General features: G+C 42.2%; 1 protein-coding gene across 1 annotated transcript; it reads left to right on the forward strand.

Annotated features, from left to right (window-relative positions):
• Window positions 1-10,421: 10,421 nt before the first annotated feature.
• Window positions 10,422-105,554, forward strand: Syndig1 (synapse differentiation inducing 1). Its single transcript, XM_042666536.1, has 3 exons — window positions 10,422-10,919; window positions 47,464-47,601; window positions 105,396-105,554. The coding sequence occupies exons 1-3, from the start codon at window positions 10,440-10,442 to the stop codon at window positions 105,552-105,554; spliced, it is 777 nt and encodes a 258-aa protein (XP_042522470.1). The 5' UTR covers window positions 10,422-10,439.
• Window positions 105,555-144,179: the final 38,625 nt, after the last annotated feature.

A 144,179-nucleotide genomic window follows, 5' to 3' on the forward strand; every position in this document is an offset into this window, starting at 1 on the left:
TCACCTGAACTGCTGTGTTCATTAGGTACTTCTTTGTCATTTTATTTGTTTGTGTGTGTGTGTGTGTGTGTGTGTATGTGTGTGTGTGCCAGTGCCAGTACTGGAGCTTAGCATTTTTTGCTCAAGGCAAATGTTCTACAACTTGAGTCTCACCAACTCTGCTGCCTGGGCTGTCTTCAAACTGTGATCTCAGTCTCCTGAGTAGCTAGGATTATAGGCCTGAGCTACCAGCACCTGACAATACAGGTATTTTTTGATCAGTTGCCTTCAGATTCTAAATGGAGAACTCTTTAATGGGTAGCTTGCTGAAGGGCTTTTAGTTCACTTACATTAATGCCAATCTCTTTTCCCTCCTCAACTTTTCAAGATTGTATTGTTTTGTGGGGAAGGGATGTTGGTCATGGGACTTGAACTCTAGGCCTGGGCACTGTCCCTCAGATCTTCAGCTCAAGGCTAGTGCTCTACCACTAGCCACTTCCAGTTTTCTGGTGGCTTATTGGAGACAAGAATCTCACACACTCTCCTGCCTGGGCTGGCTTTGAACTGCAATCCTCAGATTTCAGCCTCCTGAGTAGCTAGGATTATAGGCATGAGCCCCTGTTTGAGTCCTTAGTTATTGTCCTATCTTCAAATGGACATAAACCCCCACCTCCTAAATCCCTGTTGTGGGGACCTGTGGTGAGCACACATCTTCTGTTCTCCTCTTCTTCCTATGTATCCTTGCTTTTCTTTAGAATGTGGCCAACAGGAATGAGATGCTAAAGTCAGACTTCCTGAGTGTGAAAATTAGCATGGAAGCGTACAAGTGGCAAACTTCTTAGTACCGAGGCCTCAGTTTCTAAACAAGATAATCATTGTAAAGATTTGGGCTTCTGGACTGGGAAGGTGGCTCAGTGGTAGAGTGCTTGCCTTGCATGCATGAGGCCCTGGGTTCGATTCCTCAGCACCACATAAGCAGAAAAAAAAGGCGGAAGTGGTGCTGTGGCTCAAGTGGTAGAGCACTAGCCTTGCGCTGAAGAGCTCAGGGACAGCACCCAGGCCCATAGTCCAGCCCCCACAACCGACCAAAAAAAAAAAAAAAAGATTTGGGCTTCCTGTAAATAAGGATGATGACGGTGGTAATAATGACCACAATGATGGACTAGTGAACTTTAAAATCTGGTTTTTCAGTTATGTTTAACCTCCATATAGTTTCCAAGCAATATTAAATGCTATGATTCTATAAACATTATCACTATGAAACCAAGAAGCCAAGTTGTGGTAATAAAATAATATTACCTATTACCCAGAATAATAACCTGTATTGGAAAAAGGAAAATATATTCTGTATTTTTTTTAATTCCCAAACTGCTCACAATAATGAGACATTTGTTTTCACTTGCATTTGACTTGTATCTGTGTGGAAAGGGGAAAAGGGAAGAGGGAGGAATTCTGGAGTTTCTTAATGACTTTTTCACATGGAGAAACAGCATTATTAGTATCTTCCAGCCTTGTCTATGCTCCATCATTCTGATTTACAAGGAAAGTCTTTTTGAACTTCACTGATGTTTATTATAAAGGGGAAGATAGCCACTGGATGGTCGCCATGTAGAGATTTCTTTCTATTCATATCTTGAGCATTTCCATCTCCCTCTTATCCCTAAAAACTCACATCCTTGGGTTTCACTGTCATTTTCTTTCCTGAAGTGAATCTGTAAGGGAATTACTTAGAGAGAGTGTGCGTGACCTAAATTTCTGATTTCTGATACTATGTATTGTTATTGTTTCACTTGTTTTTGTGGTTTTGCCCAGTTTTAGATGATTGCTCAGTTTGGTATATAATCCAAAAGGTTTTTCCCTGACCTTGAATGCATTGCCCACTGTCTTTGAAGCCCACATGGTGTTAAGTGTAAAGTATAATGCCAACATGGTTGCTTAGGTCCTATGACTTCCATCCTTCAAGCCGGAGTTCTAGGCAGCAGCTGCCACCCCCTTCCTTACCTCTAGCCGTTGCTTGAACTCATCATTGGTTCTCGTGGCACTTTAAAATCCTTATTTTGTTAAGGATTTCTTCCCATTTTAGCTTTTGTTAATATCTGTGCAAATCTTTCACTTATTTTATTCTTTAAAAGATATCTTTAAGTAGTTGTAAAAGAGATTTCAATTCAGCATATCAGCTTATGAGTACAATATATCTTCATCAGTGGCACCTCTTCCAGTTTTTTTCCCCCCTCCCTGTGGGGGGCTGGGGAGAATAATGTGTGCCAAATCCTCTACCTCATGACTTGTGGTTAGAAGCATGGAGCTCTATCTCATTTGCAAAGGGAAACTTTTGCTTTTGTTGATTCTCCATGCTCCCTCTTCAAATTCAATTGCTTTTGCCTTTTTAAAAAAATCACCTGTCATAGAGTCTTAATATGCTTTGTAAAAAATTTTTTAAGAAAATGGAGACTCAAAAAGCTAAAGGAAATTGTGCAAATTTTAAAGGCATTAATAGTCTGAATCTGCAAGTTTTCTTATTTCCAGAATCACATCATATCTGTTATACTTCTCTGAGCATTACTAAATAGGATTTAGAATTTCTATAAACTCTGTCCCAGTGGTGCTATGAAAAATCCGCACACTCCAACAGAATTTTGAATTGGCTTTGAGAGTAGGATGCAACAAACCACCAAAAGAGATACATACCATGATGCATTTTGCAATTGTAATGTGCCATCTAAATGCTAAATAATTATAACTAGTATGGTTTTGAATGCCTCATTTACCATCTCTTCCTCCAAACAGCAGGCTTTTCTATGTGTTTGTTCTAAAGGCAAATTGTAATTGTTTTAGTGACATGTGCACACAGCTTTTTTCTCTCACAACACTTGGGCCCTGCCAGGAAACACTATCATTGGCTTAGCAGGAGAGGAAACACTGCTATTTACACAAAAGGTTTCTTAACCCTGTTGGGGCTTAGGGAAGACTCAACACCTGGTGCTCTCCTAATGCTTTTCCTAATTGAGCTCTTATGAGTGGGAATTAGAAGTGTTGGAAGCAGGCCATGCCTGCCACATACCCCAAGCACCCTGGCTCAACTAATCTGCAGCTAGTTTAATTTTCTTCTTCAGTTGCGTGGATTGCTTTCTACCATTCACCTTCTACTTGAAGAAGCTGCTGCAGTGGTTGGTTTTTGAACTAAGTGTGACTACTGTGCCAAAACTATTTTGCATCTAAGATTCCTCTCAGCCAAGGAGCTGAACATTAGATACTACTTTGTAAGGTTCCTTCCATTCCACACCTAAAACAAATCATAAACCCAACAATGTAGACCTTTTAGTCTCTGTGGAGGGTGTGTAAAGCAGTGGGAGGGAGTTGGTGAGGAAGAGGTCGAGTGGGAAAGATAGCTGTTTTAAAATCTCGCATTATTGAGAGGCACAAAAGGAAAAGTAATTTAAGAGAGTTTGGATAATTCACACTTCCTTATTCATGCATTTGTTTGAAAACAACAATAACAACAACTATACTGCAGCCCTGATTCTCAACACTTTATTTCTAGTTATTTCCTCACAGTAAAAAAAATCTGTTAGACATTAGAGACAAGTTTGAGAAAATTACAACCTGTAGTCCATAGTCCTAATTCCAGCATGGATAGATCCATGTATAATGACAACATATTCACAGTACATATTTGCCCCTGGCAAAGGCTGGGATTCTCTACAAAGGGTGTACTTTACGTAGTTTACAAGGAAACACAGCAAAACACTGCTCAGATCTTGCATTTGGTGGTGAGGATGAAAACCAGGCTTCAGCATAGACTGCCTTATTGGAGAGCACTCAGCTATTCTTCTTGCTGACTTTCAGTTTGCATTTCAATCAACCACTGTTATATTTAGGGCTTTGTAGATTCTAAAAGTTGACATGGCTGCAGATCCAGGATGAATCCTACTGGTTTCTTGGGGTATTCTTTACTGCAGCAAATGCTGTGAGCTGGGTTTTCTCCCAGGCTTTAGAGGTCAGAAAAACAAACCATTTTCCAACACATCATGAGAGAATCCATCTTTTAGGGCAGGCTTAATTATCCCACTTCTGAGACTGCTCTGTAGAACCAGAATGCCAATTAATCAATTAGCAATGAGGGATTATTCCCCCCGGGAAGTGAGGACACAAACAACATGACCCCACACATTCTCACTCTGTAATCAAGCAGCTTATGAATTTGCAGGAAGAATTAGCTATCTTGCAGGCCTGTTCTGAATTTTCATTGTGAATTGTGTGCATCCATACCAACATGTTGTCCGTCTATCTTTTGGGCCAGGAGGATTTTCATCTCTGTAGGGGCTCCTGCTTGGACATATGAAAGCATATACATGTCCCCTTCTGCAGATCCCAACTATGAAAATAAGGTGATGCTATTCAGTAATGTTTGCAGAGCTATGAGTTGATGAACACACCAATTGATTTTTTTTGGTTCATATGGGTTATGGTTAACACTTTCCAGAACAGCCTGGTTGGCTCTTCAAGAAACTGCTATATTATTTCCTTTATTTGTTGCAAATCACACAATATCCTAGGCTTTGTAAGTTATAAAGAAAAACAGTTAATTTGCCTTATGATCTGTCACAAGATTGAGAGACCACATCTAGAAATAGAATTTTTTCTCTGGAAGAGTCCTACCATCATGATATAAGGGATTTATTAAATGGCAAGAGACTCTGTGTGTGTGTGTGTGTGTGTGTGTGTGTGTGTGTGTGTGTGTGTCTGTCTGTCTGTCTGTCTGTCTGTCTGTCTGTCTCTGTCTCTGTCTCTGTCTCTGTCTCTGTGTGTCTGTCTGTTTTGGAGTCTTCCTCTTGTCATAAAACTATTGTGACTCAATCGTGGAGGCTCTTCCCTAATGTCCCTATTAATGCTATTCACTCTTCTAGTCCTCACCTATAAACACAATAGTTCAATGAAATATTCCTCTTGGAATATTTGCATTATGGGGATTAAATTCAGCATGAATTTCAGAGGGGAAAAAGCAAAGGAACCTGAGACAAAGCTTTGAGAGAGACCCCAGGAAGCACCAACTGGCACAGTGAAGTGAAGAGATAGACTTGTCCAGTAAGCTGATCTCTAGGGAGCTGGGGAGCAGGCCTTCTGTATGTCTGTGAGAGAGTATGGGATGCTGGCCTTAGAGCTGTTCCCTCCCAGTGACAGAGATGCTAGGATATTTTTATCCATCAGCTCCTTGAGTGTCACTTGCAAAAGCTTAGCAGACAGCATAATGACATGGACAATGCCAAGATGATGCTATCAACCCCTGTTTAGTGGAGGCCCAAACCTGGAGTGTAGTACCCAGTGCTTACCTCACCCAATGTGGGTAAACTAATCTCCATGGCTCTAATTTCCTTAGTGCAAGGTTCTAAGCCAGAAGCAGGGTGCTTCATCCACCTGCTCTGTTTCACCCTCCCTCATTACATACTCAAGGGAAGTGCCTCAGCCTGGTATTCACCTCCCACAGGCCTTGCCAGCCTCCTGACCTTGTCAGGACAGGTACTAAGCCGAAATTCCATACCACCTGTCCTCTCTCCCCATCCTCTGAGTGTCCTGCTCTACTGACCTTTGTCATGTCTATTCCCTGCCTCAGAGCTCTAAGCATTTGGCCTGCTGTTTCTCAGCCTGGACTAATTCCCTTATTCTTGACCTAGTTAACTACACACCACCCTTCAGGGCTTTCCTCGCCACAGGAGCACTGCCCAACTAGGTTACTGCCCCTTATGTTTATTCCCTCCAGCCATGCTTCTCCTTGTTTACAAGCCCTCATCATACTTTGGTGCTGATTCATATAGTCTTCATGGCTGCAGGAAGTGTCCTGGCCAGTGGCTGTCTTGATGCCCACTCAGTGCTTGCCAGGTGGATGCGCGGAAGTGCCTGCCCTGTCCTTACTGTATGTTATGTGTTTGATATATCTCCGTTTCTTTCTTCACCTGGGTTTGAGAAAGGAATTCCAATTCTCCATTTTGAAACTTCTACAGGTAACTTACAATGAGAGTTGAGACCACCTTCTGTCCATCTGAAGGCTTTTATCTTCAATCCAGGCTTATTTTCACTTGCACAGAAAGATAATGGTTATGTGGAGGCTTTGGAAGAAAGCTTCCAACATCCAGACAAAAAAAAAATTAAGTGCATTTATTTTTAGATACTATTGCCCTGAAATAAAAATAGGGATGGAATGGTGCTATGATTTGGATATGATTTGTTCCCCAAAGGTTTTTTGTGCTAGAAGCTTGATTCCCCCAGTGTGCTGGTTTTGAGGTGGTAGAACTTTTCAAAGGTAGGACCTAGAAGAAGGTAATTAGGTCCTGGAGCTCTGATCTTATGATGGATTAATCTTGTGTCTTGAGGAGAGGTCAGGTCTCCTGTGACTGGACCAATTCTCAAAAGAGCCGGTCTCTTTTTCCAACTATGACCACCAATACCCAAGTGTTATTAAGACTGTCCTGTAATATGCTTCATTCAGATGCTGCCAGATGTAGAAAAGAGGCATTGGGAGCTCAGATGTTGGCACAGCAAGGAGCTATTGACTGTCTAGAAAAAGCTATTGAAGGATGCTGCCATGACAAAAATAAAAATTTCACCAAAGTCAGCTTTTCCATTTAGACCCAATTTATAGTACACAAAGCTGGAAAATTCACTTCAATAATAAAAATATCAATTATTTCAGGTGGTAAATTTTTTGATATACAAGTTGAGTATTCCTTATCTAAAATTCTTGGGCCAACCATGTTTCAGAGTTCATATTTATTTAGGTTTTGAAATATTTGGATATGTTTTATGAAATATCGTGGGGATATAAATCCAAGCCTAAACAAAAAAATTTGTTTATGTTTCATATACATCTTACATGATAATCAAGAGAGAATTCTATACCATATTTTCAATATTTTCATATTTTGCAGATCCATAGCGTGAGGTTGGATGTGGAATTTCCACTTGTATCAGGTTGGCACTCAAAACACTTCAGCTCTGGAAATACTTGGAACTTGGGGTTTTTTTCTCCAGATTAAAGATGCTCACACTATGGTTATTAGAATATATTTAGTGAGTAAAATCAATTAACTTGTTTAATACCAACACCTGCCTCTCAAGCTTTAATGTGCAGATTGAGCCAGGGATCATGTTAAAATGTAGATATGGACTCAAGCAATGCAGCTCCTATGCCAGAGAATTTTTTGTGTGTGTGTGCATGATGCTGGTGCTGATCGCAGGGACTCACATATGTGAGATATGAGCTCTTCTGCTGAGACATAACCCAGACCTTTGCATTTCTAACAAATTCCCAGAGAGTGCTGAGCCTGCTTGCCTTGGGGGAACTGGGAGCAGCATACTGTAGAGAACTTGGAAGTGACTTAGCCCAACCCACTTCAAGATGCCACTAGCTTGGATTCACCTGTGGTACACTGCAGAAGGATTATTTTCACCACACAACAGTGATTAGATGCAACATGTATTCATTCACTACCAAATGGAAGAAAGAGAAAAGAAATCACTGTTTCTTTGCTGTCAGGGAGCTTCTGATGCTGACCTCAATAGCTGCTGCATTGGCAGAGAAGGATGTAACAGTCATTGTAAGAAAACAAGAAGAGATGATAAGAGCATATTAGCAAATAGTGAATAGAAAAGCAACTTTGGCTTGGACGAGAGCATAGAACTAAATTGAGAAGGCAGAATTTGAACAAATGCAATTATATATCTTTTGCATGCTGTACACAACTGATTCTGGCAGAAGGCGCTTAAACATAGCCAGAGAAGCTAAGTCTTTGAAGTTACAGACTTGTTGCTATATCCAACAGATGAAAAATTATAAGAAAGGCCTAATTTAGAGAGCAAGCTAATGGCTTCTCTGTGGAAGGTGGAAGATTGGAGAAGTTGAGTGATTGGACTAGAAATTAGAAATATCCTAGTGTTTGCCCAAGCCCCGAGTTCAAGCCCGAGGACTGACAAAATAAAAGAAAGAAATATCCTACTGTTAAATATAGCAGTGTCTTGATCATATGATACTTAATGTGCCTCCAAAAATCTTTGTTCAAATATTCTGAGTTCTTAAACTATAAATATGCCTTTAAAGACAGACACTTTAAAGCAACTAGGCAGACAAGATTTTATACACACAGACACACAGATACAGACACACACACACACACACACACACACACACACACACACACACACACACATATCTTTCCCCCTGGTCTTGGAGTTTGAATTCAGGGCCTGGATACTGTGCCTGAGTTTCATTTACTCAAGGCTAGGGCTCTAACACTTGAGCCAAAGTGCCACTTGCGCTTTTTTTCTGAGTAGTTTATTGAAAATCAGAGTCTCACGGACTTTCCTGCCTACGCTGACTTTGAGCCTCAATCCTCAGATCTCAGCCTCTTGCCAATAGCTAGGATTACAGACGTGAGCCACCAGTGCCCAGCAAGATAATATATTTTGACCTCTCTTAAATTGCATACAGGATCATGTTGTTAATATCCAATATGTTTTAATGCATATGTTGAGCTACTCATCTGAATAAGTTCTCTCATATTTTTTTCTATTAGCAAAGGTATCCTCTCTCTTTTTTCTTTTGATAACTCTGCAATTTTAGAACACTGTAACAACAAATGAAATAATTATAACTGTGAAAATCCTTAAATGTTTTAGAAAGCTATATCACCAGAGGTGCCAGAGACTAAAATGTTTTTATATAAGTTATTGACTTGCAAGCAATAAAAAGTTGAGGACATATATTCTTTTCTTTCTTTTTTTTTTTTTAATTTAATTTTATTTTATTTGAGAACATACTGTACAGAGGAGTTACAATTACATGGGCAGGATAATGCATACATTTCTTACCAAGCATTGCAGCCTCCTCCTTTGTTTACCCTTCACCTCCCTTCCCAGCCTCCCCCCTCCCTCCCACCCAATCATACCCCCCCACCCCCCCCCCACCGACATTGTAAAGCTGGTTTTGACATGACATTTTGTACTTCTCATTGTTGCAACAGGTCCACCTGAATCCTTAAACGACTTGTTTGTCCCCATCTCCTCCACATGTTATACTGACATCAAATATAGTGAAAGCGGGGGTTACACTGTGGGGGAGGGACATACAAAGCAACAAAGAAATAATCTTATAAATGCGTTAGAAACACATGCATGAAAGAAACAAAAACATTAAAATACATATTTGAGTTTTCGTTTTCCTAACATCACATTATCTGACTTTTTCCGCTTGACTCATACCTATACTAGATATTGCAAATAAGGGAAACCATGGGACCTATGTTTCTTTGGGCCTGGCTTACTTCACTTAATATAATTTTTTCCAAGCCTTTCCATTTCCTAACAAATGGGGCAATGTCATTCTTTCTGATGGAGGCATAGAATTCATTGTGTATATATACCACATCTTCTTGATCCATTCATCTACTGAGGGGCATCTGGGTTGGTTCCATGTCTTAGCTATGGTAAATAATGCTGCAATATATTCTTTTCTTTCTTAAATCATAATCTCAGTGCCCTTCCTTCCCCTATTCTTTCCTCCTCTTCCTTTCCCTTCCTTTGGCTTTTCTTGCATTCCTTTTTTCCCTTTCCATCCCTCTTTTCCTCCCTTTGTTCCTCCCCCTTCCTTACTTCCTTTCTTCCTTCCTTCTTCCTTACTTTCTCTCTTTCTCTCTTTCCATTTGCAAGCCTAGATAGGAAAATTAGCTTAATGGAATTTGGAGGTCTTAATGGAATCACAGATACATAGATGTTTTCCTAAATCAGGTAAACCAAGGCAGGGAATCTTGAGATTCCTAGGTCATGCTAGAAGTCTATTAAGCATGTGGAAGTGCTGAGTACATTCGAATGGATATACTAGTGTGTACATGCAAGTGTCCCCAGTGTGGCACTTTTGTCCAAGTATGGCACTAACTGTGGAAATCTTGATGTTTATCTTCTGCATCTGTGTGGAGCTTTATCTTCAGCCCTTTATTCCTTGGCTATGAATGAATAGTTGTGTCAATCCCCAGTCGGTCTTATTTCCTGTGGATGTGGATGAGATTGAATTCACCCATGGGTTTCAGGATGGCTGCAGGCAGTCAGGGGTTTCTTTAAGACTGTCATGGTTCCAGTTCCCACCCTTTCCTTCATTTGAAAGCAAAGACTTTACAGAGAGGCAGGTAATCAATTTCTGGTTTCCTCTGGCTGGCTGCTCTGATAGAACCAATAAAAAATTCACAGGACAAATAGGTCTGCATATTTATCTGATTCTACGGCTACCATGCATGTCAGTAGGCCAGTACAGTCTGAACCATGATGGGTCTGGTGATACATTTTGAGTCTGATTTTCATCTCATCTCATCTCCGTTTCCTCTTCCTCCTCCTCCAGGGGAAATGGATCTGATGAAACAAGTGTGACCTGTGAGTCCAGCTGGCCAGCCTGACACCCTGTGGAGAGGGAGACTACCATGGATGGCATCATTGAACAGAAGAACGTGCTGGTGCATAGTAAGATCAGTGATGCTGGCAAGAGGAATGGCCTGATTAACACCAGAAACTTCATGGCTGAGAGCAGAGATGGCCTGGTGTCTGTTTACCCAGCACCCCAGTACCAGAGCCACCGAGTGATGGCCAGTGCGACACCGACCAGCCTGGATGCCGGCAGGAAGGAGCCTGTGCAGCAGCTGCTGGACCCCAACACCCTGCAGCAGTCGATGGAATCCCACTATCGTCCCAACATCATCCTCTATTCCGAGGGAGTGCTTCGCTCCTGGGGAGATGGTGTGGCTGCCGACTGCTGCGAGACCACCTTCATTGAGGACCGGTCACCGACCAAAGACAGCCTGGAATATCCTGATGGGAAGTTCATCGATCTTTCGGCAGATGACATTAAAATCCACACCCTGTCCTATGATGTGGAGGAGGAGGAGGAGTTACAGGAGTTGGAGGTCAGAAGATATGCTTGTTGGGGTCTTTTGGGAATGGGAAAGTGGGGTTTGAGGGAGACCTGGAGGGCCCAGCAAAAGTCAGGGAATAAAGGTAGCATAGAAAGATGCAGAGAAAGCAAAGTCTTTCTCAGTGTTCTTACACTCCTCAGTATGTATGAAGGCTGGAAGGGGTGGAGATGGACAAAGGGCCTGGAGGCTTTAGTTGTCATTTTGATACACAGGACCCAAGGTCATGGACATGGGGCAACAGTCACCAGTCACTACTTAGAAATTCTACTGTTGACTACTCCACAAGAGAAAGAGGATCCTGGCCAAAAAAAATAAATAAATAAACAAGATGGGGTGTGGGTACTGTTAGAATTTCCTAACCACCCCTTTTCTGAGAACTGAACTGCCTTGAAACACCACGCAAGACTTTTCACCAAGTAGAGAAGTGGTGTGGACGTGGATGTGAAGGCCAGCAATGGTATTGGTGAAAAGTTTCGTGTGGTGTCTCAAGGCAGTACCATTCTCAGAAAAGAGGTAGTTAGGAAATTCTAACAGGTGCATGTTCTTAGAACCCCAGGAGGCTGGAGGACATGTGTGAGGTCGGTTTTGGAAGTATTTGGGAAGTTCAATGTGGACTCCTTAATTGGGCATCTTCAACTTTCTACTAAGAGATTTTTAACATTGCTAAAAAACCTTCTGTGGCACAGAAATTGAAAAGGGAAGATGGATTGAATTATTAGACCATTTTCTTTTATGATGTTGGAAATGGAACCCAGGGCCTCAAGCATACTAGGCATAGTGGGCTATCAGCTCCAAGAAGAATCGTTTGTTTAGTCAAGATGAAGGCATTTGAATTTCATTTGCATTTGCATTCGCAGAAACGCATACACTGAGGAGAAGCATGGTGATTCAGGCCTGTAATCCCAGTGATTCAAAAGGCAGAAGCAGAAGGCTGGATAGAAGAGCAGCCTGGGCAAAAGCACAAGACCCTATCTTAGAAATAAGTATTGCAAAAAGTATGGCGGTATGGCTCCAGTGATAGAATATTTGCCTAGCAAGTGTGGAGCCTTGAGTTTGAACTCCAGACACAAACACACGTACACACGTATACACGTACACACACACACACACACACACACACACACACACGCTGAAAGAGAAAGAAATGTGCTCCTTGGAGATGGTATGATTAGGCACAGCAGTTGTGGGTGTTGGCAGGTAGGAGGATGAGACTGAGTACAAGGGTGTCAGCTGACAGGCTGTGGCCCAAGCTTGAGGATTCTCTTCATTGAGTGGCTTGGGTCCTGCTGAGATGTGAATGCAGGGCCAGGGAGCCAAGATCAGGGTCAGTTCAGTCAGAAGCAGACTACTTAAAGGGAAAGGGGCATTTCCCGTGATGGGGGCGAGGCGCGGGAGGGCAAGGACATTTTGGAGGTGGAAGGGAGATGTCCAGGGCTCAGGATGAGGAGGGTGTCAGGAGAGGTCAGTAGGCTGCATGTGTGAGAGAGTGAAAACTGTTGCAGTAGCTAAATGAAAGGAAAAGGAAACAGCAGATGTGGGCCCACTTTGGTCTAGACTCAGTGCAGCCTGGGAAGCTTTCTGGCCATGAATTGCTTAGAACCAGTTAAGAGCCATGACCTGGAGGAAGCGGACATTCTAGAAGAAACTTCCATGATGCAATAATGGGAGTCTGCGTGAAGATGTAGCCGAACCCAGGCTCCGAGGCTTCCCTCAGCAAGGTGTAGCCATCCTCAGCAGATCAGGCTTCAGGCATGGCTTGCTCTGGGCATCCTAGGTAGGAGGGGCAGGAAAAAGGAAGAGGGAGAGATTTCAAGAGAATCAGCCTCACCTACATGGAGTCCTGGACTGGGGAGAGGCCAGCAGAACATTGAGGCAGTATCAGGCCTCAGGGAGAACCACATGCACCCAGGAGGTGATGGCTTTAGCTACCTGGAAAGCCAGGTGTGAGAGCAACTCCTGGGAAGAGAACTCATGAGACTCAATGGACAGGCCACTCAGTGGTGACCCTGGCATGTCTGAGGAGCATGTAACACCATATAGTGACACAGGGAAGAAGAAGAAGGACAGGAAGTCAACCAGGGCCTTGAGAAGCCAGGAGGGTGCTTCAGCTTCTGCACAAAAGCCTACATCAAACGTTTGTCATTCTCCAAGGTCTAAGGATCTGGCTGAATGCTGCCTGGCCTGCATGTGTCTGTGAAGCAGACATCTGAACTTAACACAGGAGGCCTGATGAAGGGATAACCCATTGGCACTGCAGGCTTCTCAAGGGAGGGTGAGACTCAAAGTATCTGTAGGAGGAATGGGTGAAAGGCTGCAGGAGTGGCACCCCTGCTGTACATATGAGGAGGCTTGAGGGGGTGGTGGTGGGTGAGCACAGACATTGTAGCCCAGGAGGTTTGCAGGGAACCAAGACCTGTGGTTGTGGTAAGCATGGGAAAGACAAGCCCTTTAGGGAAGCAAGATCCTGCCACAGAGGACCCTAGCCATGTAGGGAAGATTGGATTCAAGAAGGCTACATGCTTGGATACCTATGGAACAGAAAGAAGAGGTTTCCAGCTCAGAACACCTCTCAGGGACCTTGGGATGGGAATTAGAGAGCCCGGATACCTGTAGAGCTATTTACTTATTAGACTGCCTAAATCACACTTCATGAGCTATGCTTTGATGGGTACCCTCGGGTAAGGTGAAGGTAACTGAAGGACTGAATGCTGCAAGGTTTAATCCACATGACAATGCAAAGCCTGCAGGATGCTGTGTGGAGGAACTGGGAACTGCAGGGGGCAAACCTTGACCTCTGACCTTGGAGAACAGTTGAGAGGGTTTCCAGCAAGAGGGCTGTGGTTGTGGTCAGGTCTGTGATTATGGAAGCTGTTCTGCCTGCAGCATGTGACAAGAATCTGGGAGAGATGGAGAGGGAGGGTGAGAAGAGGCTCACACTGGATGCAGAGAGCTTCTTGACATAAGCGACAGCATTAGAAGTGGAAAAGAAATACTTTGAAAATGAAATTTGTCGTTGATTGGAGAGAATTTTTTAGCTTTGATGTGATTTTTTATTTTTTTTAGAAAATCAGTTCTAAGGTACAATAGATCCCTGCAGTTTAAAGACTTGGAGTAGTGGCTGGATTGAAAATACAAAAGGTATTTCTACATGTCCTCATTACCGCGTTCTCACACGATGGATTTTATCTTGTCCTGGCCTCAGCGTGTCCATATTCTTCGCTGAATGACCTCATTGTGTCAGTGTCAATGAGACAGGAACAGGTGATCAGCATGTCATCTTAGGCTCAGTCAGCCTCCCTCTTATGGTTTCACAATGGACTATACTCAGAATTCTACTCCTCTTTCTTTAACGCTTCTATGGGCTTCTGATGAAGCCTGCAAATAAACCCAGCCAATATTTAAATGCAATTTGTTTTATTCATACTATGTCTGAATCCACATTTTTTTCATCAATGTATTTCGGGCTCCATTTTATTGCAACAATTTCTCATACAACCATCTCTGTAGAGTTTGGCAACTCTACAGAGGTCTGACACCTACCCCGAGGCAATCTCTCACATTAAAATTTAGGAGGTGGTGAAGGACACATACTTGTCTATGCCGACAGGTCCAAGGCTTTGACAAGTTGTGTAGGCATCTGGAGAAATAAGCTGTTCCACCCAATCCTGTCGCTCTGTTCCAGGAATGGTAGAGGTAGCTCCTATAAACAGGCCTTTTTAATAATATGGCAACAAGAATATTTAGGTATAACAGTGATGCTTTCTCTCTACTGTTACTAATATGTGTAGAATGACTTTTGCTGAATACTAAGGCTGAATATATTGGCATTTATACTTTGACCAGGAGAGTTACTTCCGTAGCATTGATGGGACAGCAAGTTATTTGATTGGACAGTTTCTTAAGCACCCAGACCAAGAAATGGCTTCCTGGCTGTGAGGGGAAAAGATCAAGACACATTGTGGCTGCTTTTGCTTTTCTCATGCTGATTACACACCAATGGTTTGAGAAGATCAGCCAGAGTAGTTAATTAGAAATTCTATGAAAATATTTTTTTTCTCAGAAACATTTTCATGATATAGATATGGTATTTGTTTTATTCCATTTTGTGTAAATTAAAACAACTAATAACATTAGGGGAAAAAAACATAATGATTGATGAGAAATGCAACTATAGGTACAGCAGCAACTGGTTTATGGTTTACTACTGCTGCCGTTCTATGCAATAATAAAGGGTATGTATCAGTTAGCAAAATTTGCTGCATAACAAATCATTTCCAAACTTAGTGACTTGAAACAACTATATTTAGTTCATGATTGCAAAGTCAGCAATTTAAGCTAAGGTCAGCTGATAGTTCTGCTTGTCTCCCCTGAGTTCACTCATTTGGCTGTGAGCTGCCAATTGGCTTGACAGCTGGACTTGAGAATGTTTGCTGGCTACAGTGACAGGAGCACATTTCTCTCATCATCCAGCAGTCTATTCCAGAAGCTTCATCACGTAGCAGCCATGGCAAGGAGCAGCAAGAGCAGCAAGAGAGGTTGAGTCCTAATGTCCAGGGCTACTACTTCAAGTTGGCCTGTGTCACATGGTCTTGTCTTGTTGGCCAAAGCAAGTCATAGCCAAATCCTTAGTCATTACCCAGGGTCCTAACACGGTTGTCCTTCTGTATCCACAGGGCCCCTTAGATACTTAAATCTGTAGATATTCAAATCGCATATTTAACATGGCACAGTAGGGGCAAATAACTATACACATCCTCTTGTATACTTTAAGTTCTATATAAATAATTTATAAAACTTAATATAAGCCAGGTGCTGGTGGCTCATGCCTATAATCTTAGCTACTCAGGAGGCTAAGATCTGAGGATTGTGGTTCAAAGCCAGGCCAGGGCAGTAAAGTTGGTGAGACTTTTACCTCCAATAAACTACTCAGAAAAAAAACAGAAGTGGTACTGTGACTCAAGTTGTAGAGTGCTATCCTTGAGCATAAAGAGGCTCAAGAATAGCACCCAGGCCCTGAGTTTAAGCCCCAACACCAGCAAAAACTAAACAAAGAAAGGCTTAATGTAAACCTGACACTGGTGGCTTACAGCTATAATCCTAGTTACTCATGAGGAAGAAATCTGAAGGATCACATTTTGAGGCTGGCCTGAGCAGAAAAGTATTTGAAACTTCATCTCCAAAATAGCCAGCAAAAATCAGGGCTGGAAGTATGGTTCAAGTGGTAAAGTGCCAAACAAGCATGAGACCCTGAGTTCAAACCCTACTGCTACTCATACATACATACACCTACAATCATAAAACCTAAATTCTATGCAAATAATTGTATTATGTAAATAGTAAGTAGTAAAATTATGTAACTAATATGTATTAAGGACAGTGAAATGTGTACACAGGCTTTGCACAAATGCATGTTTCTTCTAATATTTTCTTTTTTGGGGTGGGAGGTCCAGTCGTGGGACCTGGCTGGGCCTGGGCACTGTCCCTCAGCTCTTCAGCTCAAGGCTAGCGCTCTACCACTTGAGCCACAGCACCACTTCGGCTTTTTTCTTTTTGCTTATGTGGTGCTGAGGAATCAAACCCAGTGCCTCATGCATGCAAGGCAAGCACTCTACCACTGGGCCACCTTCCTAGCCCCTTTTCTAATATTTTCTATCCATGCTCCATTGAATGTGCAGGAAGCAATGCGCAGATACACATACTCAATGCAGAGAAAAGTGTTAACAAACATGATATCCATCCTGCAACCACAAGGAGAAAGTATAAGCAACTTGTCTTATTTTTGTAAAATCATCCAGCTGAATAGAGCAAACACAGTGATCGTTGGACTGTGATGGAAGCACCCACAAAATAAGCATTGATCTGGAGTGCTTTCTAGAAAACAGCTGTACTTTCAGTGGGGGGAAAATGTGATTTGTAAGGCCTGTGGGACCCCCTATCAAATTTCAACTGGACACCTTGACTGCAGAGTACAGTTTTCAATAAACCATTACCCTAGAGTCAGGTTCCTGTGACTGGAGCTCCAGAGTAATGGGTGGTCCAGCTCCCATCTACTCCCTTGTCATCTGGCCAGGAAGGGATCTCTCCTGGTCTTATATTCAGGACATGCCTGGATATAGAGTGTTTCACACTCCCAGTCACAATCTGCAGTAGCACATGGAGTTATCAGCTAGACTTTGTGATTATAGCAGTAACACAAATGGGTTCTGTGACAGGTATTAATAATGCTTACAGAAAATCTCTAGTGATTCATTGGGTATTTTTGTGACCTTACTTGCTTCCCTTGAGAAAGATGTGCTACCAGTGATCATGTAGAGCAAGTTGTGGTTTGCTATGAGATGGGAATACTGTGGAGGCCCAGAGGGTTTTTAAGAATGCCCATTGCACACAGGCTGACATCACAGGTCCTAGCCACTGGCATGTGTGATAATTGGCCCTGTTTTCCTACAGCTCAGGACCTTCTCTGTTATGTGACTGTCCACTGCCTCATCCAGTTCACATCTAAGAGCTAAAAACTATAGCCTAAAGGAACATCAGCAGCAGGAAACCACTATTCCTTTTCATAGAAATAAACTCAAACCAAGAGATTTCAGGGACAGATGATCAAGGAATTCTGCAAAGTATACAATAGTAGTTTAAGCCTATGGAAAGAAGTAGATGGAGCCCACAGCTGGAGAGGCTGCACAGCCCTCCTGTTGTCAGAGATGCTGACCAAATGTCAAAAGGCACATCATCACCACTTATTTGTGACAATATGCAACTGCTCATATCTTGGAGAACCTGCACCATTGTCATCTAAAAACTGTGTCCATACAGGCTGAACCTAAAGAAGGGAATCAGAAATATGTGATTATGCACTTTGTGCATGCTGCCAATTAATCCCCAGAATACTGAGGACAGGTAATACTGTCCTCAATGTAGCATCTAAATGAAAATAGATACTGAGGTCTTTGCAGTATCACACTGTTGGTTTTGCTGACTGCCTCTGGAGCTGAGATAGCCTTGCTAACTTCAGGCCCTTGTCTCCCAAGGATGATATTGTTATGTCTATATTAGGGGGGAAATGTGTGTATTACAATGACCCTCCATTTAGCTTTGTGCCAGAGTCCACAAATGAAGCACAAAGAGACAGAGCTAGGATTGTCCCAGAACTCTTCTTAACTTCTCAGTCAAAGTTCCCTGAGATCTTTGAGTCTTTCTTCCCCTTCAAAGCCTAGGTACATGTAGGAGGTGAGCATTTACAACTGTGGTAAATCCCCTGTATACCTTATACCCATAAATATGACAAAAAGAAGTGGTTCCTTAATCAACATTGAAGAAATTCAAAAGCATCAATAAAACTAAATAGCATATAGAAAGGAAAACAAATTCAGAAAATAATAGGAAATATTTTTAGAAATTATTTTTCATACTCTGGATATGAAAGTCTAATTATTAGTATGAGATTTGAGAAGCTAATTTGGGTAGAAGGAAATGTTTTTATATTTTGGTTGTGCATTTTTATTATCTTTTAAATAGCTATGAAAATGCATTTCAATTCAACATGTCAATTTATGCATATAATGCATCTTGATCCATATTACCTCTCCCATCATTCTTCTCATCTATCCCAACCCAACTCATCTCATCAAGTTACCAGGTTCCATTTTCACATATGTACATTGGGTATTATGACTCTATCCACCCATTATTCCTCTCTCCATTCATCTACCCACCTCACTTGGCTTGTTGTTTATTTTTTACTTTGTTGTACTGGCTAAAATCTGAAATATAGTGTTTAATAGAAACGATAAGAACAAGCATCTCACTATGCTCCTGATATGCTTTTAGGTGTGTGTGTGTGTGTGTGTGTGTGTGTGTGTGTGTGTGTGTGTGTGTGTGTGTGTGTGTGTGTGTGTGTGTGTGTGTGTATCTGGTTATCATGAGTCAAGCTTTCAGGATTAAAAATTATGTTAACAATGATTGTTTTGGTACAAGTTCTTAGATGTAGGGAAATTCCTTTGCTCAATATTTTGTGGAACAATGTTTTTGTTGTTGTTTTATGTGTGTGCCAGTTCTGGGTTTTAACTCAGGGTCTGGGCACTTCCCTTTTTTGCTCAAGGCTAGTGCTTTACCACTTGAGCCACAGTTCCACTTCTGGCTTATTGGAGATAGGAGTCTCACCAATTTTCCTGCCAACACTGGCTTTGAAGCACGATCCTCAGATCTTAGCCTCCTGGAGTAGATAGAATTATAGGCGTGAGCTACCAGTGCCCAGAGAATATGTTTATTTTTAATTTAAAAGATAGGTGCAAAATTTGGCAAGTGTTTGCCTCTATTTTTGCTTAGGTTATCAGTGCACTTATTTTTTGTTTTGTCGTGTATTCTTTTATCTAATGATATAGTGTACAGCAATAACTAATTTACAGGTATCAAACCATCCTTGCTTTAGAGAATATATCCCATTTCTTCAAATGTTGCTAGGCTCACTCTTGTAGTTATTTGTTAAGGATTTTTATGTCTATATGCATGACGAATCTTGATATGGTTTACATTTTTGTGTGTTCTCTTATTTTGTCTTTGATATCAGGATAATATTGATCTCCTAGAATAAATTGAAAACTATTTCTGTCACTATTGTCTGGAAATATTTATGTTTGTATGAGTGTACTCTATTTGTAAATAAATATTGCTTAAAAGTCACAAGTGAAGTCATATAAGCCTACACTATTTGCAAGAACATTTTCAATTACTGATCTAATTCTATTTATTTGTTGTTTAAAATCTACCATTCAAAAGAAAATCTTTTTTATCTTTCTTCATGATATAGTTTTAGTAATTTGTAATTATCTTATCTTTATTATCTGACTTGCTCATAGTAGCCTACTTAAAACTGTCTACTTTCTGTAGGGTTGGTGATAATGACTCCTGTTTCAGGACATATTTAGTTATTTTGGTTTTTCTACTTCTAAGAACTTGTCACTTTTGTTGGTCTTTTCAAATATTTTTCTTCTGATTTCTTTGCTTTTGCCCTTTAGTTTTGGGCTTTCCATTTCATTAATTTTTAGTTAGATATTTATGCTATCCTTTCTTATGCTTTCTTTGGTTTAAATTTGTTTCTTTTATCTAATTTCTTTACATAGAGCTAATTTTATTCATAGAAATCTGTTCTTTTATACTGTATATGTTCATATAGCTATCTAGACTTCTTTCAGACACTTTAAACTCATAAATTTTGGCATATTCTCTTCATTTTCATTTACTTACAAATTTTCTGGACACAAAAAATACTGTTTTGTTATTTTACTAATGAGTTATTCATAACTGAGTAGTTTGATTTTCAAATGTGCAGGGATTTCTCACACATACCTATCATTTATTCATAATTAAATTTTATTATGATTGAAAAACACTTTGTATAATTGCTCTTTGAAGTTAGTTGGAACTTGGTATATAGCCTAATATAGCATGAGTTCTGGAAAATGTGCTGCATATACTTAGAATGGGTGTTCTTCTGTTGTATAAATTACTCTGTAATTATTTATTAGGTCAAGTTGTTTAACCATGCTGTTCATGTCTTTTATCTTTGTGTTCTTTTTTTTTTTTGTGAAAATACCATACAGAGGGGTTACAATTACATGGGCATGGTAATGAGTACATTTCTTATCAAACATTGTTGCCTCCTCCTTTGTTGCCCCTTACCATCCCTTCTATACCCCCATACCCTCCCACCCCTGGCCAAAGTTATAAAATTCGTTTTTCGACATAACGACGTGTACATCTCATTGTTGCAATGGGTCCACTATTTGTATCCCTATTTAAATGATTTGTTTTTTCTCTTCCTCTCCACAAATTATACCTACATAAAATACAATGAAAGGAGTGGTTATACCGTGGGGGAGGGACATACAAAGCAGCAAAGAAATCATCTTATAAATATGTTAGAAACAATAGCAAAAAAAATTTCACCTAACATCAACTTATCTGACCTTTTCTGCTTGTCTCAGACATATACTAGTTATTGCAAATAAGGGAAACCATGGGACCTATGTTTCTTTGGGCCTGGCTTACTTCACTTAATATAATTTTTTCCAAGCCTTTCCATTTCCTAACAAGTGGGACAATGTCATTCTTTCTGATGGAGGCATAGAATTCCATTGTGTATATATACCACATTTTCTTGATCCATTCATCTACTGAGGGGCATCTGGGTTGGTTCCAGATCTTAGCTATGGTAAATAATGCTTCAATAAACATAGTTGTGCTGGTAGCTTTAGTATGGTCTTGTTTATGATCATTTGAGTAATGCCCCAAAGTGGGATTGCTGGGTCATAGGGGAGCTCTATGTGGAGTCTTTTGAGGAACCTCCATACTACTTTTCAAAATGGTTGAACAAGTTTACACTCCCACCAACAATGCAGTAAGGTTCCCTTCTGTCCACATCCCCTCTAGCATCTGTTGTTATTAGAGTTCTTGATTATAGCCATTCTAACTGGGGTGAGCTGGAATCTCAATGTTGTTTTGATTTTCATTTCTTTTATGGCTAGAGAGGTTGAGCATTTCTTCATGTGTCCATTGGCCATCCTTCTTTCCTCTTCAGAGAAGAGGCAATCCAAAAATTCATACGGAACAATAAAAGAGTCCGAATAGGCAAAAACAATCCATAACAGAAAGATCAGTGCTGGAGAAATATCAATACCAAGTTTCAAACTCTACTACAAAGCCATAGTAATCAAAACAGCTTGGTACTGGCACAAGAACAGACCTCAGGACCAATGGAACAGAATTGAAAACCCAGAAATGAACCTACAGATATATAGGCATCTAATCTAATCTTCGATAAGGAAGCTAAAAAAATAGAACAGAAAAAAAAAGACAGCCTCTTCTGTAAATAGTGCTGGCAAAATTGGTTAATCACTTGTAGAAAACTAAAGCTAGATCCTTATATATCACCCTGCACCAGAATCAACTCCAAATGGATCAAAGACCTCGGAGTCAAAGCAGACATTCTGAAAACATTACTGGATGGAATAGGAGAAATCCTAGGTCTCCTTGGCACAGGCCAAAATTTTCTTAAGAGACCAGAAACACACAAATCAAAGAAATGTTGGACAAATGGGATTGCATGAAATTGAAGAGCTTCTGCATGGCAAAGGACATAGCTAACAAGATCAATAGAAAACCCACGGATTGGGAGAAGATCTTCACTAGCCATACAATGGACAAGGGTTTCATATCTAAAATATACCTGGAACTCAAAAAATTAAATCTCCCAACAACAAATCATCAAAGAAACAACTGCCCAATAAATAAGTGGGCTAAAAACTTAAAGAGAAACTTCTCTTTGTGTTCTTTGATAGAGTTTTTGGAGTGTGGTTTTTTGATAAGTGGAATGATGTCTCCCATTTTCATTTCCTTTGTAGCTTGATTTTAATAAAAATCCTCTCATTTTTCATAAATAAATATCATTAGTGTACTGTTAGACTTTGGTCACATTGTAAGCCCTAACCAGTCTGTTTTCAATCATTTTGTCCAGTTGTTGCTGGGAACAGAATTTGCATTCTTCCTGTTTTACCATCCAAGATGGTGTACCAGAAAATTATCAGAAGCACTGAACATGCTTGTCCCAGCATGCATCAGATGTGGACAAAGAATATGTTTACATATGGCGTGTGGTTAGACTAAGAGTTTTACCTAATTATCATTAGAAAATTAAAAATGAACTGGGCACTGGTAGCTCACACCTGTAATCCTAGTTACTCAGGAGGCTGAGATCTGAGTATCACAGTTCAAAGCCAGCCCAGGCAGGAAAGTCTGTGAGACTCTTATCTCCAATTAATCATCAGAAAACCAGAAGTGACTCTATGGCTCAACGTGGTAAAGTACTAGTCTTGAGCTGAAGAGCTCAGGAACAATGCTGAGGCCCAGAGTTCAAGTTCCATGACCAACCAAAAAAAAGAAAAAAGAAAAAGAGAGAGAGAGAAGGAAGGAAAGAAAATTAAAAATAATTGCCTTGGGCATTCAAAAATTAAATTACTCTTTTCTCCCTTGGGACATTTTATAAATAGATAAAATGTATGTAGATACACATTTTCTCTTGGACCTATGTTGAATCACACACACAGGGAATTATTTTACATCCTTGTTTCCCATCACATTGTCTTGATTCCCATACTATACAGCCACTTTATTCTGTGAAGTGACACTCTACAGATAAATTTAGCTTATGTATAAGTTAAATTCCCTTCATGAAATAAGTACTTGGCACCTTTGAGGGAATGCCAAGAGCAGTTCACAAGGAGAAATTCAAAAGTATTTTGTGAAATATATCACATAATGGTGTGGCATCTATTGTTTTGATTTTCAGTATCACGTATAACTCCTTTAAATGCATGGCTTAAGACACATTTCTCAGAGAATACAAATCAATATTCTTACAGAATCATCTTTCACTTTCTTATATGTGTCAATTAAAAGCATGTGCATGTGTTATATAATCATTGGATGAAGAGGAGAGATGAGACTGTCGTAAGCAATGAATACATCTGCCAGAGTAATGCAGGAATTCATACTCTGAAATACTTTTTTCTAAGCAAAGGACATGCGGCTCAAACCAAGTGCACATTCCGCAGATGCTTTGTAATTTCATACTTGTATTGATCAGCTGTTTTCATTATGGCGTCCAGGACACTAGTCAACACAGCTGGTGGTCAGAAGCTTGCCATGTTTGTGGACCCTCAATAAAGAGAATCATTGCCAGAGAACTGGGATCTGTCACTGTCATACTAACAACATCTAGATTGTCTGCATTTACATGCAGTTATGGACTGCCTACATTTCAGCATGAACATTATGATAAATGTAGGTTGACTGGTCATGAAAAAAAACTAATCTGATGAATCTCTTTCATACTGTTTTGACCAAAAACTAGAATTCTATTATTGTTATTATTATGATTACCTTTAAGTAGTCATATAAAGCAGTTTCAATTCAACATGAGTACAATGCATCTTGATCAGTGGTACCTGTTTAGTCCCACTCATCCCCTCAATTTTCCTAGATCCATTTTTCACATATAAACAATGAATATTATGGCTGCAGAACTGTCACTTTAAGTGAAATTGTAGTTTAGTAAGTCCCTTCCCCCCATACATGTAAGGCTGATGTCTTCTCTCAAAACTCATTTAAACAAAATACAGTATGGATCTAGAATGCATTGGGGATCCATGTAATGTAGATTTCTCAATAGCTGACTGAAATATCTTTCTCTCTGGGCTCACCACTGTCTTCAGCATTTTTTGCTAGCTCTCTAGTATAAGTTTAAAAGCATATCCTTCAGTGACTGGCTTTGAGCATTTTGGGATTTCAATCCATTTGATCCTTATTGATCCATGTAATAAAATCATAAAAGAATAGATGTAATATTAGCAATAGAGAAATATTAGAATCAAATAGTGATTTTTTTCACTTATGATGAAAATGTGTTGGTTTAAAGAGGTAATGCAATAGCCAGACAATGGTTGCTTGTGTTAATCCTGACTACCCAGGAGGCTGAGATTCTGATTATGGTTCAAATCCAACTTAGACCTTATGATACTCCATCTCCAATTAACCAGCAAAAAGTCAGGCTGAAGGCTTGGCTCAAGTGATAAATTGCCAGTAGAGCAAGTAGACCATGTAAGTGCAATGTCTTTAGCGCAAACTGTGGTACCAAAAGAGAGAGAAAGAGAGAGAGAGGATGATGATAAACAGTCTTCATATTATAATTTGCATTTACTGATCATGCTAATGAAGAAAAAGATAGAATTCATCATTAAAATGCAAAGATAATCAACTTTTAGTTTTGCCAATATTCTTCAGTCTTTTCCATTTCACCATATCTCCTACTAACATTAAATCCATACACACACATACACATACACACACACATCTGAAACAGACATTTGAGATGGCTCTGGGTGCATCACTAACTTTCTCATTTGGAAAGAAACTGTGGGAAGGTGATAGATCATGCAAGCCTGGCACTAGGTTTTTTGAAAGTGAGATTTCCAAAACAATTACAAGAAGCATTGGTTTATTGGATAAGCCATATGCATTAAGATCATATAAATTATAAACATATATGAAAACATATACAGGGTCATATGTGTATATTCACAAATTGATTATAGTATAATCATGAGATTATTCCAATTGTGTAACTCCTTTGAGCAATTAAAGTATAATTAAATGAATACCAAGAAGCTAGAACCTATGTTGTCCGAAGTGGGTGAGGTCATGGAGAGCAAGGGCTGACAAATGAAGTGAAGATGTGTGAGTGAATATAGTCACAATATTTAAATTACCTGTGTGAAAATGGAAGCAGGTAACTTGAGGGGATAGGTAGAGTTGAGAGAGATGGTGGAGGATGATGGAAGGGGTTGCATTGATCAAGATGTATTACACTTATAAACCAACATGTTGACTGGAAACCTCTTTGTGCAAACACTTGAAGATAATAAGAATTACAATTATTATTAATAGAAGATAATAATTATTATTAAAAAACCAAAATATTGTTAAAAGTAGGTGATACTCCATCTTTACAGATAAAGAATCAACACATCAGTCTTCAATGGGCACTGATACAAGAATAAATCTGGCTAGTCTTGTATTCGCTGGGAAGAAACAGGCAGTAATGGAATTGAGACTGAGACTATCAGTAAGGAATATGTGCTGAGAGATCCTTGTCTGGGCTTATCATTGGTTAGGCTGGGTTCTCACAAATGAAGGAGAAAGAAATAGTTGTAAGTTTGACTGTTCTGGAAGTTGGAGTTGCCTGAAGATCCACAAAAAAGAAAAAATGTTTTCCCATAGAGGAGAGGATATAAATCTCATTGTGTCCCAGCTACCAATCACCAGAGAAATATTCACTGCAATGGAAAAGGCATCTGATATCTAGTTGAAAACACACATTCATCCTTCCAATCAGAGGTATATGTCATTGTACAGTGATGAATTTTCATGTTGTACCTCAAACATGTTTGTAAGCCAAGAGTCAGCCAGCCTACAGTGCTACCATATGTTAGAAGAGAAATAATTACAGATTTTGCTTTTGGAAAGGTGAGAAGTACCAAGGTATGTGGTAGCAGTCTGTGCAACCATAAAACAACAGATTTGGGGAAGCAAAGGACAGTCATCAGAGGCGATTTTGCATCAGGATATACTGGAATCGTATATGTATGGCATTACCTGCTGAGGTCTACATTGTAAAATATACACTGAACAAAGACCTCACAGAATTAACCATGATATTCCAAGGATATCAGTGGTGAAGCATGTGGGGATAAGGTGAGAGTGATTTGAGTAAGCCATCAAATCACAGAACACAGCCCTTCTTCCAGCTCTACTGGCCCAGGGTAGGTAAGATTTGGATGTGTTTCACTGTGGTAGATTTCACTGTGATAGATATATAATTTTACTCTAATGTATACAATGTGTATGTATTCTAGTAAGGGGTTTGAACTCAGGTCTACACACTTTCAGCTTTCTTGCTTATAGTTGGTGCTCTATCACTTGAAACACTCCTCCAGTCTGGCATTTTGCTGGTTAATGAGAGATGGAGTCTTGTAGACTTTTCTCTCCAGGCTTGCTTCAAATTGTGATCCTCAGATCAATCTCTGAAGATTTTTTGAAGAGCCGGGATTACAAGTGTGAGCCACAAATGTCTGACTTCATTCTTAATATTTCCAATTTTTAAAAGGGGGGAAGATGAGGCATTCCTGTTACCTTGACTATTCAGGAAGCAGAGATGGAAGAATCATTGCTCAAACTAGCTGTGGCAACAATACATTGGAGAAACCTTATCTTAAACAGCAACAACAAAACTAAGCCAGCTACTGAGACAGTGAAGATAGGTAGAAGGATCATGGTCCAAGACTGACCCTTGGCAAAAAAAAAAAAAAAAAATGAGACTCCACCTGAGCAATAAACTAAAGCAAAAAAAGGACTAAAGATATGGCTAAAGTGGTAATATACTTGCCTAGCACACAAGAGGCCCTGAATGCAAACCTAGTACCACAAGAGCAAGCTACTGGAATAAATCAATCACTTGTTAGATCTTCTTTTCTTCTTTTTGCTTTCATCCTTTTTAAAATTCATTAGGATGTGGGTCACCAAACAGCTCAATGAAATTCAGACTTCCTGCAGATGATCTCCAGGGAAGGCCACGAGCAGTTCCTGTCTCCCAGGCTTCAGACAGCCTCTCACCTCTTAGTAACTTCTTTCAACCTCTCAGCCACGACCTGAGCTGTCCTCCTCATGGCTTCACAGCCTCCTTGTGCCTGAGATGTTCCCCCCCTTGCCCTCCATCAGGCTGGTTTCTCAACACCCCAGGTCTCAGTGTAGATGCTATTATTGATGTATCCATTTGCTTGTTTATTTCCTGTCTTGTTTATTCCACTGTCTTCCTAAGGCACTGAGGGTCTTAAGGTGAGTTTCCCACAAACGCAAATGCGACTGGGGTTGGGGGAGCCTCTCATAAGGAAGTAATTTAGGCTGATGGCATTCCCAGGGAAGAGAGCAAGAGGTAGGGAAGCAGAAAAAGGAAGGCAAGGAAAACAAGCAAGGAAATGGCTTGGGGAAAATGTCCACAGAGGTTGTCTCACCTCATCCTGCAGAGTAAGCCAGAGCTGAGTTCCAGCCCCAATGGACAGTGGCCACTACCATCACCGGGAAAGCTACACACAGCGAGGGGGACAGAGACCAACTCCTGGAGTCTTCTCAGTGCGAATCTTAGAAGCCCATAGTCTGAGCTGAGAACAGTGGATAAAAGAAATTCATAGTTGGTTGTCACTGCTGCTGTTGTTTCCTTGCTGAAGTCAAAGTCTCACAAACAAGTATAAGGACGAAAGCCTGCTCCTAGTGAACCATAGAGAAAACTCAAAGTGCAGAGGTCACCCCAGGAGCCACTCATCCCAACACCTCCTCCAGGTGTGCCACACTTCACATGCACAGGTAACCCCTGGGTTAATGCATTTCCTACAGCTCCCAGGTGAGCCTGATACTGCTGACCAGTGGACCACTGATGTCACTGAACAGTGACATCACAGGCCATCTGGATAAATGATCACCAGCATTCTGGGCCAGAAGAGATCCAAGACTAATTGTATTTGTGAACACTACCGTCTCTGGTACTGTATCTGCACCTACTCTCTTCTAAAGATGGTCTTTACCAATTAAGACAATTCCCACCCCTGTACTTCTGTCCAAGGGTGCCATGAGCCTGACCACTCTTTGTCCTGTAGGACAAAATCCTACTCTTAACAATCCTGGCACTCTGGATCCTTCTTGAATGAGCCAAGTAATGCAGACTCCACTCTAAACAGCTCTGCTGGGTGGGGATGAAGTGGAGCTTCCTGCCTTCTCTCAGCCTCATGATAGCCCCTCCTCTTCCACACTGTATCAGCTTGGCATGGCCTAGGGCCCTACCTATCTAAAACCTTACAAGGTTCCTTCCATAATGGGAGAGCCAGAGAGGCCAGCACCAATCACCAATCACACCCAGTTACCAGTTAAGGTGGTGGGTGGATCAAGATGGGAGAATCCTCTACACCTATCTGAATGAGTTTCTGGAAACACATCAGCCAGTCCAGTTTTCTCTAAGATGTAGATGACATGAGGTGCTTTTCTGATCAATTCTGGAGCCATGTGCTCTAGTTTTTCCTTAGCAAGTGGCCTGGAGGATATCGCTGTTCTCCTAAAGGGGATTCACACAGTTTTTTCCTTGGATATCATGTTGGAATGGTTTTTATCAGTTGGCATTGTTCCCTGTAACAGCCTTTGCACTGGGAGCAGCTGTGAGAATATCTGACTCCTGCAGCTGGAGACCGGGATACACAAGACTTGCCTGGTGTGAGCCTCTTTTCACAACATCTGCAATCATCTTTGGTTGTACGGAACCTTGGTTTGGGCGTGGATAAAAACCATGCATTAAGAAAATGGGGACTTCCAGAAGAGAAGTAAAAGACAGGTCCATAAGTCAAGCCCACGTCCCTTGACAAACTGAGGATTTCTGAGGTCCTGTAAGTTCATGTTCGGTTTTGAATGCAAGCTTTTGAGGACACAACAGATATTATACCTGCTGGTTTAGCACAATCCATTTTTGGAAATGACCTTAACACCTGCCTGGAGACAAAGCCCTGTGAGTTCCAAACCTGTTGAAGGGGACATGGGCATGTATTGGTGTCACGCATGCAAACTAGAGAGATTGTTATTAGAGGGCACTGCAATTTCTGCACATATGATAAGAATTTCTATGTGGAGACAAAATAGAAGGAGAAAATACTTAAGCCACATGGTATGTGGGAGATGATGTGTCCATGTTTCATGTACTTTCAGCATGACACTGTTGTCATCTGTGCCAGCCATTGATTTTTTTTCCTGCATGTCAGATTCACATATAAAATCACATGTAATGTCCTTGCAGCCCAGAATATCAAAGATCCAGACACCAGGAGTCTTGAATTTTAAGAAGGCTCACCCCAAACACATTGGTAACTTACCCAAAAGTTGCACATCTAGGTAGAAATAGAGTAAACTCTAAATCCCATGATTTCTCTATTTCACCATATTGATGACCTATATCTTAAGGTCATGCTGATCAAAATGATGTAAATCAATACTAGATATCCAGCTTTCTATTGAAATCCATATTTGTAAATTTTACTCCAGATAAAAGTGCAAACCACTATACTGATGCTCATTTAATGTTTAGTTCAAGCTAAAGAGTAAGGGAAATGGATTTCCCTTATAATGTAATCCATGAGCCAGGTATCAGTACTCACACCTGTCTGTAATCCTAGCTACTCAGGAGGTTGATATCTGAGGATTAAGGTTTAAAGTCACTTTGGGCAGGAAATTCTGAGACTCTTATCTACAATTAACCACCAAAGAAACAAAAGTAGAGCTGTGGCTCAAGTGGTAGAGCACTAGCCTGCAGCAATAAAACTCAGGGACAGTGCCTGGACACAGTACCTGGGTCCTGAGTTCAAGCTTCAAGATTGGCATACCCACACACACACACACACACACACACACACACACACACACACGCACACGCACACATGCACACACATACACACACACACACTAAGATGAAGAAAGGGGTATATGGAGGAATAAACATCTGGATAAATTGACATAAATAGTAGAATCTTAATATGGAACCTAAATGTTCACGATATAATTCCTTTAACTGTCTTATCTATTCAAATTTGTGTTGGAGCAAGAAATTTAAAAATAGTGTAAGGAATAAAATTGATTATTAACTAATCTATTTAACCCACTGTTTTAAAATTATTTGGTACTGTATATCTTTATTTCCTTTGTTATTCTGGCAGTGCTCATGTTTGAACTCAAACTTGCTAGACTGATACTGTCTCTTGAGCCATACCTTCAACTAAGGTTTTTGCTGGTTAATATCAAAATGGAGTCTCTCAGATTTTTCTACCTAGTCCAAGTTTGAACCAGTCTTCTAGATCTCAGTTTCCTTGGGAGTGAGGATTGCAGGTGTGATCCACCAGCAGCACCTCGCTTAGTGCTATATTTAATATTATAGAAAATATATTCATTTAGTGGAGATAATTTTAACAAATATATGGCAACATTGCTATAAGAAAAAGAAATGGCTCATCATGGCTAAATGTAGTGTATAACCGTACAACTTTTGGAAGAAAACAGACTATCTCTTACCAAAGGCTAGGTGAAGAGGGCTTAGAATCAATATCAAGATCATAATCCACATGAGGAAGAAGAGATATATTTCAGTTGATCAAAATTAAAACTTTTCTCTTCACAAGACACTTTCAGATGATATAGACAAGCTACAGGATGGGATAAAAATATTTACAGATCTTATATCTGACAAAAATGTCTGTATGCAGAATACATAAAAATCTCTTTAAATTCAAATACAAGTAATCAAATAATCCACTTACAAATGGGCAAATGATCTTCACAGGCACTTGATCAAAGAGCATGTACAGATGGCAAATGCATTCACACAGAGGACTATCTGATCACAGACTGAAGTCATGACTAGATATCACTAAACACCTTGTAGAATGGCCAGAATCCAAAGACCTATGACAATACCAATTGCTAGCAAGTCTATAAAGCAAATCAAACTCTCACATTTTGCCAGTGTAAGTGCAAAAATGTATAGCCATGCTGGAAAAATAGCTTCTCATAAAGTTAAAGGGAAAATGCTCTCTTACTTGAACATCCCATTCAAAACTTGTCCACCATACTTATTTTTTAATAATAAAAAATAGAAACAGCACAACTGGCCTTTAGTGGAATAATAGCTAAGCACATTGTGTTTCTCCATTAATGTGGAATATTACTCAGGGAGAAGAAAGTAGTGAACTGATGATACACTCAGATACCTGGATGTATCTCAGGGATGATACGCTGCAAGGAAAAAGTCATTCTCACAAGACAGTGTGCTGTGTGATTGGTTCCATTTGGATGGCATTCTGAAAAGACAGCAGACAACTTTCGGTGGTTGCCAGGACTTACAGTTGAACAAAGATGTGACTATGAAGAGGTGGATAAGGAAGTTGGGGGAAGGGATGGACCATTTTTATTTACTGGTGGTTTGTAATGGTTGCATGAATCGGTACAGGTAACAGAAATCATAGAGCTGAACACCATAGCATGGGAACAAGGTATGGAGACACTGGCAAAATGTGACAAAGGTCTGTTGTTCAATCTGAAGTATTGTATCTGTGTCACTTCCTTGGTTTTATCACTGTAACGTGGTTTGTAAGAGGAACAGCATGAGAGCTCTGGTCTATCTTTGCAGTTTCTACAGGAACTCTTTTCTATTTTGGAAGTCTTTATGTGAGTCTAAAATTATTTCGCTGTATGTGTGTGATATATATTTTATTCTCAAAGTGAGAATATTTTTATGCATTACTTTGAAGTTTGTGTATCCATACACTGAAATGATTTTGCACACCCACATGTATCCCCATAGATAGTGTTGGTTTTCTTCCCACTAAGACAGAACACCTTAACCACTTAAAGGAGATTTGTTTCTCTGATGGCTTCAGAAATGTCAGTCCATCATTCAAGAGGCAGCAGAACAAAGCAATTCCCACCATACTGGCCAAGAAACAAAGAAAGAAAGGAGTAGAGGAAGGGGCAGGGCAAGGTATGGCCTTGAGACATTGCATGACCTAGGCCACCACCAACTTTTGTCATTTCCAATAAGGCTGTTGTAGTATGACTCCATCACAGAATTAATCCATTCATTCATGAGAACCCTTGCATTTTAATTGTCCCTAAAAACAGAAACACATAGAGGTGTATTTATTTATTTTATTTTTTTATTTTTTTGTTGTTGTTTTTTTATTCCTAACCCTAACCCTAACCCAGCGATGTATTTCTCTAATCTCCTGGGCATTTCTCTTTCCAAGCAAATGCTCAACCAAATTAACCAGCACATAGACACACACATAGATACTCATTAAATACTCATTAATTCATTAAATGAGTATTTAATATTCTTTCTATAGTCTTCAAATCATAACTAAAAGTACAATGTAAAGCTGGGAGCTAGTGGCTCACACCTGTGATTTTAGGTTCTCAGGAGGCTGAGAGCTGAGGATAAAGGTTTGAAGCCAGCCTGGGAAGGAAAGTCCATGAGACTCTTACCTCCAATTAACCACTTAACAAACAGAAGTGGAGCTAAGGCTTAAAGTGCTAGAGTGCTAGCCTTGAACAGAAGATCTCAGGGACAGCACCCATGCCCCAAGTTCAAGCCCCATGACCAACAAAATAAAAAAAAGTACAACTTAGAGGGGAGCCAGTACAACAGTGATATATACAAGACAATATGTTGCAAATGATCTGTACAACTTGGGGGGGGGGGGGGCGTTAGGGGGAGGAAAAGTAGGAGAAAATGGAGGGAAGGAGAAACAAGTTTGACAAGAAATGTACTCATTACCTTATTTATGTAACTGTAACCCCTCTACATCACCTTGATGATAAATTAAAAGAATTAACAATCCGGAAGAAAAAGTACAACTTAAAATATGTACTTTTCCCCTCAATGGAACAGAACATTTCAAAACACTGACAGAAAAATGTAAGCTAGAGAATTTTTCTTCATGACTGATACCTGAACATTCCAGTGTTGTATTTATCTCTCGATAAGAACAATAATTGATTTGGAAAAGACTAATTTTTTTTCAAACTAGGAAGTCAGTTGTGGGCAGGCGCTTTCTTTTTTAAAAAATACATTTTTATTGTAAAAAAATGTTGTACAAGAGGGGTTACTGTTACATGAGTAAGGTAATGGGTACACTTCCCATGGAGAATTGTTCCCTCCTCCTTTGTTTTTCCCCCGGCCATCCCTTCCTTCCCCACCTCCCCAAATACTCCCCCCCCCCCCTCCGAAGTTTAAAGTTTTTTTCAGTAAAGTGTTTTGTACAGCTCTTTTTTAAATAAGTTTTTTATTGTAAAAATACTGTACAGAGGGGTTACAGTTACATGATCAAGGTAATGAGTACATTTCTTATCAAGCACTGTTGACTCTCTTGTATATACATTTTTCTAATTTGGGCAGGCACTTTCTGCTTGTGAGTCTGTGACCCATGGGTCAACTTGGCAGTGACTCTGGGACCACCCAAGCATATAACTCCCCCAGACAATGTTTTTTGGGAGTTAGATTTTCTTCTTGTTACAGATCTGAAGTTCTAAAACTACACAGGGCTGATGTCATTAGCAGGTACCTGGCACACTTGAGATTGTGGGGAAACATTCAGTTAAATTGGTATTGGGGCATCTACATTTTTACATACATTTTACATACTCTGGAACAATCTCAACATGATTCTCACTCAAACCAAAGAGACTAGTACCTCTGGTACCTGGGGTGAAAGCCAGAGTTCAGCAAGATGACCGCTGGTCTCTTAGAGGGAGAGAGATGGTGTTTCTTCCCTTCCCACAACATCTGAAATAATCTTTGCATTTCTAGGGGTTCTGAAGTCATTTGTGGACAGTTGTGGAGAGATGGGTGTCAGGGTGTCTGGGTCCATAAAACTTGCCCTTTGTAGCAAGAAGAGTTGGCATTCTATTCAATCCCTAGTGTCCCAGCCCAGACCTCCTCACCCCTGGCAGCCTGATGTCGTCCTCATGTTTTTGCTGGAAATTCTTCCCAGCTCACGGAAGTTTCCAAGGTCGGACATCCTTAATGTAGCCTCACTGTGGCTCAACTAGGCCATCTTCTACCGGATGATGCCGAGAGCCTTTTGTCCTGTGGGCCCTGGGCAGTGAGGGCTGGGTTGCTCTGTGCTTTGAGAAGTTACTTCTGACTTCACAGGGCCGCCATTTCAGAAGAAACAAAGCCAACTTGATTTGTTTGACTCCCGACTCCCATGCATGTCTTTGAAACATTTGACATGCTGTGCTTCTGTGGGCAAGTGTGTGATACTGAAGACCACTAAGTAGCTTCCCTGTGAAAACATGAAAAGGATGAGCTTGATGAAATACCAAATTGCAATACCCAATGAATTATTCATGTGTCATAAAAAGAGAATTCAATATCTTTTCATTTTTTCCAGTAATGCTCTCAGTATTCCCATTAAAGCACAATCCAAAAACTAAAAGAAAAAAAAAAAGAGAAAAAGGGTTTTGCAGTGCTTAATCCCCAAAGGAGAAGAATTCAATTTAAAGTATAATTTTTTTCCTGCTAAAATAGAACACTTTTTGACTTTTTATTGTTGAGTCAGACTTATTGAAAAGTTGCAAGAACAATACAAAAAGTCTTGTACTCTTGTATTAAGAGTCCCTATTCTTGCTTTATGATTCTCTGTATTGAAATAGATATTGTTTCTGTGTTGCTTGCACGTTGGTGACTACCATCTAATCTATAGGACCGCACTCAAATTTTTGCAATTATCACTGTATTGTTCTTTATAGAAAAAGGAAAAGAAATTCAGGTCCAGGATCCCACATTGTAATTTTTTTCTTTCCTTTTTCCTTTTTCTTTCTTTCTTTTTTCTTTTTTTGTTGCTTTTAGGGCTTGAATTCTGGGCCTGGGTGCTGTCCCGGAGCTCTTTTGCTCAAGGCTAGTGCTCAACCATTTTGAGCCACAGCTGCACTTGTGGTTTTGAGTGATTATATGGAGATAAAAGTCTCACAAGGACTTTTCTGCTCAGCCTAGCTTCAAACCACGATCCTTAGATCTCAGCCTCCTGAGTAGGTAGGATTACTTATCTTGCCTTTTTTTCCACACCCTTGCAGTCTTCTTTAATCTGGGAAAATCCTTTGTCTATTCTGACCTTTCATGCCTTGACTATTTGTGGAATACAGTTCAGCTATGTTGTAGTTCCACCAGCAGCTTCCATTTGTCTGATGATTCCTTTTGCTTGGATTCAGATTACTACCTTGTTGTTAGAAATGCCTCGCTACTGACCATCCCTTCCAGTACATTCAGTTAGGATGCCCAGGTCATCTACTTGTCCTTTGCTAGTGAAGGCAACTTTGATTGCTTGCTTCAGTGCCTGTCATGTTTCTCACTGGCAATGTGACAATGTTTTGTTGTAATTAATAAGGGCCTTTTATGGAGGTACTATGAGATTTTGCAACAATCCTGCTGTCCATCAGTCATTCACAAATTAACGTTAGCATTTTTTGACAAATTTTGACTTTATATTTCCATCTATGTCTATCAGTAGGCATTGCATTCTGGGGAAAATTTTTCCCCTTGGAATTTATTTTCTAATCTATGTATTGCTTTATTTCGAGTTTGACCATCAGCTGTTATCTATTCACCGGGTTCCTATTAACATTTATTGTTCATTTATATTTTAATGCTCACTTTGTCCTAACTTTAAGAGCAGGAACCACTTTATGTTGGATTCTTTGTCCTTGTGATCATTTCCCTGGTTCAACAAGCCATTCAAGTGCATCTTGAACATTGCCAGCCCCAGTTCTAAAATCAGTCATTTTTTTCAAGGATCCATGGTTCCTTCCATTGGAAAATGGTATTTAAAAAACAAAATGTGGGGGCTAGATGTATTCACTGCTACTTAAGGGAGAGGGGATCACAGTTCTCAGTAGACTGAGTATAACACCTACAACATACATATACATACATACATACATACATACATATACACACACACATACATACACACACACAGACAGAGTCATGTACCATTTGATAACCAGGATGCATTCTGAAAATGTGCCATTATACAATTTTGTCCTTGTGTGAACATCACAGAGTAGGCTTACACAAATTATGGTTGTGATGTTAGGTGATATATTTGGATGGGTTCACTCTGGTAAATGGGGGGTATATCACTGACTGAAATGTTATTTGGCATGTATTTCCTATATATTTATCAGATATTTTATCTGTGGACCTATGTATGTGTCTATTATTGTCTGTCTCCTTGTCTATCTCTCTTCAGCTCCAATCCAATCAGTTTGTATGATACCTGTCATTTTTTAAGCTGCATTCTATTTTACAATGAGAATATTTCACATCTCATTTCGCACTCTTTTTTATTGTCAAAGTGATGTATAGAGGTGTTAGAGTTACATAAGTAAGGTAATAAGTACATTTCTTATTGACCTTGTTATCCCCTCCCTCATTTTCTCCCACTTTCCTTCCCCCCCCCTTGCAAGTTGTACAGATCATTTCCAACATACTGTCTTGTGAGTATCGCTGCTACATTGGTTTCCCCCTTGTCCTTTGTCTCACCATTTTGTTGTTCCCCTTCCTTAATTCAGATAAACATATATGCAACAAAATTTAGATTGTTTTCGATATTTTGCAATTACTTATAATGCTGCAATGAACAATCTTGTCCATGTAAAACTTTGCATTTTTGAATATGGATCTCCAGAATACAATCCAAAAATATCTGTAATTTAGTTATAAGTTAACCATTTTCCCTCCTAAACCCTGTACTGGTTTGTATCTCTGGAACCCCATTTCCTTGATGCTTTACTAATAGTATGGTGTGTCATGTTCTTTCATTTGTGACAACTCAAACTGTTCCTTCTTCGAAGAGACAGTGAGGTCGACATCATTTCCACTTGGAGATGGGGTTTAAAATTCTGGCACTGGCCCTGTATCTGCAGAGCCCTGACAGCGAGACAGTCTGTAATGACAAGAGAGCTGGACTAAAAGGAGGTGACCTAGTTTTCATCTTTACCTTTAAGTCAATCTAAACACAGGTACTAAAGCTATGTTGGACTTTTCACATGAAAGCAGTAAGGTATACGATGAATTATATGCTGAGTTCTTCAGAAAACATTCAGATTGTTGTTGTCTTTCTATTATATTATTTTGATTATGATTTATTATTTAATTATTTTTAATTAATTCCCTTTATTCTTATTATAGAGGTGATGTGCAGAGGGATTTCAACTACATGAATCAAGTAATAAGTACATTTCCTTTCATGCAGTGTTTTCTGTTCCCTCACTCCTTGCATCTCTCTACTCACCAGTTGTATAGTTCACTTTCATCAATGTAAGCTCCACTGCTGTACTTTTTCACCCTTTTCCCTGGAGTTCCAAGCCCTTTTCCCCATCCTCTTGAAGATTTAGATTCTTATCATGGCTTTAAAAATATGTGTGAAGTTCTTACCTGCAGGGAATCAATCATCTATTAGAATAATGCAGATTTTAAGCAGGAATATATATTTGGTGATTAGATCAATAGTGAATGATAATCTGGTTTTAAGCGGTGAAACCCACCTTTTGGGTGGGTTACGAAAGACCACATAGCCTTATTTCCCCATTATGTAGGTCAATGTGGACCACACTCTTTTTCAAACACTGGGAAGTGGTCAGTTCACGCATTGGGCTAGGTGCGTACACATTCTCTGTCCTGGCTCACTCCATGCCTTCTCCTGCTGTCTGCTTCCCTTTCTGCACACAGGCCCTTCAATGAGTCAGGGGCCATGAAAGTCAATATCTCCACAAGATGGGAAGTTCACTGTGTGCTATAGTTTGGAAGCTGAATGTCCCCTAAATCCTACCTGTTAAAAGCTTGATCTCCAGTAGTGGAGCATTTTGGAAGTGGGGCCTAAGGGGATATCATCTTAGGTTGTTGGGCACAAAGTCTTCAAGGGGATAATGAAGCCCTGACCCCCTTCCCCCCCCCCCCCAGCTTTTTGGTACAGTCAGCTGGAGATAAGAGTCTTATGACCTTTCCTACCCAAGATGGCTTCAAACTATGATCCTCAGATCTCAACCTCCTAAGTAGCTAAGATTACAGGCGTGAGCCACTAGTGCTGGCTCATTCTTTCTTTTGCTCTTTATTAGTTAATTATCTCAGCTCCAGTATTGCATTACAGTGACAGAAGGCTAGCTAATACTATGTGCCATGCTATTATGTCCTGACTACAAAATCAAAAACATTCGTGAGAGTGAGTAATTGCCAACATGTGTTGATCTCTTACTATAGCCTAATCACTTTGACTTGAATCAAGCAGTGTTTTTGTTTTTGTTGAGGGTTTTTGTCGGTTGTGGGGCTTGAACTCTGGGCTTGGGTGCTGTTCCTCAGCTCTTCAGCTCAAGGTTAGCACTCTACCACTTGAGCCACAGTGCTACTTCCAGCTTTCTGAATGGTTTATTGGAGATAAGAGTCTCACGGACTTACCTGCCTAGGCCAGATTTGAACCATGATCCTCGGATCTCAGTCTCCTGAGTACTAGGATTACAGGTGTGAGCCACCAACACCCGGCCTCAAGTAGTATTTTTTAATACCAAGTTTTAGAAATCTTGGGCCAATCCTGCCTTTGAAACCATGTGATATGATTCTTTGTAACATTGATTTGACCGTGGTGATGGAGTTTCTCACTTGGTGGTGGTGACGGGATTTCTTGTCATTCCCTGAGTTGATTGACTTGTTTCTATATTAGTTTGCCCACTAATACCCACCCCAGGATACCATATGCTCTGCAGAGGGCACTGTCAGTGCCCTAATCCCTCTTAGGTACTACTCTTGCAAGTGAAGTCCCCTGAGCCTCCCCTCTATGTATCTGAGGACTTCCTCTGAGGCTATAAAAGATACCCTGCAAAGTATAGGTAGTATCTTCCCCAGATATCTCCTCATTACTGACATAGGCAGCTTGTTCCACTGGACTTGCTCCTGAAAGTCTCTCCTGTTTACCTCCTGAGCTTCCCCGTAGGAGTGGCTCCAGATCTCACTGAGTTGACTGGCTTAGTAACACCTCTCTACTGGTTGCAGCCTGCCTGCCCTCACTCTTCTTTCTACCATTTTTTCTGAGACCACTTTTTATTCTGTTGCTAGTAACAGTACAGCATTGGATAAAAGGATTTATTGAGGTTTATTTTATCTCATGATTTTGAAGGGCCAAATTGAGGGGGCTTGATCTGACAATGATCCTCTTGCTGGCAGAGTCTTCAGTGGCATAGAACATCACATCATTACCTGTATCCAGTAGCAGCTCTATTCTATCTAATTTAATTACCCCCACAAGGCCTCATTTCTGAACACCAGTTGAGTTGATGAACTTTTCACCTTTTTACTCACATTAATATAAGACTTTGGGAAGTATGTTTCCAACACATGGGCTCTGGGAAAGTACCCAATCCAACAACCTCCCAAGAAAATTATTGCACATGAATCTTTTACCCAAGAGCTTCTTCTAGGGTAACTGAACTAATAGAGGTCTCAAGAAAACACTTGCTAAAAATAAAGCTGCCCTCCAGAGCCTCCAGCACTGCAGTCAAAGAAGTAAGTAATCTGATACATGAAGTCATAGGACTTTTTAATCCTCATTTGACCATTGGATACAATATCAGTGGATAGTTAGAAAACAAGTGTTGAATGCAAGAATATGAAGTAACAGTCCTCTACTGTAAGTGTCTATGTTATCATCCTACTTTGCTCTTCACAAGGAAAGACACCAGGAACTGCACACACAGTGTGCAGTGAATCTTAATGAATTTTGCTTTGTTTGGCTTCTGTTTGCAGAACATTATGGACCTTGAAGACAACAATAACCCTCACATGCATTTTAAACACTTCGCAGAGAGTTTGCATCTTCCCCAGGACAAAAACCCAGTTGCAGAAGTCTCTCTTACCATCTGTACCAAATGCATGAGCACCTGTCTCTAGGCTGTGGCTGTTCCCCAGGGAACACCCTCCAATTATTTTGCAGGAGTTTTTCAAATGGCATAAGTATACTGAAAGGGAAACCACACGTAGGCTCTCAGCCACTTGGTGTCCGGACTTTTTTTTTAAGGGAGTTAAAATCTCATCCCAGTCATGTCTATGGATTATGGAAATGTTGTCTTCTGGGGGGGATATGGTAAGTTTGAGATCTAAACTTATATTGCCAAGAGGAATACCCCACAAAAAAACCCAAAATGTGAAGAAATAGAGCTCAATATGTCATGCCTGTGATTCTAACTCAGAAGCCTGAGAGCTGAGGATCATGGTTCAGAACCAACCCAGACAGACAAATCCAAGAGACTCATATCTCCAATTAGCTAACAAAAAGCTAGAACTGTACTTGTTGCTCAAGTCGTAGAGCATCAAACAAAAACATAAGTGAGAGCACAAGGCCCTGAGTTCAAGTCCCAGTATTTGGCATTAAAAGAAAAGAAAAAAATAAAAAGGAGGGAGGAGGAAAGGAAGAAAGAAAAAGAAAGTGAGAGAGAAAGAAAGAAAGAGAGAGAGAAAGAAAGAAAGAAAGAGAGAGAGAGAGAAAGAAAGAAAGAAAGAAAGAAAGAAAGAAAGAGAGAGAGAGAGAGAAAGAAAGAAAGGAAGGACGGAAGGAAAGAAGGAAGGAAGGAGAGAAAAAGAAAGAAAGAAGAAAAGAGGAGGAGGAGGAGGAGGGGGAAAAGAAAAGGGGGAGGAGGAGGATATAGAACTGAACTTCGTTCTTAATGATGATCACGCAGGTGTGATCAGTTGTTACACAATTTTACAGTAAGCAAACACATAAAAAGAATGTTTAGTTATCTATAGTCTTGCCCTCTATGTCCAGAATCAAATTAGAAGCATCTCAAGGAAAAGGTCAAGGTCACATGTAAGAAAGGTGGGCACAAAACTCAAGATGTTACATCTATAGGCACACTCTACTGTAGACAGTGGGTATTTCATGTCATTCCTTCTAGAACATGTAAGACACGGTGTTTTATCTGACTTCCTTTCTGAGTTAACTTTATCTTTTACCATCTTTAGAAATTTTTCATATTTTTGGCTCTTAGTCGGATTAGTGTCTTCTAAAAATACTGTAACTCTCTCCACAAGGAATATAAAATCATTTATGAAATATTGGACTAGATATGACCAGAAAGGGGAAAATGTTTATTTTTGAATGACACATTAGCTCTTATTTTCAAATGTTATTAGCTAAATGCGTTTGTGTTATAAAAAGTACCTAGGAACCCAAAATGCAAAGCGGGAAGAAGCAGAGCTATTCTGAGTGCAGGGTGGTTTGGATATCTGCAACTCTCTCTATCCCACATTGTCTCCAAGCATCATTTCACAGAGATTTCAAGTCCCCAAGGGCACAGGAGGAAACCCCTACATTAACTACAGCATGGGCAACCTCTCATTAAATGGCAAAGGACATTCTCATTCTCATGGTCTTGAAAAAAAATCAGAAGCCAAACAGTGAGATCCCTGAGAGTGCATTTTCCATTTTCAGGAGCTTAGAGGTGCATAGATACTACTATGGAGCGATATGTAAGCAGTTACAGTTAATAATACTTACCTAAGGCAAACACTGGGGCTTCTCATAGTTACTGGAAAGTTGATGAACAAAGAACTAAACTACTAGATTTGGGGAATTAGACAGTGATGTGTTTAACATTTTATTTATACTGATGCTATCTAAGAGTGGGAGTCTGTTCCTCCACCAGGTAAAGAATTAAGAAACAGAAGCGTAATGTAGTACAGTAAAGCAGAAAGTTTATTAAAAGTGAAAGATTGCATACTGCCAGGGGTCCTGGCAGGATATCTGATGAAGTCCCCAGGGAAGTGGACTTCATGCTTTGTTAATTTTCCTCTTATTGTGGGACAGGATTGGTAGATGAGAGCCCATGCACTGGCTCTGGTCACTCAGTGGTCTCTGCCCCTGGACACAAGTGCAGAACTATGTCTAACTGGTCATGCCTGATTGTGCATGACTACAGAAATGGGTTTAATTGGTCATGCCCAATCATGCACTAGATATGATCTCACTACTGAGGTGAGAGTTTGAGTCCCACCTCACTCTGACATTTTGAGCAGGATCCCAAGGCATTATAGGAACAAGAAGCACCATGGTAGGTCAATCTTGTCTGTCACGTGTTATATCTGCCATATTTTATCCCTGTATACTTAACAATTCCCCCTTCTCCCCCCCCCCAATACAACAAACACATAATATCATCCTCCCAGGCTAATTAGGAACTCCAGGTTGGGTGTAGAATATTGAGTGATTCTCTGGGAAATCTAGCTTCTGCCTAGGGCTGTTTTATCCATGTTTTGAGGAGAGTTGAAAAACCTATGGCCCCTGCAGCACATACATGGAAAGGGCTGAAACCTTTTTAGGAGACCAGATCAGTCCCCCAAACTGCTTTGTTCCTGCCATAGCAAATATCCAGGTCTGAACTCACAGATTCTTCACTAGGCCCTGGGTTCAGAGAGGAAGAGACAAGTAACCATTAACTCGAGATTCTTCTTCAAATGTTCCCTACCCACATGTCTAAGAATAGCAATTACCTGAGTCCTAAAGCATGTCCAGTCCAGCCCTAGGGCTGGCCACTCCTGCTCACAGTCTTCCAGGTCCATGACACCTCTCAACCCCGCCTCCTGACTCCCCATCTGTCAACAATACAACATAGAGCACAGATTCCTTGAAGAGCCCAAATCATCACTTCTGTGGAGGAAGCCATAGAGCCCTTACCAGCCCCCTCCCTTACAGGACACAGTTCATTTTCACCCTGAGAGGTCTTGCTGGTTTCCTCTCACTCGGTCTCATCAGCATAGAATGCACCCTGTATACAGGAAAATCACTGCCTGGTAGGAGAAAGTAAGCATGAATGCCTAAGATGATTAGCAAATTATTTCAGACCGTTCTATTCAGGTCCTAAAATGTACCTTCCCAGTGTTCCATGTTGGTAAGTGCCTAGTACTAAGCATGCATCACACATCATGGGGCCTCTTTGGTTTTCAATGGGATCTGATTTTGAGTAAAACCAAGACCCATTGGCTTCAGGATGCTGGGAAAACTTGGCACAGGGAAGGTAGTTGGATGATACAGTACGGCTGTGGTTTTCCATAGCCACATTGACAAGGAAAAATCCCTTAATTGACACAAGTGGACCCCTGACACCCACCACAATGGTGCAGGCGATGGAAGATCATCCCAGGGCCACCTTCACAAGATCTTCATGGCTCCAACCTCAGAAACTGGCCTAGCCTGGGTGGTTCACTAGTGGCCATGGAAACGCTATCTGTAGGCATCATAAGAATATTTATTTAATAAAATAATCAATGAAGAAATTCCATACTTTTCTTATACAGACAAAGGATGTTACATACACTGTGCTGGCTGCCAAAAACAGAGGATATTTGAGATGTGTGAAGGTACCTCTGATAGTCACAGGACACAAGGAAAGCTGTAGTCATCTGCCTGTTTCTTTGGTGTGCCTTGATTGTTCATCAGTTGCTCTAGATATACCCTAAGGAAGGCAGCCTTGAATTTGGCCAAGGTATCATTCTCACTCCTCCGCCAACTCAGATTCCTCTCAATGATCTCCCTAAGTAGATGATGTCGATATATGTCTTACAGAGCACAAGAGGTCATTTCAGTGTTAGATAGAAGCAGGGTTCAGGCAGAAGGCAGCCCCTTCATGGGCAATGATAGGCCAACCTGAAGATCAATTTGATTTGAGAATTGAGAGTCGGCAGCTCTCAAGAGGGCGTGATGTGAGCAGGCTAGTACTGAGGGAAACAGGACAACCATCAGGGTACCAGCTAAGGAGCACAGGAGCCCAGACACCCTCTGTCTCATTCTGCTTTACTTCTTCCAGAGATGGAATGCAAAATGAGCCCTCCAGATAAAACATGAACTCCTTTCGAATGCTTGCAGCCTGCCCTACAGCTGATTCTAGCCAATGGCCCATGGAAAGGATTTTTAAAACAGTTGCTGTGTGTCTCCCTTGTGTTGGCTGTGTGTATTTTCTCTACTTGGATGATTGGTATCTAACAGCCTCTCCTGAGCCAGCCTCATGCTCTCTCCATTTGGTGGTATGATGCCCACAGCCACTCAGAGCTAAGAAGTTCCACTGGTAAAAGGAGGAAGGAAATGGTGGAGCTGGAGGGTTGGAATCCGTTCTGTAGTTTGTGAGTTTCTCAAATTCATTTTCATGAAGCTTGGATATTTAGATGAAGCCATCCTTGTGCTATCTTAGTGCATAGCTCCTTTATACTGTGAAAAGTTGGGACAGGGTCATGAAACCTTGTTTCCTAGCTGTGTAAGTCTGTGAAGTCATTCTCAAGCAGTTGCCAAAGCGAGTCTTGCTTCCAGCACATTTGGGTGCATGGCAGTAGTTCTAAGCCTTGACTGTCTAGGAAAAACTCAATGAACCACTGTGGCCTCCCCATTGCAAGTATTCAAGAGACAAGTCAGGAAGCAAAGGCATCAGAAGCCCTGAGGGGGCCCAGAGGAACAACACATAGAGGTAATGAAGACAAATGGGGTTTGTGTGTCACCTGTGTTCAACATTGCTCGGCATAGAGTCTGGAATGAGCAGTCAGGTGACAGGGATCCAGGACTCTGGCTACTTCCCACTGGGCATTGCTGTCATTTGGCAGATTAACCTGTCTGAGTTTCAGTTTTATCTTTTATAACCATGGAAGTAACAGTAAAAAGTAGTGGCCAGTTCAAGGGTAGCTTTTGGAATGTGGTGAGCACAGGTAAATAAAATACTTTGGAAACAAAAATCTCCAGCCCCACTCCCCTGCAAAAAAAAAAAAAGATAAAATTAAATTAAATTTAAATGAAAAAAATGTATAGCCCAACAGATGTACACAGGCAGATTGTATGTGCCAGGATCTCCATCTGAATTATCACATGATGGGAAATGCACAGTCAAGGTCTGAGCTGACCAGAAAAAATGGATGGTCCTTTAATCTGGTTTTCAGCCTCTCTGAGTATGATCTTTGGATACCAATCATTTGTCATAGACCAGGCTATAGAGATAGAGTATTTCTCAGTGTTTCAAGCACTTGGCTCAACAGTGATGCCCCCAACATCCCAGAGTTGTTTCTTTTCAGAGAATGGTCTAAACAATGTTGAGGTAACAAGGCCTGGGACATGTACCTCCACCTGGGCAGCCAGTGGTCCTCACATCTCAGCATGAATTATGTATCCTATGAGCTGTTTCAATTTCCATCTCTGATACCCATAAAGATGGTGGTTTAAATTTCCCCTTGCTCTTCTGAAGATCATATGGTAGATAATGTGCAGAGTAGAACAGACTGAAATTTCTCAGACATAGCTCTGTGGAAAAGGTACTGTATAATCCCAGGCACATGGAGAGGACACTGTACCACACCCCAGGGACTCACACCTAGGCAGACAGTAAACAATGACCTTCAATGTGGCAATGTGACCAGGAGCTTGCCTGTGTTCTGCAATGGGTCCATTCTACTCTCTGTAGAGTGGCAGTTCCTATTTCTTAACCTACATAGAGGTCTCTCTTGTCTGTGTGGGGTGGGGAGTACCTCCCTTGTATAGATGTAGGTCATGAACTTCCATCACAGGTGAACTTGAGCAAACCCAACCACATGTGCCTAATTCTTCTGTGGACTACAAAATCATGATAAGGGATCCTATCAACTCACTACAGCACCTCAGCTGTTTCAGAGTGGTCAAAAGCTCCAGCAATTTTATGTGCATTAAATTAGCAAAATTACGAAAGGACGCACTTGTCACTTGGAAATGTCTGTTGTGTCACAGAGAGTGCTGGGGTACCAAGGGCAAGTGGAGAAGCAGGCTAGTGTGGGTGTGACTATCCTCACAGCAGTCTTATAGTGAACATTCCTCTGCCAGCATAGCAGGGCCCTCTGCAAACCACTGGTAAAGGAAGTTAGAAGTTAATGACTCTCCTTCCAGATGAAGTGTGCTATTTCGCTTCTAGGAAACAACGTCTAAAATATGCTAGGTTTCCAGTTTTGTATAAACTACAGGTGGAGAAAGGGATCCTGGTCTTTGATAACTCACAGTGAAGTGAAACTTTTTCTGATGAGCCAGAAAATTCACAGTAGGGACCAGAAAGTAGGCCAACAAAGTAGAAGATAAGCATCTCCTCCTTAGGCTAGCCTGGGCATGTGCCAAGGCATCAGTGGAGGAGAGGGGGAGACTGTAGGACCCTAGTTAGTCAGTATCTGGAAAGCACCAAGGAGCTTTATGTGGAGATTGGGCAGTGATCTCATGGCTGGGTGAGTTTTGGAATCATTCCAGCTGCTTTTTAAAACTTGCTATCTCCAACCCCTACCCCTCCATACATCATAACTGCATCACAATGCAGTAAGTGTGGTCTAAGGGCTGCTTCTCACAAAGCAACCATGAGACCCTCAGAAAGGATCTGAGGATCTGAAAGATCATGTGGACCTGTATGCATATCTGTTATACATCATCCTCCTCCCCATCATCCTGACTGTAAGATTGGAGTCAAAGGAGTACTGACAAAGAGGTCCATTGGACAGCATCTTTCTTGCTTCCTTCCATACCAACCATCCCTGATCTTTCTTGTGAGTTAGCATGAAATCTGAAAACAAAATGCCAAAAACACATGGGACATGCCATCAGAAAGACCCTAATGCGGGGAAGGGAAGGTAGCTCAGTGGTAGAGCACTTGCCTTGCATGCATGAGGCCCTGGGTTCAATTCCTCAGCACCACATAAAAGAAAAAAGCCGGAAGTGGCGCTGTGGCTCAAGTGGTAGAGTGCTAGCCTTGAACTGAAGAGCTGAGGGACAGCGTCCAGGCCCAGAGTTCAGGCCTCATAACCAGACACCCCCCCCAAAAAAAAAGTCCCTAATGCCAGCTTCTATAGATTGCAACTTTATTCTCCAGCTAGACTTTCAGATTCAAATGCTCCTTGCACATGGTGGAGTTATCTCCCAACAAATCCATCATAAGTCAGGAATATCCCAAGTCAAAGTACATTTATTGTTCCCAGAAATGCTTCACAAAGTCAAAAAAGTTGAACTGTTGTAAATTGGGGATTGTCCATACCATGTTTGGCTTTTATAAGATTTTACCTACTAATGAACCAACCAAGAGTCCTGCACTTGAGTTTCTGATCTTCCTGTTCTTGGGCAGAATGCCTCAGCTGAGGCACCCTGGATTTTTGTTTTTAGCTGCATACGGCAGACAGCAATGGTACCATGTGCAATATCTTTAGCTACAACAGCAGCCAAGGAATATCTTCTCCAGTCAAGCATAGCATCCATGTCTTGGGCAGTTCTCCAATGATTCCTTTACCAATCGTCTTTCCTGTCTCCCACTGTCTCTACAGAGTGACTACTCAAGTGACACTGAGAGTGAAGACAACTTCCTCATGATGCCACCTCGAGACCACCTGGGACTCAGTGTCTTCTCCATGCTCTGCTGCTTCTGGCCTTTGGGTATCGCAGCCTTCTACTTGTCCCATGAGGTAAGGTCTCTGCCTGTTAAATATCTTCACAGCTGTGCTGTGACACAGGCACACTGGATCCAGGAGGATCCAGTTATAAGGAAGTCAACATGGGAACTATCATAGAACACTCCAGACCAAATGGAGTACCCCAGGGGCATTGGCAGGGTTGTTCAGGCTGTCCCAATTGTGGCATGATGATGATTGGTCTTTGCAGAGGTGGGACTGACATCCAGAGGAAGTCTGCTTGACAGAATCAGGCATCCACTTGGTAGGGTGCAGGTAATGAGCCCAACCCCAATGCTGTCAAATACCTAGCCCAAGTCAAGAACACCATAATATTGAACTTAGTGAGAAAAGAGAAAGGGAGAGTTTTGCTTTCATTATTTTTTTGGGGGGGGTCCGGTTGTGGGGCCTGAACTCTGGGCCTGGGTACTGTCCCTCAGCTCTTCAGCTCAAGGCTAGCGCTCTACCACTTGAGCCACAGCACCACTTCCGGCTTTTTTCTTTTTGCTTATGTGGTGCTGAGGAATCAAACCCAGGGCCTCATGCTTGCAAGGCAAGCACTCTACCACTGAGCCACCTTCCCAGCCCCTTTTGCTTTCATTATTAAGGCTGGTCAAGTAACAAGTTCTAGCTCTGCAGCAACAGCCTCGGTATACCCATCCCAAATGAACGTCCTTTAGTGGGAAAGGTACATCTTACCATGCAGATGTGCCCTACATTTCTAGTATGAGACCCTAAAATTTACCAATTCCCCATCTTTTTTTATCATGCTGCATCCTTCCCAGAGCCGTGCTGAAAGATTTTTTTCTATAGCAAAGGAAGGGCATTCATTCAGAAAGCATCTGTTTTCCTAATCTTATTAATCTAAGAAAGGCATTTATGCAAGCCAATTACAGCATGAAACTATGGCATCACCACCATGTATTTTCATCATCCCAACCAAATGGGAGAAGGGCATCCTGCCCTGTGCTGGCTCAGGATGCATGCAGACTCAGAACTCATGGGGTGTTCTCAAGTGGGTAGATGATATCTGGGGGCTCTCAGGGATCCCCCTCTAGCTTTGAGGGGTCTGGGATGGAGGCTGAAAATAGCCAACCAATTGGCGGTTCTTATGCTTTTATTGTTTTGTTTTGTTTTTTACTTGACTTGAAAGTGTCTTCCTGGGGTGAGCCCAACATTGGCTTCTTGCTTGTCTCTGTACTGGTGGGGTCATTTTGCAGTTCTCTGTGTCCCTTGAACATCTCCAATAAAAAAAATATCTGCCTGTCCAGAGGCAAGAGGAAAGAGAGCACTGGATGGGCTGTGACCCACCTGAGGGCAGGTACCACTTAGCATCACCACAAGAGGCACACAATCATTTCCAGAGGAAACAGGTGTTACTGGAAGGAGTAGGGCATGCCACATCAGCAAGACTTGTAGGGCTAAGTATGGCCAGCACTCTGCTGGCTCTGTGGAACAATGGATCAGGGATAAGGACTTATGCATCACTGAGGTTAGGTTAAGAGGCTGTTCTAGCTTTGGCCTCAGGATCTGTGTAGATTTTTGTTTTGGGGATCTGCTCCACAAATGCCACAGACCCCTGTCTTTGTCTCCAGCAGCACAAGCACGTGTGGAAAGCCAAACTTCTGAGCCTGGCAAGGTTCAAGTGGCTATGTGTAATAGAAGGCCCAGCTGACTCTAGACTGCAAAGTGAAGCCACAGGCTCTGCTAATACTACAGATTGGGGTGCGCAGGGAAAGATCTAGAGAAATGTGTGTAGATGGTCACATGCCCATGGTGAGTGGGCATGTGTGAGCTACACCTGCAAGTTCAAGCTAAACAAATAAATAGCAGTCCCACTACAGCTGGGACGATGGAGTGAAGAAAGCTGGATCCTGCCTAGCATCACACTGTGGGCTGTAATCCATGAGGTCGGTGCCTGGTATCAGCTATACCCAAAGCCTCCCTTTGTACCACATCTCTGGGTCATCTCATATGGAGGTGGGGACAAATCTTCGTAGGTGAATCTGCCTCCTGGGAGTACCTTCAGGTTGAAAATGTTGTGATGCTTTATGCTTTGATGCCAAAGTTTGGAATAAGACTGGTCTATATCTACTGGGGAGATATGACCCATTTCCAAATATGTGAGCAGTCAACTAATTCATGTAGTTACCCAACAAGGTAGAGATCTGTCAGTGTGGACATGTCAGCCGGATGTGGGGTGAATGTGAGTCCTTGATAAATGGGGAGGCCCAAAGGAGAGACAGCCAGACTTCTGTCACCAGCGTGCTGAGGTCTCCAGATCACCTGTAGCCTCTGTTCTGCGTGTCCTGAGATGAAGCTCCTCACTGTAGAACAGGCAGGGCAGGTTGTAGACAGCACCTTGGTTTGAAAGATTGTAGTTCGAATAAAAGCAAGGCTACTGTGTTCAGTGTTCAGTGTTCTCTTTCTTTGAAAGAGATTTTTATTCTTCATACAGTAAGGCTTGGATCTCATGATTCATGACATTCAATATACCTGCAGCCATTAGATGGGTTTTTCATGATTTGTTTAGCAACAAATGTAAAATGCAGGTCAAGGCAAGCATCTGATCAGTCATTTTCAAGTGAACCTCCAGCACTGTTGTCAAATGAAGGAATTGTCTGAATTATTGGAGTAGAATGAGGCACTCCAGGGGGCCAAGACCCCAGGTCTCACTTGTCATTGTGCTGAGAAGATAGATTCACTTCCATGGATACGAAAAGTTCAGCATTTTCCATCAAGAAATATCTACAGGTGGGTTCCCTTCCCACTACCTGTGTCCAGATAGGGGTTTCTCTTCTACTAGTTCACCCAGGCAGCTTTCCTGGTTCAAGTCTAGAAATATAGTAGCCTGGGTTTTGCTGCAGATCTGGCAGCCACAGACCCTCTCGCACAGCGGCTCACACTGGTCATGAGGCTGCTGTGCCTTCTGTCTGTGCTTCTGCAGCCTAAACTGCAGACATGAAATCTCCAGCAGGCCATTTGAGGGGAGCGGGCAGCTGCCAAGGGGAGGGTGTGTGGCACAAAATAGAACAGACATACTCTGAGAATCATTGCTCTAAATTGAATCAGTACTGGCCTAGACAGGGCCAGCTGGGAGTTCTAAACCTAAGGAGTGGAGGAAGCATGGCGCCCTGGTGCCCTGTCTAATGGTGGAGGGAGGGGCGGGGGAGCTTTGGGGCTGCTGCGCCGCCCGTGGCTCCTGAGAACCAGGGTTGTTGGGGACAGAAGAAACAACAATCAGCAAAGCACTCATTTTGAAGCCAGAGTTCTCCTGAGGCCACTCTACTGTTGACAGGAAATCTAACATTCACATGTGAGTTTTTGGATTCGTTTTCCTTTTATCACAAATTCTATCTCAGTGAACTCCCTGACAATTATCCCGTGTCTGTTTATTGTCAAAGCAACTGTTCAGTGAAGTCAAAGAAATGTGTGAGGCCAATCTGGGAAAAGAGCTGAACAAAACAAACCATGGTCATTGGATTCAGTGGGTCAGCAGTAAACAGAGTTTCTAGTATCCTTTGGATTAGAAATCCTGGATATTTTTGGTAGTGCCATCTTCAAGTCAAGTTCTGATCAACAGGCAACTCCTCTGTGCCTCAGTTTTCTTTTTTTGGGGGGGGGGTCCGGTCGTGGGGCCTGAACTCTGGGCCTGGGCGCTGTCCCTCAGCTCTTCAGCTCAAGGCTAGCGCTCTACCACTTGAGCCACAGCGTCACTTCCGGCTTTTTTCTTTTTGCTTATGTGGTGCTGAGGAATCGAACCCAGGGCCTCGAGCATGCAAGGCAAGCGCTCTACCACTGAGCCACCTTCCCAGCCCCTGTGCCTCAGTTTTCTGATCGACAGCATGATGCTCAAATAATTAGCGTCGCACTGAACACACATGCAAGTCCCAGGAGGCTCGTGAGAACGCTGTGGCTGCAAGCACAGTAGGGCCCTGTTGGAAACCTGAGTTGTCCATGCTCTGTGGACCCAGTGGTGAATGGATTCCAGCAATAAGACTGACTTCAGGACAGGAATAAAAGGAGTGATGGGAGGCTGAGATCTGGAAGATCAAGATTGGAAGCAGAAAAGTCCTTGAGACTCCTTCTTCAATTAACCAACAAAAAGTTGGAAAAGTGAGTCCCCTGAATTCAAGCCAGCATGTCCATGTGAACCCCCCCCACACACACACACAACCATGACCATTGAGCATTAACTATGTGCTAAATGCCATATCAAGTACCAAGTGCTCATGCTTCTTGGGGTGTGGTCCTGGCCCACAGCATCACCAGACTGGACACCCATTAAGAGTATGCGTTCTCTCCCCCAATCACAGGCTTGCTTAAGCTGAGGTTTTGGTGCACAGCACAAGATCCAAATCCTAGTGAGCCCACTAGATCTTCCCCACAGCACTCACCAGTGTCTTACTACCTCCACAACCTTGAGGGGACATGGGGACTGTAGTCACTCTGGGGTTGTGGAGTCTGCAGTCCTCCGGGGTGAGGTTGACTGGCTTGCTTAAAAGCACAGATGATTAGCAGTGGGTGGGGCTCTTGGGCTGAACTGTGCCAGAAAAGACTCTCACTTCTAGGCAAGACATCATGTTCTAACCTCAAACTATGGTGACAGACGGGAAGAAAGAAATGAATGGAGCTTGTTGATACAACTTCATTTTGCCCCAGCTCTGTTCCTGGCGTGATCCAGCCCCCCATGCAAGCAAGTTCTGTAAGCAAATTTACAGAGAAAGACGCAGATATACGCAGATCTTGGGACAGATCCATTTAAGAACTAATGTTTCCAATCAACACTGAGGATAGAAATAAATCCCACAAGTTGCTTAATGACATGTGTAAACCAGTTAATACTCATGCTTTATCTTCTTTAATCTCTTCAATGAAGCCGAAATGTGAAAAAAAATCTCCATTTAAATGAACACAAAATGAAGTTTCAACTTGTGAGCCACTATCAGGAGTCACAGAAGCAGCAAGTGTGAGTACCTGAGATAAATATCTGTACTTTATCAAACCACTTCTTCTGCAATGCAACTCTGACTTTCATCTAATTGTAAACATAAATAGAACATAAATGGCTTCGTTTGCTGTCAGCAGGGGTCAGGGGACCCAGAAAAAAAAATGTGGCCTGATACTTCCCTCATGCTTTACATTCAATCCCATGGGACAGATAGAAGCCCAGCTCAAGACTAGAGCTAGAAGCTCCTCAGGAGCCTCTGGTCTAGAACCTTCCAGACAGGCCCCAAGGTTGCATGCACTGAGGTGGCTAGAAGAATCTTCTGTATTTAGACATTTATTATGTCTTGATTTAATTTCATTTCATAAAAATGCTTCTTTCCTTTACTAACTGCAGCATTATAGCAATAATTAAATGGGAAAAGGGTATTCAGAACCAGATTGTGAATTTTATAAATAGTACTAGCAAAGAAAATCTGGCAAATGAAGGGAAAAGGGAACTTCTTTATTGTACTGAAATCTAGATGGACAGGAGTCCAACAGAGCCACCAGCCATGATCCTGGAACTGGCTTTAGTATTTATCAAACACTTAGAATGTGTCAGGCCCTTCTCTGAGTGTGCCAGAGCAAGTGGGGGTCGCCTCTGGGACCCTATATCTGTAACAATGAGTTGGGCTCTCACTTTGGAACAAGATATCATACAATATTGGGGCAGAGAGCAGAGCAGTTGCAGGAACCCCACTACATTGGAGATGATATTAGTTTTCATAATCCAGAAGATGTATAGCAGGATCTGAACCCCTAGAGAATTTGCTAAGTGGAGAGACTCAAATATCTTTGGAAGACTTCCCACAGGTTTGGGTTGTGGTATAAGGAAGATAGAGGGTGCACAGGAAGATGTGGTTCCAACAACAGAAAAGAGATGTGCAGAGGAGCAGGGCAGAGCTCAGCTTGGGCACCATCAGGTCTATGTCTGTTGTTGTACAGCAGAGATGCAGAGCAGGAGACTGGATAAATATATGTGTGTGTGTTTGGTGGCAGGAAGAAGACTGTGCAAAGAACATAGAAGAGGAAAAGGGCTGAATATTAATCACTGTCAGCTAGAAGGCCAGAGAGAACATTGATAAGCAGCCTTGGGGATATTCAGTAAGGTGCAGCCCTGTGCAGTGGGCCTCAGACCAAATGGGATAGACCCCATCTGGCCTTACGGACCTATGTTGCTGGAAGCTGAGTAGTGAGTGCCACACAGAGGGCACCAGAAGGGCCCTTGGGTGCTGGGGATATTCCAATTCTTGACACACACTGATGAAAACTCCTTGACCTTTGCCCCTGTGATCTGTGTACTTCTATGTAAGTATGTAATAGTACCGTCTTTTAAAAAATTAAATATTTGGGAAGAGCATAGTAACTTGTACTATATTTAGTAATATTTTGGAGGGTTTGCTGAGACTAGAAAGAAATGTGATGCTATTAAATATTTGTTGAAGCAGTATCATTATTATTTGTTTGTTACGCATTTGATTTTTATTTATGTGGTGCTACAAATTAAACCCAGAACCTCAGGCATGCTAGGCCCACTGAGCTTGTAGTCTGACCTGTGCATTCGTTTTGAGTAGGAAAGTTACTGTTTGCCATTGTGTGTATATGTGTGTGTGAGAGAGAGAGAGAGAGAAAGAGAGAGAGAGAAGGGAGTAGGGGGAGTGAGCCAACAGAGTGAAACCTTGATGTGTCATACTAGGAGCTGTTGGGAGGGGCTACTTTCCTTAGAGCTCTGGGGTTTATCACAAGCCACTGAACAGTGGATGCAGATGTGCCTGATAAACAGGAGATTCCTCTTCCCAGAGATCCTGGCTCCTGGGCAGGCAGGAAGCTCAGAAGGGAGAATTTGAGAAATAATGACATGCTGGGAGGTAGAGCCTGGGACCAAGGAAGGCACAGGATTGGAACAGGACTGGAGGCACCAGTGGAGACCAGAGCACTTTTTCAGCCAGACCAGAGCTGTTTTCAGGCTCTATGTTTCCTCTACCTGGACTATGGGAGCAGGTGCAACCTCACAGGCAGAAGGAACTTCCTGGGGCTGCTCATTTGCCAAAAGAAAACCACATGGAGAAGCAGAGGCTCCAAGGCACTGAAGGACCAGTCCTCCAGACAGGCTTTGGAGTCTGATTGAAACAGGAAGGGAGGTTAAGAGGGAAGATAGGGCTGGAGCAATACAAAGCACCTCATATACCAAGCACCTGGCACACATGCAGCCGCACTCACTCCTTGAGGTGGATCAGATGAGGTAACCACCTAGAGGAAGTCAGGTGGCTGGTCTCAGGATCCTGGTCACCCAGCTTCCTTGATCACCTTCTGGTAAGACTCAGTGATTACGGTGCTGAGTCTGATTCCACTGGTGTGGAATCATGGTCATGCTTTAAAACACTACAAATCGCCATTGAGAAATACTGAAGTCTATAGTCCTTCCCTTTTGCTCCCAGTGAAATAACAGCCCTCAGTGTAGCTCTTAGGGTTTGTGTGTCCCATCTGACTCCCTCAGGACTGGATTATAATAAATACAGGAGAGACCAATGCATCCTTAATAATGATACATACCAGAGGTGCTTATTATTTCTCTTGAACTTGATGGCCTCCAGCAGTGTGGAAATGTAAGTCAAGTGCATACAGTCACTCCTCCTAAATAAAAGGATCTATATTCCACAAAGGTGCAGCGATTTGGGCATGAAAACCAGTCACTCAGATGCAATCTGGTAGAACATTCTGTCCCAAAGGGAAATACTTTCCACATCTGTTTACCATAGACATTCATGCTGGTTTTTTTATTATAAAGATAGTGTACAGAGTTACATGAATAAGGTAGAGTACATTCTCTATCCAGCATTGTTACCCCCTCCTTTGTTTTTCTCCTACTATCCCTTCCCTTCCCACCTCCCCAACTCCTCCCCACCCCAAGTTGTAAAATTTGTTTCCACATAGTGTCTTGTATGTTTCCTTGTTACAATGGGTCAAACTGTATCCTTGTTTCAGCATTTTGTTATTTCCCTTCCCCTGCACATATTAGAAAAATGTATATACAAGATGTAGGGCACCAGAATCAAGTACAATGGCAACAGGGTTATACCATAAGGGGAAGACCATACAAAAGAAACAAAAAATAAAATCACATAGTACATTAAAAACAACAATGACAAGCTGGGCACCGGTGGTTCACACATGTAATCCTAGCTACTCAGGAGGCTGAGATCTGAGGATTGTGGTTCAAAGCCAGCCTGGAAAGGAAAAACCATGAGATTCTTATCTCTAATAAACCACTAGAAAACTGGAAGTGCCGCTGTGGCTCAATCAGTAGAGCGCTTGCCTTAAGGTGAAGAGCTGAAGGACAGCACCCAAGCCCAGAGTTCAAGCCCCACAACTGACAAAAAAAAAGAAAAACAGTGACAAAGTAAAACCCTCTTGTGTCCATATCTTGGGGTTCATTTTGCTTAGAATCATCTTACATTGTCATATGTACATAGCTTTTGACCTTTCTGCTTGTCTGGTAAGATTATCCTAGAGGTATACTAGTTATTGCAAATAAGGGAAACCATGGGACCTATGTTTTTTTGGGCCTGGCTTACTTCACTTAATATGATTTTTTTCCAAGTCTTTCCATTTCCTAACAAATGGGGCAATGTCATTCTTTCTGTGGGGGCATAGAATTCCATTGTGTATATATACCACATTTTTTTTGATCCATTCACCTACTGAGGGGCATCTGGGTTGGTTCCACATCTTAGCTATGGTAAAGAATGCTGCGATAAACATAGTTGTGCTGATAGCTTTAGTATGGCTTTGTTTGTGATCATTTGGGTAAATGCCCAAAAGTGGGATTGCTGGGTAATAGGGAAGCTTTATGTGGAGTCTTTTGAGGAACCTCCATACTGCTTTCCAAAGTGGTTGAACAAGTTTACACTACCACCAACACTGCAGTAGGGTTCCCTTTTGGTCACATCCCCTCCGGTGTCTGTTGTTATTCAATTTCTTGATGATAGCCATTCTCACTGAGGTGAAGTAGAATCTCAATGTTCTTTTGATTTGCATTTCTTTTATGGCTAGAGAAGTTGAGCGATTCTTCTTGTGTCTATTGGACATTCTTATTTCCTCTTCAGAGAAGTCTTTCTTTAAGTCTTTAGCCCACTTATTAATCGGGCGGTTGTTTCTTTGAGGATTTGTTGTTGGAGGATTTAACTTTTTGAGTTCTAAGTGTATTTTAGATATGAGGTTCTTCTCTGTTGTACAGCTGGTAAAAATCTTCTCCCAGTCCATGGGCTTTCTATTGATCTTGCTAGCTGTGTCCTTTGCCATGCAGAAGCTCTGGAGTTTCATATAATCCCACTTGTACAATCTTCTTTTGATTTGTTGTGTTTCTGGGTCTTTATTAAGAAAGTTTTGGCTTGTGCCAAGAAGCCCTAGAGTTTCTCCTATTCCTTCCTGTAATTTTTTCAGGGTGTCTGCTTTGACTTCGAGGTCTCATCTAATCCATCAATTTCATTCATCTTTTCTAGGGCTTTGTTTTCCCTTCTTTTTTGGATATAGATAGATATATGGGTGGGTGGGTAGTTAGAAAGGCAGTGTTGTTATTATTTTATTTTGTCAGTATTTTTCTGTATAAATCCATATATCACATCTACTTTGAAACTCATTTCTCCCTGTGTGTTTGATCATTTACCTGGCAATTCCTTCTGCCTAAAGAACAGACTTTTGCATCTGTATGGACTAACTGGTGGTAAATCCCTTCTGCTTTATGACTTTGGAAATGCCTTCGTGTCAACTTTTAGAACTGCAGGTGTTCCTGGTATGGGATTCTGCTTGACCATTCTTTAGTCAGTATGTCTCAACTTCTGCCAAGTCCATTCACCGAATCATAGCATTGGATTTTGTTTATCAGTTTTAGTATTTCTGTTTCTTTTTTTCAGATCATCTGCAATCTTTTTTTCTGTGTTCCAATGACCTTCCTGTTAGGTTTTCAAAAAGAGGTAGCCGAGTAAGAACTGCACCAGCACGCACGTGGTATTCAGGTAAGGGGTAGGTTTATCCAGTAGACCTGCTGGGACCAGGCAAGGTTGGCACTCCACGTGGCTGGGAAAGAGAGAGGGAAGAGCTAGAGCAGAGAGAGAGCTAGAAAAGAAGAGCAAGAGCTAGAAAAGAACAGAGCGAGAAAAAGAGAGAGAGTCTGGGCCTGGGCTAGGCCTTATGTAGGGTATGGGCGGAGAAAGGTGTGGCCACATCAAATTCAGATGTGACCTCACACTTCCAAGCTGTGTGTCTTTGTTTCTTGGACATAGTAAGCAGAGATGTTTTATAATCTAAGCCTGATCATTATATCTGGAAGCCCCTTGAGTTTGCTTGTTCTTTTCTCTCTCCCTGTTTTCATGGCATATTTTCTTAGATATTCTCGATTGTATGCTAGTTGTTCTTTTTTTTTTTTTTTTTTGAGAAAATGCTTATGCTAATGGTCTCAAGATTACAATATTGCAACCTTCAAGAAGGTTCTTCATTTTGCTCTTCCAGGACCTGGGGTACAGCTTTAGGATCACCTATTCCACACTCAGGTTCAGAGTTTGATTCAAAGCCAGGCTGCATTCACTTGTTTCCCTGTGGCTTAACTCTTTGGTATTTCACCCAACAGCAGGAGCTACTAAGATCTAGATCTCCCTCTTAGGTAGGATTCATACCCAAATTTCTGTACCTATCTTTCCCATAAAACTTCATGTCTTGTTCCTCTCTTATGGGTCAGCAAACATCAGTCAAACATGTCCTCATGTGCCAGGCTCCCTCTTCTAGATTGTTATCCTCTCTTGAGTCTTGACTCAGTATTCCCTGATCTTATTTCTGTGATGCTTGCTAAAATATTCAGTATCCCTTCAAGGTTTTTGTGTGTGTGTGTCTCCTCAGAAAGGCTACCAGTCTGGTCATTAGAAATAGAAAGAAGAATTCCTGTTTTCTTAATTATTTAGACAGGGAATATATTCCTCTTCAAACAGCATTATTTTAATTTAGAATATTGAAGTCTTGGTCGAAGGATTTAGATTATCTGTTGCTTGAATTCCCATCCCTTCTGCCCTAATTGAAACTTGGGCTAGCTCTTTGTACTGCATGAGTGGCCATATGTAATATCCCTGAAGCTAACAAAGTGTGAGGAAAGGGAGGGGAAAAAAACATGTGCTCTGCATTCAAAAGTGGAGAAAAGAAACAAACCTCATTTCAGTAATATAAACCAGCACTGGGTATGGGGCACCTGGAAGGTACTTTCTAGATGCTAGTTGCATGTGTCTCTGATGCAGAAGTCTGTATGGTCTTCTGTAAGGAAGAAATATTTGGCTCATGAGTATAGTTTCACCTAAGGGTGTTTATACAGACGTGGGTGGGGCTGTGGCTCAAAGTCGATCAAGCCACCAAACACTCTTAAGTGCATGCCTGACTCAAAGCCGTGGACAACTAACACCAAGGCTGATGAGGCTTCTGGGAAGGCAGAGGCCATCTTAGTCCTTCAAGCTGAGAAGGGAACAGCTGCTGTCAGTCTTGCTGTCAGTTGTGAGTTGAATCTGTTCCCAAGAGGTATGAGGTCACTGGTCCGGCTGGCTCATTTCTGCATCTTAGATAGAAACAACGAGGTGGGGTGAGCGTGTGCTCTGTCTCAGAGAGGAAGTAAATCACACTGAAGGGAGAAAACTGACCTGGAACTAGAGCCACAGGATAGAGCCAGAGAGCCTGGGGTACAAACTAGACACTGTCAGTACACAGGATGTAACCATTGAAAGTGGAACATCAGAAAGCAGGGTATGGAAATGAGATTTTCCAAAGTTGACTTAACCCTAGACCAAAATACCTTTCTCATGAAAGAATGAACAGACATCTTCATCAGAGGGGTCACTATGTGTGTCTGCTATACACCGTGGAGCTCTCCAGAAATGGATGAAAAGATCATCTGAAAGAAAGCCCAGGCTGGGGCAGTTTACCCCCAGCTCTGTCTCCACAGTACATCTTTTTTTTTTTTTTTTTTAAATTTTATTTTATTTTATTTGAGAACATACTGTACAGAGGGGTTACAATTACATGGGCAGAAAAATGCATACATTTCTTACCAAGCATTGCAGCCTCCTCCTTTGTTTACCCTTCACCTCCCTTCCCAGCCTCCCCCCTCCCTCCCACCCAATCATACCCCCCCACCCCCCCCCCACCGACATTGTAAAGCTGGTTTTGACATGACATTTTGTACTTCTCATTGTTGCAACAGGTCCACCTGAATCCTTAAACGACTTGTTTGTCCCCATCTCCTCCACATGTTATACTGACATCAAATATAGTGAAAGCGGGGGTTACACTTCCACAGTACATCTTTGATTGACACGATGACTGACTTGGGATTTCTAAAAAATCTGAAGCAAAATGCTCTGGGTATTTTCTGTCATCTGTTCATCTTTCTAAGCCTTTCTCTCCACAATTTTCAGGCCGGGGGCTGGTGATTTATGCTGTAATCCTAGCTTCTCAGGAGGCCAAGACCTGAGGATCATGGTTGGAAGCTAGCATGGGTGGAAAAGTTCGTGACAAAATTGTTAACCAGCAAAAAGTGAATGTGAAGTGGCTCAAGTGGTAGAACACCACCTTTAAGCAACAGAGCCAATCAAGAGTACAAGATCCTGAATACCAGCTTCCTCCCCTAAGAGATGTTTTCAGTTCTCCCTCCTTAAACCTTGTTACAAAGATAGACTTTAGAATCTTCATTATTCTTTGTGGGATTATTTTGCGTGCTTAAATCTAGAAATCACATAAAACTGAGGCCTGGTATATTCTACTCACTAGATAGAGCTTGTAATCATCAACAAATCTTGAGACAGTGCCCTACATACAATCTTAGGACAATGTCCTACGTACTCCTATCATTCTGCTCTTCTGTCCTCAGGCTTACTATTCTAGAGTGTCCTCAGATTTATAGTAGATTGAATGCACTGAGATGAATGAATGTTAGGCACTAGCTTAGCACCAGGTTATATTGTCACTTGAGAGTCACAGCTCACCCAAGGGAACAAGCCAGTAGGTAGAGGGCATCTCCTGAGTCAGTCAGGGAGAAAAAACTGGGAAGGACATCCCAGCTCTGAGAGGTATGATGAAGCAGCACAGAGGAAGTTGAGACAAACTAGGGAGGTACTTGCTCCCAAGAGTCAGAGTTGGCAGGAATGACTTGGAACACCTCAGCCTTCCAAGGTGAATGACATAAGTAAAAGTGACAGTGAGAGAAATATTAGGGTGGCAAGACACAGCCAGACACAAGTTCAGCCTTGCCTTGCAGCAAGCAGATTAAATATCCCCAGAGGGACAGCACCAATATATCAAATGGACATATTCTATCTTGTGTTGGGGAAATGATACCTGTTTCCCTCTTTTTCTCTCTCTTTCCCTACCTCTCTCTGTCTCTATCTCTCCCCCTTTCCCCCTCTACCCCATCTCTATCTTTGTCTCCATATACATATTTAATATGGTGATTGTAGCTTCTGAGAGCTGTTTTTCAACTCCTGAGCTTAAACAATCCCACATAAATATTAATGATCTGATGTAGCCAAGACAAATCAGATTTGGAATCTATTTTTTTCCTGTGGAATCAATGCTGCAGTTAAGTCACTGATTTTAACTGGTTTGGATGAACAAATGAACAAATACATCCTGTCTGTTTTGTTCCTTGCAGCATCTTGGATGGAATTTTTTCTGTTATAGGTGCTGTCTGTCTTGGTAATTAGCATCTTGTTTTGGTGATTACTTGGCTATAGCAGAGAAAGCACACATGTTGCTTGTCCAAGGTAGTCTGTGCTCTGCCAGCTTGTTTGGAGTCCAGCTTGGAAATCACAGTGTATCACTTGGTACATTGTTCTGTTGGGACTTGTGGCTCACCTCTAAGAACATTTCCAATGTATGTTCATTTTGTTTAAGAGATAGTATTGAAACTATTAATCAGGGTATGCTTTCTTTTTTTCTCTCTTTTTTTGGGGGGAGGGGTCCGGTCATGGAGCCTGAACTCTGGGTGGGGGTGCTGTCCCTCAGCTCTTCAGCTCAAGGCTAGCGCTCTACCACTTGAACCATAGCGCCACTTCTGGCTTTTTTCTTTTTGCTCATGTGGTGCTGAGGAATCAAACCCAGGGCCTCATGCATGTAAGGCAAGCGCTCTACCACTGGGCCACCTTCCCAGCCCTCAGGGTATGTTTTCAAGAGCAGAGTTATGTGCATGCTTCTTTAGCATCTCTTTGAAGACTGAGGCACTTTGCAGGAGTCTTGTGATACCAGGAAGTTTCACTTGTGTTCCTATCCCTAACAAGGCACTTTTTCCTTTACCCATCTAGATTTCAAATAAAGCAACAAAGGGCTCTCAAGCCACAACTACAGAGTTTATGTTGGTGTCTGTGAATGTCCAGCTACACTGCACTGTGACAACAGGCAGGAGTGAAGAGGAGTGAAGAGTACTTAGCCTGTGAGCTTGTAAATGAGGACCGTGGGGGGTAGATGTCTCAAAATTAATGCACAGGTCAGCGATGAAGCAACAAGAACACAGATTGCTCAGAGAACTTGGGAGTATCAAACTATATAAGCTGAGTGACTTTTAGAACTGGTCGTGCCTTGGAGTCCAGTAAATAGATAGGGGAAGTTTGTGACTATTAAGTCTGTTGCTCCCAGGACCAGTGACCACCTTAAGCAATAGATCCTTTGCATCCCCCAACTCAGTACAGCTCTGGTTTCCAGAAGGCTTCATGATTTGGGACCACAACAGCATTCATCTCTTACTTTCTCCTGCAAGGTCCAAATGCCACACATTGGATATTGCCCCTTAGGAGTACACTATATTCAAATTGGTCCTATAGTTTTCAGACAAACCTGAAACATGTTTTCCCATGACCCCCACCCCCGGCCCATTTTGCCATTGTTCTCCACCCTCTAGCCCCTGGCTGCCTTGCTACACCACAATCACCCACCACTTCCCACCACACCAGATGAAGTCCCTGGTATCAATCCAGAGGGCGGGGGGTGGGGGGGAGAGAAAGAGGCTAAAATCAAAGCAAATTCTAGTTCATTTGTAAATACCATTGCAGTGAACGTAGTAAAGAGTTGCAATGCTATTATGTGATGTGGACATCTCCAAAAATGTTGAGGCAAAGGGAAGCTTTAAAGGCAAACATGGGGAAGATGACATCAGACATTGTGAAGTGATGAACAGTGTCAGTGGCCATAATGATAATGAGTGATTCAGGCAGAGGCTTGGCAGATGTCCTTGTAGCAGTATTTTTGTATTAGGTGATGGAGGCTCTGTGACAGCTTGTGTTTGACAATCCTGTGGAAGAACCCACCCTTCATAAACTCCTGGGTTTGGTTATTTCTTTTTGTTGGGGGTGGATATCCTAATTCTGACAACTTGTATATCATGTCTTGGTTATCAGGAAAGCCACAGAATTTTCCAAGATGTTTTGGAGTAGTGTGCAGGCACAGAGAACTCCCAAAAACACATCAGCAAGACTTACTGGTAGTCCCAAGAATTCTAAAAGGGAGGAGATGGTAATCTCCCCACCTCACCCCCCATTTTCCCACAGATTGTCTTAAATTGACACTGGTGGGTGAAGGAAACAGAGTACTTTTGGATCCTAACTGTAAGCTTAACTTGCATTCTCTACACTCCTGAGACAGTGTGGCCAGCTCAATATGAGCATATAAGTGCTTTGCATTCCTTTGGAAATGCCATCAGAGTTTGAAAAAGGAAATGGATCTTCTAAGCAACAAACCTTCATTCAAGAGTCTCCTGTGTGGACAGGATGTTTCAGGATCACCCAGCCATGGGTGCTCCAAAGCATGTTTATGCATGGAGCACCACACACGAGGGAGTCAAGCTAATCATCCTGACCACGGGTCCTGTCTCCATCTCTAATTCCGCTGCAGGGTCTCTGAATTACGCATAGTGCCCACAAAAGAAGGTCCAATTTATGCAGTGTCTGATTGCCTAGCCTCTTAAGCTGGATTTTAGATAATTGGAAATGTATCTCATAAGTAACCTGCCCAGCAGGGCCCCAATCTATTATGCATGGATGTTGAATGATGAGAAAGGGAATTGCCCAAATTCAGCTGATGAGCTGTTAAGTCTGAGGAAGGCAAAGACTTTGGGAAGCCCTTTGACCTTCTTCCTCAGAGCTGGTACTGTGGATTTTGCTCAGTTACACATAGGTATCCCCAGGGAAAGGGTGATACACCCACAGGATGGAATGAAGCTGCCTTAGGTATCTGCCTCCTAGAGAAGGCTTCTGTCTTCCTTGAGGATCCTCTATCCAGTGCAATTACTGGAAATGGATTTAAGGGGCATCTTCTACCATCACAGTGGCTTTTTCTGTCCTGGTTTGGCTGCCAGGCAGTATTGTCTGAAGTCTGTTCTTACAGTTGACACTGGTGAAGTTCAGGATAGAACTTCCCCATGGAGTTGATACTTGCCCACAGGCATGGCTCCAAACCGCTGGCCTTGTCATCCATGTCTCTCTCTCCAGTCCCTGTGTACCACTCTAGTCCTCATGACTGACCTCTTTTCAGAGCCATTAAATCACTGTTCCAGCTCATGACTTGGTTGCAGCATCCCCTTTCTACAATGTCTCCCAAAGTCCCCAAGCTAATATTCCTAGGGCAAAGACACTTCAAATCAACACGAGATTACTGACATCAGCAGCTCCTGGTGATCTGTAGAGCAGGCTCTGGGAACCTCTAGTCAGGAACTCCTCTGCCTACAACTCAACCCACGTGCTCTTGAGTGTAGGGGCTGCCACATTCTGCACCCTATTCCCCTGTCATCAGTGCTTCTGGTGCACTTTTGTCCCTCCTCATTCTCCAAGAGTTCTCTCTGTCTCTTCTGCATGTTTCCCTACCTGCAAACTCCTTTTTTTTCCCTCTGGAATTCGTATTGGGTCCTCCCCTGACACATCTCTCTGAAATTCAAGCTGTGTTAGTCACCTTTCTATTATTGCAACAAACTACCTGAGATAACCAACTTTTTTTTTCAGGTCATGGGGCTTGAACTCTGGGCCTGAGCACCGTCCCTCAGCTCTTCAGCTCAAGGCTAGCACTCTACCACTTGAGCCAAAGCATCACTTCCAGATTTTTCTGCTTATGTGGTGCTGAGGAATCGAACCCAGGGACTCATGCATACGAGGCAAGCACTCTACCACTGAGCCACCTTCCCAGCCCTAAGATAACCAACTTTAAAAGAGGAAAGGTTTGCTTTAGCTCATAGTCATGGAGGTTTTACTCCATGATCTATTGGCATGTTGGTTTGGCATCTGTGGTGTCTTGTAACAAGACCATTCACCCCTGTCAAGGATGTGAAAGAAAAAGTGAGAGGAACAGTCCCGGATCCCCTGTTCCCAGACTACACTCCCAGTGACCCTGAAGATTACCTACTAGTCCCACACTTCCCAGGAGCTCCTGGTCCCTTTGTTCCATTTCCTCCTACAGTGCCAGTCTCACAGTCAGGCTGGGCATACCTCTCAGTTCAGAAATCACAGGGACTCTAGCCAGACCCATCTATTTGCCAGCTTCAGACATGATCTTTAAAGAGCATCCATAATTCAGGTCTTTTGAAATACCATACAGGAACACACAAAGTCCACAAGTTGCCTTGTGCACATTTTTTGGTATGAATTTGCTAGTGCTGGGGCTTGAATTCAGGTCTCATCCTCTCGCTTTTTGATCTATCACTGACCACAGTTCCACTTCCAGCTTTTTGTTGATTCATCGGAGCTAAGAGTCTCACAGACTTTTCTGCTCAGGCTAGCTTCCAACCATGATCCCTGAGTAGCTAAGATTACAGGCATGAGCCCCGAGTGCCTGGCTGTATTTGTTTATTTTAATGGGAGTGTTCTGGGTTTACCCCCATTCTATTACATAACTAAAATTGTTGATAAGCACTTCATAGCAATAGCAAGAAAAATACCTCCCTGGTGAATATGGCATTAGCTTACCTATTAAATCCTGCCAGCTCTTACTTGGTTAAATGTAGCCAATCAATTCCCCTCCATTTTTTGCAGGAGAGCCTTTCATGAGAGCAGTTGGTTCTTTCTTAAATCTCTTGTTACTCCTCATCACCACATTAGGGGCACAGAAGTCACAAATGAGTCTATATGTTTCATTAGAGTGGCCCTCTCCCCAAATAATTTCTCTTCTTTACTAGAGGCCAACAATCTGACCCTAATTAAAGGGGGAGATGGTGTCTTTAATTTTCAGGCAGGACTTTTTAGAGCCACTACAGAAATCCTGTGTCCAATGTGAATATTAAAATGGTCCGGGACCCACATAAACATCCTGGTATCCCTGCCTTAAAGTAATAGAAGAAAGATGTGTCTGTCATTATTCATGGCATGGAACATTCCAAGCCATACAACTAATGATGTGCTCTGGCAGCAGAGCTTGAATTAGATCTTGATACAACCTTCCATTAACCTGCAGAAGGATTAATTTTATTTCTCAGCCACTTAATAGAACTAGAAAGCCAAGGGGGAATGGCTTAAAGCAGAGTCTCCCTTAGATATGTTTCTAAATATAATTTGATTCAAAAATGTTCCACCCTCAACTCCAGCATAGAATTGTAATAATAATCCATTGGCAAAAAATAAAAATAAAGTTGTGCATGGCTTCAGGTCTTCATAGTCCATAAACAGAAATTCTAAGAGTCAAGATCTCAGGTTCTTGGGAGGTTTCCTGGACATGCCACCACCACACCACCATCACCCCATCACTCAGGGGCAAGGATATGTCACTCAAAGGGTGATATCCTGGTGATGTGGCATATACTTGGGCATCCAGCTTAGCCACAGCCCCTGGAATTCAGCACCTAAAGGAGTCAGGCAGCATACTAAACACATCACAAGCAGCACTGAACTCATTCCTCCACAATTCTAAGACAAGGAAGAATGCTTTACAATTGAAGAAACTTGAGTCTCAGGGAGATGGTCCATTGGCCACAGAGGGGTAAGGGCATGTTACAAAGCCAGGCAGGAGACCTGGCTACAGAACACAGTCTCAACACGTGGCTGAGCAGCCTCTTGCAAAGCTACTTGTGGTCCTTGTTACTCAGTTACAACACTTGGGGGCTAGGATTGTGGAGTCCACTCTGGTAATATCTCCTCCCAAATAGGAGAGCCTGGGCCAGTTTCTCAGATCTCTGAGTTTCCAAGACCCAATAAGATATGACAAAGTATAGAAAGACTAATATAGCCATCAGTCCCTGTGGGCCCTGGATGAGAGCACATGAACTTGATCGGTAAGGAAAGCATCACTGCATATCTACACAACCTCTTTGCCCTCTCATGGTCTGTATCTCTAAGCACACTTGCATCTCACAGGCCCTGAAATCTTTTTGGCACCAGGGTCAGCTTCCTGTGACACAGGCTAGTCCAGTAGCCTTCAGTAGAGAATCCTAAATCTGTGCATTTAGCTAATACAAGTCATCTAGACTATACTCTGCCCTGTGTGTGGCCACATCATTATCTCATAGCTTCTTTCTCCCCTCTGTTTGGGGAGCTCTTCCCTTCACATTAGTCCTCCTGACCCTGGACCTGGAGCCACAGAACCACCTCCTTGTGGGATCTCCCCAAGCCCATCAAGGCCAAGGAGTTTCACCTCCCTGTTATGTTCCTGAAAAATGGGAACAGCTATTCTTTGGTTACAGTAAAGGAACTGAAAATTCCCAGTTTAAATAGTGACATCACCACCACCACAGAGAGAGAAGGAAAGGAAAAGAAAAGAGATGAAAGGAAAGAAGGAAAGGAAGGAAGGAAGGAAGGAGGGAAGGAAGGAAGAAAAGGAGGATAGGAAAGGAGGGAGAGAAGGAAATGAAAGGAGGGAAGGAAGAAAGACAGGAAAGGAAGGGGAAGAAGGAAGAAAGGAAGGGAGAGGAAGGAAAGAAGGAAGGATGGGAAGGAGGAAGGAAAAGAAGGGAGGGAGGGAGGGAGGAAGGAAGGAGGGAAAGAAGGTGAGAAGAAAGAGGGGAGAGTGTCGCTTCCATGGGAAAAGGGATTTTTTCTGTTGTCTATATTAATTAATGAAAGCTAAGAGTTGGGATTAATAACCACTTAATGCATGTATATCAAAATTCATAGACATCTGACCCTAAGTAAGTTAGGCATGCTGGTATTTGAAGAGGCAGAGATGACCATTACCTACCTGAAATCCCAGAGGTGGTGAATTACCCCTGTACTCACCCCATCTTTTCTCCCCATCCCTCTTAGCTGTTTTTGTTACCCTTCCAACACTAAGTGTGAACAGATGTGAAAGGCCACCTCTCTCTAATTGCTTGACAACTATATGAGGGTAGTAGAGTTTTATGGGGGTGTGGAAGCATGAGAATACCATGTTGTATCCACCTCATCCTCCCCGTGAGCCCAAGGCTGGGCAGCTTCCTACCTGTTCCAGATCCCACTCATTACCCTTGGTTCTGTGTAAGTAGCTTCTCTCAAGCACATTTGCAGAAGAAACTTGGGTCCTCAGTTTACCTCCACTGCTGTCCCTGAAACAGGTACCCAAAGTCTGCATCATTTTTTATTGTGAAATAGGGGCTACAATTACATGGGCAAGGTAATGAGCACATTTCTTATCAAGCATTGTTGCCTCCTCCTTTGTTTCCCCTACCATCCTTTCCCATCTCCCCCCACCCTTACCCCCCCCCCACCCCCCCTCCACCAAAGTTGTAAAGTTCATTTTTCCACATAATGATTTGTACATCTCATTGTTGCAATGGGTCCACCTGTATGCCTATTTAAACGATTTGTTTTTTCCCTTCCCCTCCACAAATTATACCAACATCAAATAAAGTGAAAGCAGGGGTTATACTGTGGGGGAGGGACATACAAAGCAACAAAGAAATCATCTTATAAATATGTTAGAAACAATTGCAAGAAAGCAAAAACATTTGAATACTTATCTTGGAGTTCATTTCACCTAACATCAACTTATTTGACCTTTTCTGCTTGTCTCAGGAAAGACTTGGAAAAAATTATATTAAGTGAAGTAAGCCAGGCCCAAAGAAACCTAGGTCCCATGGTTTCCCTTATTTGCAATAACTAGTATATGTCGAGTCTGCATCATTTTGTCCAGCCTTTCCTATTTCATCCCCTTCTCCAGAGGTCTGAACATCATTCATGGTGTTCTTCCCACTTCCATTCTATGAAAGGAGGTTCTAGGCTCCCCAGGGGGTCCTTCATAGTCATTTAGAACATGAAAATGTGGGCTTAGATGAGAAATGAGGCCTATCATTCTTTTGAACAGCGTCTAACTGAGATTGAGCCTTTCATCCAAGTCTAAACCTAGGGAGCAAACCACAGAATCTGTATGATTTCGTCACCAGTGGAAATTACAGATGTCTTCATATAGCATGTCAGATGTTGACGAGGTCTTCAGATATATTCTATTTATGCGCATCATTTAAAAACACAATCTTCCATGCTGTCATTCAATACATTTAAAAAGTAGCTATCTATTAATATGTTTCATTTAGAATTTTCAGGATTTTCAGAGCTCTATTTAAATAGACTGGGTTCCTATTTTAAGCCTCCGTGTTTTATTTTGGACACTTAAAAACATTCTTCTGGGACTGAGGGAGTCGCATTCTTCTGGGGAAGAGTGCATGCCTAGCATGAACAAGGCCGTGGGTTTTAGCCTCAACACTGCAAAACAATAAAATCAATTAAAATTAAAATAGATTAAAAAAAATGACTCTGAGATAGGTCCAGGGCAGTGAAAAAGGAGGGAGCTTGTGTGAGGTATTGTGACACACCTGCCAACCCTGCCAGCACCTCCTTCCTACCCAGCTCAGTCCCACCTCTCTTGATTTCCACCTGGGCTTTTTGTTGGGGCTCCTCTTCTCCATCTGCAGTCCACCAGCTCCACCTTTGGCTGAAGCTGGGGTGGAGATTTTGGCCCAAGAACAAAGTAAAGCTCCCTATTCAGACAGGACTATTTATGGTCACAGTGCAAATTGATGCCTCACTTTCTCTCCCCTGCATACAGCCAGGGCCTGTCCTCTACATATTCAGAACCCCAAGGCCAAGGTTTTAGGGTCCAGCAGAAGTGGAGCATACTTGTGGGGACCAGCAGCTGCTTCTGGGTAAAAAGTATGACAGACTCTCACTGCAAGAGCAGCCAGTAAAAGCACTGTGCAGGACAGGATGCAGGATAGCTAGGCAGTGATGGCAGTCAACTAGCGTCTGCAGGAAAAGAACACTTCATAGCATTCCAGGGGTTGTCACCATTTCCTGCTGCTTCTCTTGAAAGTGTCCACTTTGGACATCTTAATTGAGCACTACCATGTGCCAGCCCCTTCGCAGGTACTGGGGACACAGCAGAGCACAGAACAAAGGCCCCATACTTACTGTAATTTAAACATATAGTGGCTAATAGGCGATTCTAGATAATAGACCTTCTTTCCGTTCCCTCTGCAGGGTCCTTGCCCCTCAGACCTCCTCTCTTCGCATCTGCTCAAATGTCTCCACTTGACCCAGGTCAGAATAGGTTCTTCATTTTCAAGGCTACTAGTCTCCTTTTCCTGATAGCCTTCACTTGACTGGACCACGTGCTTGAGGAATACGGCGTGTACACACAGAGTTATAGTGAGTGTGATGATGGGCAGGGAAGAGATAGCACTCCTACTGGGGCCATTTCAGCTTCCCTGTGGCTCTCCAGCATCACAGAGATCCCCATCTCTACAACAGGTTCCTTATCTTGCCATCTGCCCCACCTTTTTTCCTCTCCTTCACCTCCCAACCTCACTGAGCACTGATGGGTCATTTAGGCATCCTTTTACATGTGATGCTAACTTCCCTCCTGGAGGAAAGATGAGATGCTGGTTCTGTGTTCCTTCCTGGAAACCAGGAGAGCCTCTTTGCTTGCTATGTGAAGCAAATATCATAACCTTCACCTTCTGGAGGTGAGCCATGGCCCTCTGACCAGTACTGAGCCTCTCTTTCACCCCTCCCTTCAGTTGGTTAGGGGAACCCAAGGAACAGACGGCTGTTTTGAATTCATTGAATGTGCTGTGTGCATTCCTACAGCAATGTTGCTGTCTTTTATCATACAGATGAGTATTTGATGTTCCTATAGGCAATGCTTGATGTTCCTAACTTTGGATTCAGCTTTGAATTAACTGTCTTCTTCTCCAGCAAGCCCTATTCCTGAGAAGTTCATTAATTCCCAGGGATGCGTCAGGCTATATGGGCCGGAGGGCTAGTCTTGGATGGGTCTCCAGAATGAGTGGACCTGGGGGAATCCCCAGAATGGATAGGGGTCCTAAAGATGCCTCAGGATGGATGGTGTAAAGATGCTCCAAGATGGGCAGGCTTGAGGGACACCCCAGGACTGGTCAACTTTCAGTACGTCTATGAGTTAGAACTCTAGGCCTTGCCCCAAGGCCATTTATTTCCCAGAAGGTACATGCACTATGGGGCTCAGCCTGCTCCTCCTGCTCTTGTCAAGAAGTATTTTTTTTTCTAGTCTGTTACTCTGCCAGGCCACAAAACCCCTGAGGAGAAAAAGACACTATCCCAACAGCAGTTTCATTACTTTTGTATTTTACTCTCATGGAAGCTGGAAAAAGATGTTCTGTATTAAAATGTTTCTTCCTATCATGTGTAATGCTAATGCTTTCTGCATAATAACACTAATGGAATATTTTACACACTGAAAATAGCTGCAGTGACCTTTCCTTCTTTCTGAAAGAGGTGCTCGGGTTTTTTTTTTTTACTCCTCTTTCTCCTCTCTTTTGCTCTGTGTGTGTGTGTGTGTGTGTGTGTGTTCTTTAGATAGCAAATTTGTGTAACTAAACGTCCAGAGCAGCTTCTATGAGATGTTTCCTTAACTGAACTGACAACAAAACAAGAATCCACTGATAATATGAAGGAAACCAAATGCAATTGCTTTCTACCAGTATTGCCTTTGCAGGTGGAATTCTTGCGTTCTTTAATGTGGAGATTGAGATCTTAGGGAATAGCTTTAAGGTACTCTTCATCTCCAGACCTCTGTGGCAGTAGGGGGCTGCCTTAGTTCAAAGCCTCCTGTGATTTCGAACTGCTAGAAGGGTTGGAAGGGAGGTTATGCCCTTGGATTCATTATACTTTGGTAATGGAAAGATGAGAAAGTCTGTATGAAGCTTGGAAGTTTGTTTTGGCAGAACCTTCAGCAGAACTTGACCTTGCAGCTCCCAGAGATCCTATAAGTCTGAAAGAAAGATCTGGCTTGGGCTAGGCCACGTATCCTGTGGCACTGACAGTCTTTACTGCATTCCCCTGAGCAGTGCATGACCCAGGCCATTCTGCCTCTTAGACCGTCACAGTAGTTCAGTTCCTTCTCTTTAAATGCTGCTATTATGAAGGAAACCATCAAGTCTCCTTTCATCCTCCAAAATTTAGGAACTGATATGAGGAACAGAAGGTCCACCCACAGATATCTGCTCCAAAGTGAAACTTGCCAAAAGGAACTGTCTAGAGAGTGTGGAACAGGAGAAGAGCAGAGGTCAGGAAAACTTCTGTGGTTTGTCATTCCTTAACGACAAAGGCACTTTTTCTTCTAGGGATTTGGCTTGAACAGCATTAAAGAAGCTGAGTTTCAGACCCAAGGAACTGTGTCAAGCTTTTCACATGAGGAAATTCAGGCCCTTCAGAGTTCAAACATAGACCCCCGCCCCCCCCCCCCCCCCCCGCCAAACCACTCATTTATAAGAGCTTCAAAACCCTGGCCCCCAGAAAGCTTTCCTTAGTTAGCTCTACATAATGGAGTGAATTCTATCCCATGGCAACCTTATATCAAACTTTGAACAACAATCTATGCATAATGTGAGTGCATGGATTTTATAGGAAAAGGGATACACATGCAATATCTGATCCTGGTTTTCTGACAAAACTAACGTTTTTATTTAGACTGGTTCAGTTATCACTCTTAAAATGAACCTTTAGGGGCTAGGAAGGTGCCTCAGTGGTAGAGCGCTTGCCTTGCATGCATGAGGCCCTGGGTTTGATTCCCTAGCACCACATAAGCAAAAAGAAAAAAAGCCAGAAGTGGTGCTGTGGCTCAAGTGGTAGAGCACTAGCCTTGAGCTTAAGAGCTGAAGGACAGCACCCAGACCCAGAGTTCAGGCCCCATGACTGGACCCCCCCCTCCAAAATGAACCTTTACATACCTACTACCATCAAATAGCTTCATGGTTTCTATGTGCTTGGAAGAGGCATCATAAGAAAAGTTTGTCTCTACTCTGTAATATCTGGGACCTTAGATGCCCAGGCCCAAAGCTGAGGGATTTCATAGCTGGTGAAGGAGAAACTTGTAGAATTGTCTTTACTCCTATGTTTGGTGATGAGTGTTGGCTCTTGGCCGGGACTTTAGCCCCACTCCATCACCTTTCCATGTGGCTTTTCCACTTGAGCTTCCTGACAACATGGCAGCTGTGTTCTAAGAGCAAATGTATCAACTTGTGAAGGTGGGGTATAGGACCTTGTTATGGTCCAGCTTCCCAATCCATGTAGCATTTCTTCTTCCACATTCTATTAAGTAGGACATTTGTGGGAAGAAATAAAATCATCAAGATATTAGAAGAGTTTGAGAGATGTGAAATAGTGTGAAATTGTTAGCAAATATTATAGGAAATACTATTATTTATTTATATTAAAGGAAAGTGAATAATGGTAGAACAGCTTTCTTTCCCAAGTGTGTTATTGGGAAGAATATTTTATATCAAATTAACAAAACTTCTGAGACATAAAAAGCTTTTCGGTTTATGAGTTCATGGCATTATTGCAGTAAAAGGTAAAGGGCATTTTTACTCAGGAGGTGTTTTATCTATCAAAGGCTCATTGACATGCACACCAGTAATGATAGTACATTGCCTGATGATAGTCTTGTGAATCTTCAATCAGCCAAGCAAACATTTGGTAAGGCTAAAAGATAGCATTAAAGTATTGTAAGTGATTTTTAAATTAAGGCAAGATAGTGCTTTCCTTCAAGTGTCTACAGCTTGATGCTGTGTATGTGTGTGTATATGCAGAAATGGCACAGAAATGATCTCAACAAAAGAATGTCACACCACTTGCTAATCTCCAACATACATCTCATTTAATGGAAATGCCAATAAAGCTTATCATATTTACTTTTACTATTTAAGTAAACAATTTATTGCATCATAAGTGCATGCCCTGAAAGCTCAAGTTGGCTGGATGAGAACTGGGTTAACATCAATTTGTCATAGTCTCTTATAAATGGGTGTTTACAAAATGCATCACCTCAGGTTTGCTAAGATACTTTAACTCAGGCCCTGCTTATTTATAATTATTTTACTATTCCTTTGTCATTTGTTCACATGCCTACTGGCATTTCCATTCACATCTGAAGCATACTTTTGACAAAAGGAAGCTGTTATCTAGAAAAGGGATAAAAAGATTTTTGAAGTCATACTTCTTTCTGGAATGCATCCTAGAATGTTGAATGAAAATTGACTAGAAGATCTAAGAACACTTGTTCCTCCATGTCCTTATATCATGTGAACAAACCTCCACTATAACAATCATGTATTTGAGCTGGGAATGTTGCATGAAATATGCTATATTCATGAAATAGTTCATAGCAAATCTCCAAAGCCAAGAAAGAAAACAGAAGTCAGGACATTAGAGAAATTCGAGCTTTCTGCTACCACAAAAACAAAGACTCTCACATTTAAGTTGGAGAAAATGAAAAAGACAATATTTTGTAGACAAATGTCTTGAAAAAGATATGAAATGTGGGACACAACTTATAGAAAAACAAAGATTATATGAGATGTCTCATCAGAAACCATGAAACTATACAGTCAAGCCAAAGTCATAAACATTGAAGGAATAAACAACATTTTTAAAGAAATAATTCCAACCAAAAATTATATATCCTAGAAAAATATCCCTCAAAATTGAGAGAAAGCTCCTGAATAACTGAAAGTTCATGGCCAACCAACCTGAGTCTAGAAGAAATATTAAACAAGTTTTTCAGGCAGAAAAATGACATAGTTAGAACTTCAATCTACATAAAGGATGGAATGCAATAAAATACAATCTTTTATTCTTATTATTCTTAATTTATCTGAAAATAGCTGTTTAAGCAATAATAGTAATGCTGTGCTGTATGATGGAGGCACATGAAAAAGTGAAAGAATATCACAACCCAAGGAATGTGAGCTAGTGGCTGTTGTAAGGGGTCTGTGTGGCACATAACATGACGTTATCTGAAGGTAGATATAGATTAGTTGCTGTAACACTTGTGGCAACAACAACAATACACACACCTGTATATGTTTAAAATGAGAATAAGTCAGTAGATAAGATGAAATCAAATCAAAATGTCAAATGTCAAAATGTCAACTAAAATAGGAAAAGACTGAAAAAAGGGAAGAAGAAACGGAACAAGTTCTACAAATACTAAGGTGGTATTTTTAATCGTTAATAATTGCTTAAGTGTGTGTTCTCAATATACCAGTTAAAGGATAGAGATTGTCAAACAAGAACAAGACTCAACTACATGCTGTTTGCATGCAATCTACTCTGAAGGTAAAGATACAGACAGATTAAAAGTAAAGGGACAGAAAAAAGACAAGGTATGCTAATACCAACTTTTTTATTGTGAAAATACCGTACAGAGGGGTTACAATTACATGAGCAAGGTAATGAGTACATTTCTTATCAAGCCATTTTTAAAAAGCTGAATAGTTGTATTTTCAGACAAAGCTGCCTTCAGAAAATTATTCAGGGAAATTATTATGAATTGAAAGGTATGGTGCCATTTCTCCAAGAAGGAAGATATTCTAGCACTAAACATTTATGTACTGCACCGTAGTGTCATGTAGAAAGCCGAAATGACAGAACTGGGAGAACACATAGGTACCAGAAATGATAGAACTGGGAGAACACATAGGTACCATTCTAGTTGAAGGTTTCTATCTATTTGCCATCAAACAATGAAACAAAAATCAAGACAGATGTAGATGACCTGTCAGTTAACTGGACTCCATTGACTTTAAAAGATGTTTCTTTTATCAGCAGCAGGAGGCATACTCTTCTCATGCACACAAGAAACAGTCATGATAGACTGCTTTCTAGATTACAAGACAAACCAAGATAAAAAAAAAAAAAAAGAACAGAAAACAGTAAAGCACATTGTACACACCAAAGGAATCCAAGTAGAAATCAACAACGGGAAGATGCTTAAAATTGGCTCAAATATTTGTAACTTAGTAAACACACCTCAGAGACTGAAGGTGTGTGTGATTCATCGGAGGACCACTTTCATAGCATGTGCACATCACTGATTTCTATCCCCAACACCACACAAAAAAAAGAAAACAAGGAAATTTCAAAGATACTTTGAAAATGAAGGCATAACAAAGTTGTGTGGTCATAATTAAAGCAATATATAGCATTCAACATACATCTTAGAAAAGAAGAAAGATTTAAAACTTCCCCCTTAGAAAACTAGAAAAATAAGAACAAATTAATATAAACAAAATGAAAAGGATTAAATAAAGTTAGAGCAAGAATCTATAACATTGAAAACAAGAAGAGGAGAGAAAAGTCAACAGAAACCAATGTCAGTTCTTTTAAGAGGATTGAAAAGAAAAATCAGTAAAATTTGAAAAAATCAATACAAATAATCAAGCCCTAGCCAGGCTAACCACAAGATAACACAAAAGATCAATATCAGGACTGGAAGAGGGTCCTCACTACTGTGCTCTTGGCCATGAAAGGGAAAACAAGAGAATGCTGTGAACAACCCTACATATAAGCAAAATAACTCATGAAATTTTCTTGAAAACAGATGCCCTTGTACCACCTGTCAAGAATTAGAATTCATTTCACAGTGCAATGACCTGCACTGTCCAGGTCTCTCCTACTACCAGTGCATACTTGTTACTCAACGGTATCAATAATTATTGCTCCTAGGTACTGCATAGGCCCAACTGAACTGCATTCTATGTGAGAGACCATCTTGTCTGCAAGTGGACTCACCTGAAAAAGTTTAGAGATTGTGAATGTCTAAGTCCCACACTCAGAGATTTTTATGTAGTTGATGTGGAATCTAGGCACTCAGGTTTTAGAAGATCAACCTGATACTCAAGCAAAAATATGCTATGCTGTGGCCTCCAAATTCTGATGTCTTTTGAGCAATAAGATCTCTACACTTAAGACTCTGTCAGTACATTTGTCAATAACTATGATTAATACTGGCTTGAGCCCCAGTTTTAGCAACCAATTCTTATTTTTAATATATTTTTATTGTAAAGATACTGTACAGAGGGGTTACAGTTACCTGAGTAAGGTACTGAATACATTTCCTATAGAGCATTGTTACCCCTCCTGTTTTTTCCCTACCATCCTTTCCCTCACCACTGCCCAACTCCTCCCTCCCCTGCCTCCCAAAGTGGTAAAGTTCATTTTCAACATAGTGTCTTGTACATCTCTTTGTTACAATGGGTCAGCCTATACCCTCGTTTCAGCATTTTTTTATTTCCCTTCCCCTCCCCAAATTAGAAAAAAATGTATGTACAAGATGCAGGACACTGGAATCAAATACAATGGCAACAGGGGTTATACCATGGGGGAAGAACATACAAAAGAAAGAAAAAGATCACATAGTACATTATAAGTACATTAAAAACAACAGCAAGATGATGCTATGCAAGACAAAAGAAATGTATATATCACCCAATTTGTGGAAGAAATAACTATATTGCAAAGCTCATAGAACTCATAAATGTTATAGACCATGATAGACAAGTTGCCCCATGAAAGTTAGAATATGTTTGTGACTTTAACTAAGCATCACTATCCCACAATACTGTGCAATTTGGGAAATTATGTAATCACTTAATCACAATAAAGAATTTGGGGAAAAAAAAAACAGCAAGAACGATAAAGCCTCTTGTGTCCTTATCTTGAGGGTTATTTCATTTAGCATCATCTTATATTGTCATATGTACATAGCTTTTGACCTTTTCTGCTTGTCCTAGACATATACTAGTTATTGCAAATATGAGACATCATGAGACGTGTTTTCTTTGGGCCTGGATTACTTCACTTAATATGATTTTTTACTAAATCTTTCCATTTCCTAACAAATGGGATGATGTCATTCTTTCTGATGGAGGCATAGAATTCATATATGTATATATATATATATATATATATATACATATATATATATATATATATATACATACACATATACCCTACATTTTCTTGATCCATTCATCTACTGAGGGACATCTGGGTTTGTTCCATATCATAGCTATGGTGACTAATGCTGCAATAAACATAGTTGTGCTGGTAGCTTTAGTATAGCCTTGTTTGTGATTGTTTGGGTAAATGCCCAAAAGTGGGATTGCAGGGTCATAGGGGAGCTCTATGTGAAGTCTTTTCAGGAACCTCCATATGGCTTTCCGAAGTGTTTGAACAAGTTTACACTCCTACCAACAATGCAGTAGGGTTCCCTTTTGGCCACATCCCCTCCAGCATCTGTTGTTATTAGATTTCTTGATGATAGCCATTCTAACTGGGGTGAGGTAGAATCTCAATGTTCTTTTTTCCTTTTTTCTTTTTTTTTGTGGGGCCTGAACTCTATGCCTGGGCACTGTCCCTCAGCTCTTCAGCTCAAGGCTAATGTTCTACCATTTGATCCATAGCACCATCTCCAGCTTTTTCTGCTTATGTGGTAGTGAGGAATTGAACCCAGGGCCTCATGCATGCAAGACAAGCACTCTACCACTGAGCCACCTTCCCAGCCCTCAATATTGTTTTGATTTGTATTTCTTTTATGGCTGGAGAAGTTGAGCATTTCTTCATGTGTCTATTGGCCATTCTTATTTCCTCTTCAGAGAAGTCTCTCTTTAAGTCTTTAGCCCACTTATTAATCGGGTGGTTGTTTCTTTGAGAATTTGTTGTTGGGGGATTTAATTTTTTTGAGTTCTAAGTATATTTTAGATATGAGGCCCTTGTCTGTTGTATGGATAGTGGAGATCTTCTCCCAATCTGTGGGCTTTCTATTGATCTTGCTAGCTATGTCCTTTGCCATGCAGAAGCTCTGCAGTTTCATACAATCCTATTTATCCAACCTTTCTTTGATTTGTTGTGTTTCTGGGCCTTTATTAAGAAAATTTTGGCCTGTGTCAAGGAGCCCTAGAGTTTCTCCTGTGCCTTCTTGTAATTTGTTTGTCAGTCATAGGGCTTGAACTTTGGGCCAGGGTGGTGTCCCTCAACTCTTCAGGCCAAGGCTAGCACTCTACCACTTGAGCCACAGCACCACTTCCAAAACAACCAATTTTTAACAACAAAATGTTCTGACAGTGAACTATAGGAAACACTTTCACCAGCTTGTATTTGAGGGCAGTGTCTCACTGTCTCCAAGAAGAGGGAGAAAGGAGCCCTAAAAAGAGGGGCACCTCTCCATTTGTTAGGAAATGGAAAGACTTGGAAAACTTATATTAAGTGAAGTAAGCCAGGCCCAAAGAAACATAGGTCCCATGATTTGCCTTATTTGCAATAAATAGTATATGTCTGAGTCAAGCAGAAAAGGTCAGATAAGTTGATGTTAGGCAAAATGAACCCCAACATAAGTATTCAAATGTTTTTTCTTTCATGCGATTATTTCTAACATATTTATAAGATGATTTCTTTGTTGCTTTGTATGTCCCTCCCCTACGGTATAACTCCTGATTTCACTGTATTTGATGTTGGTATAATTTGTGGAGGGGAAGGGAAAGAACAAATTGTTTAACTAGGGATACAGGTGGACCCAATGCAACATGAGATGTACAAGTTGTTATGTCAAAAAACAAACTTTACAATTTTGGCCGGTGGAGGGAGGGGGGGAGAAGATGGGAAGGGAGGGTAAGGGGAAACAAAGGAGGAAGCAACAATGCTTGATAAGAAATGTACTCATTATCTTGCCCATGTAATTGTAACCCCTCCATATGGTATTTTCACAATAAAAAAAAGAAGGAAGAAGGGCACCTCTTGAGTATTTTTCTGCCCCATCCTGGGTACAGGCCTCCTTGTGACATAATAAATGCAATCTTCTAAAAATATTTTTTATTTTATTTATTCATTTTTTATTCTAAAGGTGGTGCACAGAGGAGTTATAGTCATATAGGTCAGGTAATAAGTAATTTCTTTTTGAACAGTGAATCAAGTGCTCACAACTGCTTGGCAGAGATGATCAGGCTGGACAAGTGTGGTCATAAAAAGTTGAAGAGGGAGCTCTTTCGTCTGGGGCAAATGTCTTTTAAATCTTGTATTTGTGTCCTGGGTATATGATGGATATGACTATATTTATGATGCTTAGATGAGAGCTGAATGACCCCCAGCCAAGAAGAAGGAAACTGAGTTGAGGAAGATGGTCACTGTTGAGGTGTCTTAGGCAGAATCAACCATCTTCCTTAAGCAGAAATTCTCTGAGCAGAAACAAGAAGAATTAGCACTAACCATAAAAAGGCACATGGAAAGCTTTCTGGCACAGCCAAGGACAGAACAGAAGTTAACCCTCTTCTGGCAGAACACCAGGAGCCATAAACTTTGAAGTCCTCAGCAAAATACTTTTCTGCAGCATTTTCTGATTGTTAGCATTGTTCAGTTCTGCCTTTCTGCCCTTCTCTGAGGACTTCAGTGGCCTCACTCAAAAGCCCATGGCATTGCAGCAGAGAATGGAAGAAATATCTGAGTGAAGAGTCATAGTCATTTACTGAGGGTAAGGGAGACCTGGACAAAACAGAGTCCAGAAGAATTTCCATTTCAGGACAGGCAATACAAGGCAGATCAATATTCATTATTCTCTACATGAGGCTATTCTGGAGCTTGAGACTTCAGTACTTCAGTACTTTTTCTTCATCACTGAATGAATACATAAAGATGGCTGACAACAGATCCTGGTATGAACGAATGGTAACAGAGCCAAGGTGACAGTGGGCCCAGAGGGGGGTTAGCACTGGGATAGACAGTGAACAATATGACTAAAGAGGTAACATCGCATGGGGCACACACTCACTATTCTCTTTCCTTAGCATGCATTAATTGCACAAAGGGGCTCATTAGTCCACACTCTTTAGTCTTCTGAATGCCCTATCAGGGCCCTTAACGGTTATCTGAAGCTGACTTCCCCACATTGACCCTCTAGACAGCAGTAAAAACTGGCCTGAATTTTGTCCCAGCTTTCATGCCTTGAAGCTTGGGTGGGAGGAGTTTGAGCCAGATTTTTCCACTCTCCGAAATCTCTACATGTGTGTAAGATGTAGACATTGCATGACCAAGAATGGTGGTCTAGAAGGTTTGTGAGAAAAGCAGTCCCTATCCTGTGCCTTGAGAATGTCTTCATGTCTGGAGCTTGCCTGTGTACAGCCAGCTCCTAGGAACATCCGAGTCAGGGACCTCACTCATGATATAGATGGAGAAAAAAAAAGGAGTCTGGTGACATTGGTGACCTCCATGCCTCAAGGCCATATGGCCACAAGGGTTCTACACAGCTTTTTGGCTCCACCCTGCTTTTTGGCTCCATAACTCATGCCCAGTACCTTTGTGATGCCAGCCAATAATCCATGGGGCAGTGACTTGGGCGGTCCTTGAAGGCTGACTTCCTGCCTGAAATAGAACCAGTACCCACAAAGCAGGAAGATGGCACATTATTCTCTTGAGAAATGAACTTCTACTTAATTGATGAACAAACCTCTGTCATCTCTCATACAATTACCATGACTTCAGAGACTGAGAAGAAGACAGGTGCTGGTGACTCACATCTATAATCTCAGTTATTCAAGAGGCTGAGATCTGAGTATCTTGGGTGAAAGCCAGCTCCAGCAGAAAAGACCATAAGACTTTCATCTCCAAATAGCCAGCAAAAAGCTAGATGTGCAGCTATGGCTTAAGTGTTAGAGCACCAGCCTTGAACTGAAAGTGCCAAGCAAGAGCTCAAGATTCTTAGTTCAAGCACCAGTGGGGGGGGGGGGGGGGCCAAGAGGAGAAGAGCTGGAAGGAAGGAGAAAAAAAAATGAGAACCACAAAGAAAAGCATTCGAGTTCTTCCAGTATTAACAGATTTTCTGTGTCATCACCATATAAATATGCCAAAGAAAGGGAGCTCTTTGCTGTTTGTGCCATGTGTGCTGTGGGAACACACAGAATCTGGGGCCCTTGCACATGTTTATAAAGCATGGAGGCATCTGAACCAAAAGTGATTTTCCAAGCTAAATACGGCCAACTACCAGCAAAAAGAAAGGAATATAATGCAGGTTTGGCAAAATCACTGTGAAGCACCATGGCAGGGAGAGCGGATGAGACTTGAGGAATAAGGGCAGCTTTGGGGAGTTGAGGTGGTATCAGTAGCAGAGATAGAAATGGAATAGCTTAGACATAGAGGAAAGTGGCCATGTCTTGGTCTCTCCATGCCATGTACTCTGTCGACCTCAAGTCTTCTCTGTACATTGAGGCAAATCATAAGTACCTGGAGTTGAAGCTGGTCTTGGACAAGCTGTATGATTACATGGGAGGTGAAGCTAATGGTGATGACACATGCGGAAACCCAATAAAGGAAGACAAAGACACAAAGGAAGGCATGGGCCCATTTGCTATCATGTGAGCGCAGATGCACACTTCATGAGATGTGTTGCAATTCACCAGAGTTGTGACTATCAGGATTACCAACATCACCAAGTAGATGGCATAATGGGAGGACCAAAATCCTTACCCACTGCCAGTTGAAGCATGAAATGTAACCACCACAGTGGAAAATCATCTGGTATCTTCTTATAAGTCTCATGTATTTCCCTCTTTCATGCCTAGATCTTTGCCCCCCCAAAAATGATCCCATGTGTCTGCCATGAACTCCACAAGGCTGTGCCTTAAACCATGAACTATGGTTCATCGTGGCTGCTCTAGAACAACTATGGAATCAGGGAAACAGCCACAGCTGTTTTGATCTAAGGGATTCTTTGAATCCAGAATAGTTTGCCTGGCAGATAAGCATGAGTCTTGCAGTTGGCGACAGCATAATCCTTCATATGGCCACACTAGCATCTCTGCTCCAAGGGTTCTGGAAGCCTTGAGCATCATCCCTCAGAACTATTGTTACCATGGTCCATTGACAACTTGGTCACCACCCTAAGTCCTCCACACTGTGAATCCTATCTCTGCATTTGCTCTTCTACAAGAACTCTGGGTTGTAGAATTTCTTATCCCAGATATAACTCTAGCAAGCAGCAGTGACATTAGTATCAGACACATTCTTTAAGAGAGATGGAGAATAGTTTAAAGGAGACAATGATCAAGATCCCTCCATAGTTCCAATCTGGAAGATGAGCTAACTTGATTGCAGATGTGAAGTAAGAGAGAGGGTTTCTGAGATCTCTGGATCACTGTGGATCATCCACAAGGTGTTACTGTTACCTAGGGTGATGATGGAACATCCAGATGATCTTCTGCTCCATGCAACATATGAGGGAAATCATGGGAATTAAGAAAGAAGCTGTAGCATAGGCAGCTTCTAATAGAAACATGGAGGAAATTAGAAAATACATACTCCAGATTCCCAGGAATGTGTCTCCCCATGTTGGAAACCAGCTCAACAGGAATGGAGACAAAACCATAGCATGCCCATGTCTGTAGATGAGCTGAAATCACCATCGGTGTGAGAACTCCACTTCCATCTGATCTTGGTTGTCTTTTGTTGTCAGTTGTGGGGCTTGATCTCTGGGCCTGGGCACTGTCCCTCAGCTCTTCAGCTCAAGGCTGGTGCTCTACCACTTGAGCCACAGTGCCACTTCCGGTTTTCTGGTAGTTTTTTGGAGATAAGAGTCTCACGGACACATAATAACAAATGTATATGATTATCAGATCCAGGTAATTGGCCTATCACACCAAATGCTTTCTGTCTCTTTTCCTATTTTGTTTGATTTTTTTTCCAAAATTGCTAGGATAATTTGAATATGCCAATGAGATTTTTATCAGAACTGTCCCAAGGACATGAGAATCTGCTCTTGTTATTTGTAGAGAATCCAGGTGAAAAGATGATAGTTTGACTGCTAGTAGTTGAGCAAGGAACAAGAGTAATGGACTCTTTTCCCTACTGTATGAAGGAGAGAGGAACTGAGAAATTGCACCATTGAGTCTCCTCATGCTGATAGAGACCTGCTCATGGATGGAAAACCATAAATAGGCTTCCAGAGACATTGTTCTCTTCCATCTGGAATAAATTTGTGAGAAGCCAAAACAGAACTTGAAAGAAACTATGGTGTTTCTGAAGGCCCTGGGGCCACTGCACTGCCCAGAGAATATGAAGTTTCCTTTTGACTTTTAGATCAGAAGAGTTGGCCTCAACCTCCACCACAACACAGGGCAGTCTTTCCCATCATTTCCAGAAGTTGTTGGTGTTCTGCTCTGTTCCTTGTCCCCCTCAGAAAAATCAGAAGTGATGAATAGATCTGTATCTAATGTGAACACGATGTGGTTGGTGCCTGCAGCAAGCTTAATGCCATTATAAATATTCATAAATGTTTAGTGAGGAAGCATGCCTGGAAATTGTCTCTCACTGGTCAAGTTTTCCAGACTTTCCAGAATATCTTTGCCTTGCACTCTGAGCAAACATTAGGATCCTAAATGCAAACATAGCCCCTCCCCCCAATCCCCAACAGCCTCAGTGGCTGCATACTGCAGTCTCCTTCCTTCTCATCAACACCCCATCCCTAAAATCCATGCTGCAGTATATGACAACTGTGGTTTCTCCACTCCTGGCAGGGTCACCAGTGCCCAGTATAAGTACAAACTCAGAGGGGAGCTGAGAAATAAATATGCATCAACGCCGACTGATTGCCAGAGATGATGTCCAAATAGGCTTTTCCGGATAAATTAGTTAGACCCCTTAAAGTTCATCCCCTTTTAAGGAAAGGACAAAAGTCAATAAGATGCCCCTATTTCACTGTGTCTAAGGATTACTCCCTGGCTCTGCACTTTAAGCATCATCAGAGAACTCCTGCGCTGTTCCAAAAACCTGTTGGATCACAGTGAGGCCCGGGAATCTGTGTTAACAACCTATCCAGGGATGGTAGAGCAGCTCACATTTTGAGACTGGCTGGACTAAAGGATGTCAAAGCACCCTGATGAAGTAGGGTCTCTGGCATTAACCTCAGTACCCAGGGGAGAACAGAGGTCAGGGAAATTGAGGACAGAAAGCATGATACCTCTATATCAAAGGCCCTCACCTCAAGTGTTGTTTAGGATTTGCCTTCCCAGTTCATCAGGATCTGCGCAGCTTCCTTGTATTCCTTTATTTTTTAGAGGAGACAGGGGCATACATACATCTCTATTCATTCATTGCTTTCTCAAGTAGAGAAAACCCACTCCTTACAAAGAGGATGAAGAGTGGATTACAAGAAAACTTTTCCATATCCCTTCTTCAAAGCTGCCTCTCCTGTGGGACCTCTTTCTTCCAAATGTGTACATATTTACATCTTGCTTTACAAATAAGAGCAAGAAAATCAGTTGCAACTTGTTTTTTTTAACAACTTGCTGGAAGGGATGAGAAGGGGAAACAAAGGAGGAGGCTACAATGCTTGATAAGAAATGTACTCATTATCTTGCCCATGTAATTGTAACCCCTCTGTACAGTATTTTCACAATAAAAAAAATGGAAAAAAACGTGTTTATGTTGGTGGTGCATACAAATTAGTATTGATATTTTCAATGATTATATGATATTTGAGTACACAATAATTTTTCCCTAAAAATGGGCATATAAATTGTTTTTAACTTCTTTTACAAACTATATCCACAAGTGAAATCCCACTGAAGTAGTCAAAAATTATTCACATGAAAAATTAGATTTTGCAAATTGTTGTCCACCTATCTGTACTAATCTATACTTCACCTAACGAAGTGTGAGTGCCTATTTTCTCTACCTATCCTCAGTGTTGAATTTTCAACAACTTGATAGATCAAAATTTGCATTTCATTTGTTATTGTAATATTAAACTTCTTAACCTATATTTGTTTATATTTTTATTCTATAAACTGCTAGTTCATAGTTTTACCTTTGTTTGGGGCTTTTACATTTATTGATTTGTAGACACTCATTATACTGCAGTTATTAGCCTGTCATCCATGAGCTTTATCAACCATAGTTTCTTCTGGTGGACTTGTCTGTCGAAGATGCCATTTGCCATACCAAGGAGTCTTAGAATCTCTTATGTGGTTGAAAGGAAAATTACACAGTTCTTCACAGCTCATGTTATCTCACTGTGCAGTGTCTTACAGTGACTTAACAGAAAGTAGAAGCAGGTGAATGAGTCATTCCCACTAGGCAGCCTTAGGAACACTCAGTCGCTCCCTGTACCTGCCCATCCCAGATGAAAAGAAAGTCTGGGGTTCCCACTGTACCTTACCATGCCAAAACCAACCATTCCAAGATATAGGAACCAAAGTCAGTAGGGACCGCTCTTGTTACCACAAGACTGTGGGACTGAAACTGCCTTCCTCTGTGATTCATGGAGAAAAGCATGGGACAGAGCCCCCTAGGTCCACACAAAACCCACAGCTCATAGAGCATCCGACTAAGGCTGGTTCTGCTTATCATTTGAAGACTTTGTAACTTGCTGCTTTTCTGAATAGCCTTTTCATTCCTTCATTGGCTTATGTAATTTCCCGCTGAGATGCTAAGTAATGGAACCTGCTGGTATGATGGAGGCCCACCAAAGACCTAGGAAAGATCACCCTCATCCCAGCCAGAATAAGGAGGGAGCTTTCTCTATGCTGAATAGGGCTTTCCTCAAAGTTTTATTTTTCCTGTTAAATATTTTAAGTTTCTAAGTTGAGAAGAAGGCAACTGAAGGAGTAACTTTAAGTTGGTTTGGTTTGGTTTGGTTTCTCTGCAGGTCCTGGTGCTTAAATTCAGGGCCTGGATGCTGTCCCTGAACTTCTTTGTGCTCAAGGCTACTGCTCTACCACTTGAGCCACAGCACCATTTCTGGCTTTTTCTGACTGGTTTATTGGAGATTACAGTCTCATGGACTTTTCTGTCTAGGCTGGCTTTGAACCACAATCCTCAGATCTCAGCCTCCTGAGTAGCTAGGATTACAGGCATAAGCCACCAGCACCCAGCTTCATGTGTTCTATTACATTCACAAAACATACAATTTTGTACATATGCCAAAGTAATTATTTACACATAACCCTTTTTATTTAGTGCGGTCTTCCCCCCCCCATCCCCTGTGTTGTACTTTAGTCTTCCTTCCTCCATAATCAGTTTCTTATATAAACAAATCTGTGCATCTCACATAATGCATCATGCCTGTATGTCTCTGAAGGGTTTGATACCATTTCATTTTCAGGAACTTAAAATGCATTTTCTGCATCTCAGTGTTTTCACTGAGAATACTTCCTGCTATTAATTCCTATTTTAGTCACCTTTCCATTATGTAATAAATACCTGAGATAACTAAGTTATAAAGAGGAAATTTTTGTTTTGGTTTAGTTTTAGAGATTTGAGGCCATGACTAAAGGGCCCATTGCTTTGGGCCTGTGGCCATATAGTACATTATGTCAGAAGCAAAGTAGAGGAGGCTTACTCATCTCATGACCAAAGGTAAGGAAGAGAAACAGGAAGAGATTGAAGTCCAAATACCCTTTCCAGAGCACAGTCCCCCTAATGATCCAACTTCCTTCCCCAAAGTCTCTCCTCTTAAATATTCCACCATTTCCCAATAGCATTACAAACTAGAGATCAAGCCTTCACTACAGGAACATTTAATGATATTCAAGGTGTATAGGAGTTTCTGTTACTGCTTTGTTTGTTTGCTTGCTTGCTTGCTTGCTTGTGATACTGGAGACTGAATTTAAGGGCTCCGCAGATCTCCATGCTGTGAGGAAGCTCAAGCCACACAGAGGCCACTTAGTACTCCAACTGACATTCTTAGTCTTCAAGTTTTGTATTTTAGCTCAAGCACTAAATATCTGAGAAAAGCTAAATTGTACCACCAAATCCACTCAAGCTCCAGGTGAATACTACTGAGAAGTCTTTCTTCTGAGCTTTACCTGGATAATTGACTCCCATAATTGTGGGAGTCAATTATCCAGTTGGTATGGTCTTAAATGAATTGTATACCTAGATACAGAGTACCCAATCACAAGAATTCCCATCACTCATTCTAGCTATTGTTCTAAAGACTGGCATATATTATGACTTTAACATTCTCAAAGACTCCATGACAGTAGTTTAGTATCTTCAGTTGATAGATGAGGAAACTGAAGCAGAGAAAGGGAAAGAAACACATCCTAAGTCATGGATTTGAAACCTGCCAGTTTCATTCTGGACAAATGTTCTTATACTAGACAACATTGGTCTTTAATCATAATTATTTCAACTGAAAGCATCTATACCTTGTTATATGTAGATAATCTGAATGGGAATGGAAGCCCATTTACCCAAACCACAAGATGAGCAGACCAAATAACTAGCTTTTCAACTATTAACTGAGAGGACCACACTTCAAGTCAGAAAAATAATGGTGCACTCTCTTCCTGTGGCTGCAGCTTCCACTGGAGCAGTTCAGCAAGGAAAAGCAGTGCGAGGTGATGGAGCTGGAACGGGAGGAAATAACAAAAAGTCACATTAAGTGACTGCCCAATATGTAAGGCAAGCTGTTAGCCTTAGACTCTCAGAGAAACAGCCCTGTGAGTGAACATATTATCTGCTGCCTCACCAACCCACAATCCTCAAGTCTACACATAAGCTGAGAGTATCAGAGGCTGGACCAGAAGAACCTGACACAGCTGACTATACCTGTAGCCATCATTTAATGTAGTCATTGAATAATCAGAGAATAGTCTTTACAGATCCAGGAACCAGAATATCCAGCTCTGGGTTTTCCTGTGGTCTGCAGAGAGGAGCTTGTTCTGACCAGCTCCAACAACAGCTAGTAGAAATGGAGGCTAGCAGAAACCAATTATCTGGGGACCTTACCTATAACCTTGGCTGTATAAGAAACTGTTGTCTACCCAGCATGCCCTGCCTCAGAAACTCTCACATCCACATTCAACCTCCACCCCAATCAAATGTGAAGCTGGATCAAAGAGGTGCCCTTTCAAATCCAGCATCTCATTTGGAAACCCCAAGTGCATTTCTAATGAATTCATGTGTGCCCCTCCAATACCAGGAGGGTCCAAAAACAGACCACAGAATGTGCACACTCTCTGTGTACCATCTCTGCTTGTACACACTGTACCACTTCAGGGGGCCCTAAATTATTCTTTTGGATCATACTTTCTGGAATCCAGTAAAAGGAAATCTCCTGTCCTTTTTGAATTTTTTCCCTAAACATACAGCAACTTGTTAGCTTGCATCTGACGATTGACACTTCATTAGAAGGTCTAATAAAAATGTCCATGCAGACACGCTTGTGATTTTTTTCATTCTAGCCTCCAACAAAGGGGCCCACGGGACTCAATAGTGGAGGAATGTGTGCACACACAGGCAGAGCACATGGTGGCACTTTCTGGATAGCACTCCATCCATTCACCTAAACAAAAATGCCATGCAAGCAGAACCCAAGAAACTTGTCCATTTTGCATACATACTGCGTCAAATTTTGGCTTAGAAGCAAGGTTCCTCTCATTAGGGACAGGACAAGTAATATTAAGGAAAATTTTCCGTGAGCCAAATTCTTTCTTTGGGGAGGGTAATGGTATCCATCTTAAGTGTAACACATGGGTTATGGTCCATAGGTCATAGGTATCTATAGTGAAATTTCTTTCTTTTCTTTCTTCCTCCTTCCTTCTTCCTCCTTTTTTTCATCCTCTTTCTCTCTCCTTCTCTCTCTCCCTCTCTGTCTCTCTCTGTGTGTCTCTGTCTCTCTGTGTGTCTCTGTCTCTGTCTCTCTTTCTCTCTGTCTCTCTGTCTCTGTCTCTCTCTCTGAACCTATCTATTTATCTCTCCATCTCTCCCTCTCTCTCCCTTTGGTGGCACCAGGCTTTGAACTCGGGACCTCCCATTGGCTTACTCAGCTGACTTGCTGTACTCCAGCCCTATGCTTCCTGGTTATTTTGGAGATGGAGTCTTACAGGATTTTCTACCCAGGCTAATTTTAAGCCATAACCTTTCAGGTCTTAGCCTCCTGAGTGCTAGGATTATAGGCACAGATCACTGATACACAGTCAAAAGGCATTTTCCAATAAAAAGTTGAAAGTGTTCCTCACATGCAGCTGGCCAGGAATTGGGAGGAGGGAAGCCAAAGACATTTAGATGCATTTCAAAAAATAATCTCAGTTTACATGAACAGCCAAATTGGAGCCTAGTTCTGAAGGGATGTAGCCTTTTTTACCTGAGAAGCAAACCTCAGATACAAATAATGAGATTCATGTAAGGGATCCCCACGGAAAGTGAAGGACAGACTGAGAAATTGTTGTGTTAGTTGAATCAGGCAAGAAATTGTAGACCAGGAGTCTTAAACAGAATATATCTCTTTCTCATAGTTCTGGAGGCTAGAAGTCTGAGACCAGGGCAACATCCTGAGGTTCTGGTCAGCACCCTCTTTTGGGTTACAAACAGACAGATACCTTTTTTCCGTGTCTTCCCATAACACAGAGACATTGCTTGTATTTTTTGAGAGAGTTGAATGGAGATTTTAAACTTAGGGACTCAGACTTTCTAGGCAGGTGTTCTACAACTTAAGCATTAACTTTACCCTTTCTTGCATTAGTTATTTTTCATATAGGATATTACATTCTTGCCATCATACCTGGCTTATTGAGGAGATGATAGTTTGTACTTTCTCTCTGGGCTGGACTTGACCCATAATCATCCAAGATCTCTACCTTCCAAGTAGCTAAGATTACAAGCATGAGCTACTGCACTGGTGTCCTCTTCTTATAAAAGGTTCCACTCTCATGATCCCTTATCAACCCATTTACCCTTTGAACACCACTTACTCTCTTCCTCCTACCATCCCACTGAGGAATAAGCTTCAACATATGAATCTGAGAGGAGACATTTGGTCCATAACAGTTCGGCCCTGGAGGATAAAGAGGTCCCTCTCTTAAAGCTGACATTTCTAATTAAAAGAACATGTTTGATCTCAGAGGTTCTCCTTAAGATATATCCCTGAATCATCAGGGCTCTAAGAACACACAGAATATGTGACATGTTCCTAGTAAACGCTGGGACCACCTCACTATTATTTCACATGACTGTAAAATAAATTCTGCCACCAGAATCCCTCTTTGCCTCCATATCATCACACATTTTGGTTAATTCAGAACAGGAATTCATGTGGCAGGAAAACAGACAAATTTCAGATCCGAGAAGGGGGGGAGGAAGTAGCAGGGCACAGGGCCAGCTGCAGACTCTGCTGCCAATCAGAAAGCAGTGAGAATCCATGAGGAGACCAGATGGCCAGGAGTAAGCCCAGCACCTGTGTGGCATGGCTATTTGCCAGCTGCAGATGCAATATGATTTTAAGAAATTCTCATCCAACTGCACCTTTGCTAAGCAATACATCATAAGTAAAATGTTCAGAATGAGCATCCAAACCAAGTAGTACAACATCACAGATGCCAAAGCTACTGGAGCCAGCCTTAATTTCCATAGCCAGTCAACACTGCAGTGCTAACAGCTGGCAGAGGCCCACATCTGCAGCATGTATCACTGTTACATTCACATTATTGCTATACTGTTTGGATTCATGGTGAAAAGAAACTGATTTACTCCAGTATTTTGAATGTAAATGCAAAAAATATAAGAATCTGTGAAGACCTTCAATTCATTAAATGAATGTTGTTTACTAACTCTGTTAAGTATTGAAGGTTTAAAAGTTAGCAAAAAGTTGTTCTCTGCTTTATCGGTTGTCTAGCTGTGAACTGAAACTTAATGTAGCAAGTGGCATGAACAAAAATGTCACAGTTGTATGAAGGCATGGTGCAGAGAAGCATGACCAGTAGCAGGAGCTAAGCAAGCCTTCCGTACATATTTGCACTGAGATTGAGAGATGTCTATTGAGAAGATGGCTGGTGGCCACTACAGACTGAGAGTACGCATCTAGTAAGGCTGGAGCAAAAAGAACAAGGAAGGACAGAGAGACAGATGAGATCAGATCATGAAGGTCTTAGAGCTCTACCTCCTCCTCCTCCCCCAACCCACAGTTGGGACAGTCTCAAGAAGGAGGAGTTTGTGGAAAGGAAGCATTCATGTGATATGTAGTTTTCCCCCATGTTCTCTTTTCCTTTTCCAAGCTAGCGAGCATGAATGAAGGCATGAGATAGATGACTTGATTATCAAAGAAAAGTCTGCATACAGGCAAAATGTGCCATCTTGAGAGATCACTGGGAAGTAAGGAAGGACTGGCTTTGAAGGAACCATACCCTAGAGGAATGACAGGCTTGGCTTTGGACTTAAAGTCATTATTGAGGTCTAAATGAAGATAGCACTTCATATATATGTTGATGGGCTGCAGTTATGAACAAGAAGTTTCTTATATATGGGTGGTAGTTGAATCTGTTGGTGTTGATAAGTAGCTAGTAGTAAAATGGGAGATACAAAGAACTTAGAACTGAACTTTTTGTGGGTTCTTCCAACATATGTTCTGAAGGCCCACTGTACTGTCTTTATATGCATTTAGTTTTATTTTTGTTATGTCTTCTCAGGACTCCATGAAGGACTTAAATGTAAAGATACATATCCATCTTAGTTTGGATAATCCCCAGTCATTACCACTTTGAATATTGTTTCTGGCTCACCCTTTCCATTCCACCCTTCTGGGGTTACTATTGGTTGCATGTTGGATCCTCTCTTCCTATCAGCTATACTGGTGTAGCATTTTTCATCCCTGTATCATTCTATGCTTTCCTAGTTAATTCTTTTGCATTTGTCTTCTAGTACACAATATTTTCTCAGGTTCCTCCTAGTAAATGATCCACTCTGTAACCCATTACCTGGGCGGGAGGAGTTGTTTGTTCATTTACTTACTTTCACTTCTGAAATTTCTAATTGTATTTTTCCAAGTCCAGATTTTTCATTTTTAGTATGGCTTTTTTTATTTTGAATTTATATGATTTCTTAATCACTGAGATTATTTCAGTTACTTTAAGCCCTGAGATTATCTTGGATCACTACAATACTTTATGAGACTTCTTTATCTCTGCTCTTATGGAACTCTATATCTAAAAGACATTGAATTATTTTGAAATACCTTACTTATGGAAATAATAACTCTTTTTTGAGTGACATAGCAACTGACTAACCTCTTGTGTCATTTCTTCCAGTACAGCTGATCATTTCCTGTCTTGAATCTCTCTAGAACCATGAAAATTTTCCCTGATAGAAACCCATGAGCTTTAGCTTGTGAACTTGTCATTATCCTTAGGGACTATCTTTGAATTTTCTTTTGCTTGAGTGTGGAATCCATTTGTATTTTAATTTCTCAGTAGGACTCTTCTGTTATGCATATAATAAACTCAGAGCCCACACTAAGATTAATTTGGCCTTGGAGTTTGACAGTTCACTCAAGTCCAGGATAAACACAGAGATTATTCTGGGTTCTCAAGCCTGGAAGAGGAGGTTTTAGTCCCTTGCTTAGATAAGACATTTTAAGGCTAGTGAACTTAATAACAGCCTCTTCCCTGGTTAAACACCATATCCTTTTATCTCTCAGAGCATCAGAAATTCAACCACAGCCTCTGGACCTGTCTCTTAAAAGCAAATTACCAGTGGAGGCTTGATGGTTTCTGTGCCTTCCCAGTTGAAAGCATCACACTGGCCATCCCAGTTTGCCACCTTGCTGGAATGCAAGACATATTCTTTCACAGATAAATACCAGTGACAGTAACCAAGGTGAATTACTCTAAAGTAAGTAGAGATTCGAAAATGCAATCAAAAGTGTAATTCATGCTTCCCAGCACCACACAGTTATCTTTGGTGTATTCTGTGCACCAGACATGAGCTCCCTCACATCAGCTAGGCTTCTTGGCCATAATTCCTACTAAACCAGAGTGAGGCAGCATGCACAAGCACAAGAACAGCAGATATGACTTAGAAGAGCAAGTTCCACTCTCAGAACTTATTACACCTGTCACCATGTGTCTTTCCCAACATCCATTTCCTTGCCAAAGCATGTCATCCTGACCACCCTCCAGGGTGGTTATAAAATTGATCTTATACAAAGTGAACCATTCATATAACACTCCATGGATTCCTTCTAGGAGATATCACGTTTTTTAACAAAAAGATTCAGGTTTTTGAGCTGCTTTAGAAATAAACAATATGTCCAATCAGACTTTCCATCAAAGGTGTCTCTAGTGTGGCTTTCTGCATTTGGTTCATCCAGAACTGGGCAGCTGGACCGTCATTAGCTTCATTATTTATATGAGCAGCACCATGGAGCCAATGAAACAAGTTGTTTTGGCCCACATCCTGTTCATAATTTTTTAAACTTGTATTCTAGAAGATTCAGCCCTGTGTATTTATAAATTCTCCAGGTGATAAAATGCTCTGCTCTCCACTGTAAGCATTGAGTGTCAGGATTCAGAAGGCTAGTGCAGCCTGCCTAGGAAGGATTAGCATCCTTAAAAGATGCTATTGTCAACTGTAATCAGTTTGAGTTTTATATTTAAATTCACTTGTACATAATATGAAAACAACCATGTATTCCTTTAACCTGCTATATATCTTGTACTTCTTAAAGTTCATGCATGCCTGGCTCCAGACACCAGTGAGTTATGTGAGCCTGCCATTCTACTTGCATTCTACTATTTTTTGTCCGTGTAATTCCTATACATATTTGATTTTATTAGTGTTTCCGTATCACTCTAGCTGCTTCATATTAGTTCATATGTGTTTGTTCAAAAGACCAACATGGCTGAATTTGCCTAATTTTGCTACTCTGTAAAATAGAGAAGTTGAGGCTTTCATGTCCCCACTATCAACTTGCGACTGTGACAGGGTAAACTAAAGTAAAAATTTATTTCTTAGTCAAAAAGGGGATAGGGAAAAAGATTGTGGATTAAGTGGTAGAATTTCATCCCACTAAGAGCATTATCTAAATATCCAAAAGTTGCAAGCAGGCAACCCTGCTCCCAGAGTTACAAAAGATAAAAGAAAAGCCCATGAAAACTGTTTCTGATGAAATATGCAAAAAGAAAAAATTGACTTGTGTTTTCAATTACTATTTAAAAAATTTTGAGATCTTTTTTCTTTTTTAATTGTGAATATACTGTACAGAGGGGTTACAATTACATGAGCAAGATAATGAGAATTTCTTTGTTGCTTTGTATGTCCCTCCCCGATGGTATAACTCCTGTTTTCACTGTATTTGATGTTGGTATAATTTGGAGAGGGGAAGGGAAAAAACAAATTGTTTAAATAGGGATACAGGTGAACCCACTGCAACAATGCGATGTACAAGACGTTATGTCGATTATTATTAAAAATTATTAATGCATGTTAATTACATATATTGAGTTTAACAATGATTCACATTCATTCATTTATCATGCTTGGAGTTATTTTGTTTTTGGTGCTATGGGGGATCAAACTTGTTTGCTAGGCAAATATCGTGCCACTTGAACTATGACTCTAGTTCTTTTCTTTTTTTAGTTTGTTTTTCAGGAAGGGCTTTACACTTTTCCCAGGCCAACTTCAGACTGTTATTCTCCTACCTCCACTTCTTTAGTAAATAAGAATACAGGCATTCCTCACCATACCCAGCTCTAGAATTGTTTTGACATGTAACAAAGTAAATTTATTTGGTCACACAAAATAGGAGATTAGAAGACAATGAGCATTTCTAGGCAAAGGCTCCACAGCTAGGGCAGCCAAATAGAAGATGAGTCACTGGAAGAAGGTGACTATCACTACATTGATTCCTTGACCAGCTTAGCACCTGTGTCCTCTCCCCTGTCCTTCTGGTCCCAGGGACTCACTGTAACCAGAAGCCCCACAGCACAAAGGACATTTCAAGTCTTTCTTGGATTTCATGTGTGGTGCCTTAGAACAGCAAGCACCAAGCCTGGTGTGCTATCATACAAGATACAGACATACTGCAGAACTCAGAAGGTGTAAGTGACACCATGTTGGGCTCTCCAGAGCAGCCCAGTCACCAGCTATCCATAACATGTCCTCAGTTAATGCTATTTGAAGTAGAAGAATCTGGTCTGAATCCCCAACTGATCTAACCTGAATTTCTGACCCAAAACTAATGAGCTATAACAAAATGGTTCTGGTTCATACAACTAAGTCATTTGTTACAGTAGTTAACCTCTCCCTACAGGGAAGTTCAATGAAAAGTGAAGCTTGGTAAGGTAACTCAGTCCTCAGACTTTATCCTGGAAACAGGTGATTGATGAGGAAACCAGGCAGAGTCTAATGAATGAATGGGAAAGAACTTGTCTGTGGGGAGAGGAAGGGAAATAACATAATGCTGAAACAAGGATACAGGTTGACCCATTGTAACAATGAGATGTACAAGACACTATGTTGAAAATGAACTTTATAACTTTGAGGAGTGGGGGGCAGGGAGGAGTTGGGGAAGTGTGGAGGGAAGAGATGGTAGGGAAAAAACAAAGGAGGGGGTAACAATGCTCAACTGTAAATGTACTCATTACCTTACTCATGTAATTGTAACCCCTCTATACAGTATCTTTACAATAAAAAAAAATTTTTTAAGGAATAAAGAAAAAAAAGAACTAATGACTGGGGACTTCTCCCTTCAAGCAAAATGAATAGTGAGATCCCTGGTTGTTGTTTACAGTTAACTTCTGCTGCCTAGAACCCTCTTACACTTTGTTTTCAGTTACTGTGTTCACAGAGGACCATTCACTGAAAGTATTCATTAAGGACTGTTCACAGAGTTCCTTTACTGTGCTAGTTCCCCTGTTTCCTTCTAGCTGTGGCCCCTCCCATCACCACAGTAACCTACAGAAGAGAAAAAGGTTTCACTACATTATGCCCTAAGACCAGGTCCAGCCCTCAGCTCCTCTTGGTTAGTCCTAATTCCAATAAAGTTACCCTTTTCTTCTATTTTTTTCTTTATTTGTCGGCTGTGGGGCTTGAACTCTGGGCCTGAGCACTGTCCCTCAGCTCTTCAGCTCAAGGAGAGCTCTTTACCACTTAAGCCATAACACCACTTCATACCCCTTTCTTTAGTAGTCTAAAGTGACATTTATCAGTTAGATTATAGAGATAAGGAAAATAATGGAAACATCACAAAGCAATGCTTTAGACACAGAGCAGATGATGTCAACACCACATCCTCATATCTTAATGCTCAAAATTCTTATTGCATAGACCTGTGACTCTGCTGGAAAGCTACCTGTGCTCACAGCAGAGTACTTGCCACAGCAGAGTACAGAGAATATGGGAAAGTTAGCTTATAGAAGTAGCTGGCATACTCAATAGGAAATGTACTCATTACCTTACTCATGTAATTGTAACCCCTCTGTACAGTATCTTTACAATAAAAATATATATTAAAAAACTAAAGTAAAAAGTTAAAAATAAAAAATAAAAAAGAAGTAGCTAGCCAGCAGTGATGGAAGAATTGTGGCTATTTACTAGGTTCCTGGCTCATTGAGGAAAACACTTTGTAATACTTCTCCAGTCTATAGTGTGACCAATACACCTGTCCTTGTCCATTAACCTGTCTTGCACTGGCTCCTTTGCTTCCCTGCATCGTTCCCCCATTCCCACCTTACTACCTTGTGAATGACCTTCCTGGGATTATTTTCAAGTTAGTTGCTTGCCCTGTATCCTTGTCTCAGGATCATTTGAGGAGGGTCCCAGTCTGAGGTGGATTGACATTTAGAATAAAAGGGTAGATCTCCAGTGATGTATCTAGAACACTTCTATTATCTCAAGTTCTTCCAAAATCTTTATGGAAAATAAAAAGATAAATTGTAAGAATCTAATGGAACAAGAGACTAGACATAGAGCAGCAGTAAACATAGATGACAGAACATTGTAGAGGAAGTGAGCAGATGGAGGAGTGGCAATATATAAAGCAGAGCAGCTGAATCTGAAAGCCTTTCATAAAAATACTAGTGAAAAGCAGGCAGTCTGCTCTATCATTGCCACAGACACAAAACTGAGAGGCTCCAAACGCTTGACAAGACCCAGAGAAAGCACTGACATGGTGTCAATGTTTTTGGCCCAGTTGGGGAATAAAATACTCCAGTCTTGTCATGCTGCTCTACAGTTTAGCAGCAAACATTCCTTCATCCCAGCCGGAGACAGGTATTTACTCCAAAGAAATTCACTAAGGATGCCTCTAGTCTTGACAACCCATGTCCAATAGTATAGGCAGGGTGGGAGGTAAGATACAAACTCAAAACCTCAAAATGACAAACAGGGAGGCTAAGCCCCTCCGCCCTAATGTAGTGCCTTACTCCTTCAGTATCTTATCCAGACAAGTTCGAGGATTTGTTCCTGGGAAAACTGAATAACCCTAGCCTTCTTGGGCTGCCATGTCAAAATAACAGTGACCAATTAGTTTAACCATCAGAAATATATTTACTCACAGTTCTAGAGTCTGGTTCTGACAGTACCAGCTCCCTCCTTGACTTTCAGATAATGCTTTCCTGCTGTAACTACACATGGCACCTCTGTGGTGTGGTGTGTGTATGCGCGCGCGTGCACACACGCGCCCACACACACATGCGTGCTACTATCTTCTTCTTATAAGGACATCAGTCATTTGTATTAAGGATTAATCTAACATTCCCACATTAACAAACATGTCTCCATGTTCAGTCACATTTAAGGAGCTAGAGTTTAGGAATTTTAAAATTCAGAATTTTAGAGCAGCACAGTTACAGCATTATTAACAGTCCCCAAAGAAAAGACCACTATATGCTATTATGCAGAAACTAACAAATGAAAAAGTCAGCTTGATACCTGATCAATACTATAGGAAATCTCCTAGTCCCATATGTATATGCAGAGCATCAAATTGGACCTTTGCTTCTCTTAAACATTAAGTAACAGTGATTACTTGAAATTTGAGAAAATCTTCAACCTGAGAGGAAAAAATGAGACTTGAACAAATGCAAGAGGATCCAGGGAGATGTTTGCATATAGATTCAATGTAGGAATAGAAAGTATCATCTTTTAAAAAACTCTATTCAATTAATAGTTTTGAGAGATGAGAAGTTAAACCAATTTTCAGAAGTAAAACTAGGACCCTTTGTAAAAACAAAAAAACAATTCAGCAGTGAGGAAGCAAAAGGAGACTGTGGAAAACAATGGAACACTCAAAACAAAATCTCATCGACAGGTTAAAGGATTTCCCATAAAATGTGCAAAAAGCAAGAGGTAGATAATTGTACAAGTGAAACACGTGAAGTATTAATACAAAGACTGAACAAAAGGATTTTCTCACCAACATATAAGAACACTAGAGATAAAAGGTGTTTCTCAAAAGCTAGAGATAGGGAGCAGTAAACAGAGTACCATAAGGATGATGATAAACCCTTGAGAGTTTTATGAGAAGAGTATGATGCGTGATTGTGAGAATTCCAGAGAAACATATGGTTCCTATGTGGAATTCTATACCTAGCCAAACTATCAATTGAGTATGGGAATAGAATCTGGCCATTTATAGACCTACAAAGCCTCAAACACTCATACACTTGATTTTTGAGGAGTTTGGAGAATATGTGTTGCAGTTGCAGGGACAATTCTTCCTGAAATGAGGCCCAGGATAGAGGAAATAAGAACCATAACATAGAAGGGGAGGACATGGAATTCCTAAGGTAAGATTAGTGAACTGCATGAAGAGGAACCATTTTTGATGGAACAGGGCAGGAAGCACCAGGAAGATGCTCTCCAGAAAACAAAGTTTAATATATTTCTGGTATGTCTGATGGAATTGTGAAAGATTGTATTGACAGAGTGTGTGTATGTGTGTGTGTGTGTGTGTCACCGAAAATAATCCATGAAGCAGATGAAGAACTATAGCAATTGAGGCCAGAAGAAAAAATACAATAACAATAGCAATGAAGCCTGAATTATATGCTAAAAAACTGACTCAAAAAAAAGGCTTTGGTGACCACTCATAGGAGCATGAGAAAGGGGATGAGGTAAAGCACAGGGAGTTTGTAAGAAACCTATTAGACATAACAGTAGCTGGTCAATAATAACCAGTAATAAGTCCAAACATAAAAATTAAATCATGACATTTTTATAAGGTGTTTTAAGACCCAGAGAGACTTGCTAATTGAGTTCAAAACTTTGACTTTAGAGGAAATCTTCAGAAACAAAGAAATATCCAAGATGGCTTTGCTCATATATTTTATAAAACTCTGTGTGTATTACTTTGATTATAGCAACTATATTAAAAATGAACATAGACATGTACTTTTTAAAAAAAAATTTTGGCCAGTTGTGGGGCTTGGACTCTGGGCCTGGGCGCTGTCCTTCTGGCTCTTCAGCTCAAGGCTGGTGCTCTACCACTTGAGCCACAGTGCCACTTCTGGCTTTTTCTGCTTATGTGGTGCTGAGGAATCAAACCCAGGGCCTTATGCATGCAAGGCAAGCACTCTACCACTGAACCATCTTCCCAGCCCAATAGACATGTACTATATCAGTAATTCCACTCCTAACTGAATAGCCAACAGAATTAAGTGTATATGTTCGCAAGGAAAATCACACTAGAATATTCATAGTCCTATCCACTAAAGCCTCAAACTAGAAACCATTGAAATGCATTTGAGCAAGTGAGTACTATAAAAGGCAATGTATTGTCACAATAACACACTACACTAGGACATAAATGGTGCATCACTTTGCATAATGAGGATGAATCTCACAGGGAGGGGGAGGGAGTTTCTGTTGACCTCTGTTGACCTAGCGTTCCAAAGCATGGGATGCTGATCTGGGCTGCTGTAGCATTGTGGTTCCTACTGGGAAAAGTGATAGCAAGAGGCGTCTGGATTGTTACAAGGCTCTGTTCTCTGTGTGAGTGCTGGTTACTTGGTGTCTACACCTTGTCAGGGTTCACAAGGAGATGGACTGTGTACTTTATGAATGCTACACTTTATATAAAACTTCATGCATATACACATACACAGAGCCCCTGACTTACAGTAGTTCAACTTAATATTTTATCAACAGTGATGGCAAAGTATTTACCTTTAGTAGAAAACATATTTCAAATTTTGAATTTGAATCTTTTCCTAGACCCATGAAAAGAGGTGCTGACCTTTCTAGATTGGACAAGTGATAGTGAAGAACCCTAGCTCCCAGTCAGCCACACTGACACAACCCACAGCAGTGTGCTGTGCTGCTATTCGGCAGGTTAGGTTTATTCAGAGCATTTTCCACTTGTGAATGCATTTTCCCTTTGTATTTTATATCCCTATTGAAAGGCAAAGCACATATGTATGTACATATATGTGTTTGTATACATTTGTATATGTGTACATACATATATATATGTATGTAATATAAATATGTGTGCATTTATACATATATATGGTTTGTGTGTGTCTTTCCATTCTGTTTATTCAGATTTTTAGATGGAGTTGCAGTCAGCCTCTTCTCAATACTTTATCATTGCTCAGCAACTGTCAGATGGTAATAAATAATGGAAATAACCTTTGCAATAATGCAAAGAAATGTAATCTAGCCAGACAGATATTGGTACTAGAAGAAAAGTGGGCATAAAGTATCCTCAGTGCTATCAATTTCCAGAGAAGCAATTCAAGTAGCATTGGTGTCTTGCAGAGGCCTGTTGTAAATCTCAACAAGAAAGTGACCAGCAATGGCATCTCCACAAAGGTCGTTATGTTGTTCCTGACCAGGCTCCTCTCCATGAAGAGAGCGAGAATGTTGGTGGATGAGGTGGAATGTGGATGCATTCCCCTAAGGATAGTGACTGTAACTAAAGCAGAACAGCAAAGCTGTTCTGTAAAAATCATGACTTTTCCCCCCAAAACCTCAAATACTGAGTTAGTTTTCCAGACAAAGATTAACAACATTGGCCACAGCTTGTCAGAAACTCAATCTAGAACTACTGGAAATGTTAACCCAAAAATCACTGGCCAATTAAGAGACAAGAGCTCTGGCACTTTGGGCAGGGGACTAGAATTTGGCAAAGAGGACCAAGACCTATAGTCCTGACCATCATTGCGTTGTCATGGTGTAGAAGCCACCTAAGGTTGGCTCAGATTTGATTCTGCTCTGGCAAAGGAGGTCCTAAGTGAACATCCTATGTATACTTCTGGTTTAATGATCAACCTTCTAGGAGCTTTTTGACCAAGTTTTCCAAGGGTTTCTTTGTTTGGTCTGCCCAGAAGCATACTTAAGCTACAGTGAGGAGAGGTGGTCCATCTGGGAGGTGGCTCTGGGTATGACTGGAGACAAGCAAGGCCATGACACAGCAGCAGGAAAGGGCCAGCCTGGATAACCTAGGCCGGTGAGCCTTGAGGCTGTGAAGAGATACCCTAAGGAGTTAGAGAAAAATGCTAAGGACTAATGCTACCAAGGACTAAAGTCCCCCAAACCCAGGCATCAGAGGACACTGAGGTTCCCTACAACTCAGCCCCAAGTCAGTTCTGCTTACCAGTGCTCCCAAATCCCTACAACAGAAATTGAGAGACACCACGAGTGATTATTCTTATTTTCATCGACAAAGTATGGGAATTGCGTGTTTTTCAATAGAGTATGAACACACACATGCACACACATACACACACCCCTGCATAAAGTGATCCAGAGGCTTCCAGGCTAGGTGCCTGGTGATAAAGAGCCAGCAAATCAGACTGCCAAGGGGAACTGTATATAAGCTTCAGAGAAGCTGCTGCAAGCAAGTGTTCAACTCATACAGATATAAATCGTGTTGTCATGTCATGCCTACAGGGTAATCTGTAGTTAGATTTCTTGGGGATGCTTATTGAGCATTCACTTATGCCACAGAGTTTCATGTGGAAGCCTGGGTGGGGAGAAGCCTAAGCTCCCAGTTTGGATGGATAAGCATATAACATCTGCTCATACCTGAGATCCTTATCCCTAGGAAGTGCCAGTGGTTCTATTCCTTTGTTTTCCCCTCCACTAACACAGTGAGAAACTGGGATCAAGGACTGTTTGCAGAATTTACTGTGCTATCTTCTCGTAACAATACATTTCCACTCAGTTTCACCTTCAATGTGTGCAGTTCACAAACTCGGAGAGCCAGGTTAAGAACCTCTGCCCTCATGCCTAGTAAGAAAACACACTGAGTCTGAATCTATAGTCCACAAGTGGCTAGGATGGAATCTTCCTTCCCATTTGCACCATCCTCCCAAAGGGATGAGCAAGCTGTAATGTAGGCACAGTCACTTGTTTTCTGAAATGAAGGGATGCTGTCAAATCATCTTCTTTTAGCCATGGCATGCATAACACCTGTGCCTATGGGAGCATAGAACATAGGAACTGTTTCCATGAAATGTGGGCACCAAACATCCTTGCTGAAGAGAAGCCCACGTGTTAACCTTTAACTGCTGATTTTTACTATCCCCATGGCAATTCCTGAATGGCACATTTCCTGGATCTTCATATCAGAAGCCTCAGAAGTATGCCTAAAAATGCAAACTGATCGGTCCCCCCAGTGTAAACTAGGAGAATGAAAGAATGTGCATGATCCTCAGATACATTGGCTTCAGAGTGAGCATTCTGGCACTATATGTGCCTAGAACCCTCAGTATCAGACTGGAACTTAGCTCAAAAAATGGGCAGGATCCCTCTTCTCCAAACACCCCTAGAAAAGTCAGAAGTGGGGACATTGGAAATAGCTGATCTTGTAGAGCTTATGTACTAGGTCATTCATCAGTAGCTATTAACCTCCAACCCTCATGCCTGACCCCTGTACTAGCCCAGACCCCAGGGAGACCATAGTTAATGAAGGATTTGTAGACCTGGCTTCAAAAGTCAGCACACATGTTGATGCTGTTGAGACAGAGAAGTTGCATTCAGGAGCATTCAGGGTCCTGATCAGCTAAAGGGGCCTCTACTCTCCTTGGAACTGGAGCTTCCTTCCTTTTGCCTCCTTTCCCCCAGCTTTGCCTTCAGAGAGGAGGACTGAGCTAAGGATGGGGATACTGGCAGTAACTACAGTAAAGCCACACTTCTGATGATCAACACTGTTTGGAGTTAATGCCAGGAAGGGCAATTACAGTAAATTATATTATAGGACACTGGGGTGTTTGGGAGTGCTATTAGATAAAATGAAGCTCAGCTAATTATGAGTTAATTAATTAATTACTGTTGTCCTAGAAGACATCTCATTTTGCATTCCCTCAACTCTGCTTCATCAAAAAAAAACTCATCCCCAGTGAGCGCTAAAGCACAGTTCCAAGGCAAAAAAAAGGAGTGGAAAGAAACCTAGCCTTCAAGACTTAGAAGTTAGGAACAAGAGAAGGGGGCCGGTGGAAGATGAAAGTCCCTTCTGAACACATCACAGAGTCAGGAGATTGTAGAAGAGGAAAATCTACTTCATGAGATCTCTGAGTCTGATTCGCTATGGTTCATGGCACAGTGTGGGTGTAGAACTTACCTTCCCATGCCTGCTTAAAAATTGCAGAAATATCACACACAGACAACCTATGAAAATTAAGTCCAATAAGAGAATCTGGTTTTTCAGATATACCCACTGAGAGCAAGTTAGAACATTCCCCAAATCCTTCAATCCTGACCTTAGAGGCCCCTCAATTGGCTGGGGGTTAGCCCTCTTCAGCATCACACACAAACTCCTGAGCACCACAGCCTTGGTAGCATCTTATTCTATCTCCCAAGTGAGCTTGTTTGACTTGGATCATCTGTCCATATGGCTAAGTCTGAATCACACAACAGCCCCCACACTAACACAATGCAGGTGCATGTGTGTCACAGCAAGGAGTCTTCCAGCCGGCAGAGTCTAAACAGATAAGTACTTATTCTTCACATAATGAATTTTAGGGTAGGAACTTACCACTGCCCCAAGGAAGGTAGGAACTTGGAAGGGAGGAGTAATGTGTCATGTCAACTGTGAAAGAAAAGGGTTTGGAATGGGCTTAAGAGTCTGCCAAAAAATACCAAACCTGACACACCATCCAACCTCCATGTTCCTATCAACCTTGTGGACTCAAGAATGTGAATCTTATTTACCCTAAACCTTGTTACAAACAGAGCGTTCAAAAGCACAAGGAAGTGATCTTACCTGAAGTTATTTTGCCAGTGAGTGAGTTTTATCAAGTCTAGTCATGGCAGGGTGAGGAAACAGGAAACAGATGGTACTATGGCTCTGTGATGACCTAACCCTGAAGACCAGAGTCTTAAGTATTCTGGGATCCCTTTAATAATCTCATATCCTCCTTTCCTCTCTTGGAAATAAAGCTATAATTTCTTTCCCCACACCTCTACTGGGAAGTGGAGATTTAAAAAGATAAGTGTGAGCCCACAGTACAAAGTGTTATTCACATGAAAAACAAATCTGTATTTGATAGGAAGGATGGGCAGAGGGAGGCACTGCAGGGGCACAGCCTCACCCCTACCTGAGAACCCAGATCCCACCTTGATGATACTTGCTCAGCTACTCCAAGACTTGTTTTCCCAGAATAAAACTTAGTCCTTTCCTGCCTCGCTACATGGGGAACAAACGACAAACACTGACATATTCCTTCTTTGCAGGTTGGAGAACTACCCAGGGATTGTGTGGCGGGGGGAGACGTTTTCTCTAGAATCAGCCAAAGTTAAAGGTTGGGATGGAGCCACAGTCGAATCTTCCACGCTTTGATCCTTCCCACTTGCTCACTGTCACTTTCTTTTCCTTCTTTAATTCTGCAGACTAACAAAGCCGTGGCCAAAGGGGACTTCCATCAGGCCAGCACCAGTTCCCGGAGGGCCCTGTTCCTGGCTGTGCTGTCCATCACCATCGGAACTGGCATCTACGTGGGTGTGGCTGTTGCCCTCATCGCCTACCTCTCCAAGAACAACCATCTATGAGCTTCCTGCAGGCAGGCACGGAGGGGAGGAACCCAGGCCAGATCTGTGGGAACAGAGAAGGTAGAGCTGGCCAGGGGTAGACACACCTGTGTGATACTCTATAGTGAAAGCAATTGCAGAACGACTCCACGATGCCCTGGAATTTTCTACCCCTGGATTCCTCTTGTTTTTATCCTTCCATTTCATTTTCACAGCACAGTTAGAGCACCAGGCAGATGGGCACTGCTAATTCTTCCAAATGGGAGTTCCAAAGAACCCAGCCCACGAGGCTGTCTCTGGATGGATTCTGGTGAATTTAATGACAATGCAGCTCTCTCTGCAGCCTGCCAACCTGGAATGCCACTGCATTAGCAATACACAAACAGTAAAATTTTAAAAAGTGTTTATTTTTTATGGAATACGGTGCAATAGGCAGAGGGCAGGGGCCATGTCACTCTGCTGTCTGTGGCCCACTTGACTCCTCTTTGTCCCCCGCCTCTATGTGATTTCTCTGCCAGAAGCAAATGGGACTGAGAAGAACATGACAGAACATCTAGAACATCTGCAGATGGGTCCTGCCTGGAGAAGACAAAGCCAGAATAACATGGAATCTGTCCCCAGACCCTGTTCCTTCGCACCATCGCCATGCTGCTACAGCTAGGAATGAATGTCAGACCATGTCCATGCAGCAGCTACCATGGCAACTTGCAGTCTTGGGGTCTCATTGGTGAGATGTAAGACAGGCTATAGCCCCTCCTGTGAAGTCTGGAGGAAGAGCCCAGTGCTTGCTGGGGAACCTGGAAGACATACAAGACGCTTCTGAAAAAGCCACCCCTACAGATGCTCGCCCTGGTCACAAGCAATGTCACTAGTGATCTGAGTAATGAGATGGGCCTTACTCTGTCAATTAAATGAATCGCTATTTTCTTGTCATTTTTTTAAAAGTGCACCTCTTGCTTCATGCTGCTTAAGTTATCAGATGAATGCGTTAAAAAGAAAACTATTCATGGACGTTTTAATACCATTTCATTGCTGTTTTTTGAGTGTTCATTATTTAACAAAATTATCTTTTAGCTTGTTTGCTTGAGACTTTTCTTTCTGACGAATCTCTATGGTTGGGTGTCCTTTGGAAGATTTACTTAATATTTAAATAACCAAAAAGGCAATAGAACTTGGCTGCTCAAACAGTGGTAGGGTTGTCTCCAAGTAGAGTGCGATTCACACACCCCTGGCTACATAAACATCAACCCTGGATACCACTAATGAAGGCTGTCATTCTGACCCAGTGTTCCGAACAGTGATTCTACCTGTCGTATTCAGAATTTTCCCGAAGCCTAGAATCCTGGAATCTGAGCTCCAAAAACCCTGATTAGTTTGGTTAAGATGTGCAGCTTGGTGATTCCAATGTGTGCAGTTAGGGTGAGACCCACTATCCTAGAATAAAGAATTATCAGCCTGATTCTCCCAGACCCCTTTCCATCCCTCTTACCACTCTTCTCTTTAACCTTGATCATTTGATCCTTTGAAAATCATTAGCACCATCTTCTTGGGTCACATCCAGAATTTGTCTTTAATAGACATCTTCATAGATCTTACCCATAGGAAGAATACATAAAAGATCAAACACCCCCATATGAGCCAGAGTAACCTGGCAAAGAGAACATGGATTGGGTCCAACCAACCTGCAATTGACATAGCTGTGTGATCTTGGACAAAATTATGTTTTTCTGAACTTTAAATCTGAGACAGAATAATTGACAAAGCCCATGTCATAGGTTTTCTAGATAATTCCATGGGCCTAAAGTACAATGCCCACCATGGGGTGGATACACAGTGAATAGAGTGGTGGTAGTTACCCTTGGTGTCTTTGCATACCATCGCATAGCCTGCTTGGTGTTTTGTTCCCCATTTCTCAGCTCATTCTCTACAAGTTTACCTGTCATAAACCACTGTATAATATGCTCTCTCTATAACATCCTGAAGTTATCTATTTACATGCAAGGCACACCCAAAGGCATATCTCTTTGGATTTGGTTGAGGAAATAAAATTCATCTTTATATCTTCATCATCTTTTTTTGGGGGGAGGGGGGTCCAGTCGTGGGGCCTGAACTCTGGGCCTGGGCGCTGTCCCTCAGCTCTTCAGCTCAAGGCTAGCACTCTACCACTTGAGCCACAGTGCCACTTCCAGCTTTTTTCTTTTTGCTTATGTGGTGCTGAGGAATCGAACCCAGGGCCTCATGCATGCAAGGCAAGCGCTCTACCACTGAGCCAGCATCCAGCCCCTCTTCATCATCTTCATATCTTCACCCACCACCTCCATCAGCTCTAAGCCAGATCTCTGTGCGCTCCTGCTAGACCAACTGTCCATCTTATCCTAGTTCTGTCTTTTGAGAGCTACAAAAGCTCTTCAGTGCATAAGGGTCTCACCCTCACTGTACTTTCTCAAGTTTTATAGATTTTTTTCTGAGAGCCAGGCACCAAGGCAATTTGCCAAGTTGGTGAGTATGGTCATAGTGTGTGTGTGGAGGGGGGGGTCAAAACAACCAAATGGAGCCATATGGCCTGGCAGCTCGCTTGGTGGGCAGAAACAAGGCATAAACTATTACGTGTCCATTTTAGCCTTGGTGATTGCAGAGAAAGTGTTTGACCTTCAGTGTCTTGTAGTCTGAACCTCCCTAAGCTACACTATCATGGTAGTTGTAGCCACTGTTGGCTAAGTCTGGCCCTGAATGCTTGGACACATTATCTCATGTAATCTTCCCAAGAGCCACAGTGGGGAGGTGAGAGGGCTGCATTCACAGAAGGCAACGATCGGAGCCACAGACATAGCCAGCTGCAGTAGAGGATAGAGTCACATCTGTACACACCCTGCCTGGCTCATCACAGGTTACAGAGCCTTTGCTGCCATCTGCTCCCTGCCCCTGTACCAAGGGCAAAATGTCTTTTCCATAGCAGCTCAGCCAGAGCTGCCTTTGCAGAGTCCCTGGCCTGAGTTTTGGTGCCTTACTTGTGAAGATTTATGGAGTATCATTAAGGCTCTAGTGGACTTGTTAAAATGCTAGCCCCTTGGACAGGTGCCAGTGGTTCTTGCCTATAATCCTAGCCACAAAGGAGGCTAAGATCTGAGTACTGTAGTTTAAAAAGTCTGTGAGACTCATATCTCTAATTAAAAACCAAAACATGAGAAGTGGAACTGTACTCCAGCCCTGAGCAGAAAAAGTAAAGGATAGCACCTAGGCCCTGAGTTCAAGCTCCAGTAATAGCATATGCAAGCCCCTTATGGGGACATAATTGCCTTTGTTCCTGTACTGCTTGTCATTAGTATTGACAGTTGTTGACCCAGTATGATAACAAATCATTAAGTGTCCACACAGAGCCTGAGCCCAGGCTGACCTCTGGGAATGTGCAGCTGTGCATCACTCATGTAGACCAAGCATCTTCTGTGCTCTCACACATTCACGGTATCAATGAGCCAGAAGTGGTATGAGACTGTGGCTATGATGCCCCATTCCCTTGAAAATGAGCCTTTTGAAAGCTCCTCCCAGATGTTCAGAATGACTTCAGCTGTCCTTGGACCAGGGACCAAGGACTCTTGGTTCCTGTGCTTCTTACCTGAAGATTCAGCTCATCTCTGCAGAGCAATGCTAAACCCACAGGCACATGAGACCTGCAGAGGGCTGGCTCCCTGCCAAACAAGCTTGTAAATTGAGTAACAAATTTGTCAGCCTGCTGAGCACTCCAGGAAGGGGGTCAAAGCTCCATACGGGGTGAGGACGATAAAAGCAGGAACTACTAACCCTGATTTAAGGGATGATGGGGCTCAGGATCACAGGGCAGGTGACACTGCAGGGATGGGGGATGGGACACAGCCTTCTGTGGCCTTGGAATAGACTCCAGAGCAATAAGGGCAAAGGCAGCTCCCAGAGAATGGGGACATTTGAGAGTAGAACTCTGTGCAGGTCTATGTGCCTAGAGAGCAATGGAAGGTGATGGGGCAGAATATGGAGCCTGCTAGGAGAAGCTCTGGGCTTTCCAAACACTGAAATATAGGTGGAACCTGCACTGCTTTGGTTGAACACTATACCAAACAAGCTTCTGTTCCAGGAAGAGGATAAAGAGCTAACTCCTCTGGGTTCGGTCAATGCTGCTGCCACCATCGCTGCTGCTGTAATTTATTTTGCTTTGCTATTGAAAACCCATAGGATAGGACAGAGAGGGGGTGGGAGGCTTGCATGTCTTCCCAGCACCTAGGCATGCACCAGGGGAGCAAACACTGAGTCAGTACACGGTACTCTGCTAGGAATCACATAACTTGTTCTCTGAACTTGTTCTCTGAAGCCCCAGATACCTCCAGGGCACTGTGCTTTACTTTCCACTGAAATCAGAACATTTTGAACTGATTATAATACACATCGATAGGGAGGGACATCGGTAAGTTATTGGATTTATGAGCAAGGAACAGAGATGACACAGAATCAGGACTAGCAGCACCACATACACCTCTGAGCCAAGACCCTCTATTGTCATAGGGCTTTGCCTCTGACAACTCATGACACCTGAGTCCACTCATAACTCAGCCAAAATTAACCATGACTTAGCTCTATGTTTACCATACACAGAATCCATCTTTAGGGCCCAATTATTTGATTAAACCAACTAAGATGAGTGTGTGGGCTAAGATGGATGGTGTTCCTCTCAGTCATGTGAACTAACAGCTTTATTCCCAAATATCCTTTTTTTTTTGGTTTGGCTTGGATAGGAAAGTGTTCTTGGTAAGTAGAAGGAATCTGCTAAGATTGTCTTTATACTTGCAAGAGCTGAAATAGTCAAAGGATTCATAAAGGGCTGTAAAATCTCTCCCACTTAGCACAGTTAGGTAAGTCTTCCATTTATTCTCTCAAGAGGCCCTTGTGTAATTAGAAGCAAGGGACAGCTGCCCAGCGATTGTCTTTAAATTAGAAAGATCAAACCCACTTCAGTTTTCTTCCTCTGTCTTTGAGTCTGTGATGAAATTTAAGAAATGGTAATTCAATGAGAGTTTTGAAAATGAAACTCTTCTCATTTTTATTCCCAAATAAAAATCAAGCTGTCCCAGCATCCCAAGTCAATTCTCCATGTGACATTTTAGGGATTTCCAGATAACCTGTCTGTTAAAAATAACATGTACCTTACCTTACATTTAGAGAGTACAATGAAAACCAATTGAATTCTGCATTTGCAACTGTCAGGTACCACACTTGTCAATGTCCCCAGTTTCAGACAAGAAACTGTTCAATGAAGTTGTTTTCTCAATGCCACCTGGTGAGGAAGGGCAAGAATCTAGCCCTGAATTCAGTCCAGGAGTGTCAAGGCTAATGGCCTTCCAACCATAATCCAGAGGCCGCAGCAAGTATGATTTCAGGTTCCCTGAAATCTAAGCAACAAGGACATCCAACACAGTGTCCCAACTGTTCTTGCCCAACACAACACAAAAGATGCACAGCAGGAGAGGCCATCTAGTCTTCAAAAATTCTAGCCTTTGCTCTAACTTCTAGAGCACATCTGGTCTCCAAACAGGCAATGGATCTCCTCTAGACCTTCCACTCCAGTCTTTATCCAGCTTTTGGACTCATCTAAGTCCAATTGACAGGGACAGGATGACTGTGGAGGTTAAGGCCAGGAGGTCACAAAGCCAGAGGCTGGATCCACCACATGCATGGGATAGCAAAGTGTCACAGCAAGTGGAATAAGCAAACAAGGGGCAGTTTTATACCCAGAACTTACAAGACACTGTCATTGCTGGTGAGTAGAGGACCAAGTGTACTCTGCCTACAACATCCTATCACCACAGAGAGCTCAAATGTCAATAGTGTCTTTCATGGTTATTCACAAGCACAAGCATGCAAATTTTGAACATCGCCATCTGAATTAAGCACCATCTGGATGGAGTATCCCCTGGCCAGGCAAATCCATCTGAAAAGGGCTTCACTGAAACGCCTTATCATAGTGTAGCTGAAAAGAAAGGGAAGTAAGAGGACATGTAGAAGGAAGGAAACCTTCTCTCTATTCTAGAAGAAGCTTGGGGAGTCAAATGTTTTCAGCTACCCACTCCCACCTCTACCTACCTTAATCCATGTCAGTTCTAGTAAAGTAGGAACAACAGAAATAATTCCACCCCCTAACTACTAGCTCTAATGTATAGAGTTATAAAGAAAGCATTCACGTCCATCTAAAGAGTGATGATAACCAGAAACGCTGCAACTCAGAAAGGTCTTGGCCTAAATTACAAACTTTTGTAAAAACCCAAGGTTTTGTGTACAATGGAGGATGGGACTTGCCCAAAGTGGCCAGTGCATGGTCAAACAGGAATTCAGATCTCTTCAATGGTGGCCATGTTTCCTTCCTATAGAACTGGCCACATATGCATTGTAAGTGGCCTTGCTGTCCTTTCCAGGTTGCTGGTCCAGATTTTCCCAAAGGACCTCATCAACTTCACCAGAACTCATGGTCAGGAAACTAGATCCACCATGTCAGAGCTGGTTGCAAGAAGTTCCAATGAAGAAGGAAGTATTGAGTTTGAAAATGGAAGCTGGATGAGGTTAAGCAGGATCCACACAACGATTTAGCATGTAATTTATTATGCCTGGGATTTCTCTGTTCTAAGTCTTTCAACGTTACTCTGCTGTAGAACCAAGGTACAATGTGATGGGGTAGCTCTCGCAGCACATCAAAGCAGTTTGCTAAGCATGCCTGAGCATTTATATGAAGTGCAAGGGCTTGATGTATCAAGCCCTTGGGAGAAAAAAGACCAGAAGAGACCAGTCTGAGTTAATGCAGAAGCTTGTGGGAAGAGAGTACAGGTGTGGAAACTGTGACTACAGTATTAGCATATTCAGAGGTGTGCCCATGATTGGGGGGAGAGAGGATCAAGACCATAGACAACCCAAGTTCAACGCATGCTTTTAAGTAAAAGGTGCTCCCTCAGACTGGAGAAGCATCCTCAAAGAACAAAAATTCTCCATCTTTTCAGCTTCATCCTTGCCTTCCAGTAGATTCCTTCAGTTCCCTTTCCCCTGATTTCATACAATATGGTGTATCTGCATCATCACTTGTACAGGATAGGAAGGGATGAGTTGGTGACTCTCTCCAAACCTGGGTGGTGGTCTCACTTCCCCAGGGGATTCACTGAGCAGTCATATTATTCTCAGCTGTTCATTCACTTGGCTATTGAGTATCCACCTGTGTTGGATATTGTAATGTCATTAATCAGATCTCCTCATTGGTTGGTCCAATGTAATGGATGAAACCAACAGGTTGGTGGCTGAAGAATCCATTTGGTATCCACCCCTTGAGTGTCAATAATAAATCATTCTCAAGTTAATCACTGCACAACCATAAAATGAAAATGGCAGGAGAGTATATAAGTGAGATATCTGCCAACCATCCAGCTCCGTGTAGGTGTCGTATCTATCAGCATCACAATCCTGAACAGCATATTCCAGAGAGAAAAACAAGCCTTAGGGAGGTGAGCAATTTTCCCTAGTCACATGGCTAATAAAAATTATTATATTTCAGTTCCACCTGAATCTAAAGTTGATCATCTTAACACCTATAGATCCAACATATATGTGATGGTTTAATTCAGTTTTCTTTATGTGATGCTAGTCTTGAAAAGAAATGGAGAAGTGGCCTTCTAGTTCCCCATTGGTGTCAAGCATCAGATGTCCAGACTCAGGATCTAAGGAGGTCTTGCCTGCCTTGTTCACTTCTCACAGATTTATGATCCTCCTTACTTATTTATATAGAATTGATTGAGTGTGAGAGAATCAAATCCACATCTCACATTCATGGAGGTGGTGGAGGTGGCCCTAGGGAAAGAAGAATGGGCAGCCTTTGTGTTCAGTGTACCATTGCATGATCAGCACTATAGGAGATACCATCACATGCTCCTCCCTCTGAAATCCCACAGCGCTTCCAGGTGGGTATTCCAGTTTTGCAAATGGGGAAGGAGAAGCTCAGAAGACCAATACATTGCCTAGTTTGCAGAGCTACTCTTCCAACAGTGGACCAAAGTCAAAGTTCAGGGCTTTGCAGCCCCACTAAAAGGTCCTGTCTCCTTCCCCACAGACATCACTGATGTGTATCAGTTAAACAGTAAGCATGGGCACCTCACATGCGTCCTTACTTTACCAGAGACAGATGTCAGGGTTCACAGGGGCAAGGTACACTTGGGGAACAGGGTATCAGCAAAGACATGTACAAGGCTGAAACGGTGTGTCTAGGAATGTGAATATATATATATATATATATATATATATATGTCATACACACATTTATATATATACATATAAGTATATATATATATATATGTATATATATATATATATATATATATAAGTCTAGCTTACATTAGTCAGCTGAGGTCATTATAACAAAGCACCACAAGATAGAAGTTCAAGAGCAAGGTAATGGCAGGGCTGGTTTTCCTATGACCTCCCTTGGGCTTATAGTGATCATCTTCTCCTTACATTTATATGTGTGTATCTGTATTCTAATCACCCATTATAATAAGAAGACCAATAATAGTGTACTACGACCACTTTAGTGACCTCATTTAACTTAATCACCTCTGTAAGCATCTTTTCTTCAAATATAGTGACTTCCTGAGATCTGAGGATTAGGACTATAACATATGTGTTTTGGGGTGAGGAGATACCACTTGGCCCATAACACCACCAAAGCTGGTGCATCTGCTGCCCTGTGATATCCTACCCCCTCACACAGATGCTCTGCCTATAAGTGACCATCCTCAGCACCATTCCCAGGAACAATGCCCTGCTATGCGTTCACCTGTCTGCCTTCATCAGTGGTCCCACATCACAGTTATGTGTGTTTCAAAGGACACAGGATACCATACATGAGCAATGGGTATTGAGTCTACACACTTCCTTCCCTCTTCCATGGCAGGAAGCCCACCTGCACCTATGGGAGATGCAGGCACAGCTGTACCAACTGAGGCACAGAGCAGCTTCCCAGGATCCTGCAGGTACAGGTTATACCAGCATCCAAGGCAAAGAGCCAGAATTGACACAGGGCACAGCCACATAGCTCCCAAGGCTAGAAACACCAGGCAGGCTAAAGCCTGTCTCTCAGACTTTATCAAACTGAGAGAAAGAGAAGGGAACTCCCAGTGAGACCCAGAGATGCATCATCACTAATTTAGGGTGCTTCCACACAGACCCTTAGAAATGTGCTTGCCTTGGTAGAGTGGAGTAGGTGATCTCTACCAGGATACAGGTTTCAGGCCAAACAGAAGTTACCTAGCGGGACTTGAGGGACCACAGGAGTGAGCCAAGAGGAGAATTGGAAAGGATGATGTTGGATGGTGCAGTCCTAACCTCAGCAGGCTTCCCAGAAAATTGTCAGGCTGATGAGATGCCACCTGACTCTGCCGGAGCAGACAAAATCTGTTTGGCACTGTTACTGCGGCCCTGTGTTCAACACACTGAAGTTCTCCTTAGACTGCTGCCCACCTGGAGAGCAGTGTGGCCAGTGACAGACTCTGGCACCTAAGCTCCAGCCACCCTGTTCCTGGGACAACCAAATTAGAAGGTGGTAGAGGGGGAGCAACATAGGACATGGCCATTTCTCCCAAATCAAGGCTTCTCTATGACAGCCTTTGTTGCCAGAGGTCCTAGTAGCTACCAGTCTCTACAATCATTCTCCCACATGTCCAGCTGAAAGATCTTACTCTCCACGAAGCCTTTGACCTTCCCTCTCAGTATTGCTTCCTGGAAAATTGGACCTAAAAAATCCCATTGGTAGCCAGGCACTAGTGGCTCACTCCTGTAATCCTAGCTATTTAGGAGGCTGAGATCTGAGGGTTGCATTCCAAAGCCAACCCAGGGCAGGAAAGTCCAGTCTTTTATCTCCAAGTGGAGCTGTGGAGCACTAGCCTTGAGGGAAAGAACTTTGTGGGGGCAGGGGTGATGGGAGGGCAGGGATGGTAAGGGGAAACAAAGGAGGCAACAATGCTTGATAAGAAATGTACTCATTACATTGCTCATGTAATTATAACCCCTTTGTACGGTATTTTCACAATAACAAAAACTCTGATTAAAAAAAAGAGCTCAAGTAGAGTGCCTAGGCCCAGAGTTCAAGCCCCACAGTCAACCTCCCACCAAAAAAAAAAAAAATACCATTGATGAAGACTAGGGGAATGAGAACTTGGATTTTAGCAAGTTGAGGCCCAGAGATGGATCGTTATGCCCAGAATTCCTGAGCAACTAGAGACCAACTCTATATGACTTTCCTCTCATCAAAGCCAGTAGTCCATCTAGCAACTGAATCCCCTTCAGACTCCTCACCTTGGTCCCACTCAACCTCCCTGCACAGAGAGAACTCCACCTACCCAGTAACTGACTCCAGGATGCTTGCTTCTGGGTGGTTTGCCTCCCCTGGGTCTCTCCCATAAGACCCTCAGCCTTTTCCCATATTATTGACATATTCTCTTCACCCTTTGCCAACACAAGATCTTAAAGGTCCCCACAGGGGATTGTGAACAAAGGTGAGTATATTGTTCTCTAGAAGCTGTAATCTCTATGTTCAGCCTACACTGATTCTTTTGGATGAACATAAAGCTTGGCAGACTTAGCAATTGTACTCGGCTTGCACAATGTTGTCTCTCTCCTTGCAAAAGAGACTGGGTTCCTGTTTGTTGACAGATAACCCCTATTAGCAGAGAAAGCATCATGGAAGGGTATAGTTAGTGTTTAGCATAAATGTTTCTAGAGCCAAGATGTTAAGAGTGTCAGAGTAGCTCGTACTATTTTTCATTCTGTGATTCCCTGTGCAATTAAAATGTCCCAGTTTCACTTGACAATCACATGTGAAATAGTCCTTCTCCTGGACTCAGCTTTGTTGTTCTAGAAATAGAACTGTGCCATGATAGGTCAGCTGGGAAAACTCCTAAAGCACTAAAGAAGAAAACAAACACGTTTTTTAGTTTGAAAGTTAGGAAAGCAAGTTTGATTCCTTGAAAAAGTGAACCAAGTCAGATCTCCCCTTCACAGAAAGCTACAACTTCTAGATAAAAGCCTAGGAAGATGTAAAAAGGCAAAGCAGGCTTGAAAAGGTAGACTGTCCCAGGATCAGTGTTCTTGTGTGTCTCCAGCAGTTTGGAACCATTTTTGGCACCCTAAGCCAGCCATACTAGGTTCAGATAATCCAGTGTGACTCCCTTCTTCTCTGCCTGCCCACAGTCACAAACTCAGGCCTTCACAGTAACCAACTGCTTCCCATTCACTCAGGGCCTTCCAGATTCACACACCTAGTAGACACCTTGCACTTCTGGGACAAAGATTCTGCACTCTTAAGACGCACTCATATGCTGGATTGTCAAAAAGCAGCTTGAGATCCTCTCACCACCACACACACAGCTGGCAATGGGAAGCTGGGAGGTGATCCATCTGGCCATTCAACCTAGCTGGCCTCAGACATAGTTGGAGCCCTTCTCAGCTTATCTGCTGCTCTTGTCACATCCTGCTTATCTCTCAAGGCAAAATGAGCTCAGCTTCTCCAGAAAGTTTTCTTTGGCCTGTCACAGCCAACAGGGACCCTGCCACATCTACTTGCCTCTCATCTCTCAGGCCTGAGGGCAGGACTTCCTTCTTCCCCACTGTGCAGCATTGACCTACTCAGTGCCCAGTGCTGCTCCTAGCTCAGAGGTTATGTTGATAGGTGAAAAAAGGTCCAGCTTTGTAGGGCAGGCAATGACCTAATATCCCATAAAGCCACTTCAGAGGCTGAGGGAGCAAGCAGGGATAGTCAGGAAGGGTCAACACATCCTGTGATGTCAATTCAGAAGCCATGGACAGAAAAGCCTTACAAAGTGAGAAACATACCCTGATGTGCCACATGCTCAGCACCCCTCCGTGTGAGTATGTCATATGGCTATACCTAAGGCCAGCTCAAGTGTGCTGCTCTGTGATAGTCACATCCTTGGTACCAGGCTGATATACCAGCCTGGATGGATGCCTAACAAAGTCACAGACAAAACTCCTTGCCCACATCCCTCTCTTGGCATCCATCAGTAGAGGAGGTGAAAAACTTGTGTAGATGACCAGAGAGACAGGTACATTCAGGTCATGACACCACAGCAGCAAAAAAACACCAGCTCTGACAGTGATCATGGATGATGAAGACAGTGAAGAGATCTTGGATTGTGCAAGACCCCAGGTGATTCTCTGGTCATGTATGTTGGACAAGGAAAGAGTTTCTAATATCCTAAAATGAAAATCTCAAAATGATCAAATGACTCTGTCCATGTTGTAAAACATACAAATGTGGTCAAAGAAAACAGTAACATAAGAGAATTGCATTTGTTTGTTGATATCAAGTGCCAGTTTGTATGATTTGAGCAGTGCAGGCCTATGCAATGAGACAGTCCAGCATTAGATACACAAAAACAGCTGTTTGTGTATGCACAGAGGAATCCCTTTCACACGGGAGTCTCATAGTGTTTTGCTGCTGGCCACACTATGGCAAGTTCATGAATGTTCCAGCACACTGTTGTTTTTTTTTCTCCTGGTCATTTGTATTTCTACTTCCTGGAGGCTGTGTATCAAGTTTTTCAACTGTCCCTCTACCATTCTGTAGAGACACCAATGGACTTCTACAATTCTTCTCTGAGCACACTGAAGGACTAACCTGTCAACAAGCAGAAGCTGCACAACCCCCTCCAGATATCCTCCCCTCACTAGTCAGTGGCAGGAAAACTAAAAATCACTTATGCATTCTTTCCATGAGTTTGCTCAAAATGCATTGATTTTTTTGAAGCTTGATTGCATTTGTTGCCTCTAGATAAATGCTCATTGATTGAGGCTCCATTTAAACTATCCCTTCTGCAAGCCCTGCCTGTTTCTCTACATCTGTGGAGTACAGGTCAATGAACTACTGCAATGACAGTATTCTGCCAAAATGTCTACAGTGGTCTGAAGGAAAGACCTTCATTCAATGTCTGTTGTTTAATTAAATTGAATTTGCAATTTTATGCATAGCTTGTCCTCTCCAGGTGAGCAGTGAGCAATGTGCCAGGTCTAAACCGTCTTCAAATGAATAAGTGTAAGGAGCTAGGGAATGAAGGTCATGAGTCCTGGTAATGAAGCACCGAGTGAAATGTCATTCTGTTATTAATCACAGTGACTGAATTCTTAGCACCTCTCTATTGCCCTTATGATGACACTTGAGGCTGTTGGGTACCCTACATATTGAAGGTTCTACCTTCAATCCTGGTTTCTCAGAGTCTGGACTAACATCTTTCCATGCCTCCTGATTATAAATAAAGTAAACTTATTCCAAATTCTAAGACCACCAGGAATTCCATTTTAGGCTCCATGAGAAAACCCCTCAGCAATCTGTGTGGATCATTGGCATGTTAGGCCAGTCTGAAATTGTGCAAGTGATCCTATCAAGCTGAGAAACTTGGAGAACATAAGACATTTGAAGATGGGTATCTCACATACACTTATCTCATGTCTCTTTCTGCCTCTCTCTATCTCTATCTCTCTTTCTCTCTCTGTCTACTGATGTGCACATTTTAGGGGGAACTATTTAATACAATTGTAGGTAAAGGTGAACAATTATGGAGCTGTGCACATAATGCAGTGAGATCAATTTCTTCTCCTGCACCCTTTACGTCCCTACTTTTGTCTTTTTGACCCCACAATGTAGGTGTGACACGCTTGCCTTTGCCCCATCCCCCAGATGTCCCACCTGTGCAGATAATCATAGGTAAGTGTATCCCCAAACACTTGGGTAATTGCAGATACCTCATGAAACCTGGCCTACAGGCTGCCTGCAAAGTCAGAGCTCCTTTTTCTTCCCCTTCCCCCCATACCATGTGGATCTGTTCGTTTTACCCACAGAATTTATTGCAGATATGCCACTAAATAACCCTGCTGCAGAACCTCTCAAGTGTTGAAAATGAGGAAACATTAATGAGATGAGGGTAAAAATGCAACAGTGAACAAAAATCACATCACAAACAGTCCCTGTTGTGATCCATTTAGATCAGATTCAAAGCAAGGAACACTAAACTAGGAAGCACTTACAGTTTTTTAAAGCAGAAATATGTTAAAAAGTGCCACACACACATGTCAAGACAGTTGTTCTTCCCCTCTGTCAGAAGGTGGTATTGGGTGATGGGCAGTAGATGGGTCTATGGGGCACTGATTATACCCATTACTCAGATGGATGGATATGTAAGGCTTTCTACTATTTGTTTTTGATCCTGGTACTGGGACTTGAACTCAAAACCTAAGCACTGTCCCTGAGCTTTTTCACTCCAGGCTAGCACTCTACCACTTGAGCCCCATCTCCATTTCCAGATTTTTGGTAATTAGTTGGAACTAAGAATCTCATGCACTTTCCTGCTCAGGCTGGCTTTGAACCACTATCCTCAGATCTCAGACTCCTGAGTAGCTAGGATTACAGGAGTGAGCCACCAGCATCTGCCAATATGCTATTTCTTAAATTGACAAGAAGGGAAAGTGAGGCTCCCAAGAGTTCAAATGAAGATTTTTCTCTGCATCAAGGCAATTGTCTTTCATAAAGGAAATCCAATGACTGCTCTCTGCATCTGAGATTTTAACATCAAGCTTAAAAATAAATGTACTTTGCTCATTCACCAGTGGCTTATGCCTGTAATCCTTACTACTCAGGAGGCAGAGGCATGGAGGCTCAACAATGGGCATAAAAACCCATAACACTTCATCTTCAATAAATATCAACTGACTCCTGCAAAGTATCAGATTGGCAATGTGGCTAAAGTAGTAAAGAAAGCTGACATGCACAAAGCCCTGAGTTCAAGCCCTCATACTGACAAAACAAAACAGAAGAGAAGAAGTAAGAAGGAAAGAGGGAAGATAAGAGGAAAGGAAAGGAGAAAAAAGAAAGGAGAGAAAAAGAAGAGAGGAGAGGAGAGGGGAAAGGAGAAGGGGAAGGTAGGGGAGAAGAAGAGAGGAGAGAAGAGACAAAAGAAGATGAGAAAAGAGGAAAAGAGGAGAGGAAGTGGAGAAGAGAAGAGAGAGGAGAGGGGAGGAGAGGGGAAGAGAGGAGAGGGGAGGGGAGGAAAGATTCACTTTGAAATCAGCCCAACTACTGCCACACAACAGCCACAAAAGCGTACTGTCAGCACCTTTGAGATCTCAAAGTCTTCCAGGAAAAAAAAGCAGAACTACAGACAACCATTTAACTTAGAAAATAGTGGGCTTTAAAGCTGAAAGGAAGAATCTCCTTGGAGGTGTTTTTGGTTTGTGATAGAGCTGTAACAAACTTCTTCCTTTGATTTTTCAAGAAAAAGGAAAGTGTGGCCATTGGGACTAATGGAGAAAGGAGCAAACATATTTACTCCCAAATCTGTGCCCAAAGGGAGGGGTCCTGGGTGATTTATTGTGCAATGAGGAGGTGTGGAGAGGCTTCGGAAGGAAGTTGCTGAGATTGGTCGTAACCGGGTAACTTTTTGAGGCGTGGACTTCCTCAATTGGCCTAATCCTGAGATGTCTCAACTGCAAGCGTGACTTTGATCATAAGGATAATGGTGTGAGGAGCAAGAAATGTCATCTTCGCTTCACTCTTCCATGAGGATGTTGATGAGAGAAAATAAGAGTGCATTACAGAGCTTTGTGCTTCCTGATAAGACTTCTCCATGGCAGGTCAATTTTGCTGGCATCTACGATGGTGGACGTGGTTGGAGCTCTGCTTGTTCTTCTCAACTTATGTTTCCTGGAGGTCTGCTGGAATCCTACCCTTGCCTCTGCCTGAGGGGCCATCCTGTGTCTCAACAAAGGGGAAAAAGAGCAGGTTGCTCACAGGATCAAGTACCAAGGTGGTCATGCCCAAACATCCCCAGCAAAGGCAGTAGGAATCTGTGGACAAAGAACTGCACTTCCTTGAGATTTGGGGCAATGACTCTCAGATGTGGTCTGCAGTCTCCCAGAATCCCTGTGTGGAGTGGAGCCTCAGCAGTCCACAGCTATTATGTGCTCTGAAATGCAGCCCCTACTGGTTACTATCTCTTTCCATCTTATTTCCCCATCCCTTCCTTGTACCTCCTAGAATCTACTCCCAAATAAAGCACAGACCCTCAGTCCTTCTCTGGTGCCTACAGAGGTGGTCAGCCTGAGTCATGAGCCTTCCTGTTCTTTCCTCCTCTCCTCCCATATGAAGCCCTTCTGAACACACCCTAGTGCCATCTTTGTTGAAATAGGTGCTTGTCTGAAAATGGACTGACCTTCACAACCCTGCTTCTGCTCTCACATCTCAGGATTCTCCAGATACACAGTGGGCAGTGGGGGCTTCTTCCCCTCAGTGCTTCCTACAACCACAGTGGTCAACAAAGCCCACACTGCATACCTCAAGTTCCAGGGAAGTGACTGCTTGGTTCAAGTGGCCCAGGGCTCCTGTCCAGTTTTCTGCCCCTGATAGGCCTTACAGTCCAGTATCCTCATGCATACAATAAATGTAATGCCTATTTCTACAGATTTATTGTTGACCTAAAACCCAACTTTTTTAGTAGACAGTTCCAGGAGCTTTGATACTATACATAGATACATAGCCACTATCACAATCAAAGACAGAAGTTTCAGGCTGGAGATGTAGCTCCGTGATAAGACAATTTCCTATTGTGCTTAAGACCTGGCTTTACATCTCCAACACCACAAAAGAAGACAGAGTTTCATTCACATCTAACCCCTGCAAACTCCTTAGAACCCTGCCCTACCTGCAGCCTATGGTGACCACTGACTTACCTGTTCACCATCCCTCTTTGTTTGTGCTTGCCTTTCCAGGGTGTACGGGAATGGAATCATATTTGATGCAGGCTTTTGAGCCTGGCTTCTCTCCCTCAGCATGCTCTTTAAGGTATACTTAAGCTATTGCCATTCTGGATGGCATTCCTTTCTATTGCTGAGAAATGGCCCATGGCAGAGATAGCTGTTTGTTCATCCATTCACCTCCCGAAGGACACTGGGGTTGTTTCTGGTTTTGTGGAACCATGAATCAAGCTGCTGTGGTCAGTGTGTTCATTCTTGGTGCAAAGGTAAGCTTCTATTCCACTTATTCTAATGCCCGGGAGTGGTTTATGAATGTTTTGTGAACTGGTTTAAGTCCCGTGTAGTCTATTTCCCCCTTTTTTCGTATGTTCTTGACCTTGCCTAAGGTCTACTTTTGAAGAACCCACCCTAAGATAGCATGTGACCTTCTGTATAAGACCAGATAGGACACGATGAGGTTGTGCTACATCTGGGGCTCTGGAGCAAATAAATCCTGCACAAAGCCCAGACTTGTGATTTCCCGTGAAAAAGGAAGTCTCTGTGTGCCAGTAGCAACTGACTATTTGCTCAACTAATCATGCTGCACAGAGTAAAATCTTAGCACATTCTAAACCTTTGGTGCAGATCGAGGAGACTTCACCCTTAGGAGTTGCAATATTTCCTTTTTTAAAGAAGTTTTTATTTATTTGCTTAGTATTTAAAATCCATACTTTAGAGGATGTGGACGAATACTCACTACCTTGCCTTCAACTGTAATTCCCAATAACAGCTCTGCTCAGACATGTCCAGATGTTTTCTGTGCCTCTATTTCGCATTTTATGATAGTAAATAAATCATGGACATTTTCTCCTAGTTGAATCTATAGAGACCATCACTCTCCTCGCAAAGGAACAAAGGCACTTTTAAACATCTGCAACTTGTCCCAGAATGCTTTTCAAGATTGTTTTAGTCCATGAACATGGAGGAGGGGCACAAAAAGGAAAAAGAATGTCCTTATTCCCCCCATATTATTCAAATAGATTAGTTCCCTCAAGTATAATCCTCATGGAACTGTCGATTTCACAGACTGACCTCTGTGCCTGAGGCCATCTCCTCCAGGCACAATCCTGAAGTTTTCTGGTAACCAATCCCCATCCCTTCCCAGTGGAATAGAGCCAATGTGCCATGCCTTGGCTTGGGTCTGACCAGTTCCCTGCCCGCCATTAGTCTGCTAGGGAACTTAGATAAGCATCTGGCAGAGAAGGCAACTCTATTCTACTTTCTCTCCCCCTCCCTTCCTCCCTTTCCCTCTCTCTCCCTCCTTCCTTCCTTCCCCCCTTTCTCTCCCCCCACTCTCTCTCTCTCTGAAGTGATATAGCTCTTTCAGCAGATTCTGGAGCATTATAGAATCCTGAGATCAACAGCTATGAATCTAGCAGAACTGTTCCCCCAAGCAGCTCCTGGCTCTGCTCTGCCCCTACCCTTTCTCCTTCTTTGTAGTCTCTTTTACCACTTCCAGCTATTTGACCTAACACTAGATTGTGAGCTCCAAGAGGGACTCCTACCAGGATTGGACATTCCATCCCCAACCTGCACACCATCAAATACTACAGCCACTTGAACTGTAGCCCATACACCCAAGGAGGAAAATGTTTTATGCTGCTAGTAGGTAAAGTACAGGACAAGGCAGGTCTAGGCAGGGAGGGGGGGTTAGGGAAAGGCATCCAGGGAAGGGAGAACAGCTTGTGCAGGGCGAGGAGCCCACTCATCAGTACAAACATGTCCAAGTTAGGAGGAAGAAATCTTCTGTCTTCTGTATACCAGCATCAGTTATTTCAAATCTGTAGCTCAGTGGGCCCTGGTTGGGGGTGGAGTGCTGAGAAGAGGATGTAACTGATAAGGGCCCGGTCTGAGTGATTGATGACAACTGCTCAACTAGAACCATGTGTACCATCTCTCTCTGAACTAACAAGCTAGCTTTCTTTCCATGGCAGCATCTGAGTTAGAACCCTACGGCAAAGGGACCCAATGAGGTTGTCCTATAACCTAATGAGTCACTTTTTAGGACCTGAGTACCGATTCATATCCCGAGTTCAGGTTCAGAAAACCAAGAGAGAGCACTTCTTGATGGGAGGCAGTAGCCTTCCATGTCCAGTTCATTTTGGCCACAACATGGAAGCCCACCTGGGTATCTTCAGCATCACAGGTAATTGCTTTGATGATCCAAGACCTCCCTCTTCCAGAGGCCTAGCAAAAGAGTTACCAAGTAAAACTAAATGGGTTTCTCTTCTTGCCGCACTAGCTCCAACCTGAGGGAGAAGGAGGACATGTCTACCATAAGGCAGGCACGGGGAGCTCCAAGCTGGATTAAGATGTGACAAGAAGGAGGAGGCTGCATCTCCTCCACTGCCGTCTCTACAGGGCAATCTTGGGCACTCTCTGGACCTCTTGGGGACTCAGTTTCACTTGAAAATTATGATCCACAAACCAATCTGACTTCTCAAATACAAGTGAGCCTAAGAATGGCCCAGAGTGCTTTTTTCAAATCCAGTTCCTGGTATCCTCCACTGGAACCTAGAACAGAAAAGGAATATTAGTGGAAGTAGTGAAATCTGAATACTATACTAACCAAGGGGACCACGCTGGTGTTGGCTTCTGAGCTTGAGCAACTGCTCCTTGATCCTGTAAAATGACATTAGATGAAGCCGCCTCAGGAGAGGCACACAGGAGCATTCTGTGCTGTCTGTGCAGCTTTCTTGCAATCTAAAATACTCCAAAATAAAATGCTTATGTTTTAAAATGCCAATTCCTAAATTTCAGCCAGAACATTGTGAGTTCAGTAGGTTTGGGGTGGGGAGAATTTTGACCTGCTTCCTACAACCAATGAGAGAGTCTGTGGAAAGTTCTGAGATTTTGTTATGCTGCACCTCACTAAGGCCACTCCGGATGCCCAAGTTCTAGGGGACAGGTTTCTACCTGCAAGAAATAGACCAGAGAGGCCCAGAGGAGGCTGAGAGTGAGGGTGTCAGCCCTGGAATCTGGAGGGCTGGAGAGAGAAAGGACATTGGAAGGGCAGTTCGGAAGTCTTGAGGATAGGCAGAGCTAGAGATCCCATGTATCTGCAATGTGCACTGTGGGGTGTACACGTGGATGGTGTGATGGATCTGCAATGTACACCGTAGGGTGTGCACGGGATGGTGTCTAGAGCATATACCTCCAGAAGTCCACAGGTTTCGCCCCTGAGAAAACACACAAGGGGTTCATTGGCAAAGCCTTGAAATCAGATCTGAGGAATAGCTAGAAGTTCTGATCCCTGCATAGAAATAGCAAAAATGGTCATAGAGCAATAAGTGCAAAGGCCTCACCTCACTGCCTGCTGATCCCTTCCTGTGTTGAAAAGGGCTTTGACTGAAGGGGTGTCCTTCCGAATGGTCAAGGGGAGAAAGGTATTGCCTTCTGGTACAGAAGAGGTCACTGGATTTGTTCCCTAAAGCATTGGAAGGGGAAGAGACAAGAAATGACCCAACATGGTCATATGAAAGCAGGTGTGTAAGGGCTAGTGAGGAACAAGTGTGACCAGGACAGGAGGAGCAAGGCAAGGCTTGGCACTGGGCAGAAAGAGTAGCAGATGGCATGGTAAAAACTGATCCAGAAAGAAGTGCTGTCCTGTGCTCCTCCCGGGAGCAGCTGGGAAGACTTTATGCTCAGCTTCTAACTTCTGAGTCCATTGAGCAGGGCTGTAAAAGCCCAAGGAGTTATTGCTGCCATAAATTTAAAGAAATGAAGCATTATGGAAGATAATTTTCCTTTTGATTCCAAGCCAGGCTTCCTTTTTGGAGAGGTGGCTGTAAATCCATGTTGTCTCTGAGCAGTGTCTTCTTGCTTCTCTGCCCATGCCACCAGCTATTGGTCACACTGGTTGTCCGCTTGGGCTGCTGGTGGTCCCAGCCTATCCCAGGACAGCACCACAGCCCAGCAAACTCATTCATTCAAGCACAAGTTTAAGAGGTCTTTTTTCCCTTTTTGCCTCTTGCTTTATGGTGACCTCCCTTACTTTCCTGCCCTCTGTTTATCTTTCGGGTTTCTATTTATAAAAAAAAAAAACCCTTGCCTGGTCAACTTGGCCTAGTTCCACATCCATCAGCAGTCTCACATCATGCTGAAGTAGATGCCATCAGTAGCTGCAACATGACAATGCAGATGCCAACTCAATGGCCAACATCTTATTTCCCTACCCCACCCCCGGATTCTACTGGAGACAAGCATAGGAAAATTTACAACCCATGTAGCAATTGATGGGTTAAGTATGCCTGCATTTGCTGAGACCTCAGTTGGATAACAAAACAGAATTGAGAACACATACTTGCTTGGCAAAAGTATTTATGTACTCATCCATTTGCTCACTCTTGTAGTGTTCCATTCAAGAAACACAATTACACAGCCATGGCCCACACTAGATGAATTCCAGCAGAGGAAAAGAGGAGGAATAAAGAATTGTGTGTGTGTGTGTGTGTGTGTGTGTGTGTGTGTGTGTTCGAGTGAGTGAATGTGCCTGCATGTGCATGTCAGTGCTTAAGGATCTGGATACTATAAATTGAGAGGATAAGTAAGATTAAGAGAGATGGGAAGATTGATGAAAGGGGTGATATTGGTCAAGATGCATTGTACTCATAAAATAGCATGTTTGACTTAAAACCCTTTATAATGATGATGGTGATGATGATGATGATAATGATGATGATGATGATGATGATGATGGTGATGATGATGGTGATGGCATTTGAGCATCTCCCAAGACAAAGGTAGATCCACCAACCATAGGAAGTCCCCTCATATTTCCACAGCTGAATGGAAAAAGGAGAGTGTATAAGCAGCCAGAGGCTGGAGATTACATCCATTGCTAAGCACCTCCAGCCCTCCAAGCCTGACCTTCCCTATGAACATCTCATCTGCTCCTGAAGTCACTGTGGCTGGAAAAAGACCTTGAAATATGCTTGATGAAAATCTCACTAGTGTGATTGTGTACCTGGGAAGTTTGTATCTCTTCTGTGTTCTGAGTAGGTGGTGGAGATTATATAATAAGACTAGGCCATACATGGACCAAATACTGGACAAAGAATGATCCATACCCAGCATGGGGTGGCATGAAATTTCATCACAGTATTCAAATTTTTAAAAAGCTGCACTGTTTATTTCTGGAATTTTCCATCTAGTATTTTCAGACTGGTTGACTGCAAACAACTGAAGCTACAGAAAGCAAAACCTAAGATAAGGGGGCACAAGTATATTCAGAGACAAAGCCATGCCCACACAGATTCCAATTTTGGAAAACTCAGCCCTTGGACCCACATTTGACAACTTGCTCACTGGATGATTCCTATGGATTCCTGAAGGGCCACAGGGTAGGGGGGGTCCTGGTTTGCTTATTTTGAATGATTTAGGCAATGGAATGTAGCAAGCTGGATTTTAGTTTAACTTTAGGTGACTGAGACTTTTAGTCTAAGGCTAAGTATATGAACCATCCTGTCTTCCAGTTAACTGCAGACAATTGTGTTCTAGAAGAGCACCAATCATATTCAGATTTCTTTAAATGTTGAGAACCTAGGCAGCACTCTGAGATTCATGGTTTTCCATGAACAAAGTGACACTAATGAGTTCTTACCCAATGGGTTATGCGAGTCAAAGAGCTAAGAACAAGCTTCTAGTTGTTGGACTCACATTTTCTTTGGTTCTCTTCTTTCCAAATGTTCAGGGCAAAGAGCTCCTTTGCAGGTGGGAGCAGCCAGGTGAGGGAGGGAGATGAGCCACTTTCTCATTTAGGTTTTTAAGAAGTGGCTGAAGCTGGGTACTGATAGCTCATGCCTATAATCCTAGCTATGCAGGAGGCTGAAAACAGTTTGAAACCAGCAGTTTGAAACAGCTGAAAACAGTTTGAAACCAGCAGGGACAGGAAGGTCCATAAAACTCTTATCTCCAATTAACCAACAAAAAATACTGAATGTGGTGCTATGTCTCAAATGATAGAGACCAGCCTTAAGTAAAAAAGCTAAGGGTCAGCACCTAAGTCCTGAGTTCAAGCCCCAATACTGATACAGAAGTGATGGGGTGGGGAGAGTGGCTGATACGCCCCTGTGTGCTTTCTCTTCTGCAGGTTGGAGCTAGGCAATTGGTTTCAGGTGACTGGCTGAAACACGTGGAAGAGGGATTCTTGCAAGGAATCTTGCCCTAAAGGAAGGCCACCTTCCAGCCCGAAACTCCTAATTTGTACTCTACAATAATTAAGCAACAAATAACCTCCGATATATGAGACTTTGGCCCTATGAGGACCTTCTGTCATAGTGGCCAGCATTATCACAGTAGAGATGGACCAAGACTTCTGCAGAACTTCCGATAAAGCAAGCATCTTCGGGAAGGTCTGTCTACTTGAATAAGGCAAGCAGATTCAGGAGAAAAGAAAGGATCCTGTTCCAAGAACCTTCTTAAATTCAATTAAGAGCACATGCTTTGGGCAAGGATGCCCTGAGCATGCAGCTTTTAGCCTTAGGCTCATGGGGCAACAGAACACACTGGGGAGACTCAACTTTCTAGAATGAATGCCTGACTGTGTGTGCACATAATCTCTGACATGACATAACAACCTCACTTAGACTAGTTGGAGAAGAATCAGGAAAGGCCACAGGGAAACCCAGATGATCTTGTCTTGCTTTAATTAGGAGGACAGGGACAGCAAGGAAAGTGGCGTGAATTACTGACACCCAGGTCTAGCTGTCAGTGCCCCTGCTAAGAGCACTGGGCACTGACCATAACCACCCCCCATTTGCAGCTGGTCCAGATGATTTGTACATGGGCTGTTTCCTGTGTGATGACACAGCCAGGAAAATTCACTGTCATGTGAATATTTCCACTGGGATGAGGACATGTGCTACTTACCGAAACTGTTCCAGCTGTAGTGAAAGATGCACACTTCCCAATACATGAAGCACAGTAGGAATCTCCAAGCTGCTTCTGCATCCCTGCCCCACACTACCCTCAGCCCACTTCATGGGAGGTGAGGCTCATCCCTACTATGCCAACTGCTAACACAGAATCAGACAGAAAGTATGGACAAACTCCAGAGCCTGCCTTTGTGTCCATACATCAGCTCCAGTGGCACCAGAGCCCCGCCTCTCAGCCTCTCCGTTGCTCTGTGCCCTGAGACATAGTATTCATCATTTCTGAACTAATCTCATCACCTAAAACACATAATGATGTCTGACCTCCATCACAGGTTACTGGAAAATCAGGTGAGACAAGGCATGTCCCGGTTCAGTGTCTGATTCCCTAGAACCATCCAGTATCATCAGCATCCTTATCAGACATGAAGCTTGGACAAATCATAAATAAGCTGTGTGGATCACTGGCCTCCTATGAACCTGTTTTCTCTTTTGCCTAGTGATAGAATGGCCTCTGTCCTGTCTTTCCCTGGCTGGGTTTCTCTGTGGCACATAGGAAATGGTGGGTACCAAGCCCACCATATCATTCACCACGGTCACTGAGTTCTAGCCGCTCAGGATAGGCAGGTGGAAGAAGTGACTGGGGAACTCATGGTAATGGCTAGAGTTCCCCAGTGCTCAGAGCACACTGCCTGAATTAGATAAAGACACATGGGGCTGATGGAAGGACAGAGCCCTGTGACCATGGCAACCCTCATCAGGATCTCCATTTAGGGTTGATTAAGGAACATTTGCATAAATTAAGAGTCCACACATCTCCTTCATCCAGACAGGGGCATGGCCTACACATGCCTCTCTCCATTCAGTAACCTCCTGGCTTTGGGCAGAGCTGCAGAGACCTGGGAGGCTGATCTAGCACATGAAGCTCCGGCTCTGCTCCCTAGTCTCTCCAGAGTCCCCAATACCAACATACTTCTTTTTCCCTCCCTTCATCACAGTCTCCCAGCCTTCAAGGTAGATGGCCAGCAACCCCCCCCCCCATACCCACACGATTTGCCTGCTTACTCTAGATGGTGGCTGACAGGTTCGTTTCTCTGCTGCTGTCATTATTTTCAGTTTGAACTCAACTTGTCTGATGTTATGTAAAGATACAGCATACAAAGTCCTTTTGAGTCATGAAAGGACATGTGACATCCTGGAAAGAGTAACAAAGCCAAGTTCCAGAGGCATCACCCAGACAACTGCAGTGAGCTTGGTGTTCAGAGACGCAGAAGATTGGGGGCAAGGGAAGCATCAAGAGAAAGGGTGAAAGCCCTCCAGCTGAGCCAGGCTCTCCTCAGAGCACTCAGACTCCACAGCAGGGTTTTGCACTGGAAATGATGCAGGCTCCAGCAGCGCATTCTTTGTGGAGACAGTTGGTGAGGGTTAGATTCTGGTGGCTCACCCTGAGTGATGAAGAGAAGCCTCCAATGGGGAGGAATGCTTTGCTGTGGAAGACCCACCATGAAAATGGGCATATTCAAACTGAGCCCTCTCCCTATGGACACCCTTCTGTGGGTCTAAGTTACAGAAGCCTGTGCATAACCCTGCTATTCTACCAGTTGTTCTTCTGTTTCTTGAAAACATTGCTAGAGGCCAGCACTGTTTCCTTAAGCCCAGAGGAGCCCACCCCAGACCAAAGCAATGTTGCATGCCAGCTGCCAGATGGATGCTAAACATACTGTCTCCTGTGCTGGGCATTCTGACAAACTCTTTTTTTAAAAAAAAGTTTGTTGTAAGGATGATGTACAGAGGGTTTACATTTATACAAGTAAGGTAATGAGTGTATTTCTTGTCTAACAGCGTTACCCCCCCCCAAAAAGCTGTAAAGTTCATTTCCAACATAGTGTCTCATGAGTATTTCTGTTGCATCCATTCACCATTTGTCCTTTGTCTATTTTGTTATTCCCCTTCCCTTCCGCAAATTGGATAAGCATGTATACAAGACACAGGGTAGCAAGAAAAATGATGACAACAGAGGATAAACCAAAGGAAAAAAGGAAAGTATACAGTACATTAAAAAAACAAAAATAAAGAAACAAACAAACCTCGTTTCCATATCTTGGGGTTCATTTTGATTAGCATCATGTTATAGGGTCATATGTACATAGAGTTATCCTAGACATATACTAATTATCACAAATGAGGGAAAAATGGGATCTATGTTTTTTGGGTCTGGCTTACTTCATTTAATATGATTTTTTCCAAGTATTTCCATTTCTTTATGAATGGGGCAATGCCATTCTTTCTGATGGAAACATAGCATTCCATTGTGTATATATACCACATTTTCTTGATCCATTCATCTACATGAGGGGTATCTGGGTTGGTTCCATATCTTAGCTATGGTAAATGATACTGCAATGAACATAGTTGTGCTGGGTCTGGGAAGGTGACTCAGTGGTAGAGTGCTTGCATGCATGAGGCCCTAGCTTCGAATCCTCGACACCACATAAGCAGAAAAAGAGGGAAGTGGCACTGTGGCTCAAATGGCAGAGTGCTAGCCTTGAGCTGAAGAGCTGAGGGACATGCCCCGTCCCAGAGTTCAGGCCCCACGACCAACAACAACAAAATAAAAGAACATAGTTGTGCTGGTAAAACTCTTGATCTTTGCTTTCCTTGAGCTGGGGTGGAAAGCAAGCCCCTTCACAGACCAGGATCCTGATGAGAGCTACATACCCTTGGACCAGCTTCCCAGGGAAGCTCCCAAATTAGGTGGTCAGCACTTACTCAGTTCTCTGAGTCACAGACAAGAATACCTGAAGTGCTCTTGGAAAACTTTCCAGGTAGGTAGGCAGGCCCTTCCACCAGCCCCATTCTTGTAGAAGCTGTGGAAACAACTGAGCTGGACTTGTTCTCAGAAAATCACTGAGGGATTCTAGAAGGAAGAAAACACAGGGAAGGAGAGATTCCGGAGGCAAGTCTGAGCAGTAGGGCGTGGCTGCCTGAATGCCCACTTTTATAGCCTGGCTCAGGTGACCCCACAGAAACACCCCAAAAGGAGCCCAAACCCAAGCCCAGGCAAGCATCCTCATTCCCCCTTTTATTCATCTGTTGAGACCCAGTCATGATGCTGCTGTCCTCATCACTGAAAGAACAGGACACACCCACTCAAGCTGGGTCCAGATCCCCTGGCTTCTCTTGCTGGGGCAGAAAGACCAACAAAAGAACCCATCTTTACAGTGGTCAAACCTAGAGTTACACTTGCTGCTAGAAGGTCTATTGTCTTTGGGATAGGAATGGTCCCCTGGTCCAAGAAAGCCTCAACCCTTGACAAGGCTTAACTATCAGACCTAGCTTTGACATCCATCCATCCTTTCTCTGTTGTTTTGCTACTACCAATGGCTGGGCCACAGTCTCGATTTTGATCGATTGCCCAGTATCTGCTTCATCTGTTTCCAGGACTCTCCTGCTTTTAACTCCAGCTGTGGATATTGGTGGGGCCATAATGAGTATCTGTAGCTCCCAGAAATGGTGGGTCTGCCAGTTTCTGGGGAAACCCTTCTCCTTAGGGCTGTTCCCAGTACCCGTTGTTCTCCTTGCCCAGTAACATAACCTTGTACATCCACTGACATTGCTCTTGAGGTCACCTTCACTGAATGATGGCCTGAACAATGAATTTCTAGAGGTGATGCACCAAGATATGCCCATCACTGGTGTTTTCTCATGATTGCATGTCAGCCTGCCTCTGTATACATCTTGACTCTGTAGTGCCTCCCACATATCCACCTGCCAGAGGGAACTTTGCAACTACTTCAACCAATAAACCAGCAGCAATAACACCATGTGACTTCTAAGACTGAGACACTCCTCTTCTGAGTGTTGTACCTCTTGAGGCCCAGAGCCACCACATAACAGACTGGCCACCCTGATGTTACCCTATTGGAGATCATGTGGAGAAAACTCCATGCTTCTGATGTTACATAGACAGGCTGGTGAGCTTTCTAGCTGAAGCCTCAGACATGTAAGGCAGAGAAAAGCTGTCATCTCTATGCAGCTCAAATCCCTAACCTACAGACCCGTAAGTACAATAAATATTGCCATTTAAAGCTGCTAAACTTTAGGGTGGGTTGTTGTGCAGCTACAGTGTCTAAGACAATTTGTGTTTCTCTAAGGACATCTTTGCTTGGGCGTGCAGCCTGTGGGAAGCCCATGGCCATAAGCGAGGATGTGATTATGGTCAATTATGACAGGCGAGGAGGCGGCAGCGGATTCCTCTCTCTGTTTGTCCTCACTATTTCATATCTTCTCATCCAGATGGAACTCACACTTCTTCTCTGGCTTCTTATAGAATCTTCAATGGTCAGTAATAGCAGAATTGCAAAGGCATAAACACTGAACAGGAAATGACTTGTAGCAGATAGAGGGAATGGGTCTGTACAAATGTGGTCTCCATGCAGAATGTCTGTGAGGAACATTTTCCTGGGGTAACAGGAGTGGGTGCTAGGGTATCCACCCCCACTCCAGGGTCTTCTGGCTTCTTATTTACATCTCCAGGAAATGTGTAAGAGTTAGAGCTCTAATACAAAAGTCCATCCAAAGTAATCAATTAAACAAAGTCTAAACAAATGAAGATGCCTTCACTTACCAGCATTGTGTTCCAAGTTTGTGTGTGTGTGTGTGTGTGTGTGTGTGTGTACATTTCTGGAACACTACTTAAGAGAGGAGATCTGAAGCAGCAAAGATCATGTCATTTTCTGTCATATGGTTACATGCATGTGTATACCATTAAGAAGAAAAAAATACCTGGGCACTGGTGGCTTACACCTATAATCCTAGATACTCAGGAGACTGAGGTCTGAAACTTGAGGTTTGAAGCCACCTTAGGCAGACAAATCTGAAAGACTCCAATCTTCAATTCACCAGCAATAAGGTGGGACTAGAAGCAAAGCACATATAGTAGAGCACCAGCTGTGAGTTTAAAAAGTGTGAGGCCCTGACTTCAAGCCTTAATACTTGCACAGGCAACCCACCCTCTCCACCCAAAGAGAAGAGAACAGTTTCAGTGTATTCAAGTATGGAAAAAAAACTATGGAGAATATTGTTTTGATATATAGGGATTTGAAAAGCTGAAGTTTGAAAAGATATTAAAAGACTTTCAGGGAAACATTAGAGGAAGGAATAGGAGGAACTCTAGGGCTCCTTGGCACAAGCCGAAATTTTGGTTGACCCATTGTAACAATGAGATGTACAAAACACTATGTTGAAAACAAACTTTACAACTTCAGCGGGGGGGAGGGGAGGGATAGTTGTGGAGGTGGGAGCAAAGGGATGGTAGGGGGAAAACAAAGGAGGAAGCAACAATGCCCAATAGGAAATGTACTCATGTAACTGTAACAGCATTTTTACAATAAAAAATGTACAAAAAAGGAATACAACAAATCAAAGAAAGATTGGACAAATGGGACTACATGAAACTGCAGAGCTACTGCATGAAACTGTAGAGCTTCTTCATGGCAAAGGATCTAGCAAGATCAATAGAAAGCCCGTGGAGAAGATCTTCACTAGCCATACAACGGACAAGAGTCTCATATCTAAAATATACCTGGAACTCAAAATATTAAATCCCCCAACAACAAATCCTCAAAGAAACAAACTGCCCAATAAATAAACGAGCTAAAGATTTAAAGAAAAACTTCTCTGAAGAGGAAACAAGAATGGCCAATAGACAGATGAAGAAATGCCCAACTTCTCTAGCCATAAAAGAAATGCAAGGGGCTGGGAAGGTGGCTCAGTGGTAGAGCGCTTGCCTTGCATGCATGAGGCCCTGGGTTAGATTCCTCAGCACCACATAAGCAAAAAGAAAAAAGCCGGAAGTGGCGCTGTGGCTCAAGTGAGAGAGCACTAGCCTTGAGCTGAAGAGCTGAGGGACAGTGCCCAGGCCCAGAGTTCAGGCCCCACAACTGGACCCCAAAAAATAAAGAAAGAAAGAAATGCAAATCAAAACTACATTGAGATACCACCTCACCCAAGTTAGAATGGCTATCATCAAGAAATCTAATAACAACAGTTGCTGGAGGGGTATGGCCAAAAGGGAACCCTACTGCATTGTTGGTGGAAGTGTAAACTTGTTCAACCATTTTGGAAAGCAGTATGGAGGTTCCTCAAAAGACTCCACATAGAGCTCCCCTATGACCCAGCAATCCCACTTTTGGACATTTACCCAAATGATCACAAACAAGACCATACTAAAGCTACTAGCACGGTATGCAGCATTATTTACCATAGCTAAGATATGGAACCAACTCAGATGCCCCTCAGTAGATGAATAGATCAAGAAAATGTGGTATATGTAGTGGAATTCTACGCTTCCATCAGAAAGAATGACATTGTCCCATTTGTTAGGAAATGGAAAGATTTGGAAAAATTATATTAAGTGAAGTAATCCAGGTCCAAAGAAACATAGGTCCCATGGTTTCCCTTATTTGCAATAACTAGTATAAGTGTAGGACAAGCAGAAAAGGCCGAAAGCTATGTACATATGACCATATAAGATGATGCTAAGAGAAGTGAGCCCCAAGATAGGGACACAAATTTTTTCTTGGTTGCTATTGCTTTTAATGTATTTATAGTGTTCTATGTGATTTTGTTTGTTTCTTTGGTATGTTCCTCCCCCCACAGTATAACCCCTGTTTACATTGTATTTGATTTCAGTGCCCTGCATATTGAATATACATTTTTCTAATTTGGGGAGAGGAAGGGAAAAAACAAAATGTTTAAATAAGGATACAGGTTGACCCATTGTAACAATGAGATGTACAAGACACTATGTTGAAAATGAACTTTACAACTTTGTGGGGACGAGGTGGCAGTAGGAGGGGGGAGTAGTTAGGGAGGTGGGAAGTAAGGGATGGTTCTGGAAAAGAAAAGGAGGAGGCAGGGATGTGAAGGGTAAACTAAGGAGGAGGCTGCAATGCTTGATAAGAAATGTACACATTATCCTGCCCGTGTAATTGTAACCCCTCTGTACAGTATGTTCACAAAAAAATTAAATTAAATTAAAAAGAAAAAGAAAAAAGAAAAGGAGGAGGCATCAATGCTCAATAGGAAATTACTCATTACCTTACTCACGTAACTGTAACCCCTCTGTACAGTATTTTTACAATAAAAAAATGTGTTTTAAAAGACTTTCAGAAAGATGTTCCTAATTGGGTAGTTTTCCAGCACAACACTCCAATGGGGAGGGGGGAAGGGATAGGGAGGGACAGGGAGGGAAGGAGGGAAGAAGGGAGGCAGGGAAGGAGGGAAGGATCTGGACTGCTGTCCATGGTCCTGAAATTTTTAATTCTGTCCCATGCAAACACAGGGAGAGCTGGTGGTTGGGATGCCCAAGTCTTTCAGTCTCAGGACAACCTGATCAGAGCAGGATCACTCAGCCTCTATGGTAGTCAATGCAACACTACAAGGAAGAAGGAAATACAGTGGTACCTGATCGAATTCTCCACAAAGTGGTCCTGAGTCTGAATTGAGACAAGTCTTAATTTGGGTTCCGTTCAATCTCTCCTGGGAAATATGGCCTGCCACAAAGAAGCAAAAGTGGAAAGTCAGAAGGGAGAGAGGTATAGAAGGCTAGATGAAGACCAAGAGAGAGCATTATCAGTCAATGTAGGTTGCAGGTCCTCTAGGACTTCTTCAGTGAGACCAGAAGGTCCTTTGTGTCTTAAAACAGTCTGTGAACTTCAAAAGACCAAAAAGAAAGAAGAAATCACCCACTGGCTTCTATCTCCATTGGTCATAATCCATCCTTTAACATACAAGCTTTCTCATGCTTCAGGTTGCCCTATCTGGCCATGGGGGACAGCACTGGGAGACCAGATCCCAAGGAGCATCTGAATGGCATGAACTCAAGCCCACAGAGCCACAAGCACAGAGACTGTGCCAAGCCCTGCCACCAGGTGGCAATGGAGCTTCTAAGAGAGCCCTTTGCCCTGAGTTTCACAAACATGAGTTAGGAGTCATATGACCTTCTTGGAGGTCAGCAGTACTATGGCACTGGGCTCTGTCCCACAACATATGGCCATTTAGATTACCTTCCTTCTTCCTACCTGCCTAAGGTGAGGTAAGGTACTACACAAGTCACCCAACACATATTAAGCACTGTGCTTAACATTGGCTTGGTAGCATTGGCATTACCAGTAGCATTATCAAGGTCAGCATTGCCATAGGGAAATCTGCTTAGTGTGTGAGAGAGTCATGGGGAAATCTGCTTAGTATGTGAGAGAGCTGCAAATGTTCCGCAATCTGAGTAATTGGTTGTTTAACTATTGGGAGCTTGACATCTGCAACAAGGAGGCAGATTACAGCACAGAAATCCAAAGACACATTGGGTAAAGGGGTTTGGGCTGGAGTCTTCCTTCTTGATTTCTTGTCCAACTTACTTAGAAACTAAGTTACAAACAAGGGTTGTAGACTCTCCTCTGCAGTGTATTGGTCACATATAGATTCAGAGGTCTCGCCCCAGACCTGTTGGAGTAGAGTCCACAAGGGTGAATATGGCAATGACTAAGAAAGCTGATTTGTTTTATATTGTACCTGTTAACACTAAGGAACACTTGTCCAGCCTTTTAGGTCCCAGGAGGCCAGGGCCCCAGAGACCCCTAGAACCTAGACTTCACACCTGCAAGTCCCCTCTCAGGAGGTGGCATTTTTTTCTTTTCACCTCCCATTTCAGTCAGTAAGGTTTTCACTGCTTTGACCCTGTAACGGAGTCCAATTTCCTGACTTTTACTAGAATGACCACATCTGTCTAATAACCTACTGTTTTATTCTTGAAGCATTAAAGGCACATGTGTATTTGGCATTTAAGCGGCAGTGAGACCTTCAGCGGATGAATTACTCCCTTAGTGAGATCTCCAAGGAAACTCACAGGCCTTCCAAGTACAGGATATGTATGCAGTCACAGGCCTTCCATTCTTGATGTGCTGGTGAGGTCCTTCAACCAGGAGCTGTTACCATCTCAGGAGCTTACACCCACATGCCCCAGACCAACAGGTCTACTTTTACAACTTTTAACCTACACAGAAAATACCTGGCTATTTTCTTCAAAGGCAGATCTGACTCAGAAGGTCTGGGACAGGGCCTGAGACTGAGGAATTTTCAAGATTTCATACATACAGTACAGTATAGTGCAGGAACCATTGGGTGGTCTGAACTGATGCTCCACTATTCCCTATGGATCCCTGTGGGAGAGGCAGTGGGAGGGGACTGCCACACCTCGAGTGTTTATTTCTGGTACCTGCTACCTGCATCAAAGGTGTGTCCCAGTTAGATCTTGGTCTTTAGGTTTATTTATTTATTACTGCATAACCAATCACTTGAAAAGTTAACAGTTTAAGCCATGTATGGAGCTCATACCTGTAATCCCAACTACTAGGAGGCAGAGCTATGAAGGATCACAGTTTGAGGCTGACCCCCCAAAAAACTGAAAGCCTCTATCAGAAAATGAAAGGGGGCTGGGAAAATAAAGGGGAGTGGAAAGGTGGCTCAGTGGTAGAGTGCTTGCCTTGCATACATGAGGCCCTGGGTTCGATTCCTCAGTACCACATAAGCAGAAAAAGCCAGAAGTGGCGCTGTGGCCCAAATGTAGAGCGCTAGCCTCGAGCTGAAAAGCTGAGGGACAGTGCTCAGGCCCAGAATTCAGGCCCCCAAAAATAAAAGGAAATGAACTAAAGCAAAAAGGGAGGGTGGCACGGCTCAAGTGGTATAGCACCAGCCAAGCAAGCACAAGTTCAAAGTTCCAATGCCACCAAGAAAAAAAGGAGCTTGCATAACAATGGATTCGAGTTCTGGGTAGTATAAGCTGGAGCTGCAGAGCTCAACATTCACATCACTGGTGCTTTACTAGAGAGTTAAAAATAGCTGTTGTCCCTTGTGATCTCCTACTTCCATGTGAGACATGGGTAGCTCAGGCTTTATCCCAATATGGTGGCCTCAGGCCAATGGGGCCTCTAAGGCAGCTGGTTTCAATGAACGAACATTCCAAGAAGATAAACCCCAAGGTTCAAACATCTATCAAGTCACTCCTCACATCACACTGGCTGATATCCTATCCTAAATAAGTCTTGGCTCAGATGTCTGAGCCAAGAATCAACAGGGAAGAGCAGAGGCCTAGACCACAGGTCCACCATATATCTCTGTTTCCCACATCAGTGTTTGCGCGTTTGTCCTTATCTCAAGATCAGTCCTCCTGCAAATGATTTCACCTAATAGCTCACGTGGGAGAGTCTTAGATCTTAGTAATTATCAGAGAACTGCTTTCTGAATTCAGCTTCATTAGAACATTTTAAAGGAAATAGTTCATTAAAAGTTCAGAAACCCTCATTGTCATGCAAGGCTTGCTTGCTTGAGTTGTTACATTGAAAATTAATGCATTCTTCTAGACATTTTTTGATGGAGGAGGAATTTAATTCTTTGAATAATATGACAAATTTTTGCTAAAGATCGACAGCAATGGATATTAATCACTCTTCTCATTTCAGAAACTGTTCTCCCAGTCCAATTTTATTATTCTATAATGAAGGGAATTGGGTTTGACACCACAGGCCACAAAGCTAATAACCCATTTTTACTACCCACAGAGTGACAAAGAGACCAGGAGCTCCACCTACTTCCTGGGGATTTTACTATCCCCTGTAGCCATAGCAGGAGAGTCCATGCTGCTCAAGCAACAGACAGCAGCACACTCAAGGTTTACATTTCAAAGTTGTTCCTGCAGCTTGTACCTAGGATTATTTATAAGAAATACATGTACATTCTGGGTGCAGGTGGCTCATGCCTATAATCCTAGCTACTCAGGAGGCTGAGATCTGAGGATCACGGTTCAAAGCCAGCCCAGGCAGAAAAGTCCATGAGACTCTCCAATAAACCACTAAAACCAGAAGTGGCACTGTGGCTCAAGAGGTAGAGCACTCACTCACCTTGAGCTGAAGAGCACAGGGACAGCACCCAGGCCTAGAGTTCAAGCCCCACAACCAACAACAGCAACAAAATACATGTACTCATTACCTTACTCATGTAACTGTAACCCCTCTGTTCAGTATCTTTACAATAAAAAAAGAATTTCAAAAAATAGAAATACGCCTGGAGCTAAGGGCTGGTAGCTCATATCTGAAATCCTAGCCACTCAGGAGGTTGAGATGAGGACTATAGTTCAAAAACCAGCCTGGGCAGAAAAGTCCATTAACCAGCTAAAATCCGGGCTGGAGGTATGGTTCAAGTGGTAGGGTACTAAGCAAGCTGAGTAAGGGTGAGGTTCTGACTTCAAGTCCTGATACTAGAATGGAAGAATGAGGAGGAATAAGAGGAAGAGGAGGAGGAGGAGGAGGAGGAAGAGCAGCCAGCTGAGTGCTGGTTGCTTCCATCTGTAGTCATAGCATTCAGGAGGCTGAGGCTGAGATCTGAGGATCAAGGTTTGAAACCAGCCCAGGCAGAAAAGTCTGTGGGACTCTAGCTCCTGTTAAAGCATAAAAAGCCAGAAGTGATGTGTTGTCAGTAGCAGAGCTCCAGCCTTGAGTGAAAAGCCAAGTAAGAGCAGAAGGCCCTGAATTTCACAAGCCCCAATACCAGCACCAAAAAAAAGAAGAAATACAAATGGGGAGATCACTTCAACATTTTCCTTAAAATTTATTCTGTTTTTCAGTTCAAAATGAGGAGGACATGGTTTAAAAAAATGATTCAGACAGATCAAAAGTTGGACAATGAAAATTATTTCCCACCCTACCCTCATGCTTGAGTTCTAGCCCTCAACTTTCCAGAGAGAATGAGTTATTATGTGCCCACAAAACATATACCTGTGATGACATAGACATTTTTGTGCATAGATACACAGTCTTTTAGCAATGGCAGCATACCCCATGTAGATATATGCACCAATGCGCCCATCTCCTCCACCTTCACAAAGCACCTGGGAGTTCTTTCCAGAGGCCGGCCTGAGTCACCTCTGCCTGTACCAGACCTCTTCATCATTCCCAGGTTTCTGCAGGGTCACCTGAACACTTTTTCAACCTCTGACCTTCAGATATTTAACTTTTCCAGAGATGCTAGAATCAAGGAAACTCTTCCTTGATTTAGACATTCCCAGAAAATTGTCCAGGTCATGTGAGTTTTTAAATTTTATTTGCGTAAAAATTAAGCCTAATATTCTTTTGAATTTGACTCTAAAATTCTTTTTTTTCCTGCAGCTGTGGTTTCTTCCACTCTTGAATTCATCTTTTATTGTGCTATTGATTTCACAGTGTGTAGATGACTTTATGCTGTGTTTGTAGGTGTTTAGAGGCATGGTATAGCATTTGTGCACATGTGAATGTACGTGCACACATGTATATCTTCAAATCAACTCTGAAAGTTATTGGATAGTTCTCATTTCATGTTATGAAATTCATCAATTTCTGATTTTGTTATTGTCTTTTCAAAGACAGTAACTTGATACTCATATACATTTTTAACTAATTTTTACTTTTTTTACTTCTTCCCAGAAAATGCTAGGAACTTGAATACTTATTATTATTATTATTATTCACTATATATTTAAACACTGGAGATATTCTTATAAGTCAATATGTACTTAACTTTCCATATAGTTAACCATTTTGTGTTCATTCTTCATAAAATTCATAAATTTACATTCTTTTTAACATATATTTTATGGTAAGGCTGCACATTTCTCAGTGTGTGTGTGTGTGTGTGTGTGTGTGTGTGTGTGTGTGTGCATGTGTGTATGTATGTATGTGTTGTGTTGTGTTTCTGGACATAACTTTATTCAATTATTTTCCTTTATATAGACTTTATGTTGGGAGTCATGTTTTTTCTTCCTTTTTCTTTCTATCCTTCTTTCTTTTTCTTTTTTCTTCCTTTCTTTCTATTTTTTGGGACCAATAGTAGAACTTGAAACTAAGAGACTGGGCAATGACCCTGAGTTTTTTAACTCCAGGCTAGCACTCTGCCATTTGAGTCACACCTCAACTTCTGGCATTTTGCTGGTTAACTGGAGACAAGAGTCTCATAAACTTTCCTGCCCAATCTGGCTTCGAACCACGATTCTCAGCTCTCAGCCTCCTGAGTAGCTAAAAGTACAGATAGAAGCCAAGGACTCTTGACTTAGGAGGCATTTTCTTTCAGCACTTTGAAGATATTGTTGCATTTTGTTCAGATTTCCACTGACTCTATTAATAAGTCAAATTGGAGCATAGCTTTTTCCCTCTGGACACTTTTAAATTTTTGTGTATGTTTTTCTAACCCATGCCTAAATGTGGCTGCCTTTGTACTCAGCATTTGTGTTTCTTGGATCTGTATCCTGATATTTTCAAACAATTTGGCAAAGATTTTAACAATAACCTCTCCAAATATTACTTTGGACTTACTGTATTGCATATTCCTTGCTTTTTTAGAGTCTGGTTAAACATTTGATCTTGAAATATGGCCTATGTCTCTTAAGACATTAATTTTTTTCTTTATGCTTCAATCTAGATATTTTCTTCAACTTCATCTTTCAATTATTCCCTCTTTAACTGTGTTAATAGTCCGCTATTACAGTCATTTTGAAATCTTAATTTTAGTTCTTTTTCTACTGTCTAATTTGTGTTAGATTTTCCCGTAACTTTTGGTTATGGAAAGGTAAAAGTCTCTCACTCAGTATTTACTTTGTTGATTTATAAGTCTGGACATGAAAACTGCTTTAAGGGTCTGTTTCTATAGTGCTGTGTTGATGATATTGTATTGTTAAATTCCATTCATGGTGGCTTGCCCTGGACTACACGTAATCATTTAATGAAACCCTCCACTTTTACTGGGAAACCTTTTGTCAGGAAGCATGGCTAGATGGCTGGTTTTCAAGTTCTGAAATATTTGATAGTATCTTCTTTTGCTTTGATATCAAAATATTTTTCCAGCAATTTAAATTTGTGGGTTATTTCTTTTTTCTCTACTAAAGTATACTGTTTCCTTTGCTGATTGCATTTTGTTATTATAAGCAAGTTTAAAGTCAAACTTACTTTCTCCTTTGTATGTGACTTATGTGATTTTTTTGCATGAGACTTTGTAGGGTTTTTTTTTTTTTTGCCAGTCCTGAGGCTAGAACTCAGGAACTGTGTGTTATTCTGAACTTTTGTGCTTAAGACTAGCCCTCTACCACTTGAGCCACAGATCCACTTCTGGCTTTCTGTGGTTAATTGAAGATAAGAGTCTCAGAAACAGGAAATCTTGAGCTGGCTTTGTACTATGACCCTCAGCTCTCAGCCTCCTAAGTGGCTAGGATTACAGGTGTAGGCCACCAGCATCTGGCTGTAGGGTTATTTCTTCTTTTCTTTATCCCAAGTGTTAGAATTACAGGTATACTCCACCAGGCTAATCATAAATGATATTCCTTAAACTTGAATAAGAAAAATGATGAACTAAGATGTGAGCATTATTTTTAGTCTTTGAATAAATGTACCAGACATCTCCCAAGAGAGATCTTCCAGCTACTAATTATGAGGTTGCTAGGTGGTGGCTTTTAAAACATTCTTGGGAAGAATGGGGCCAGGTTTAAGGAAAGACATAGTGCCGTTTGGTCTCTTTTCTCTACTTGGCACCATGGCAACCAGAACTACTACTTGTCACAAACGGACTCCCACCCATGACTGGATGCCCTTGTAAAGATTCATTGCTTGCCCTGAGTGTCCAGCCCTCACATGTGGAATGAGGATGGATGATGGAATCATAATCACAGGATGCTGTGTTTCCTCATTTCCTACCCCTTCCCCAGGTTGCTAAAGCTCAGCATTCTGATCCCTTCTGGTTTTCTATAGATCACCTGTGAAACTTGAGCTCTACATGTAGAGCCTTGAACTTAGGAGATCTGAATCTTCAAAAGCCTTTTAGTCTCTACCCATGTACACATGCCAAAGGA

Source organism: Dipodomys spectabilis, unplaced genomic scaffold (genome assembly GCF_019054845.1).
Source record: "Dipodomys spectabilis isolate Male_0828 unplaced genomic scaffold, ASM1905484v1 ptg000365l, whole genome shotgun sequence".
Classification (NCBI taxonomy): domain Eukaryota; kingdom Metazoa; phylum Chordata; class Mammalia; order Rodentia; family Heteromyidae; genus Dipodomys; species Dipodomys spectabilis.

Bases quoted from the DNA above. Each gene is read 5' to 3' on its own strand.
- Syndig1 (XM_042666536.1), top strand. From the start codon at position 10,440: ATGGATGGCATCATTGAACAGAAGAACGTGCTGGTGCATAGTAAGATC. The intron at 10,920-47,463 runs GTCAGAAGATAT...CTGTCTCTACAG, and splicing joins AGGAGTTACAGGAGTTGGAG to AGTGACTACTCAAGTGACAC. The intron at 47,602-105,395 runs GTAAGGTCTCTG...TTAATTCTGCAG, and splicing joins CCTTCTACTTGTCCCATGAG to ACTAACAAAGCCGTGGCCAA.